This window comes from Triturus cristatus, chromosome 6 (assembly GCF_964204655.1).
Source record: "Triturus cristatus chromosome 6, aTriCri1.1, whole genome shotgun sequence".
Classification (NCBI taxonomy): Eukaryota; Metazoa; Chordata; class Amphibia; order Caudata; family Salamandridae; genus Triturus; species Triturus cristatus.
Window position 1 is genome coordinate 1798857461 of NC_140589.1, and position 139571 is coordinate 1798997031.

The 139571-nt window shown below is 45.3% G+C and overlaps 1 protein-coding gene across 2 annotated transcripts; it reads left to right on the forward strand.

Moving 5' to 3' along the window:
- Nucleotides 1-11482: 11482 nt before the first annotated feature.
- Nucleotides 11483-120651, forward strand: LOC146822030 (clusterin-like). Of its 2 annotated transcripts, none has more exons than XM_085613140.1 (9): nucleotides 11483-11610; nucleotides 43114-43236; nucleotides 57084-57232; nucleotides 69546-69716; nucleotides 79582-80014; nucleotides 84035-84145; nucleotides 97477-97703; nucleotides 114437-114618; nucleotides 120431-120651. In XM_085613140.1, the coding sequence occupies exons 2-9, from the start codon at nucleotides 43125-43127 to the stop codon at nucleotides 120438-120440; spliced, it is 1395 nt and encodes a 464-aa protein (XP_085469266.1). In that variant the 5' UTR covers nucleotides 11483-11610; nucleotides 43114-43124; the 3' UTR covers nucleotides 120441-120651. The 2 variants fall into 2 exon arrangements, with proteins under 2 accessions (XP_085469266.1, XP_085469267.1); XM_085613141.1 differs by having other exon boundaries at nucleotides 114437-114611; nucleotides 120431-120626.
- Nucleotides 120652-139571: the final 18920 nt, after the last annotated feature.

Here is a 139571-nt window from a genome sequence, read left to right on the forward strand (position 1 = left end):
GTAGGTTAGGTGGGCACAGGGGGCCACAGGGTGCCGGGTGCAGGGGTGCCTTTTGGCATCGGGAAATCTTACCCTCTGCTGGTCGCGGTTGGAGGGGTCCCAGGTTCTGAGGCCGCAGGCGTCATCAGGAGCGTCGAGGAGGGTCCTTGGGTGCTGGATTCTGGGTCACAGTCACCGGGGGGATGTCCTTGTGGTCTTTGTCCACTCAGGGGCAGGCCGGGCTCGGCGGGTGCAGAGTGTGCAGGAGTCGCGGTTCCTGACTGGCACTAGGTTTTTTTTTTCATACTTGCTTTGAGCAGAACCACTGCTTGTGGGAGTCCCAGTCTTTTAGAGTCACAAGGCAGTCAGGTCCTCCGGGATTTTCGAGGTTGCTGACCACTGGAGACGCCGGGGTTTAGCAGGAGCAGGTTCGAGGGTCGACAGGCCTGTAGGGCTGGGGACAAGTCAGTTGGTGTCTTCCCCTTGTTAGCAGCTGCACAGCAGGTCTTCTTTCTTCTTGTTCTTCTTGCTTGTTTCGGATTTGGGATCTGAGGAAAGAAGGTTCAGGGTGCCCCTAAATACTAAATATAGGGGCATTACAGGTAGGTAAAGGGCAGGGACCAATGGGTCCCTTCCCTGGGGTGGGTGCACCCCCTATCCTGCCACTCTCCAGTGGGAGGGAGGGCAGGAGCCTAGTCCTGATTGGGCAGGGCTCCCCATCTTCAAGATGGCGAGAGCCCGGAGATGTGCTTCACCTCGCCTCCCCCACCTGAGGGGTGGGGTTGGCAGAGGCTGGCACACCCCATTTCCTCACTTGGGGTTTCCCACCAGTCTTCCCGCCAGAGTGGGGGCTAGAACCGGTGGGGACCAGTTGCTGAGTACAGCAAGTGGTCTGGGGAGGCTCACAAAGGCTGCATGCATTTAAAGCTTCCCCCTGCCCATCCTGGGGGAGGATACCTAGCTACTCGCCCAGGACGTGCTTTGTTGCATGCCCAGGAGTGCGGATGGCTCTCTACCCAGGGGTCCAGCAACATGTCTGCTGGGTGGCAGCCTAGGCAGCCTCTCAGGCAGGACGTGGATTGTGGGTTAGGTTCAGAGGGCAACTCTAAGTTGCCCTCTGTCTTGCATCTTACATTCAATCCCAGACTGACATCAGTGTGGGTTTAATGTGCTGAGAAGTTTGATACCAAACTTCTCAGTCTTCACTGTAGCCATCATGGTGCTGTGGAGTTCGTGATGATGACCTCCCAGCACCATATACTCTTAATGGCAGCACTGCACTTACAGTGCCCAGGAATGGACCTGGGTACTGTAGGGGTACAGGGCTCATGTACCTGTACCCTCACCACTGGCATTGTGCACCCAGCTAGAGGGGTGACTGAGGTATGCCAGGGCAGTGTGTTTGTGGGCATTGCACACAGGGATGTGTGCCATGTCGAATCTGTTTTGTTCTGCACCAAGACACTCTGCCTGCAAAGGCAGTGGGTGTGTGTCAGGGTACAGGGCCTCTAAGGGTGGCACAATAAGTGCTGCAGCCCTTAGGGGCCTTCTCTGGTCACAGGGCCCTGGGTACCTGGGGTACCATTTACCAGGGGCTGACATGTGACCAGAGATGCCAATTGGGTTTAGGCTTCATGCAGTTTTGGGGAAGGAACACGGGCCCTGGGTACCTGATTGGCAGGAGCCCAGGGTACACTCAGTCAAAATACATCAGCAATTCAGCAAAAAGTGGGGGCATACCATGCAAGAAAGATGCCACCACTTTCTCACACCTCCCTCACAAGACCTCTGCAACAGTCTCAGTGACTTTTTTCACCTCAAGATCAAGACGATCTACAACAGTTCTGATGACCAAGACCTCTGCACCGCCTCAATCCCCACTCCCAGCGACGGCAACCAACAGGCCCTACTTACTTGGACCACAAGCACAACAGAGACACCTTAAAGACCATAAGGAACATCCACTCCGGAGCACCATCAGACCCATGCCCGCCACACATCTTTCACAGGGCCGCCACATCCATCACACCTGAGCTATGTAAAACCATCAACTGCTCCCTAAAGACCGCCACATTCCCCGACAACTGGAAGAGAGCCAAAGTCAACCCCCTACTTAAGAAACGCTCCACAGACCCGACGGACCTCAAGAATTTCAGGCCCATCTCACTGCTTCCTTTCACAGCCAAGGTCATCTAAAAGGCCGTCAACACCCAGTTAGCATACTTCATCAAAGCCAACAACATCCTAGACACCTACCAATCTGGATTCCGCAGCAACCACAGCGCTGACACCACCCTCCTCACTGCCACAGACGACATCCGCGCCCTCCTCGACCAAGCCCAAATGGCAGCCCTCTCAACCTCCTGGACCGATCAGCAGCCTTCGACACCGTCTCCCACCGCACACTAGCCACCAGACTCTACGACGCCAGCATCCAGGGAAAGTCTGTATACTGGATACGCTCAGTCCTCACGGGCAGAACACAGAGAATAAGAGTCCAGCAGAGATCAGATGTGGAGTAGCCCAAGGATCCTCCCTCAGCCCCACCCTCTTCAATGTCGAAATGGCCCCCTCGCAACCTTCATCAGAAACCATGGGCTCAACATCGTCTCCTACACAGATGATACCCAACTCTTTCTCTCCCTGACCAAGGAACCCGACATCACCAGGCACAACTTCCAAGACGGGATGAACCTGGATGAAGAAGAGCTGCCTTAAACTCAACTCAGGGAAAACAGAAGTCCTCATCCTCGTCTCCACCACTTCCGCATGGGATGACACTTGGTGGCCCCCCACCCTCGGAAACCCACCCACCCTAACACACCATGCACGTAACCTCTGCATCATATAGGACTCATCACTCACTATGAATCGCCAGACCAACACCATCTCCTCTGCATGCTTCAACACCCTCCGCATACTACGTAAAACATTCAAATGGATACCCCCTGACTCCAGGAAAACAGTCACTCATGCCCTCATCACCAGCAGACTGGACTACGGCAATGCCCTCTACACTGGAATCAACAAAAAACTCCTCCGCAAACTCCAGACCGTCCAGAACGCTGCAGCCAGACTAATCCTCAATATCCCATAGCACAACCACATCCCCCAACACCTCCGTGACCTCCACTGTCGAAAGAAGAATAACTTTCAAACTGCTCACGCATGCCTACAACAATATTGGACCTCAATACCTAAACAACCGACTCTCCTTCCACGCCCCCAAGAGAAACCTCCGCTCAGCTGACCTCTTCCTAACCACCGTCCCATGTTTCTACAGGACCAGCGCGGGGGAAGGTCCTTCTCAACCCTCACAGCCAAGACCTGGAACGATCTCCCCCTTCTTCTCCGGCGAAGCCTGACACTGCACCAATTCAGGAAAGACCTCAAGACCTGGCTCTTCAAATGACCTCAACAGAGGTGCACTCCCCCCTAACCCGCCAAGCGCCTTTAGACCCTTACGGGTGAATAGTGCGCTTTACAAACCAATGATTGATTGATTGATTGTAGTCTTACACTTGTCCCTTGTTCTCGGTAGCGGCAGAGGTGTGAGTGTGGTAAGAAGATTGTCAAACAGCTGTTGAGGTCTGTCTGCATTTGGTAAAGTCATTATGCTCGGTCTTTTGAGGGTGTTGATTTGATCACACTCCTAAGTGGAGAAATGTGTTACCCTGAGAAGCCATCTCACTCATGCGCCTCTCAGGGGATGTGGGCTGCTGCACGTGCTGGGGCCCTGCAAACAGAATGCCAGCAACACTTCAAACCAGGTGCACCAGCAGGAGAAGAGAGAGAAATCTTGCCAGATGTTTCTTTTATATCATCCCCACCACAGGAATGTGTGTCTGCAGAAAAAGTGATTTCCAATTAAATGCAGTCTTTTCAATCCAAAGGGGTCAGAGTGCCATAGGCAACCAAACCTCCATTCCAGATGACCACAGCTAAGTCGGCAGAGAAGATGACTCCAGGGTGGGGCCAGCCCAGCGCTTAATTTGAGCAGGTGCCAGCACCAGAACGTAATTGTTAACACTGGTAGTTATAACAGTCTGCCACATGGTGGCGATGTTTGTTTAGTCTTAAACACAACAACTTAATTAATTCCACCAACATTTTTTAAAAAACGAATGCCTGCCTCCAAAGCCATTCTTATAGCGCTGTGGGCCTGGAATAGTCTAAATTGTCACCCTTGTAGGAGTGGTGATGGTTAGTAGTTGGGTTGGTGCTGTCATTGGCTGCGCTGGCAGGGGCAATGGGCGCTGCACACTGCAGTGGCTTCCTTCCCCTGGCACTTATTCACTTATTATTTAACAAATTGAGCACTGGGCCAGACTCCACTGTTCTGGACCAATTCGGTGAAGTCACTGGAGCACGTGACTCGGGAGTACAATTCATCGCTGGCAACCAGTCCTCTTTCCCTGTCCATGCGCAGCTGCAGGTGCGGCCCAGTGACTTGGAAATCCGTCTGATGACGTCTTGACTCCTTCAAAAAAAGATCTCAAAGCTCTTCTCTTTGAACAGCTGGGCTAAACCCTCGTGCCTCCTCACTCTCTCGGTGGTTGCATCTCACCCTCACTCGGCACCAACTGCTGATGGGCATCTCGCGGACGGCGTTCATGCCAATGACTCCTGTCTCCTGCTTTAAATTGCCAGATCATGTCATGAATATGCGTAAAGCGCATTATTTTCCTGTGGGGCAACCGGGCGCCCAGCTGTAGTGTCGCGATATTCATCCCTGACGTGACACGCGATGGTGTGCACGTCAGGGCACGTTAGTTGGACGTTCCCTAATAAATACGACGTCACGCAGACACGTAGGCAGAAACGCCACGGCTGCGGAGACGGCGACCAAGCAACACGAGTGTCCCGAGTGTTCATTGAACCCCACGTGTTGGGCCTACACCGGGGGCCCATCAGCATAGGCCCCCAGCGACACCACAAGTTGGCGACGAGGGTGGGATCGCGCCCCCGCTCCTGCTCGGCGCGTCCGGTTGGTGTGGCGGCTGTCAGCGCTCCTCGCTTGCGGTGCTCGTGCCCCGCCGGAGCGCGCTGCGGTCCCCGCGCTGAAAGTCAGCCCAGGACGTGCGCGGAAGCACCGGAGTGCTCCGTTTTGGTTGGCTGCTCGCGCTGGGGCCGTCTCTGCCATCGGCGCCCCAGCGCGCTTCAAGGACCTCACGTGCCCTGCCCCCCTGACCTGGGGAGCGCTCAGCACCTGTCGTGCCCTGCCTCCACACGACGGAGACAAGACAGCGGGGACACACAGCGTCGCCTTGCTCACCAGCTGCCCAGGAAGGTAGGGTCAAGTGCCCCTGAGCCTGCATGAGCCCTCATTCTCGGGGGACAAGGGAGTGGCTGGCCCACACCCCCCCTGCTGTCTCGGAGCCCCCCCCCCTGGGGAATCTGAACTGCCCAAGGGAGAAGGTCTCGCCTAGCGTCAGAGCGCATGTGAGCAGGAGGTCTAGCCCAGCGCCAGCCACACACGTGCCAGAAGGTCTCGCCCAGCGTTAGGGCACACGTGAGAGGGAGGTCCAACCCCGCGCAAGCCACGCACGTGCAACATGGCGACAATCCCGCCAATAGAGCCGTTCTCCGTCGAGGGGTCCCCATCGACGGTAGCAGCCCGATGGAGAGACTGGGAGGACAGAGTGCGCATCTTCTTCGAGGCCACGAAGGTCCACAGAGATCAAAAGCGCGCAATGATAATTCACCTAGGTGGGAAAGAAATTCACAACATAGTGAAGACGCTCGCGGAAGCCACCCCCAAGACGCACACGACGCTCATAGCAGCACTCAACGAGTACTTTGAGCCATTGGCAAACCGCGACTATGAACGCTTCATATTTCGCCAGGCGCGCCAATCGCCGGATGAGTCGCTCGACAAATTCTACGCTCGTCTAAAGAACTTAGCGGCCACCTGTGGGTTTCGAGACGAGACGGAGGAGATAAGAGGCCAGATAATACAAGGGTGTGCGTCCGCCAAGCTGAGGGAGAGGATCTTGGAGGAATCCGGTAAGCCCCTAGCTGATATCCTGACGATGGGCCGAACGAAGGAACTGTCCAAGGCGCGCGCTGCGCACATGGAGGCGGCACTGCAAGTGCCAGTGAAGACCGAGCCGGTCAATGCTGTGGCGGTCAAGCCGAAACAGAGGTGGCCCCGACGAAGGCCAGGCCCGGCTGCTCAAGAACAGCCAAAGTCCTGTGGGTACTGTGGTGGCTCGCCCCACGCCCCGTCAGAGTGCCCAGCAAGAGGGACCAAATGCAGAGGGTGTGGACGCTTCAACCACTTTGAGAAAGTGTGCCGATCGAAGGGTTTCCGAAAGCCCCGCCAAGCCGTTCACACGGTCGAGGAGCCAGCGACATGGACGACGATGAAGAGGAGGAGAAAGTCATACACCGGGTACACATGATAGGCACGGCGGCCCGCCGGACTAGGAGACTGCCGCAATGCAGCATCCGAGTAGGGTCACAGGAAGTCACAACAGTGGTAGACACAGGTGCCAGCATCAACATCATGGCTGCCGCGATGCACAAGTCCATGCGTCCACAGCCCCCGCTACAGCCCTCGACTATCACAGTATTCGCCTATGGACAGGAAGAACCGTTAAAGGTACGAGGAAAATTCAGAACGGTGATATCCCATGGGACAAGGTCAATCACGTCAAACGTCTACGTCACCGAAGACGGGCAAAGCATGCTCCTGGGCTGTCGAGCGGCAGAAGATCTGGGAGTGGTAACCTTCGCGTTTGGGGTACACCAAGAGTCAGTGCACCACACTCTGGAGGAGTTCGAGGAAATCTTTCAAGGGATAGGCAAGTTCCGGGGGAAAGAGGTTCACCTGCATATCGATCCCACGGTCCAGCCGATAGCCCTCCGGCATCGCCGCATAGCATTCCACCTCAGGCCACTGGTGGAAGCGGAATTGAAGAAGCTAGAGGCAGCGGGGATCATTGAGAAGGTATCCGGACCGACCCCGTGGGTGTCGCCAATTGTCGTGGTGAAGAAACCCAAGCAGCCAGGCGCTGTCAGAATATGCGTGGACATGAGGCTCCCTAACGTTGCCATCAAAAGGGAGCGACACATCACCCCGACTATCGATGACATCGTTGGGGAGATGGCCGGCGCCAAGTGGTTCCAAGTGGTTCTCAAAGCTGGACTTACGCTCGGGATATCACCAATTAGTTCTGGACGAAGCATCCCGGAACATAACCACGTTCTCCACCCATGTAGGTCTGAGGCGATACACAAGGCTGAGCTTCGGGGTATCGAGCGCTGCGGAGGTGTTCCAGAACGTAATACAAAAGCTGATCGCAGGAATCCCCGGAGCGCTCAACGTCAGCGATGACATCATGGTACATGCCACGACTGTAGCGGAACACAACGAGAGGCTGGTGCAGGTGCTACGACGCATACGAGACGCAGGCCTCACACTACATCGGGAGAAGTGCGAATTCCTGTGCCGGAAGATCCAGTTCTTCGGCTACATCTTCTCAGCTGACGGCGTCAACCCCGATCCGGACAAGGTCAAGGACATCAAGGAGGCAGCCGCTCCTGCAAATGTCACGGAAGTGAGGAGTTTTCTAGGAATGGTGAATTACTGTGGCAGGTTCATCAAGGATCTAGCGAACCTCACGGCACCACGGAGAGAACTCACAAAGGAGTCAACCCCCTGGACATGGAACAGTGACCAGAGTAGAGCATTTGAGGAAGTCAAACACGCACTCTCAGAAGCCACGACGCTGGCCTTCTTCGACCCGGCCAAGCTGACACAGATTGCTGTCGATGCCGGTCCAGTCGGGCTGGGCGCGGTCCTGCTGCAACGGAAGACAAATGCCGAGGAGTGGGCCCCGGTGGCCTTCGCCAGCCGGTCACTCACTGAGACGGAGCAGAGATACTCCCAAATAGAAAAGGAGGCGATCGCCATTCATTGGGGGTGTCGTCACTTCCACCTGTATGTCTACGGCAAACCCTTTGTTGTGACCACCGACCATAAGCCACTGGTATCCCTGTTTGCGGGCACCTCCACGAAGCCGCCGCCAAGGATAGAGAAGTGGATGTTGCAACTGCAGGACTACAACTGCAAGATTGAGTACCAGCCGGGTGCGCGAAACCCGGCGGACTACCTATCTCGCCACCCTCGCACAGCAACTCCAAAAGAAATAAAGGAGGCGGCAGAAACAGAAGAGTACGTCCGGTGCGTCACGGCGCGGTCATGCCCCCGGCCAGTATCCATGGCCAGCCTGTCCCAGGCCACCAGTGAAGACGAGTGCCTACAAAGAGCAAGAGTAGCAGTCCGAGACAACAGCTGGACCCGCGCCCGAGTGGAGTGGAAGAGCCTGACGCCTCAGGCGAAGCAGATAATGGAGAGCCTGTACCATGTGAGGGCAGAACTGACGGAAGACGAGACTGGATGCCTGCTGAGAGGCCACCGGCTGGTCATACCGATGTCCCTCACCCAGAGAGTGGTGGATCTAGCCCATATCGGTCACCAGGGCATGGTCAAGACTAAGTCACGGCTCCGAACCAAAGTATGGTTCCCTCTCATGGACGAAATTGTGGAGGCCACCGTTCGAGAGTGCCAGGCGTGTCAGCTAACCGGTGAAGTGCCCCGGCCAGCCCCTGTGGTGATGGAGCCTCGCCAGAGGAGGCCCTGGTCAAAGATCAGCGTCGACTTCGGCAGCCTGCCAGACGGACGGCACACCTTGGTGGCCATAGATGATCACTCCAAGTATCCGGAGGTTGAGATACTGACTGTTCTGAGTGCTCAGGAAGTAATCCCGAAGCTCGAGAAAATCATGGCAACCCATGGTATCGTCAAAGAGATCAGAACTGATAATGGATCACCGTTTCAGAGCCAAGACTTCGCGGTGTACCTACAGGCGCTCGGGATTCATCACCGGCGAATCACCCCCCGATGGCCTCAAGCGAACGGAGAAGCGGAACGCTTCATGAGGACCCTCAACAAAGTGATACGGATCGCCCACGAAAAGAGCCAGTCGGTAGAACTTGCCATCTTCACATTCCTCCGCAGCTATCGCCAAACGCCCCACTCAATCACGGGAGTGGCACCCGCGCACTTGCTAATGGGGCGGGTTGTCACCGATTCAATACCGCATCACCCAGAATGGAAGCCCGAAACTCCCAATGACAGTGCCATTGATGCGCATCGACGTGGAGCGTTTGCTCAAGCCGACGCCCGCCGGAGGGCTGTGTCCTCACCAATAGCCCCAGGTGACAGTGTACTGATCCGCAATCGGGTGCCAGGGGGCAAGTTTCGTTTGAACTTTGAACCTCAGCCCTGGATGGTGGAGAAAGTCCGAGGCACGTGCGTGACAGCCCGGAAAGGTGCTGAAAGGATAACGAGGAATGTCTCATTCTTTAAGAAAGTTCCCGTGCCCTCCGGAGTGGATGAACGACGCCAGGACAGGGTTATGAGGGACATGCCGCGAGAGGAGAGGCTCTTAGAACCCGAGGGCCAGGCGGGTGAGGGAGCAGAGCCCACCGGTCAAGGACATGACACAACACAGCACCAGCCAGAGACCTTGCCGCCTGAAGTAGCTGGCGTGCCCGAGGCCGGAGAGAACGGCGCAGAGGGTGACTCCGGGAGCGGAGGTCAGGATGTTGCGGTGGACCGTGGCGGAGTGCGCTATGACCTGAGGCCGCACCCCGCGCCCTCCTGCCGGTTACGAGACTACGTCAAGTAAGACTGTTTAAGTTTTGTTGTTAGGTCCTCAGGCTGCAGAGTGAGGGACACTGTGAAACCTGTTGTCCATACCTGAGGGTGTAATCACGAATCCGGGGTTGTATTGTATTTTTGTTTTGTGTGTTGGGAAGGAATGTAGTGTCGCGATATTCATCCCTGACGTGACACGCGATGGTGTGCACGTCAGGGCACGTTAGTTGGACGTTCCCTAATAAATACGACGTCACGCAGACACGTAGGCAGAAACGCCACGGCTGCGGAGACGGCGACCATCAACACGAGTGTCCCGAGTGTTCATTGAACCCCACGTGTTGGGCCTACACCGGGGGCCCATCAGCATAGGCCCCCAGCGACACCACACCCAGCCCTCCTAGGGGGTATTTTCACATTTCCACTTGTTATTGTTAGATTTCAGCTCTATTGCAAAGCGCTCTGAGTCTCTGATGCCTCCGGGGTCAAGTCCGCGCTATATAAAATCACAAATAAATAAATAAATACAAATTCCTGGGTCCACCATGAAGGCAGGAGCTTCCCAAGAGCTGTCACCTATTCAATGAGTGCATGGACTCTTCTCCAATGCAGTGCAGACCACCATCCTCTCAGCTGGGCAAAGGTGGAGGTGAGGCCCCAGCCCCGACGGCCTGCTCAACACTGCTGTTAAAATACCAGTTCGCTCTTCAGAGAGCAAGGCAGTCCATAGATGCCATAAGTAATGTGCCGTCTTCAGTGTTACCCTTACAAGCACATTTAAACACACCCCTTTTTGAGGATGTGGGCTGATCCTTGCTGGTGCGCAAACAGTGCCTTGTTCTCGGCGTGGGTGGTTTTATCCATGTTTAAACGCACAGATCAGAAGGTTCGGAGATTGCTTTATTGCCGCTTCTCAAAGACATATATTTGTTTCATGGCCCGGCCCCCGACTTTTTGTGTTTATTCAGTGGCCTCTTTCCAAAGCCCTCTTTGCTTTAATGGCTCCTTCCAAATCCTCCAGGTGCTTTTAATGGCCTCTTTCCAGATGTTTGCTAGGTGTGTTTCGCATGTTTTGCTGTGTGTTTGACTGTGTGCTGCAGGAGAGCGTGCATGTGTTTGATTGGCGGCTTTCATAGGGCTCGCTCTTCTTAGCGCTGGTTCTGAAGGGCAATGTGTGCTGGTCTAGACTCTGACGACAGCAAGCTTCCGGTGTTGACATTGGCACGTGCCGCACGAGAGATGTGTGGGACACCAAGGTGCAAACCGTACATCTCCCAGAATGCACCCACTTACCTAGAAGTGGAAACATATAAACAACTGCAGTATGTTTCGCATCAACTGTACCTCTGGTGCAGGAAACCAGGGATCGAGCCTCGAGGTCGCGTCCACATCTTGTGATTCTGGGCAAATCACTTAATTTCCCCGTGCCTGAATGTGTAATGTAAATACGGTGCTATGTAAAGCGCTCCAATACCTTCGGGTCGAGTTCGCGATATATAAATATGCAAAAAAAAAAAAAGTAAAAAAATTGTGTTTTGAACCTTTTTCACATGTTTTTGCTGATGCTTATATCGTTATTATCGTTTCGGGAAGGTGTGAGTAATTGCATGCGGTATCGGAATGTTTCGGGCGATTGTGCAATTGATTGCAATATTGGTGCAGTCTCCCCACGTATTTTTCCTGTAAAACAAGGCACCGTTTGCCCTGCAACAGTCCAACTCAAATCCATTCAGGGATAATAAAGAAGGGATAGATAGGTGGTCCAGAGGCGCCCTCCAGTGGAGATCTGTGCGCATCACTGAGCAGCAGATGCGATTCTAGAAAGCTCCGGGTACATTCCTCGTCGCTGACTCACTGATGCTGCGGATACTGGGAGCTGGGAGTGAGGTATAAATACCCCCAGCGTTCGCAAGGCCCGAAGTCCTCTGCGCAGACTCACGGGAGGAGGCGTACCGCTGCTGCGGGTGAGTAGCATTCCAGCACCCAGGTGATGAATGTAAGAGGGTAGAATATGCTTCTGGGAGGGTCACTGCTGGTGCCCGTCTGCCCCACGCTGACGCAGTCCCGCGAGGAAGCGCGCAGTATAGTTCCAGCTGTGCGTAGTTGTAGCTTAGAAGGTTGGTGTACTCGCTGCACAACTAGGAATTAACCCTGCCGCAAAAGGATCTAACGGGGCTGCTGCGTCGGGACTTACTAAGGCTTTCATTCTTCCGAGGTCGACAGTTTTAATAGCACTTGCTGTTTGGTGCTTCAAACTGAATGATAGAAGTGCAGGTACCCACTATCCTGGAGCATATGTTTGCTACTGAGAAGTGCAGGTGCTTGCCCATTACAAGGGCTGCACCTGCCAGCGCTTACCCATTTAAAACACTGGTGCGGTTTGCAGCGCACAGAGCCCCATACATGTGGCAAGCGCTAGGTGGTAGAAGGATGATCATAACTGTACTGTGATTATGCGGTGACCTCTCCCACGCAGTGACCTTGCTAAGAGTGGTGTGCACGCGAGGATGCACTCGTTATACAGACGGGTGGGTGTGTCTGGCTTCATTCCAGTTTCCTTCGCTCTACTGGGAAGCTGCAGTTGTTGGAAGGGGCGGGGGGAGTCTTAATATTTGACATGCAGCGCTAATAATAAAGACGTTGATTATGTTGCACTGTTTCCGGACATGCCCCTGGTTCTGCCAGGACGGTCACCGGGCCCTGCCCACGAAGAGCAGCTCCTGGGAGTGCATGGAATGCTCGTGGCTGCAGACGAAATAAACCCCTTCTAATTCCACTGTCGGAGATCCTTGTATTCATGAAGTAAAGCGGGGTCCATTCTAAAGCGCTGCGTGGAACCTGGCACAGTGCCACAGGTGGGGACGCAAAGAGCTATATGTAAAACAAATGTTTTGTTTATGTATGTCTGAGGATGTATGGAGGTAGCCTGCAACCTGCCATCCCCACTTATAGAACACAGGCAGACAGATCAAGCCATTTGTCGAGGATCAGACAGCGAGTTCCAAATAGTGACGGGGGAATAATAAAGGGGCGTCATGGTCTTTAAACCCACCAATCTAGTCATCAGACCACATCATGCTGTAGACGCTTTCCCTTGTATGGATGGAGTGATGGGCACATGCTGTAACCACCAGCCTTTGATAACATGTGCATGTACGCTCTGCGCTGTATCACCAGTCGTGTGACATAACGTACATTGAGCTCTGTCTCACCAGTCGTGCGATAACAGATGCAAGCAGACTCGGCTCTGAGCCAACAGTCGTGTGAGATAACAGACGGACGTGTACTCTGCACTGCACCACCAGTAGGGTGAGGTAACATTTATTTACATGTACAGTCAACCCTGTAACATCAGCAACACGTACACTCTGCACTGTACCACCACTTGTGTGTAATAACGGATGCAGGTACGCTCGGCACCGTACCGCCACTTGTGTGTAATAACGGATGCAGGTTGGCTCGGCTCCATACCACCACTCGTAAAATAACATCTGCAAGTATGCTCAACACTGTACCACCACTCGGAAAATAACAGAAGCAAGTAGGCTTGGCACTCTACCCCCACTCTTGTGTAGTAACAGATGGAGGTAGACTCGGCACCGTACCGCCACTCTTGTGAAATAACAGATGCAGGTAGGCTCAGCACCGAACCGCCACTCGTGTGTAATAACAGATGCAGGTAGGCTCGGCACCGTACCGCCACTCGTGTGTAATAACAGATGCAGGTAGGCTCGACACAGTTTCGCCACCGTCTGTAATAACAGATGCAGGTAGGCTTGGCACCGTACAGCCACTCTTGTGTACTAACAGATGCAGGTAGGCTCCGCACAGTATCGCCAGTCGTATGTAATAACAGATTCAGGTAGGCTCAGCACCGTACCGCCACTCGAATGTAATAACAGATGCAGGTAGGCTCCGCACAGTATCGCCACTCGTATGTAATAACAGATGCAGGTAGGCTCAGCACCATACCGCCACTCTTGTGTAATAACAGATGCAAGTAGGCTCGGCACCGTACCGCCACTCGTGTGTAATAACAGATGCAGGTAGGCTCAGCACCGTACCGCCACTCTTGTGTAATAACAGATGCAGGTAGGCTCGGCACTGTACCGCCACTCGTATGTAATAACAGATGCAGGTAGGCTCGGCACTGTACCTCCACTCGAATGTAATAACAGGTGCAGGTAGGCTCGGCCCGTACCGCCACTCGTGTGTAATAACAGATGCAGGTAGGCTTGGCACAGTTTCGCCACTCGTATGTAATAACGGATGCAGGTAGGCTCAGCACTGTACCGCCACTCGAATGTAATAACAGATGCAGGTAGGCTCAGCACCGTACCGCCACTCTTGTGTAATAACAGATGCAGGTAGGCTCGGCACTGTACCGCCACTCTTGTGTAATAACAGATGCAGGTAGGCTCGGCACCGTACCGCCACTCTTGTGTAATAACAGATGCAGGTAGGCTCAGCACCGTACCGCCAAACTTGTGTAATAACAGATACGGGTAGGCTCGGCACTGTACCGCGACTCTTGTGTAATAACAGATGCAGGTAGGCTCAGCACCGTACCGCCACTCTTGTGTAATAACAGATACAAGTAGGCTTAGCACCGTACCGCCACTCTTGTGTAATAACAGATGCAGGTAGGCTCGGCACTGTACCGCCTCTCTTGTGTAATAACAGATGCAGGTAGGCTTGGCACCGTACCGCCACTCTTGTGTAATAACAGATGCAGGTAGGCTCGGCACTGTACCACCACTCTTGTGTAATAACAGATGCAGGTAGGCTCGGCACTGTACCGCCACTCTTGTGTAATAACAGATGCAGGTAGGCTCGGCACCGTACCGCCACTCTTGTGTAATAACAGATGCAGGTAGGCTCGGCACTGTACCGCCACTCTTGTGTAATAACAGATGCAGGTAGGCTCGGCACCGTACCGCCACTCTTGTGTAATAACAGATGCAGGTAGGCTCAGCACTGTACCGCCACTCTTGTGTAATAACAGATGCAGGTAGGCTCGGCACCGTACCGCCACTCTTGTGTAATAACCGATGCAGGTAGGCTCGGCACTGTACCGCCACTCTTGTGTAATAACAAATACAGGTAGGCTCGGCACTGTACCGCCACTCGAATGTAATAACAGATGCAGGTAGGCTCAGCGCCGTACCGCCACTCTTGTGTAATAACAGATACAGGAAGGCTCGGCACGGGTTATGGGGGTACACTCCAGGAAGGGACATCCTTAAGAACCTAGCATGTACACTCGGTAATACTTTTAGTTTATGTAAGTCATAAGGCAAGCTGTAAGTGAATAGTAGGGTCCGATCTGGTATTTTATGGGATTTCTATAGCACAAATTGAGGCAAAAGGCTACAGAGTGCTTTACAGATAGTTAAGGGTAGAGAGTAAACATTTGGTTCAGGATTTACAAAGAATTCACGTAATGCAGCGTAGCTAGTACAGATATCTATCTACTAAGAAGTGGCAATGTTCTGCCTTCTGGGTGCTGGTGCATATTTGGCAGCCATGCTCCAACGCCGGCACCCTTGTACCATAATGCAAGGGTTTCTGCATTGTGAACAGTATGGTTTTTTGAGTAGCAAGGCGACCCTTCCTGTGCACAAACTATGCTTTAAAGGCCCTTTCCTTTTTGTATGCATGCTATAGAATGCAGCACACATGCAAAGAAGAAAAAACTAGGAGAAATTAAAAGAATTTCTCCTTGTTATGCTACCTTTGGGAGGTGCAGGATTTTGGCACATATTTCTATGTACAATCCATTGTAGATACGGAAATGCATCAAGTTCCATGGATGGTTGCGTCAGAACCCATGGGTGGTTGCATGGGAATGGCCGTCCACCACCCATGGAACACCCCCCTGACACAAAGTAACTCAAGGCAGTGCATTGTGCTGTGTTGCGTTACTTTGGGTTACACTCCAACGCAAAGCAAAACTTATGTCGAATTGTAAGCCAATCCAATAGACTTTGCTTTGTGTCTGTGTTAAAAAAGAAACGTAAAGCCGACACAAAATCTTTTAGAATCTGGGCATAAATACCATAGCAGAATCATAGGGCGAGGTAAGGACAGGTTTTGTGAGAGGTGGAGTGAGAAGGGGTGAGTTTTTGAAGTCTTTTGTGACCCCCCCCCCCAAGCTACGTGTTTAGTCCGGCGTGCTTTGAGACAAGCTTCCCACATATTGGGTCAAGGCGGGAGAAAGCTTGGCTTAGGATCTTGCTGTGGTTGGCGGATGGTACTTCCAACAGTAAACTCGAACAGCTCCTAGTGCTCCACTGTACTCAAGTGCTATGCAGTGTGTCTGTTCCCTTGGAAGGAAAGCATTTGTGAGAGCTCTTTCAGTGGAGTCCGGATAATTGAGGGGGCCCCCTGCAAGGTACGTGGAGGGGCCCCCACCGGACTCTATCAAGAGCTCTCCGGCCGCAGTTTAGTGCTGAGGGGGCCCCCTGGAGCTTGGGCCCCCCCTGCACTGCAGGGGATGCTGGGGCCTGTGTCATGCCCCTGAGCTCTTTGTTCCATAAGCTGGCGGGAATGGAGGGATCTATGTGTGTACCACATTCCTTTACTCATTCGTGATGGAGATCTATACCACTGACGTCATGAACACTAGGGGTCAGATCTACGAAAGGATTGAATTGCCCTTGCGTCACACAACGTGAAGCAAGGCCTACACAAGCCTTAATTGAGATTTACTATTCCACCCAAAGCCACCTCGCGTGGCTCTGTGTGGCGTAGTAAATCTGGAGTAATGCAGTGCAGCGCAAGTTGCTGCCTTGCTTTACTCTGGCCTTGGATCCACCCATGGATTTTTACACATTCCCAAATTTACTACTAGCAAACCTGCAAGGGTGCATGTGTTGGCGCTAGTCTGCACTGTGTGCGCCCGGGCAGGGAGAGAGAAGGAATGTGTCATATCTTAGTAGATATAACCATTCCTGCATTCTCCATATGACACAGCGCAGCAAGTTGTCTTGCTACGTTGCACTGAGTCACATCTTTGTAAATCTAGCCCAGTATTTGCATTCAGTTCTGCACCGCAGGAAATGCAAGTATATGCAGCAATGTGTGATGAGTTAGGTGGCAAGAGAAAACACTATATTGGCCCAGATTACGAGTTGGGCAGAATTCAATGTTGAGATTCCCAGTGGCTGGAAGTTTCAGCCGGTATCTCAACATGAAATTCCTTCTATTATGAGTTAAACTGCTTGGAATGGGGTATACGTGTGTGGACATGGAATTAATGTGCAGAATTAGGCGCCATATTCCCTATTCTGAGGGGTTTAACAAACACATTAATCACCTGCTCTGATTGGATGGTAAATAATGTGTGGGGGCTTCTGTGTGGGGCGGGGAGGAGAAGGAGGCAATCAGGAATTGAGAGAACGAGTCTGGCTGCTGTCTCTCCAGGTGCCTTATGCGATTTACCGGCAGCAATTACCAGTTGGTAAAATCAAGTTCCGCGTTTTGACACCAGAGAAAACCAAGTGCTGGAACGCTAGGCCAGTCGTGATTAGATGGAGCAGAATTCCACATGGTGGTTGGTGTGGTAGGAACAGTGTTATGATTGACTCATCCAGTCTGCCCCAGGCGAATGAAAGTGATGAGTGGAAATGAGTGAGTCAATATTTTTCTCTTACTGGGAATTTCAGTCCTTTCCATTCTAGACAAACGCAATCGAACCCAGATGGACATATGATTTATTAGTCCTTATTAGTAATTGGAAGCTGACACCCCCTTTACCCTGGCACATGTCACTGTGATCCACTCAATTGGGCGGCCAACAGAGACAACAAAAAAGTGATAAATTGGTAGGTCTGAAACAATGCTGCTTAGGATTCTTCTTGGGTATCATTCCATTCCATCGTTTTTAGTTGGCTTCTGCCATTGGAGAAGGGGACAGTCCACGTGCATTCTTGCCTGGTACACTCTAAAGGGGCATCGGCTCCACCTTCTCTTTGAAGGGGACACAAGTAACCTCAAACATCTCCTAGCCTTATTTGAGTTTATCTGAGAGGAGCAGCCTGACTTTAGCCAACATTGTGGCCACATGCACAGCTTGTATTCTGGGCACTGTACTCTGACTAGGGGCTAATGCCATTAAGTACTTAAGGCATGCACACAGTGTGGACACTCACCAGTGCACCTCACAATATGAGAAGTGCGTCAGTTCATTACACCCAGGTCTACTCGAAATATAGGGTTCTGCAGCCACAGCATTTTCTGCGAAATGATGACTTTTATGGTCTTGCCACATAATGCGCCATCTGCTGCCTGATCTGGAGGGTTCAACAAAATATATTTGCCTTTAGCTCAGATGGACCAAAAATCTTGACCGATAGTCAGCACAGCTGCAGTCCTTTTAATACAGTTGTCTGGTCACCTTTCAGGTACTGATTGTTGTACGAAACTCATAGCCATTGATTATAGTACGAAAGTCATAAATATGGGGACATTTAGCCTTTTTGGTATTAATGTCCCCAACTTTTGGACTGGGAAAGGGCTTTTCTATGGAGCAACAAAAAAAACCGGACATATTCAAATTTAACTTAATGAGGTGGAAAGATTGATTCTTTATTCATGCAAATGTTTTGTTTCATAATTAGAGCAAATTCCTGCTTTATTACAGACACCGATCTCAAGTAGGAATCATTTCAAGAGGTTATTCAAGGTTTAGAAGAATCATGTAGAATCATTCGTGTAAGGCTGGAGTCAGCACCTCTTAGTCGCGTGTTGTACAAGCCTGTTCTGCAGCGTTGTTCCTCAGAGGAGAGAGGCGCCTAGACTCTGTCGTGTGCCTCTGCACTGCAGCAGTTACAGCTCTGTTTGCATTCAGCAACGTAGGACAACACAGACACTGCACAGCATCAGTATTCAGTGCTGTACTCTGCACAGGCAGTGTGCCCTTGATGGACTGTAGGCAGTCACAAGGCATACATACCCAGTGACGTACCTTAGAGAGGGGTACATACGCAGTACAGAGATACAGTCCTATTTGCCGCCTGTGACCTCAGCACTGTGCTCAAAGAAGGTTCACATATGCAGTAGGTCAATGCAGGCACACGCGGTGCCATGACTTGGCCTCTTAGGTACAGAAGGGGCTGAGGGCTGCGCCTCTGCTAGGAGCCACCCAGCCCGTATCCATGTCCTGTTTGTGGGTGATGCCAGCAGCTGAGGTCACTCCAAGGTCAGGCACCAACCGTGCTCTCCTCCTCACCTCTGCCTGCAGTGCTCGTCGAGCCAGTTCACTCTGCAGAGGAGCTCTGCAGGATTGTAGGAACCTGTGACCTCCAGCCTCGGTGCAGGGGGTGCGGGTTGTGCCTGTGTGACCTCCCTGCACTGCCCTGGGCTTATTTCCTCTCACTGTGTAGAAGAGCTCTGCAGGATTGTAGGAGGCCTGTGACCTCCAGGCTTCGTGCACACTCCTTCTGAGCAGTACCGCAGGGGGTGAGGGGGTGTGCCTGTGTCACCTCCCTGCACTGCCTAGGGCTTGTTTCCTCTCACTGTGTAGAGGAGCTCTGCAGGATTGTAGGAGGCCTGTGACCTCCAGCCTCCGGTGCACACTCATTCTGAGCCGCACCGTTGGGGGGTGCGGGGTGTGCCTCTGTGACCCCCCTACACTGCCTAGGGCTTGTTTACTCACTTTGCAGAAGAGCTGTGCAGGATTGTAGGGAGCCTGTGGCCTCCAGTGCACACTCCTTCTGAGCAGCACCCCAGGGGATACGGGGTGTGCGTCTGTGACCCCCCTACACTGCCTAGGGCTAGTTTCCTCTCATTGTGCAGAACAGCTCTGCAGGATTGTAGGGAGCCTGTGACCTCCAGCCTTTGTACACACTCATTCTGAGCAGCACCGCAGGGGGTGCGGGGTGTGCCTCTGTGATCTCCCTGCACCGCCTAGGGCTTGTTTCCTCACTGTGCAGAGGAGCTCTGCAGGATTGTAGGAGCCTGTGACGTCCAGCATCCGCTGCTCACTCATTCTGAGCAGCACCGCAGGGGTGAGGGGTGTGCCTCTGCGACCGCCCTGCGCTGCCTAGAGCTTGTTTTGTCTCACTGTGCAGAAGAGCTGTGCAGGATTGTAGGAAGCCTGTGACCTCCAGCCCCCGGTGCACACTCCTTCTGAGCAGCACCGCAGGGGGTGCATGTGTGCCTCTGTGACCTCCCTGCACTGCCTAGGGCTTGTTTCCTCACTGTGCAGAGGAGCTCTGCAGATTGTAGGGAGCCTGTGACCTCCAGCCTCCGGTGCACACTCCTTCTTAGCAGCACCGCAGGGGGTGCTGGGTGTGCCTCTGTGACCTCCCTGCACTGCCTAGGGCTTGTTTCTTCACTGTGCCGAGCAGGTTTGCAGGATTGTAGGGAGCCTGTGACCTCCAGCCTCCTGTGCACACTCCTTCTGAGCAGCACCGCAGGGGATGCAGGCTGCGCTTCTGTGACCTCCCTGTGCTGCCTAAGGCTTGTTTCCTCTTGTGCAGTGGCTTAACCAGGGCAACAAGGACCCCAATTCAGGCCAGGACATTGGACCCTTTATGTTACATTTTTACAAGCAAAAAACTATTAATTCTGCTGCTTTAGTGCTGTACTTTGTAAAGTACTATAAACATAACTAAGCAGTGCTGTCCATTATATTGCATATATGCCCAGTATCGTGCCTTACATATGGGTATATGCTCATGGCCATCACTAGGGGGTAGCAGCTAGGGCCGCGCGCTGTCTGTCTTAAATGTATTATATATTGCTATCGCCTACCGTGCTGTATACGTCTTGAGTGATTGATATAACACAAAGCCTCCCCCACTTTTGTGATATATACATGAAGAGGTCGGTAATGTCAGCCATCACTATGTGGGTCCATATGGCTATACCTCGAGACTCTAAATGTATCTTAGGAGATTGCTTTTATTTTAAACGTGGAGCTTTTACTGCATTTATACTCCGTGCTGTACTCCAGGACTGCAGTGGTTGCAAAGGAATGTACTGGGTGCTTTGTAAGAAAACTGTAGTCTCCTACAAATGCAGCACTTCGGTCTGTATAGTGCCTACATGAATAATGGAAAATGAACAGATGATGGATGGAATACTGAACAAATCAAACATTCACCCCCAGTCATGCCATTCCAGTTGGGACCCAGCTATATGTAAATCAGGCTTGACTCTGCACCCATGGGAATAGTCCAGCCCAAACTGCCCTTAGTGGGATGGGTATGCCCAGTCATGGTCCCGTGCTCTCCATGCCACTGGAGTCAAGCTATCCTGGCTGATGAGGGGTGATACGCCATAACCGGTCCCAGGATGCTTGTTTCCAATCCAGGAAGGACCTGGCCTGGCAGTTCGGCTGGACTGTTCCCATTGGGCGCATGGTCAAGACTGAGTTGCATATGGCTGGGTCCAAACTGGAATGGTGTGGTGAGCAAAAAAACAAACGACGGATTTAGACCCAGATCTCTGTACTGGGCGGGGGTGAGTGAGTGTTTGACATTGTTCAGCATTCCGTCCATCATTTGTTCTTTTTGCATAGGAAAATAATGCAGCACTGTGGCATTCAAAGGGCATGTATATTCAGGACTCCAGCATAGCACTTTGGTAATGTCCATCCTAAGTGTAATGCAGTTCCACAAACAGAATGCACACTCGTCACTGCACTCTGCGATATATAAGGATTCAATACTGAAGTCTATTGCACAGCGCGTATGCACAGCGTCATACCGGGGCATAGATAACTATCAAGCCATCAGGATGTATTGTGTGACTAGTAAATCACTGCTGCCATAAACACTGCAGATATATTACACTTTGCACATACAGGAAGGGCTGCGTGCATAGTGAAACAAAACAGCCATATCCTACCTAATGTATACTCACCACTCCAGCACATAACAGAAGTGCTTACATGATGCATGGTTGGTCTCATGCCCTCACTGATATACAGAAGAGCCATATATAATTAAAACAAGGCGACAGGTCAATATGAGTAAAACACAAACATGCTGCCTTCTCGCCAGCTACTCACATGAACCCCAAAGAGCAAAAATAAATACCTACTCAATTATATATTATAGACACCTGGAAGGATTAGGTTGTCACATAAAAGCAGTTGCAAACATAAAAGTACTTTTTGTGTTGCCAAAACCCTCTTCCCTGGCATTCCAAAAGGTTAAATTGTGAGAACTCAGCACTCATTCTTTATTACAAGAAAAAGGTAATGCAACATACTTGAAACTTAACAGGAACAACTCTAAGTAGGCACAACATTTAATTATAGTTATGAACATTTTGTTCAAAGCACATCAAGCAGCAAACAACTTTCAGCAGATGACACATCAATCATACAAACCAATAAGGAAGGTAGACAATCAATATTAGTATCAGTATCCCATAGCATCGGTATTGTATAATTCACACTTTGTGATATTAAATAAAATGCAATTAAACCATAACATTCCAAGGACTTACTTTCTTGATTTATTTATTTAGAAATTTGTAAAGCTCTCAGCTACCCCCAACGGGGGTGTCCCGGCGCTGACAACAAGTGAATAAAAAGGTCCGGGAGGGTGAACTGAAGAGGATCGATGAGGCTAGGTGCGAGAGAAGAGCCAGGTCTTCAGTTTCCTTCGAAACAGAGGCTCTGATGTCAAAAATCTGAGTTCCACCGGTAGAAGATTCCACAATCTGGAGGTGGCCACGGCAAAAGCCCTGCCACCCATACGTGCCAGACGGAATCGTGGGCAGAACATAAGGCGAAGATGGTTGGATCTCAGATCCCGCGTCGCATGAGTCAGCCTGAGTCTATGCATTAGGTATGCTGGGCCTCGGCCATTGAGAGCTCTGAAGGCGAGGACTAGAGACTTAAACTGAATGCGATATCTCACTGGTAACCAGTGCAGTTTGGCCAGATAAGGTGAAATCGAGTGGCGATAAGGAATGTTACAGATCAGCCTGGCAGCTGAATTCTGCACTGTTTGCAGACGATTGATGAGGTACGCTGGGGCCCCAACGTACAAACTGTTTGCGTAGTCCAGGTGGGACGTTATTAAGGCATGGACTACTGTTCTGCGGGACTCAAGAGGCAAAAAAGGAATGATTTTTTTAATCATTCGGAGTTTTCCAAAGCAGGATGATGAGACTTTATTAATTTGGGTTTTGCAGGAAAGAGCTGTGTCAAATTGGAAGCCTAAATTACGGGCAGCTTGAACTGGCGCCGGGGGAGGATTAAGTTCAGATGGCCACCAGATGTTGATGGGGATGGAAGATTTCGGGTTAAAAAATAGGACCTCCGTTTTATCAGCATTCGATTTTAAGTTGTTGATGGACATCCAGGAGGCGATGTTTACCAGGCAGTGGCGAAAATTAGCCAAAGAGCTTTCAGAGTGATCCTTAAATGAAAACACAAGCTGAGTATCATCAGCGTAAAAGATCACTCTGACGCCCCAAGATTCGACCACCTTCGCCAACGGCATCAGGTACACATTGAATAGGAGGGGGCTCAGGGCAGATCCCTGCGGAACCCCCCATATTAATGGTTTCTCAGTGGAAACAAAAGGGCCAAGGGCGACCTGTTGGAATCTGCCCGTCAGAAATGATTTCACCCAGGCCAGCGGGATCCCTCCAATGCCCACCTCCTGAAGGCGATTTAGCAAAATGTCATGGGAGATGGTGTTGAATGCTGCGGATAGGTCGAGGAGGACCAGCATGGCCTCCTCTCCCCTTTCCACACATTCGCGAATTGACTCAGTCGCTTCCAGCAGGGCTGATTCAGTGCTAAAGTTCGGCCTGAATCCTGATTGGGTGTCATGAAGCAGGTGGTTAGTTTCTAGGTATTCGGACAATTGCTCTTGTACCACCTTCTCTAACACTTTTGCTGGCTTAGGGAGAAGTGAGATGGGCCTGTAGTTACTAAAACATAATGGGTCAGCACTCGTTTTTTTCAAGATTGATAACAACAGCGCATGTTTCCACAAAGAGGGAAAGAGGCCCGATTTCAGGGAGGAGTTCCAGATTTGTAACAGAGGTTTAATCAGTAGCGGAGCTATTTCATTCAGAATCTGAGCCGGGGCTGGATCGAGCGGGGATCCGGATTTACATTTTAGAAACAAGGACAAGGCGTAATTTTCGGACAGAGGTTTAAATGAGGTAAATACTTCAGCACAAGTGGTGTCATGGACTGAAGTAACTGCTATGGGAATCTGTTGAATAGTTGCCGTGATGTTCACGATTTTCTCATAAAAGAAGTCAGACAGGCCATCGCTAAGCAATTGGCTGGGGGTGACAGGGCATGCCAAAGCAGAGGGGTTTGCGAACTCCTTAACAATGTTAAAGAGGGCCTTGGTGGAATTTTCTGCTCTTTTAATTTTATCCGTAAAGTACTGTTTCATGACAATGCGTTTGAGTTTATGAAACTCTTTGAGAGCTGATCTGTAAAGGGCTTTGGCCACCGGATCGTATGATCCTCGCCATATACGCTCCAGTTTTTTGCATTTAAGGATTAATGTTTCAACACACCCACAACTAAAGTAGCCTTCTTCAGGACAACCAGTAGGTTGAATACATTTCATTATGTAAATTCCATAAAACAAATGACCAATGAACTGAGGAAACAAGGACTTAAGATGAGTCTATAGGGTTGCTTTAATTAACACTACTTCACAACACTTCAGTGTCCACAAAAAACACACGTATTTAGCACCCTTCCATTAATCATTTTTAGTACTCGCTCTAAGGCATAGACACAAGCTTCTTCATGCGTAAACTAAGATGTGCTGATTACTCTTTCTTGTCACTGACCATTACCTTGTTCATGCATTGCCACAGTTACTGTATCTTTGTTACACCGATTACTGTAACTCTCAAAAAGTTGAAAAGCTGATCTTTGGCCAGTGCCTTGACAAGAGCATGCATCTTACCAGAATGTTTACAAGGAACTTGAAAAAACAGCCATGTGACTACACTGCAGAAGGTAAAATCCTAGGAATAGGCCAACTGAGTCATCTGGTGGAACGAGGCATTAGTCAGATGGCATTTGGCAAAGGTCCTTGGTGCACCAAAAAACCATAACCATACCTCAATCAAGACTTAATCTTCACAATCACTTCTAAGGTTTGGACCATTGAATCACCAAATGGGCCAATTCAACATTGTTTCCAATAACACTCCTCGTTCAAATATTTTGACAAACTATTGCATTTAATCGCAATTCCACCTGAGATATGTTTTTATTGCTATTGTGAATAGCCTAAGAACGGTGCTATTGATTGAAAGCCCTTGAGGTTGAGAGTGATCCAGGTAAATTAAATGGAAGCCATTCTCCTCGCAGTCTCTGTTGTGCAAAATGTGAGACAAGGCCACCAAATATAAACTGAAGGCCTCCTCCATGAGACCGATAGTGGATTAAAACATGGGTGGACCTGTTTAGGCAACATGTGAAGCACCACCATCTACAGACCATTATCTGGTATCTGAAGAGAAGAAAATTCACGATGAAGGTGAAACCCGTATATAAGACATGGTGGGCAGGGAGCGGCAGTATCCAGTCTAAACACGCATGAGTTGGCTGTGGATAGGGCAAGGCTGGGTCGCGTTGTTGCGTGGATATCTGGACACAGCATCATGCTTCCAAATCTTAAGAGACTCCATGTGTTTTTTGATTTCATCTCTTTCTCCATTCAAACACGTGCGCTGCTATTTATAAGTGTACTGGGGTTTTAATTGATAGGACAATTTCAGGAAGAATTTCAGAGCAATTTCATAGATGGTGGTTCAAGAAGCTACCATTAGCCGCGATTTTGAATCACAGATGTGAACTATTTCAGTATGCACTGGGACTTATTCATGGTGGGAAGGACCCCTACTTCTTTTAAGAGAGTTGGAGGGAAATGATGTGTCCCCTTTGAGGGAGATGTCATTATGAAAGAACTGACTCAAAGAAACTTGTTAAAAGTGTAGGTGACCTTATCATATACAGTCCTGCAGGATGAACTGAGCATGTGTGTTGGGACAGGAATGCACCCTGGTTTTACGGATGTGCACCCCTATCCTGATAAGCTCAGCTGTAGTTTTCACTGTTATCCTGAGGTTTTCGTGCTTGCATGACAATAATGCTCATGCGCTAAGGCATTGGCTGTGTGTAGCCTTCTAGAACCCAGGGCGTGGCTCTTACATGAAGGAGCACACCAAGTGTTCCTGCCTGGGATATGGACTACTGCCCTTGTCCTGGGACATAACTTCAGAGGAATGGTGGCCCGGAAGGACCAGTCCAGGGGCATAGTTTGGTCAGTATGACTGGGGGGAGGGGGTTTAGCTTCAGATGTTCCAACAATAACTCTGGCATATCATGTTAATCATTATATGAGAAGCAGCACATGAGGTGGGGCTTAAGCGCCAGTGGAAAGAGGAAGGAGTGCGGATTGTGAGAGGGTACTTAAAACACAGTTTTTTAGTAAAATAACCATGGTTTAAGATTTTCAAAAGAAAGGAGGGAGAGAGAGAGAGAGTGTGTGTGTGTGTGTGTGTGTGTGTGCGCACGTGCACGCGCGCTCTTTCTCTTGTGATTTTGTCTGACTGAGTATATAAAAACCCAGGTGAAATCCGACATGACCCCTTAGCATACTAGATTGAAAGCTCTTGTACCCAACTATTTATGAAATAATACATTTATGAGTGGGGTGTAACACCCCGCTGAAGCTACGCCCCTGCAGGCGCCACCAACTCCGAACTCCAGAACCAGAGTAAGCCTGAGATTATTCTGGTCTGCTTTCCCCTCCAGTACCCGATATAGAACCCGGCTATATTCCTTTCTGTGGCGTTTCCTCCTGGTATGATAAAGTACTCGTCTTTTACAAAAGAGAAGTACGAAACATTGGCTATTGCACGCTGTTTGAAATCTGTTGAGCTCTGTCTCTCCCGCCATGCTGCCTCCTCGGGAAGCCGTGGAGGGTCCAGAGTGATGTGCTAGGCAGCGGTCGCCCCCGGCCAGCTCCCTCAAAACGGCAGGAGAGGAGAAATAAAACAATAATAAACACATTTTATTATTGTTTTATTTGTCCTTTCCTGCCATGTCTTTGGGGGCGGGGCCACGGGGATGACAGGCGCAGGAGGAGTAGTAGTGCACTGCTATCAGTGCGCATGAAGGTTTGGCCGTCATGCGCACTGAAGCTGCATCCAACTCAGCTGCGTGGGATAGAGACAGGAGGCACAGGCTCCCAGCCTCCCTGAGAGCGCAAATTTAGAGCGCTCGGGCCAATCCTGACGCTGCTCTCATCACATGTAGTCCGGGAGCCGGTGCCCGCGGGGAGGGGAGCAGACGAGCGGGCTGGCTACAGGGAAGTTTTTAAAATGTTATCCTCTCGCAGCCCCTTCTACCCCCACTCTCCACTCTACCACAACACCAGCCGCTACTGGTACTGGGTGGCCAGTTTGCTGTGCCACAGTAAATCAGACGCCATAACAACAGAGGTAAAAGGCCGCGACCACGATGGGTGGGCCCAATGACCATGCCTGCAACGTGGCCCGAACACATTCCGACAAAGGGCAGCAAGCTGCCTGGAGTTTGTGGGAGAAAATAGTTTCCTCCAAATGTGCAGAGAGTGATGCACGTTTTCGGCAACAAATGTCAGCTGTTGCTATATTATCTTCATCTGATCTTATAATGGAGTCATCTTGAGAATGACGCTGGCCGAGCTTTCCAGCTCCGGCTCAAATTAAAAAAGAGCCATGGATTTCAGAGTGTATGATAACATTTTGAATTTGATGTCCTTGTGTGTTTGTTTCTTTGGCCCTGGTGTTTCTATTTTTGCTTTTGCCTTGGGATGCTGGTTACGATGTGTTCCTAATGTATCATGGTACAGCCTTAGCTTGTGCTTTCTGTCCTGTTTTGTGATGAGCCTCCACAGTACTGGCACAACTCGCGAATCTTCCAAGCTGGCTCAGTGCCACAGCTGCTGCGCATGCGTTTCACAGGACCAATGACACATCTTTTCTCTGATATCTCCCCTGTGTTATTAGTCGTTTGACTGTGGCTAACCAGTTATGATTCCTGAAATTAGAGAGGGTTTGCTTAGAGTGTTCTGTGAAATCAGTTTCATGGATCTGAAATCCCTATTTATGCCCGAATATATTCGCTAGGATGATCACTGCCCCCCATTTCCGTATGACACTGATTCCAGTCCTAGACTTATGTGCAATGGCCTAATGCATGCTTGGTGTTGTATTCTTGTTTTGCTTTCATTGAACTAATTAGACTTACACACCTAAAGTCACTGATTTGTCGGCCAAAAGTTCAGGACTGGAGACAGTGTCCATAATGACTATCTTCAGTCTAAAAAACATTTGGTGAAAGTGCACACGTTGGTCGGGATCAAATTTACTATTCTAACTATAGTCTAACATTTGGGAAATGTCTCCTCGAACCCATAATCAACTTTTTATCACCAGTATATTTGGCACCCTTTTGAGTTGAGACTTGTTCCAGTATCTCAATACCAGTGACTTGCTACAGTTTCAGTATTTTGGGATACTGAGTACAGTTTTGTATGGTGGGGTTTTGGGTCTAGCACTGTTGCCACAGCTCAGAGCCATTGTGCTACCTTTCTTAAGCCCTGCACTGAGGAGTGAGTAAGGCAAAGGGAAGAAATGCCACAGGACTTTATTAACATTGTTGCAACCCAATCTTAGCCTCCATTTATGAAAGTGTTGGAACTTAGACTACTGGTATAATTGAAGAGACCCGACCGGTTCTGAAGAGTAGGCTCATAGGAAAACGTTACCCAAAGACCGCATGCTAAACCGAGCAAAGCTTCGACCTGATATGTGCTGGAAGTTTTGGACTGAGGGTTGATTGTGCCCCAGAAGCCACTAGGAGTTCTTTCTTTTGGATATTTACTTTTCTCACAGGGTCTTTTTCCTATTGCAAATAAGGACCTCTTTCCGAAAGATAAAGCTCTGGCTGGGCAAGATTCTCTTATATGTGTTCAATGTAAAATTATATCTAAGTTTCGAACCTCTTACCATCTCACCAAAAAGATAACTCTCGGGTGTAGGGAGTGCTATGAGTACTTGGTCTATGTATTTGGAATGCCCAGAATACTGCTCACAATAGGGGCTGCCTGGTAACACGTGACTAATCCAGCACCCAGGCAAAAAGGCTCCTCAATACAGGCAAAAGTAATATATTTGTTGGGTCTGTTTTGGGGAATCAATGTCCACATTATGGTGCACAGTTGTGTTCCCCTGCCCTGAGTCCGCAGCAGAGTATAAATAGAATCCTGTTTTTGATTTTGGTCCTCAAGCCATGCTAATCTGGCATGTGCGCAGAGCCAAGACCTTCCCCTTCAATTGACTAATGTCTGCCCCGCTCCTAGCCCTGTGACATGACGGGACAAACCAAGCATGCCTTCATTGACAGACCGTAGAATACCGTCCTTACCATCTGTTTACCACATAGAGCAGTGGCAGCAGAGGGCTATGGTTTGTGAATACATAATTGTGGCCCGATTCTTTTACCTGTGTCACTGGAGTGAAGCCCAGCTCGTCTGAAGTTCCGCCTCTATATGATTTCTCTGTTCCTGGCTGTGACAACAGTCAGTATATGTCATTCATGGATTTGTATCATGCGTGATACATGCATGGTGTATGTGTGATTAAGCCATAGTAAAAGAGGCCTGGGGGATCCATTTTGGTTATCACAGGCCTGGTGTTTACACAAGATGAAGGTGAGGTTGTTTTCCCATACAGTGGAAGTGTATTGCTAGCATTCCTGAAACTGGGGGAGGAGACCTACACAGTGAGAGAGGGGAGTGCAATCTGGGCTCCTTTAGGCCTTTCGAGTGGAAAGAGCTGCTGATTAGTCCTCCAGAAAACTCCCATTTGTGCAGTCTATTGTGCATGGTGAGGGAAACCTTTAGGTGAGTTCTGCATTGCTAGTTTCCCTGGTTAACCCCTTCAGTTCTCTGATGCCACCAAGGTGCAGAAACATCACACCTCTTCGTTCCACCATTGCGGGTGCTCTAGGCTGGAGATAACATTGCTGTGAGAAGCATCACTGTACACAAAGGCTGTGTCTGGAGAGGACACTGGAAAGCAGGGCCACCTCAAACTGAGTCTATTCTATTCTATAGTCCCCCCAACACTATAAGCCGCAGTCACTAGATACACATCTCCTGTCTGATTTTATTGTATAAAAATAGGACCTCGCCGCCCACTTGTTTATCTTGTATGGCCAAAAATAGGATTGATACACAAAGCACTAAGAGGACTGCTGAGCAACCAGCGATGGTGTCTGCCTTAGAATTAGCTTCTCAGCAGTAAGGGAATGTCACCAGAATCTGGACGTATTGCTGAAGGAGCTGTGTACTTTTCATGAAGAGCCTGGAAGCCTGCTTGCTGAGAGAGGGAAGGAGCCTGCCAACCCTTCAGGGGAATGCCCGGGAGAAGTGAAGTGCTGTGTGTCTCATGCATCTGTCAAGCACCCAGATGAGAAGGGCTGAGGAGAACTATCTGTGGACCTCGGTGTCTGTGGGCTTGCGGTATCTCTGTAGTGGTTCTTGGCAGGAACAGCAAAGATTACAATTGCAATTGCCCTGCAGGAGCTGTAATTGTAAATTAGAGTAACCACCCTAAACCTGGCACCATCTGCCCAAAAGAAACTGGCCTGTGCTTGATCTCATATGCCCAGAAATAACCAACTTGTGCCAGACTGCATATGTACAGAGTAACTGCTCTGTGATGTGCTCCAACTGCTGGCCTGTATCATCTACCTACATTGTGAACAGCCAGAAGAGGCTGAGACTGCCACTGAGGCACTGGACTGCTGCAACATCATGCAGAGGTCTGATAGGGACTGTGACATTCCAGGACCGCCAACTCTGTGCCTGCAGGGCACGCTGCCAGAGTGCGGGCCTACTAGATGTAGTGGGGAGTATGACCAAAGCTGAGAGAGAGGTGGCTGCACAGTCAAAGAGGTATTGTCCACTGTGTATGAGGGCTGATCCACTGTGTAGGAGATCTGGGCCACCGTGTACGAGGTTTGGTCCTCCACAGTGTACGAGGTCTGGCCCACCGTGTATGAGGTCTGGTCCTCCATTGTGTAAGAGGTCTGGTCCACCATGTACGAGGTCTGGTCCACAGTCTACGTGGACTGGTCCACCATGTACGAGGTCTGGCCCTCCACTGTGTACGGGGTCTGGCCCTCCACTGTGTACCAGGTCTGGCCCTCCACTGTGTATCAGGTCTGGTCCACCATGTACGAGGTCTGGTCCACAGTGTACAAGGACTGCTCCACCATGTACGAGGTCTGGTCCATAGTGTACAAGGATTGGTCCACCATGTACGTGGTCTGTTTCACAGTGTACAAGGACTAGTCCACTGTGTATGAGGTCTGGTCCACCATGTACGAGGTCTGGTCCACAGTGTACGAGGTCTGGTCCTCCACCATGTCCGATGTCTGGTCCTCCACCATGTATGAGGTCTGGTCCACTGTCTACGAGGACTGGTCCACCATGTACGAGGTCCGGTCCTCTACTGTGTATGAGTTCTGGTCCACCGTGTACGAGTTCAGGTCCACAGTGCACGAGGTCTGGTCCACAGTCTACGAGAACTGGTCCACCATGTACGAGGTCGGTCCTACACTGTGTACAAGGTCTTGTTCTCCACTGTGTACGAGATCTGGTCCACCGTGTACAAGGACTGGTCCACCATGTACGAGGTCTGGTCCACAGTGTACAAGGTCTGGTCCACAGTCTACGAGGACTGGTCCACCGTGTATGAGGTCTTGTCCACAGTCTACGAGGATTGGTCCACCATGTAGGAGGTCTGGTCCTCCACCATGTACGAGGTCTGGTCCACCATGTACGAGGTCTGGTCCACCATGTACAAGGTCTTGTCCACTGTGTGTGGTAAGTCTAAAAGCTGAGACTTAACTGAGTCTGAGCCATAATTATGCTGAATTCTCTTACCCCAGAGAAGGTGGACCACCCAGTCCACATGGAAAACCAAGCGTAGATCAAGGGGGAGGATTGTGGGAGATAGCAGATAGAGGCACACCACCACCTGATCACTCTTGAGGACACTAAATTGCATTTTGTCGTAATAGTGGGTCTTTCGTTCTAGTGTACGTTACCGTGCCTTTCTTTCTTGAAAAGTGAACCACCAGGCTTGACATACATGTTCTGTTGTGTGTTTGTTGAGCTCTGAGATCGCGCACTCCTTGAGAAGCCGGTGACTGCTCGCTGTCGCCACCACGGAGAGCCAAGTGCCGAAGGGGTTGGAGTTGGCCCAGTAGTCCATGCCTGCCCCCAAAAGTGGTCTGACAGTTTTTATATTTGCATTTACAAGAACGGGCTCTGGGTGGAGACTTGCTTGGTGGTATTTACAACCACCTAATGAACATATGCATATATAGACATTATCAGCATAGACGCCGTAAAAGTTTACATTTTGGAGGTATCTTCAGTGCTATGAAGTGACCCAAACATAAGCAGGGCAGGCTCAGGTCAGAGTGTGCAGGCTCATTGCAGGTGGCTGCTCTCACTGAAGTTTTGAATTGTTCAGTGTTTTGTGGTCACTAGGTTTCCTTGCCCTGGCTTTGATTCTTTCACCTATTTTCATATAATTAGAAGTGAAATTCCCAAGGGACGCCATAAACCTCACCTGTAACCGAGCACCTCCGAGCTGTTCCCGGTGCACGAGGCAGGCTACCCTTCTGCCCAATAATTATTTCAACACATATGAAAAGCAGGATTAGTTGTTCCCTTTCTAATCAGCTTGGCGGGTTCTGGGCTCAGAACCATTTCCTATTTAGTGATGAATGTAATTACTTTTCGGGAGGGCGGTTGAGATAATCCCCGGTGGCCTTTAAATCCGCGGATCTCTCTTAGTCACATCGACTCTTAAAGGGGAAGGACCTGTTTCGAGGCACACAGAAAGGTGGAGTGTACCAGGCAGGTGGGTGGAGTGCACCAGGCAGGTGGGTGGAGTGCACCAGGCAGGTGGGTGGAGTGCAAGCAGAGAAGGGTTTTGAAGAGTTCCATTCTTAAAGGGAAATGAGTGATGTGTTTCAGACATGCTTAAAGTCTCACATATGTTCACATTAAAAGGTCAGACATCTTCCTTTAATTCCTCTGCATGAGATCTTGCATGCTAATGTGATGTCCGGGCTGTCAGTCTGTCTGGACGCCTTGATACGTTTTTCTCTTCCAAACACCAGTTCTTGTAGCAGATGGTGCAGGGCTCTTCTGGGCAGTTATATTTAATGCATAATTCACGTTTATTGTCCCTCAGACGCCCATCTCCGTCCTCACGAGTTGCTTCTGAGCACGCAGCACCCCCACATTATGTACACTCTGATTTAATTAGTGGGGTTGGTACTGGGTCACACCACCTCATTTCTTAAAGGGAGCTAGGTACAACACCTATTCCTGGTAGGGTGGTCAAAAGCCTGGGGCTAAAGGTTGATGTAGACCTTTCCATGGCCCCTCAAGTCTCGGCGGAGGTGGGGTCTTGCACGGGGGTGCTGAGGCAACTGCGAAAGTTAGCACCTATTCTATCAGCCCCCACTCTGCAGTCCATTGTGTCCGCCACAGTCATCTCGAGGCTGGATTATGGAAATGCTTTATATCTTGGCCTGCCGCAGAAGTTGTTGAGTAAACTGCAGGTGGTGCAGAACGATGCAGCCAGGCTGATCTATTCCCTACCTAGGAACTCGCATGCAACCCCACTTCTCCGGATGCTGCACTGGCTGCCTGTTAAGTTTAGAGTACAGTTTAAGTGTCTTTGTATGGCTCACAAGGCAATTTTCGGCAAAGCCCCAGAATACATTAAACAGCGCCTGAGGAAGTACATTCCAGGCAGAACCTTGCGTTCGGGTAAGGCCTCCAATCTGATCCAACCCAGATTTAAGTTAAAATCTAAAGGGGGCAGGGCTCTTTCTGTACTTCTCCCGCAATTGTGGAATGAGCTACCGGCTAGCCTGAAGGAAGACTCGCAGCTACTGTCCTTCAGGAAGAACTTGAAGACTCATCTGTTTAAAAAGTCAACATCTTCGCCCTAACTGGGGCGGACGGCGGAGTGATCTAGGAGACTGCAGGTTATGTTCCTTTTCTGTGTGAGCGCTTAGAGACCGGCGGTGATAGGCGCTATACAAAAACACTATAACATAACATAACAGCTTGCGCGAGATCCTGAAGCCAAATTTGGCAATGACACTCCGCCATGTTTTCCACTGAGGAGGTTCTCCCGGTATCTACCTTTGGTGAGATAGTTCATCTCCTGATGATGGGCATCTCTGCAGTAAGTGCAGCAGGTGCAGGGGCACCAGGGCCAATGTGTTTGAGACGCTGCCTGCACCCCGATTATGGCTGTTTTGTACTAAACAAATGGGAAAGGGAGAGCATTTTCCGTATTTTTAAGGCCCATAGGAAACTTGCTTCACCAGTGCCTGCAATTATGTCAGCGGCAGGAGGGTAGAGTTTACCTGTTCACCCTGCGCCGACCTATGGGGTCATCAAATGGCTTCCTCCTCCTGCTTTCATCTGTCTTCAGTCTGGAGAGGGAAGAATTGTCTAGGAGAAAAAAAATAATTAAAAAACAAGCTCCCACAGGTATTCTTCAAAATGAAAACCAATCTATATTGCGTCATATATTCATTCAGTAGAAAGAGTAAACCCAGTGCTTAATTTGTAAAATATTAGGTGCCGGGGCTCTGACCAGGAGACCACTGCAGCTTGCATCACCCATCACCCTTGTCATTGCTGCCAAAACAACTACATACCTTCTCTCTCGCATGTAAATGCGACAGTTCGCATTATTCCAGGTCCCCACAGCCAAAGGAATGGCTGGGAAGGCAGATATTAGCAATGTTTTAATGTATATTGTTTCCTTAAACAACTGTTATACTGCTCATCTCTAAATTAAGAGCAGCGCCACCTTGTGGCAGACTGCCCTAAATTTGGTGTTGACAATTAGGTGCCGGTGCCGAGCACCGGAAACCAATTAAGTGCCGGTGCTCAGCACCGGAAAGCACCGGCTCAAATTAAGCACTGAGTAACTACATGAATTATACTATTGTTACGTATTGAAAAAATATACATAGTTTAAATCTCTTCTAATAAATAAAAAAAATCACGTAAATTTATAAACCAGAGAAGAAGAAAAAATCACAGACAAATTAATTAGTCAATAAGAAAAGTCATATTTACTTGTATGCGTCATTTTACTGTTATGAGCTAATCGATCATATCCAAATGATCAGTGCAGGTAGATAGGAACGTTAAAATTCATCAATCCATTTCGGTGGTAAGATTTTAATTTATCCACCTTCTTCGGGACAGACATCCTTTTTTCTTACTTCAGGGGTTATAACATTTTAGTCGTTCGGTACAACACACAAAACAATAAAAACAAGCATTGGCATAGCCAATAGGTCTCGCCTTTGGGACCTTATAAGTGTTTAGCCATGCAACAGTTGCATAACTAAATGCTTATAAGGTCCCAAAAGCGAGACCTATTGGCTATGCCAAGCGGCCGTGCGACCGCGAAAGTGATCGCTATCGCGATCAAGCATCAAAGCGAAAGTGAAAGTAATCGCGCACATGCGCTGTAGCTCTAGGCTGGCCTGGTAGCACTTTTTGGAGCCCTCTCAATAAGTCTCGCCAGACCAGCGCATGCGCTGGGTCAGGCGAGACCTAAAAAACTACCCCATAAGAAGACAGGTATTGTAAACCGAAATACATTACTGATTTTTCTTTAAAAAGAGATACACGATTACTCATAGCTGCTATATATTTTTGTCATATTTTTTGCACAGACTCAAGCCTACCCTTTAACTATACATTCAGTTCTCAGCGTTCTCTCTGTTCCTTGCTATACAGCTCTCCTTTGCACCACTCATTGCCTCTGTCATCTCTACTAATGACAATTCAGTCTTTTTATACGTTAAAAATGACTAATACCTGTCACCCAAACTATTCTTATAGCTTTGGGTGGCATGTATTGGTCATTTTTAATATATATGGAATTATTGAACAACTGTTGTTGTGTTTATCACAAAATTAGACAACCAGTGCCATCATGTGGCTGACTGTCATAAGTCCCAGTGTTGACAATTAAGTGCCAGTGCTGAGCACCGGAAACCACTGGTTCAAATTAAGCACTGCATATGAACACTGGAGGCTGCCAGTGTAAGGAGGGAGACTTCATCTTAGGAGGAAATGGACCTGGGTTTCAAAAGGGGTGACAGAATGGCAGTGCACAAGGGGGGAAATGAGGAGGGAGATGTGGCTTAGGGGGTGACTGGCTCAATAGGCTGAGGTTCAGAACCACAAAGGCGCCAAATTAAGCTGCAGGAATGACTGTAAGTTGTCATGAGGTACCTGGGTGGAAGACTTACATAAAGGACTATTGCACTGTGAGCAGGTTAACTTTTGCCTGCCAATGGGGTTAAGGCAGCGAGGTGAGCGCCACACCCAGGATCCATAATGGTCATATATTACTTGAGCAGACGTTCATTCTTATGGAGATGGGGTGACAGACACATTATGCATTTGGGATGGCTAATTCTAGGCCTATCAGACTGTGTGGGCGGGAAGTGAGGTGGAGGGGTTAGTTTTCACACTTCATATTTGGAACCGTGTGAGATTGGCAGATGGTGGCACCATTCTGGTTCACAATACAACGGTTAAGCACTTTCCACACTTGCAAATGCGACTAAGAACAACCTCCTAAATGTAGGTTTCTGGAATTTTAAAGGGTGGCTTTCCATCCCCTAAATCTTCCCCCAGTTTGATACCCCTGAGGGCCAATTGGGGTGATGGGCTACCCCCAATCTGCCTCCCAGGGGATAGAATAAATCCAGACAGACAACAGAAATGATTTATATATTTTTTTTACTAGAAAATATGGGGTAGTGGTGGCCCACTCAGGCTTCGGGATGTACCTAACCACCTCTAAAGCCCCAACATTATTTTCGCACCCCATGGCCTAGATCATCTACATCCCCATGGCAAGCATGAGAATCTTTTAGGTATAGTTTTTACATATGAGCCAGTGGGGGGATGAGGCAATTTTTAGATTCCAGTTTCCTTTCTCTTGCCGTGTTGAATGGCTGCACTGTTTGGGGTGCAGGTCAGCCGGCAGGCTACAAACTTGGCAACCCAAGGCATTTCTGAAACCTAGAGATCCATGGGGATCCAGGGTGGTGTGGCTTGTGTCGATCCCAATACGTTTTCTTAACCAAAAGGTCCTGCAGACGTCATTGTATGGGTCAAATAATGCTGTTTCTCATTTATGTGACAAAAATTGCCCCCTTCTAGTCAATGGTCAAAAGGTCTTCCCACTCTGTTTCCCACACTTTTGCCAAATGTAATGTTGGTTCCCATATGTCGGTGGACCTAACACACGTCATTGGAATGGACCAAAACTGTAAATATGTGAAAACATTATTGACACCACAATGACTACACATGGTTTAAAGTTTGTACGGTTGCTGTCACATTCGATGGGCCGAGCTACACGAGTGGGTTACAGTTATATCGGGAAGAATATGGAAATGCTGGGTGCTAGGAATTTTGAGGATCCCCATAGATTCTGAAACTTTCTGTCACAGAAATGTGAGGCAAATGCATGATTTTAACCAAAGTTTGAGGTTCACAGGGAATTTTGGTTAAGAAACGTTGTAGGAATCCACGCAAGACACATCACCCTGGACTCTACTAGGGGGATCTAGTTTCCAGAAAATGTCACTGTTAAATATTGAAACGAAAATATTTGCTCAAATTCTTGCAACAAAAGCTGTAGTCATGTATTCATTCATCAAACCACCCTGATCCAAGAGGGCTTTATGTCAGAGCAACTTGACAGAACCTAAGGAGACCTAATAATGCATTAGAATTCTCCCAGTCAGACATGTCCCAAGATGCCAAAAAGGTGTTCAACTCCATGGAGTGAAGCTTCCTTTTCGCCATCTTTATCAAGATGGGATTCGGAGCTGGGTTCCTGCTCTGGGCGAAAATACTATACACGGAGCTGGTGCGATATGAATGGGTCCATCCCGTTGACCAGAAGCACCCGACAGGGATGGCCATTATCGCCTCTACTGTTTGCCCTTAGTGTTGAACCACTGGCCTGCTGGGTCAAAAAAGATGCAGTGCACGGGTGACTGAGATGGATTGGGGGGGGGGGGGGCTCTAGAATTCTCTGGTGTGCAGGTGACGTCCTGTTATACAGTGCTGATTCTGGCCAATCGATCAGGGGAGTCCTGGATGGGTTCCAGGTGTTCGTTGATTACAAATGCTGCTGTATCAATTGGGAGGAATGCATGGTATTTCCCCTTATGACATCGGAACCAGGGCACACATGCACACTTCGGATAGTCCTAAAAGGCTTCAGGCACATGGGTTTACCACCAGGGGCGCCCAAGAGTGATAAAAGTACAACCTGAAAGGAAAATTAAGGTCAGACTTTGAGCACCTGCGAGGTCTCCATGTCGCATGACGCAAACACGATGCTCTGACTGCATGAGTGTCTGTGCTATCCAGTGCAGGGCTAGCAGTCGCCAATCGCGAGATAGCCAGAAGGTGGGTGAAATCCCAGGGGTCCAGTTTCAAGGAATGGTATCAGAACATCATGGATGGCTGTAAGGCAGTCTAGAGGGACATATACAAGAGCAGAGAAGGCCCGCTGAAGCCCTCAAAGACGGGGCAGATGGTGTGAAGTGCATGCACTTTGCTGATATTAACTTTTTAACGAAGGCCCTGGTGCATGGCGGAGGGGAAAAAGAATGTGGTATAAAAACAGTATTTGACTCACTTCTACCTTTTTAACTCACTGTAACTTGGTAGTAACTTAAGAAGAGCAGTACAGCCGGCACACATGACACAGGTGGGGGCTGAAACATGTTTACTGTGTATCCCAGACTAGACAGATGCACATAGACCCGCTCCCCTCACCCCCTCCCTCGCCCCTGGCCCCTCTCATGTGGTTGGCGAGGCGAGGCACAGGCCATGGTCAGGAAATGACAGGGCTCAGCTGCTTTCCAGCATCTGACATCCAAATCCGGGAGAGTTTACATAAGGAAGTCTGCTTCTGGGAACAAGTTATGCAACTATTACAGGCAGCGCCAGTTCATGCACGACTTCTCGCAAGCTGTCAGAACTTTCCCTCCTAGCTCAACTTTCCCTGCTCTCCTGCCCAACTCACCAGCACGCTCTTTGCACACTCCTACTCTTTGTCTCTTTTATGAGTGCCATATTCGTCAGCCCTCCTTTTTTGAAACTTTTCGTTCACTTTGAAGTCTTTCTGATTTTATCTTCCACACTTTATCACTCAAAGCTATCTTTCTTTGATACTCTCTCATCGCAAACCTCCTCTCATTAGTCCTACCTCTTCACCTATATCTCTCTTTTTTTCCCTCTTTCTCGCTTCACATTCCTCCTCTTCACTCACTTCCTTTCACTATTTCCTACCCTACAGAGCCTGTTTTCTCTCTCTCTCCTCTCTTTAACGGCTCATATCACTCTTTCTCTCACTTCCTCACGTTCCGTATATTGTGTACTATTTTATTGGTCTATCCTAATTATTTGCCAGTTTCTCTCCTGCTTTCTTACTTTCTCACTTACACTCCCAATTGTGACTTTGTCTAATTTTTTATTTTTTCTCCTGCTCTCTGTATATTCTTGTTTTTTCCTCTCACTGTTCCGCTCTCCTTGCTCCTCAGTCTTTCGCGGGTGCAAGTGGCCGACCCCCCAAAATACTCAGCAATTTTTCTAGGCGTGAGGTATGCCCTATGGAAAACATAGAATTGGTTGAGCTGGAAGTGCGCATTTCAAGAACATTTCCATGGCCGCCCTATGATCGCCTCCCAAGGTTTTTCTGCAATAGGTTCCCCCAGATCCGCCTCCCACTTGAGTCGCAACGCCATCAGGGGTTGGCGCATATCGCAAGTGATCCGTCGGTAAAGGCAGATCACCGCTTTAAAAGTACCCGCTGCCATCACTGCATATTGCCAAGCGAGAGACGTATCCGGTTCCAACGGATGTATGACGTTACAACGCATACTTTTACAACGCATGCACTTACAACGCAACATCCACTACAACGCATTCCATTACATCGCATACTACCTTTACAACGCATACCATTACAACGCATAATGTTAAATTGCATTTAAGGTAAGTATTGGATAGTATAGGGGTAAAAATTACTATTCTTACTACAGGGGGTGCAACAGTAGGGTAAGTGTTGGATAGTATAGGGGTAAAAATTACTATTCTAACTCCAGGGGGTGCAACAGTAGGGTAAGTGTTGGATAGTATAGGGGTAAAAATTACTATTCTAACTCCAGGGGGTGCAACAGTAGGGTAAGTGTTGGATAGTATAGGGGTAAAAATTACTATTCTAACTCCAGGGAGTGCAACAGTAGGGTAAGTGTTGGATAGTATAGGGGTAAAAATTACTATTCTAACTCCAGGGGGTGCAACAGTAGGGTAAGTGTTGGATAGTATAGGGGTAAAAATTACTATTCTAACTCCAGGGGGTGCAACAGTAGGCCGATGGAGCATGGTGGAATACGACCATTCTCGGTGCCTCGGATATAGAGGCTACGAACACTTTCTGGTAAATCTTATCTAGTAGGGTTGGCTGGTATTACTGCGGCCACCCTAATCGCAAGGTTCGGGTAACTTTATTGAAATTCTGGAACTAGGCCCTGAGGAAGTCTTATGGAATATTATCCTTAGACGAAACACGTGTTGGCTGTTCTTTTATGACCTGTTGAACCTGTCGAAACTGAAATAAATATTCTTTTCTGCAAAAGTCACATATGGACTTGGATTATTCTTTTGAATACTGAAGGCACCTACGATTTGAACAAGTCTCCTAAGGAGAAGTGTCTTGACTGTGATCACAGTGACTATGGAAAAAAGATACTGATTGGACAAGGCCTTTATTAATATACTTATCTGTGATCCGTATATAATTTCTATGAATTGAATTTGAAGCTGACGATATATTTAGTTTGCTCAGGGAACTACAAATGTTTTTTCACAGTGGCAATTGTTTACAATTGTAGGCAACAGCGTTGGGTGGTGGCTGTTTTGTTCCCTTTTGATGCAAGCCTTGTAATAATTTTTGTCTTTTTTACTGTCTCAATCACTAATTGTTTGCGCAGGATATACCTCACTGCCCGTCTTTTTCTTGTAAGTGTTGGATAGTGTTTGGGTTAAAAATTAATATTCTAACTCCAATGGTATGCATTGTAATGGTATGCGTTGTAATGCCTGCGTTGTAGTGACATGCGATGTAGTGTCTGCGTTGTAATGGTATGCATTGTAATGCTATGCGTTGTAGTGTCATGCATTGTAAAGGATGTTCCGTTGTAATGCCTGCGTTGTAAGTGTAGTGCGATGTAATAGTTGCGTTGTAAAGGTTGTTTCCCGTTCCAACAGTCCCTTTCGCTAGTCAGAGCAGCATGCAAGAGGAAGTCCCCCCGCGGGAGATCATGGCGCTCCGTGAGGTCGTTAAAAGGGAGAAGATTACCATCCTCATAAAGATCACCTATTGCCGTAGCTCCCGCCTGTTCCCAAGCCAACAACCGGCTCCAATCTCCCCCGTGAGGCAACACCTCACACATCCGCAGCGGGATCTAGGGCGTATAAGGGTTCGCGACATGCGTCCCCCTGGCTAGGCATGCCCAGCATTGTTGTACCGTCCCCAAATCCGGCGGCACTGATGCGTCTCTCATCGGGGCTCTTAGCAGCACACAGGACAAAAGGTGCCAACTCGGATCCGACCCACCCTGGTCTTCCGGGCGCCTAATAGTACGGCAAAGCCCTCATCACCAGCAAGCTGGACTATGGTAAAGCACTCTATGCTGGAATCAATGCTTATCTGACTAGGTGACTCCAGCCCATGCAAAAATCAGTTGCCAGGCTCACCCTCAACCTCCCAACCTGCACATACATCACTTCGTAACATCAAGGAGCTCCACTGGCTCCCAATCCACAAACGTGCACTCGAATATCATCATGCACACATATAAAGGCTCACACAAAATTGATCCCACATACCTCAACAGCTGCATAAACTTCCACAAAACTATCAGCTACCTCCACTTAGCCTGACTCCTACTCACACCCATACCCATACCCCATACGTACCGAAGCCTCCCCAGCGTATGTGCCTTCTACCTCGCTCCTTAAGCCTGGAGCAACCTCCCCTTACCTATCAGAGCCACCTCCTCAGTTCTTGAATTCCACAAAAAAACTGAAGATCTGAGTCGTCATCTATCGCGACCCTGTCTCACCCCATACAGCTGCGGTTTCAGCACCAGGATACCCTCCAGGTGTATGGACACCATATGTCCCTTCCACACCATCACAGACATGCTTATGCTTCATAGACCAGTACTATCACTCCCACACTGAGGATGACTAATGGCAGGCAGGTAGATGATCCTAGAAAAAGGTAGAGTGTGGGGAAACATGTAAAGTAATTATGGTGTGTGGAAACAGGCATCCTGTTATATTATCAAGTTTTAAATATTTTACTACATAAATATCGTAACCAGAATATCAACTACAAAAATGAATATTGGTAAGTATAGATTTAATATACTTAATTCAATGATATATAGATCCTTAACATACATACATGTGGATTTAAGAGTAGTTACTCGATGGTGGGAGTCATTGATGACATAATCGAGCTGGAAGATTTGTTGACTATGTTTGTAACACAAGGATTAAATCTTAAGTGTTCCAGAGAACACATTTCAGATCACTGCACACATACTGAGTAGTAAAATGTATGATAGGATGATTGATCAAGAAAATCTATCTTGACGCACCTTCATTTGTTCTACTATTTATTTTTTAAATATTGGAACTGTAGGAAGATGTTTTAGCAAAAATAATGCAAGTTTGTTGAAACACCTGTATTGTTAGTGGTATTTTTCAGTTGTCATAATAAGTAATTTCAGACAAATTTATAGTACGCTCCGTTTTCTTTCAGAAGATATAAAAAAAATAACTTTCCAGTGACTTAAAGATTCCACTGATTTTGTGTTTCCACAAATTGTTAGGCCTTGGGAATTAACCAGAAACAAAAATCTAACATTTAGAATACTATAATATTTAGGTATTTGATTCTGTTGAAATGAAAACTACGCCCCCCCCCCACAGACTAATATATATTTATGTGTTATTGGGGAACAGGCCTGGAACAATCTTCCTCTCGCTCTAAAGCAAGCTGCCAATCTTGCTACTTTCAGAAAGCTTCTGAAAACATATCTGTTCACTCAATCTTAAGGGTTTATTTTCTGGAGGGACAGGTTTCTTTCTTTTGTGTCTGTGTTGTTAGCGCCGAGATGCCTCTCGAGGTGGTTGTTGCCAACTGTTTAAATTTATTTGTATCCGTTCCTACAATAAGATGAGGTTATTGCGAAGATGCATTAACATTGTCACACTTTTGTCTTCCAGCACCCACAGTGATGGATTCCAAAGATCTGAAAATGAATTTGCTGTTCGCATTCTTTCTGATGGGAATGATGCTGGTGTCCTGTCAACCCCAGGTGACCCCAGTGGCCCCAGTGGTTCTCAAAAGTAAGTTCAGTAAGAGCTTGTGCCTGTCTGGTCCATGTTACTACCTGCACCCTGGCACTACTGTGACTGTTTCTGCACTCCATCCTGTTGCGTGTGTTGATCTGGGTTGATTCCCCTGGAACTCATTGCAAACATTGTGTCACATCAAGTGTTGGGTGTAGACTGAATTCAACAACACAATGCCAAGTTCAAAGATCTAAATGTGCATGTGTTACCTAAAGCAGATCTTCCACTGTTTGGATCTGTATAGCCCTGACTATCTTTAACCTTGTAAGTATAGTACAGCAACTTGTCTCTTTCACTCCAGCATAAAGTTTCTAGCAGAAGAGCCACAAAGGTAGAAATCTCACCAGCATCATTGCATCTTGTTGGTGTGAACTCCTTGGCAGTGACCAGTGGTTTATGGGCAGCTGATAATTTACTATTTAACTATAGATCACCATAGTTGGCGCTACCATTACTAAATAACATGTTTTCAGCACAAAAATCCCTCTTACCAAGAATTTGCATTGATAGCTGCAAAACACTGGTTCATGATGGGTGCGGCCGAAGCATTGAAAAGCAGACACACTTACTTATTCTTAAAAACGTGGCCCCACACGTGACGGACACAGATCTAATGAAGGTAGGGTATAACCCCATCTCAAATTGCAATGCTCCGGTTGACGTGCAGGAATATGATACGGCTCTATCCCTTCCCTGGAATAACCCTATACATATGTATGAAGCATGACCGACATGCATCAACATCCTACCATAGAAGATTAATATCACAAGTGACGACACACGTCTACTAATGGGTACGCAGTCTAGGTTTATAAACTTGACTCTGGCAAATAAATCAGCCATTAGACTGGTCATTATCAGGCAATTGAACTAGTCCAAGATGGCTGCACTATCTGCACATTCATGAATTTGGTGCCAGATTTATATACTAGCAGGAGTACCGTTTCTCTGCCAGAGCAGCAGATTAAATTACTCAATTGCCCCGACGAAGATGCCGCCCCCCAGAATTTGAAACTACCGCCAAGCAGGTGATCATTTCAAAAGCAGTGCTAGCAACACTGTCAAGGCCTGGAGTTGACTGACAGTAAAAAATGGTTATATGTCCGCCCATCCTAATTGGACAGAGGGACAAATACCCAATTCAGGCTGTAGAAATCCGCTCCAGGGCTGTGTCAAGACTGGCTTCCTTCAAACAGCCGAAAAATGCACAGGGGTACATAAAAGGCGTAGCTTCCCCATGATCCTTTCAGATAAAACGCCGCTGGCCATTTGTGAATGGTGCTATCATGTTTTATGACTCAATACATTTATAAAAAAACTTCCATCTCTTCACGTTGTGACAGCTGTAAACACAGAGCAAGTTTGCTTTACTGACATATTCACTGAGAGAATAGGTGTTTTACTCACCAACCCTACTCCAAGTTAAACGCCAGACCTGATTTCACAGCTATAGTTGGCACAACCCAGCCACATAAGTGAGGCGCCAGGCCTGCATTTGGATGCCATAACCCTGCATGGTCCTAAGATAGAGTGGTGGGTCATGACATTATATACGTATCTCATCATATGGCCCCACAGGGATGAGAGATTTTGACCACACCAGGTGTCCTGCACCACTCTGCATGGTTCATCCACAATGGGTTACATGGGTAATGGCTTATACTATTTTAACTTTGGAGGTGACCCTATAGATACAACCAAACGGTCAACCCGTGCCCTTATCATATTCTTATCCCTTATTGTGCGATGAACAAGTCATCAAATAATTAAATTATATGGGCATATAAGTTACCTACAGGTCCTTGTGTGAGTTCTGAGGAGGCCTGTATAGTTACTGAGAGACCGAAAAGCATCGACAATCTCAACAAGTTAATCCACCACTTGATGACATAAAAGAATACGGACGCCAGCGATTGTTTTCCCAACACAATAAATTTTGTTTACTTTATGAAGAGTTTTGTTTTACAACCTGAATTTTGCTCTAAATAGCAGCCTGGACATAAAAATATATCCAAGTACCCTAGAAATTTAATGCAACTGTTTAGATTAATAGGCTGCTATTTAGAAAATGTTTCTTAGATTCAGTTTTATCTAAAACTCAATATTATTGTACACATGTGATGACACCACTTTGAATATATTTTGTGAACATATGATTAGAATTACATATTAACAAGTTATTTTCAATTGCAGGATATGTTCCAGTCTAGTATAGTGAATTAATTTAACGTGCTTTTATAAAAGTGTGATTAGTAATCTTTGCCCTTCAGAGTACTGCATGCATTAATTTACTCCTATGCTGCCGGCAAACAATGACAACTCCTGTGTGTTGTAGAAGTGATCATCTTTACATAGCAAATGCCTTTGGGGTTGTCTATAAAGACAGCAGCTCACATTGCATGTTCAAGCTCTAATCACATCAATACTGGAGCAGCCCACATGGGAGTTAATTTGTGGCAATCCTTGTGTGGTCATATTTGTAAGAGTTCAAGTAGACATGTGCCTGTTATTAAGTGCAAAGGATCTAACAATCAACTTTCCACAGTTTGAACTGGATTTGTTTTGGTCCCCTCCTTAGCCTGATGTAACAAGAGCGAGCCTCAGCCTCTGGAACTCCAGGCTGCTGAGATCCAGCCTGGTTCAGCTATCTAGTCAAAGACAAACAAAGGGAGTACATGTTTTTCATATTTTAACCACTTTCCCTAGTTTAAGTTACCTAAAGAGCAAGAAGTAATCTGGTTGAATAAAAGAGGAAGACCGGTCAGAGGCCCCTTTACATCTCATCTGAGTGAAATTGATAAGTTCCTGTGACAAACTGCTTCATTTTCAACTACCCCATATTTCATAGGCGTGCCTATATAAACAAAAGAAGACTAAACAACACACAAATGCATTCAAAGCTTTTTTTATTTTGTTTACTTTAGAGGGTTTTGTAGAGTGCTGTTTGTTCTCTTTGAGGGCTGGCAGAATCCGGTAGTGCACCTTGATTGTTAGATGGACTAAATCCAGTCGAGTTGCGTAGGTAATGAAGATGGATTTATAAGGGACGACCCCTGTGCTCTGTTGATCTCAGGTAAAAGTAAGATTGACGAATTCAGCTTTCTGAGTGTCAAGTAGTTGAGTTCAGCTCTCAGGTCTCGACTCAGGGTATTCCAAAATCTCAGGCCTTACATCCCCACAGATCTGCTTCTGGGGTTCAACCTTTTGAAGGAATGTTGATTGATCAAATGGGCAGACAGGGAGTAAAGGTATCTGAATGTGGCATAGTGCAATTTTCGCAACAAACATTGTGAACAGGGCCAAAAATGATGTTTTTATTCCTGCTTCCACTGAGAGTCAATGATTTTTTTTTTTTTTTAATAACTCTTTTTATTAACAAACATCGACAAATCGCACAGTACAGAGGATCGGGCAAGTCAGTTATCACAATATATGGGTGGAAGGATATACATACATTACAATAGAGAGGAACGTTATGGGGAGACAGGGTCTTCGTGATCATTGCTACAAGGTGGTGTATAGATCTCTCCTCTACAGCTATTCCACGGGCCCCAGACACGCGACCACTTCTTGGAGCACCCCCTTGTCAGATATACAGTTTTTTCTCTGAACATGCACCAGTCGAGATTTCTCTCTCAAGCCTCCAGGGTGGGCGGACGTGCAGCTCCCCATAGCTGAGCAATATTTCGTTTGGCTAACATGAACCCCAAAGTGGCCCACAATGAAGTGTTTTTATTGCTGGTTTGATTAGATCCTTCCTGCAAAGCTGATGAGATCCCACTTAGAAAGGTTCAGGCACATCATAGCTATCTCACTTATAAGGTGTGCGGCCAGATTAGGGTATGAGGAATGTGGGCCCATATCACACCTAGATGCAGGGAATCTATGTAGCCAGAAATGCATGCACAACGGATGTGCAAATCAGTGCGCCCCCCCCAAGCCATATGTGCTTTTACATGTGCACTACGAATTTCGGAATTTCGGGGTGCCTCCAGGGTGGCCTTAAGCCCAAAGCAATCCTTGGGTTTGGATTTCCTAAATTGCGATTTCCTATTAGGAAATCACAATTTGGGAAATGCAAACCATTTCCTATTTGTCCCATAGGTGGGAATGCAATGTCATTTCATATGTGCAATTTCCTAATAGCAATTCCTACTCTGTAGGAATCGCTATTAGGGAATCGCAAATTTTGTGCATACCACTTTCTGTTAGAAATGGGATTTCTGGTTGGCTAGGGCTTGCGCCAAAGCCAGGCAGAAACCACCACTCTAAGTCAGGGCTGGGGAGTTACACGCCAAAGATAACCCCTGCTCACCCCCTTGGTAGCTTGGCACGAGCAGTCAGGCTTATCCCGGAGGCAATGTGTAAAGCGTTTGCGTGCGCACCCAGCAACAACTCCCAAGGCCCACCACAAAAGCAACTCCACACAAGGTTATATATAAAAATAGCCTTTGTATTATACCAAAACACATTAGATAATATTCACACAATTTACACTGTGCCAACTGGCACTGGCAGGATTTACAGGGGACTATTTACACAAGACAGGGCCACATGGACCACTGTCAGAATTAGCGCCAATCACTAATTGTAGATGTAAAACATATATCAACTGTACACAAATTATAACTGTAAAGCACAACCAGTAACTACTGGTAAAAGGTACACCCTACGCAATCCTAAACACTTTAGGCATATATCACGCAGGGAACCATGAACTTCACTAGCACAACCTATACTAGGAAAAACCCTCTCCTACGCATAGACACAGTCAGAAATACAAATCAGCATAACGGCAATGCACATTAAATGTAGAACAACTCAGAAATGTAGCGCACAACCAGTCACTACTGGTAAAACTTAGAAGCACACTATGCGATCACAATCACATTAGACATAAAACATATTAGACCTAAAACACAGGAAAACTGTCCCCAGGCCAACTTGGCCTCTCAGGGGCTCAAACACCCTTTGTCCAAAATGTCAGGGCTGGGCTGCCAAAGTAGCGTAAGCAACAGCGCACAGGGGCACAACCTAAACGTTGCAGCTGCCCACTAATTGCTAGGCAGCTGTGAAGAACGAATCTGGGCACCTGAGGCTTTAGAAACAATATGCCCCCAGAAGAAATTAGCGCGGGCACCACTGTGCCACCGAATCCCCTCTGGGAATCTTAACAAAATAATGGTGCCCCCAAACGTTGCAGATGCCTGCGTTCTCGCAGGGCAGCTGGGGAAGATGGCCAGTAAACAAGCTCTGGCACTACAGTGCCTCCGGGCCCCGCTCTGGGGCTCCAACTGAAAATGCCCCCAACGTTGGAGCACAAGGGCTCTCCCTAAACAAATATGCGCATCGATGGAGCCACCTAGGCTCTGTGAATCCACAATGGCCCCAAGCACTGTGGCCCTCAGGGGCCCCTAAACTATTGGGCCCTCAGGTGTTGAAGCGCGTTGGCTCTTGAAATCTATTTGACCCCCCAGACGTTGCAGCGGCCCGCAACTGCGGCGCCGCTGTGAAATCCAGTCCCACCCTGGGGGCACTGACTACGCTCCTGGGCCCCTCTGGCCCTCTAAACAATGTGCCCCCCTCGTTGGAGCGACACCCCCTGCCAGGCGGGGGCCGCTCAGGAGGTAGGTCGGACTTGGACCGGCACCATCAACGCACACACGGAGCCCCCCAGCCCTTTTCCAACTCACCGGGCTGCTCTCTGGGGGCTCTGCTCCTCTCCTGGCCGGTCCGCCCGGGTCAGCAGCTTCTTCTTGGGCTGCGCGGCGTCAGGTAGCTGTCAGAGCGGGGTAGGCTCCCGCCTGACTCCTGGGCCTCCTGGAATACTGGCACGGCTCCGTTGGTGTTCCGACCGGCGCTCCTCTTCCGGGCTTTACCCCAGCCCCGCCCGCAACCAAGGCTGCAGAGGACAGCTTCCGGGTCGCCGCGAGCAGCGCGGCGTCCCTCCAAGTTTCTGGTGGCGGCGGCCTCCCGCGGGTCCAGAACCGGCGGGGTGGGCTCCCGCTTCGGTTAAAAAAGCCGGCGAATACGCGGGGTGGGCACCCGTAGCCCAGAACCACGCCAAGCAGGCAAATTAGCGGGGTGGGCACCCGCAGTTCAGAGACACAGCGAAGCAGGCAATGAGGGGTAGGCTCCCTCAGAAAATCACCATATAAGGCGGGGTGGGCACCCGCTCAGAGTGGAAAAATGCGGGGTGGGCACCCGCCGTAAAAGCAGCAAAAAGCAGGGGAATCCCCACATCGGGATTCCCTCAAAAATGATCGTAATACAACACTGCACACCCAACGACAGAAAAGCTCCTCAGGACAGGAATCGAGCGCTTTTCAGGCTGAAAAGTAAAGCGATCACCACGCCATAGCGCTTCCCAGGTGCTGGCGTTACAGAATCCAGAGAAAGTCTTTCAGGAGGCAGGGGGGCAAAGGCTGGGCCCAGGGGCCAGCTCACAGGGCCCTCCAGGCAGGGAGGCAGTCCCCAGTGGCGGTCTCTCCTGGCGCCCAGCAGCAGCAACAGGCCCCCCTCAAGTTAGGATCCGAGAAGAACCTTTTACATCGGGTCACAGCCCCTTTTTATACACAGGTTTCCTTTGTCTCAAGGTGCAGGGATGGGGCGAACCAGATGCAACTGGTTCCTGAGCACTTTGTTTTGCTCAGCCCCTCTCCCTATTCACAGAACAGGCCAGGGACATCAGTCGCACCACAGGGGGCAGAGCCAGCATTGTGTGGGGAAAGCCCAGCCCTATTCAGGTCCCAGGTGTACTCCTCCCTGCCATCAGCATGCAGATCTCTCCACCCACCACTGGGGCAGACCCATCCTGACTCCTGGAACCAGGCACACCAGCCAATCACAAGCCAGACAGTCACTTCACATTTATTCCACAGACGTGCCAGCTTGTAGAAGTAGCACTTCTACACTAGACACACTAACGTCGCACACATCATCGCGCAGCATTCAATCTCACGAGTTCGCACATACCAAACTCGACCCTGCACTCCCCACGCACCAGGAACTACCATGGACACACACATTCCCCATGCATTCCTATGGGAGGGCAGGTCAGTCTCACTAAAGACATACACAGCGCACACGCACTCTCCACTGGGACACAGTGTAAAAGCGCCTAGAGGCCTAAAACCCCTTACACAACAGAGGGAAAAAGCTAGGATAATTGCAAAAAGTTTTGGGGGTGAACCCGCCAGAAGGGCCAAGTCCAACAATTTCCTAAATTGCGGCTGCTACGGAATTGCTACTTAGGAAATGCAAAATTAGAATTTTATACATCTGGCCCTTTATGACTTGACTTCATAGAAATAAATATAATTCTTGGTAAGCATGAGGACCTCTAGTTTTACATCTACGGTGTGATTCAGCTTCTCCAAGTTTAAGATCTATTACCTTCTCGTCTATATTTAGTTATCGGTACCTCACAAATCAGATTTATTTACTACGTGGCCTCGATGTCATCATTGAGTATTTTCTATTATCACTAAGTGCTTTCAGATGATTCAATCTAGACCTTATTTTGGTGATCCTTCATACATTTTTCCATAGGTACCATGTATATTGCAGATGCAAAAGCATTTATTACGATTGACCTCGCTCTTATCATGCTGATAAAAAATTCATTGTATTTGTCATGAACATATTTGCAACAGATGTCGTTGCTACATTAACAGTAACCTGGAGGTAAATGTAGAAGCCATCCAGCTGTTCTCATTGGTTGTTGGATATCCCAGTGTTACTGGGGCATAGCATTGTCTTTAGAGCAGGCTTTCAGTGGTTTCTGCTTCACTGAAGGTCAGTTCTTATTTTTTCAGCAGCCTTTGTTCCTTTAAGGCACAGGGACTGCTTTAACAAATGTTAGTATCCTGGGAATGTGAATGCAGGGTTGAGGATCTGCAAGCCTTCATCCAGTATCTATTTACAGGGAGCTGCAGGGAGGCCTCTGCCTCATAAATATTAATGAGGCAATAGTTGTGTGACTCTCTGCAAACTGACATTTAGTACATATGTTGCAGTACAAACTAAAGGTGGTGTTGCAAAGCGCTTAGGGGGTCGTTATGATGGCGGGCGGATCGCCAACGCCGGGCCAGAGGTGGCGATCCGCCCGCCATCAAAAGGTGATTTACCCCCGCCATATTATTATGGCGGCGGCTATAGCGGCAGATGGAAAGTCCGTCCGCCGCTGGGGCATGATACTTATCCATATTATGATTGCGGGTTTCACAGGCCTTTCCATAGCAGATTCGCCACCATGGGAAGGCTGGCGGGGAATTGCTTTGGGGGCCTGTTGTGGGTCCCATAGCATTGCCATGCACAAGGTTGCAGGAACCGCACGGTGCCTGCCACGTTGTGCATGGCAATACACAACATGCCTATTAGGCACCCGCCGCAATGTCAAAGATGCGGAATGCGACCCCCAGGGTGGCGGTCGCATTCTAATTGGTTGTGCTGGACCGCCACACCGCTAGGGTGGCGGGCAGACTAAAGTCCGCCCGCCATCCTAATGGGCCCCTAAGTGTACAAAAAAGAGAGATTTGCTCTTCCATTTACTCTTCAATATAGTTGTATAAGGCATGAATGCAGGATTTTAATTTATGTTACTCTTAAAAACTGTCAAAGACTCTTTGGAGCAGATGCTAATGGGTTGTTCTGCAGTATCTCTGATCCTAGTCAGGGGTCTGCGAGATTGTTCATTGATGCGGATCTCACTCTTGTGAGTGCTGTGTTGGGCAGTGTGTCTGTTATTAGCTCTGTCTTGAAGGAGTGTTTCAAACCAAATGGTCAGCTGTATTGTATGGTCTTTCAAACAGCACAGTGCCTCTGGAAGGACCCTTCTGTTCTAAATTTCACAGTGCTAGGGGCTCATTTCCAAGGCACAGAATTGAGAGGTTTTGGTTTGAAGAAGGCAGTGTATAGGTGAGCATTTCAAAATGAGTGCTCTCATATTTGCATACTTTGTGCATGAGTTGCTCTTCCAGTCCTGTTTCTTATTTTTATATTTTGCTCTTTGTAATCCTGTTCATGTTATTCCAGGATTGCAAGCACTAGATTGACGGTAAAAATATGTACCAAAATTGCTAATCACGCTTTGACCTTTATTTTAGACCTCAATTTTAGAAGGTCCTGATGGTGTCCAGTAAGTCGGATGCTAATATTAGGTATAACACGTGTGAAAACTTTATCTCTGAAGCAAGACTTCCAGATCTGGGACCATTGTCGGATGGGATATTCATGATTTGGAGAGCATCGAATATTCAAATTGCATTACGGTTTTATATTAACTTTGATGACTGCTGAATTATATATTTTAAATACCTCATGCCATTGATGTTGTTTTCATCAGAATATCTTCTGAAGCTCTATACCCAATTTGGATAAAGATGTTTTTAATTTAAGGAAATTGTAGCATTCTTTAGTCTAAGCGATTATTTGGGTTACCTTTCTGGCAAAGTTAGGGGTAAATTATAATCTCCCAGATTGTATGTTATGGTGTTTTGTCAAAACATGCATTATAAAGTTCTTATGTGCATAATTTTGACAACAAATCTTTTATTTGTAGATGTTTGATTAAAATATAGAATCAGTGGACCTAAGATGGGAGAAAGGCTTTTTATTTAGGTAGTTTACTAACATATTCCAAGCGCTAGTCATGTCAAAATGTTCATGGATGTTTGATTATTGATCTACAGCATTGCTCATTTATTCAAGAGAATATTTGATTTGTATTTAGGAACTTTTAAGTGTCCCACTTTCACATTCAATTTAATTTGCACATTTTAGTTTTCAATATACCTTTCCATCGTAATAGGCACATTGCAGTTATCGTACTAAGCTGTGACATGAATCGAAACACATTTTATGGAAACATTCAAGATATTCAACCTCACCTATCTTGAAGAATAAATTCCTTCATGTTTCTCTATGAATAGATTTATTGATCCCTGAAATTGGGAATGGTATTTCAATCACTCAAAAGCTCCTCATTAATGGGGCAATTTAGGGTTTGGTGGAGCGGGACAACTGCTGTAAATCAGCAGTGCTCCCAACTCATAAAACCGGCAGTTCTCAGCAGCATTAAAAAGTGGCATAAAGTGCTGGGTTAATACTGGTGGGGCCTCAGGTGGCTTTGTTTGTTGGCCTGTCCTCCAGGCCACCTGAACCATCCTAGACTTCCTTAGCTGTGCGAGGTATAGTCATCCCAGGCAAGGAAAACAATTACTGGCCCAAACATGCAGGGGGAATACTTTCTGCCACCAGGACATTCGTTTGATGTTTCCAAGCAACAAACCTTTGGTTTTGAGATCTTTGTTGAAGCAGGTGCAGAAGACCCGACTGCCAGTAAAGTTCACTGCCTTCAATGAAACCTGTGCTACAGCGAATTAAAGTAAATGCTTTATAGTTCCCGGCCTGACAGGCTGAACTATGGCAGGCTGTCCTCCACCAGGGGAGCTGAGTGGAAGCTAGTGCTGATATGGTGGGCTAGCTAGTTCCCTGTCAAATGCTAAATCTGGCTTTAGGACTCCAATTCCTGATTTTTGTGATAAATGGCCAAGACCATAAAGAATTTATATGCAAGCCTGATCCGAGATCAATATGGTTTTTCTATTGGGATTCTTTGTCTCTTGTCAACCATAAATGAAATCAATCCTGGAGTAGGAACCAATATCTGATGGTTGAGATAATAAATTAGTTTATGTTTTTGATATCAATGTACATTTGACTTGCTTTGTTTTTCTTCCTTCCATGCCAGCCTTGGTACCTGCCCTTCAAAAGTCAGAAACGTGTAAGAGGGTTCCTCTTCTACCGTTGTCAGGTTTTTTCTAAAGGCAGCAGAGCAAAATGATTACTCCTGTCTACCCATTCACCAAACCATATAAGGCGGCATGAAATGCATAGAACACTTAAAGCTTTATCTTCAAATCACCAACAGCACACATTGGCACGGATTCACAAAAACATTTATAGTATGATTATGGGGAGCTTGGAGATTATACCAGCATTTGCAAATCTGCTCGAAATGTCTAAATCCTTATTAGTAAAAGTGCAAAGGGGGCACAGTCGGGATTATGATGTCAGTTACGGACAGGCTTTCAATGCTGGATTTTCCGACATGGAAATCTTGTCAAAGTGAATTTGGAGGCCCCTAGTAGGGCCCCTTTCTCCCTGTGGCCTATGGTTGGGGGCTGAAGGGGCACCTATGGTTCCCCCCTGTAAATCCCTGTATCGTGTGGCAGGCACCATGAGATGCCTGCCACGCGGTGCAGGGATTAACACAAACTCCCGTTTCTCAATGGGAGCATGTGCTGTCGGCGGAAACCGCCTGCAGCACAGACTCCCATAGAGAAATGGGCGTTTGCGACTGCACAATGTGCGGTCTCATCAGAAAATGGTGTTCGGAACCACAGACCTACAGTCGAAACAGTGTTGGGCGGACTCAAATCCGCTCAACATCGTAATTAGGGCCATAAAATTAAAAGTATTAAATCTTGAAAATTTTAACATACAACATTAATATAATGTAAATTAAATATGTGCAATATTTCAAAATATGTATCTAAATATACTAATTTAAACAAACACACACACATATGTATGTGTGTGTTTATATACATATATCATGTAAAACTATTTTACTAAATATTAATTGTAATTTATATTATAATTTTCTAATTTGTTTTAAATTTACTAATATAACATATATATATTTACATACACATACAAAATAAGTAAAAAATGTAACAAATAAACTACTAAAACATTCAAAATACTGCCAATTTAATTATACATACAAAGTAAACATTAAAGCAAAATACATTTGACTAAAACTATCTTAAAAATTATATTAATTTTTATATATAAAAATATAAAATTAAATACAAAGGCACATAATAATAATATGCATTTAAACAGTATGAGCAAAACTGTTAAACTCTAGCAATAATAAATAGACTATTCCCACTCTAATCCATACAGCAGTAGGGAAAGCATTGGACTCAGGAGGGGTAAAATGTACTATTCCTACTCCAGACTGTGCAGCAGTAGAGAGAGAGTAGTTCACCTCAAACAAGTAACATATTTGTACAACTCTATAAAATAAGCACAAATATTAAATGTACATTTAAAATTAATATTAATTTAATTACAATACCACACTATATTCCCATAAACATCACAACCAACAATTAAAATGTAGTTAAACTAAATAAAAAGTATAATTCAATTAACATATTAAGTAATAAATAAAACAATTTATAAAAAATGATAAACATTTTTTACTTTTATTAAATAACTTCCCACCATATTCTCCTACAAATACAACAAAACACAGCTAATATATAACATATAAAAGAAAATGTATTATTTTTTTCCGGAAGTATAAATGAATTAAATACTTCAATTACAATTAATAATTTGTAATTAGTTATTACTTTACTTCCCACTCTATTCCTTTAGAAACTAATGAACACATACCTAAAATATAACTTAACAAATTTGATAATTTCACAATTTACATATATATCAATTAAATAAATAGCGAATTATAAATACATTATTTCTTAATTAACTTCCCGCCCTATACCCCCAAAAACCTAACAGCCTGCACCTAAAATATATGTTCACAATTATAATAATTACACAATTTACATGATTATCAATTAAACAATCAATTTTAATTTAAATAAATTATTAATTCATTATTAATTAACTTCTCTCTCTTTACCCCTACAAATACCACAACCCACACCTAAAACAACATTTTAAAAATGTATTAATTACCAATTTACAAATTATCATATAAATGATTAATTATAATTAAAATTCCTACTGATTAAATTTACTTCTCACCCTTTACCCCAGCAACCCCACAACCCGCTACGACAAAAAAATTACAGTTAGCTATTAAATTACATTTAAAAACAACAAAAAGTTGACAGACTACATTAACAATAATTAAACAGTCTATATAATACAATTTAAACATATACTAAAATACATAAAGATAATTACATATTTTTTTTTACAACTATAGTTTTGTAAATGATATTAACAGAAAAGATATTTTTAACATTGATTGTACTTACCTTAGAAAATCGATATTCTTGTCAATGATATTCCCGCATCATGATTAGGCCTAGGCGTGAAATTCTGCGCCGCTCTTGGAGTTTGCAGAGTTTTTACTACTCCCTGTAGCGGGTGGAGTTCTGAAAAACTCCACAGAGCAGAGCAGAGTCCCTGCTCGCCAACGTTAAGTTGGCGAGCATGAGCAAGTAAAATCTTACTCCGGACCACCTACCGTTGAAATTTCACAATGCGGGCGGTCGCAGATGGTCCCTATCGCTCACATTGAGAAACCTTCCGTTCACGTTGAGGAAGCTGCCGCTAGAATAGAACATCTAATCGAGCGGTAGCAAGAAGCAGAGCCCTCTTGCGCTGCGCGTGGTGCTGTTTGCACTGATTTTACAGCGCAGGACAAACATCTGGCACTTAAAACGTTTTTGGGTCACTTTGCAGAGTTCCACGTAGCGGTACTCCACGAACTTCGCCCATGCCTAATCATGCTATTTGTGTATCACAACATTAAAACCTTGATATTTCTGCATCTCGATATTTTTATTAGATATTTTGTCCGATTACCTACTTAAAGCATTCTCTGTATTTTGCTTGCCACCCAAGGCATAATAGATGCAAATCACTTGTTTTATCATGTAATCTGCTATTTTATGTATTTACATGTTAATATTGAAGTGTTCTCTGCACTCTTTCTGCACTACATTACAAAGTGAGGAACGATTTTATGGTGATAAAGCAGAATCAACTTAGAAATGTTCCCTTTACAGGAATCTCAGATGATACCAATACGTACTTCATGGATGAGATGAACCATGCATTTGAAGGGGTGAGATCCATGAAGAAACTGAAGGAGAAGGCTGGAACAGAGCACCAAGCCATCATGGAAAGACTGGAGGAAACAAGGCGCAATAAGGAGGTGAGTATCCCAAGCTCCTCTTGCAGAACAGGCTTAGTCACGGCACATACAAAAAACAAGATGGCTGCTATAGAAACATGCTCTTCAATGCAGAAAATCTGCCTGCAATTCTTAGGGCCCTATTATGACTTTGGGGGTGTTGCGCCGGCTCTCCACCGGCACAGCACCACCAAAGCCACTTGAAGACGGCCCGCCTGATTACGAGTTCAATTCGTGCAGGCGGATGGTCCTTTTGCCTTTTCTGATGGCAGCACCCTAGAAAAGCGCACCGCAATGGGAAGGGCAAAAATGTTCCCCCATGGCATGGACTGTGAAGTCCATGCTGTGCTGGAAATGGGGGTACAAGCAGACGGGGAAACATGTTGTGCCCCCCTGAATGTATCCCATGGTGGTGGGATAGGGCCCATCCTTTTTGTGATGAGCTCAGCATATTGCATTGCCCCTCCGCCGTGCAAGGGAATGGCGGCTCCGCGGATCAGGCCGCAGCCCACTGCCAGTATGGCCCTGAAAGTCTTAATCTGGCAGACAGTGGACCATCACTGCTGCGCCACCGTGAGAGTGGTGACTGCATTCGTAATCAGGCCCCTTTTAATGATCATCATTTTACTGAAGTGAACATTGTGATTTCTTCACTGCAGACTGGTCGTTATCTTTCAGAATCAATACTTTGAGCAATGTGTTTTTCTAAATGAAAAATAAAGCAAAAACTGAATTTCGTTACATGACAATTGTGCATCGAAGAAATGTTTATTTACAAAGGTTATAGTATTGATGGGCAACATAAGCAAAATGCATTTTGAATACTGATTTATGAGAATTTGAAGTAGTTTCACAGGAGTACTCTTTTACAGACTTTTACATGCCTTTTTTGAAATGTCCAACTCCCTATCAATAAAAGTGACAACAGAACTCGCTTCTTTCCAATTTGTACTAATTGTAATATAGTATTCCTTAAATATTCCAATATAAGATGTTTAGAGCCCACGTGTTCTAAAGATAATTACTTTACTCATTTCAAAATGCCCTACTGAAAAACCCACACTATTGTGTTAAGTCTTAGCTTAACTTGAAAAGATTCCGTCCAAGAATCAGTTCATGCCAGACTTGGGAGTTAGTTGCCAACTTAGACACTTGCTGAAAGTCTTAATTTTGGATTATTCCTATTTTAGGTGTGCTCTAGCTAGCAGATCCTCACACATGAGCAGCATTTGGGCTTGTATGGTGGTATTTGGCTTTGGATTCCATTCAGATACACCACAGCACATTGCCAAAGCACAGTACCATTGGCTGATGACAGCCACATCTTATACCGAGCAGCCACAGTTAATTGTGTCAAATCCAGTGATTAGAAGAAAAGGTAAAAATGAAAATGATTGCAAGTTATGTGAAACTCCTCTGGGTTGTTACTCCTGTCATCCCTTTAGAGCTAATTTCAGAGCACCCGGTATCAGGGTGTCCATGTCATCTCAGAAAATACCTCCAACTTTGGGCCTGATTACGACTTTGGTGGTGCAGCGCCGGGTCCGCCGTGCCGCTGCACCACTAAAGCTGTGATCAGACCGCAAGCCAGATTTTAAGTTTCCTCCTGGCTGGCAGGCTTTGCTTTTGACGTGACCTGATAATGGGCACTGCAATGGGAACATCAAAAACATTTCTTGCAAGGCATGGGCTGTAAAGTCAATGCCATGAAGAAACTGGTGTGCATGCACACAGGGGTCACACGTTGTGCCACCCTGTGTGCATCCACAAGGCACATGGAACCGCCATGAAAACAGTGGCTGAGAGGAAACTTGTAATATGCTTTGCTGGATCATGGCAGTCCCGCCAAGCATATTAATGCCTCCTGACCGCAGCAACACCGCCAGGGAATGGCGGTTCCCTGGCGGCTGTGGCGGGGCAATGGCGATCTGACTGCCCTTGTTGTAATAGGGCAACCGCCTCCGATACGCCCCTGTGAGTCTGACGGTCGATGGACCACCAGACTCTGAATCAAGGCCTATGTATTTATAACCTGCAAATCATTGCTATCAGGTGTGTTACTTTGATCAGTTCAATGCAAACAAGTAAATGCCATAGACTGATGCACAGAAGGCCAGGACTGGAAACTGTCAATGATGTCATGGAATGAGGTGGCCTGTCTACCAGGTAGCAATCCATTGAAGTGAAACATGGCCATTAGCTTGGTTACCAGTCAGTTTTTCCACTCTGTAGGATTTCAGACTTTTCCAGAAATTGCAGTGAGATGTTATGTGAATACCGCACAGCTTCGTTGATTTCTGTGAATATCTTCTTCAGTCTTTCACTGGTGGGGGATGTTTGCAGTAATGACTGGTGGAAACATTCTTCCAGGTTGTTAATCTACAAAATATCAGCCTGTGATTGACACAATGCAGAAACGAGAGTTGGTCATTCTAATATAAAACGTGCTAATTCTGCGATATTTTATGGGTCATTCTCCAACTGGTCAAATAATATTAATTGTGTATATGGGTGTCAGTGCCACACTTCAGTTTTTGTTATTTTTGCAAAAGATGCTCAATAATGTAGAATGCACTAACATTGTATTGCAATCCAATAGTTGTGATGCATACTTCCACACATCATAGAATCCACAGTCAACCACACATGTGCAACACACACCACACATGCGTAACACACACAGTTGCAATATGTAAACTGACTGGAGACATGGGGCAAGGAAAATGTGAGAAAAGAGAAAACAGATTCTGAATACCTGTACTTTGACTCCTCTGAGGAGCTTTAGAGTTAGAGGCTGACGACAAATATAAGGAACGTCATCATCTAGATTCCAGATCACCTCTATGTAAGAAATAAGAAGGAATTTGAAAGAAGATGCAGGAACCACTACTGGTTATGCTGTGGGTCAGTTGTCTATCAGAAGAGAATAGAAACATATCGGCTGATAACATAGCTTGCCCAGCACTAGGTTTTTTCATTGGTTGGTAGTAGCAGAGGCACTGAAGTAATGCAAGGGCACACCTTAAGAAAATGTTGAAGGATTGTATGTCTGTACTTTGATCTTTTCTAGCCAGTACCTCTTTGCTTTTACTTTGTCATGTCTTTACTACTCCCACCAAATCATTCATTGAACTGTGGATTACTGTGTCCTCTATACTTCATCCTTCCTTCACCTTGACCCCAACAGAGCTCTATACCTTACCTTAATGCTACCTTTTTTACATATTATTTTTAATTTAATGACAATACATTTCATTAAAACTAACCCATACCTTATCTCAGAATTGTTTTTTAATTAATAGCCTACCAAATTCTAACACCAGCCCTAATCCAACCCTATTCTCAATTAAAATGTTCTTACTTTTAATGTAATTAGTTGAAATAAAAAACATATTGCAATCCTAATACCTACTCTGTGCCACAGTCCTTAGGAGATTTGTTATGTCTTTGGCTCCTTTTTCCTACAAGAATAATTTTTTGAAGACACTGGCCCATTCATATGTCTGAACAGCAGGGTAGCACCTTGGCTGTTGGGAAAATGTGCCCTTACCCGAGGCAATCCAGAGAGTCTGAAGGAGCAATTTCTGGATCCAGCCCTCAGTGCTCTAATCCTATTTTTAATTCAATGTGAATAATTGAAAATATAGTTGCATTACTGCATTCTATATGAAATGAGTTCTTAGTCAACACATAAATAAAATTAATTTTGAAATAAAAGAAATGGTAATGATGTTGCTCATTCCAGCTACTTGGTCCATACCATTGGAGTAGATTTGGCTTAATGTATCACCTGGAAAGTAGTCTCAACTAATCCTTATCCGCATATCTGTTCTCTTTTAGATCTCAAACAAATTCACTGATGTTGATATGTTGATATTCACTTTCTGTCTAGTATTTGTTAATGGTACCACTATGTACACTCTGTCTCTTATTAAAATTCACTACTCATCATCTACCTTATCTATAAAATCTATATACCAATGACTCTCCTTAGGCCATGACATGCTGAGGATCTGTTACAGAGAAGAGCATTTCCTATCCTAATACTCATCTTTTGCTTGAAAATACGCTCCCTAAATATGCTGTGGAAATTTCTCCAATAACATTTGGGATCCGAATGTTGTATAAACCAGTTACATTAAACTTGTAAAATAACTCAGCCAAGCTGCATTAAATGGATAAGGCCCATTAAAACCGAAACATGTCTCCCGGTTGCTGGTGTCCCTTTTAGAGGATGCATGGCCTAATAGTTTAGGCTAGACTATTCCTATTAGGGTAGGCTATTCCTATTAGGGTAGGCTAAGCTCAATCTGGTTTACAATACAACCAGCCTCCTGTATAATGGCAAACATGAGTTAAAATGGTGGCTTTCAAAATGATGGAAGGAAATTTTCCTTGTTAGTAGGAATGTACATTCATCCATTAAATAAATGTGAACATGCAGTAGTTGTAACTTGATTTTAGCATAAGAATAAGCAATAAATATGGATCAATAGCAATAAAATGAACACAACTATAAATGTAGACAGAGATATGAATATATATGGAAACCATAATATTGAGACCACCCTAATTGAGCAGTTGTAACATTTAAAGTAGTCAGGGCCTCAATAATTATGCAAGGAGGGAAACAAATTAAGTGACAGGGTTGACTGAATTTTGGAGCAAGAAAAAGCTAATTATGAAGTGGAATGTGGTGCATTTTCAGCTAGTTTTACCTTATTTTGTCATTTTTACATGGGTTAACACTGTCACGGCAAAGGTTTAACCAAAGTATCTCAAAATGTAAAGAAATAGACAGATTCTGTTTCCTACAATGAACTATATCATGCAAATAATAAACATTTTGCCATGAATATCTACTTCTGCTGTTCATTTTAGAAACACAGATCAGAAATTCACTCCTGCTGCTCTCTGCTCGGCTAATAGAGTCGGAACCATGACGTTACATGCGATCTCCAAGCCGCGAGGAGCTGTGGGGAGAACTCTCCGCTCCAGGAAAACCGTGAAACCAGCGTGCGGCAATCTCAAGAACCCCCGCTGCCTCACCGGCCCCCATCGGCTTCTACCAGCCTCATCAGCCTCTTTGGTCCCGCGGGCCTTGTTGGGCGACTGCAGACCGGGGATTGCAGGCAGCTGGGAGCAGAGGAGGGCCAAGGGAAGGGAAAGAGCAGCAGTAAGGCTAGGCCAGCGACAGTACCCGTTCTGAGGCGGAAGTGGCTGGCATCAACTCGCCTCCCACTTCTGACAGTAAGAGCCCTATCCCGGAGGCCCTGAGATCACACAGCCCTGCACCTCCCAGCCCTTGGCCTCTGATAGTATTGCTCTCCGAGCCCTGTGTTGAGAGTCACAGGAGGCAGTGGGGTGCCCAGTCTATAGCCCAGCCCTGCCACTGCCACCCATTGCTACCATCTGGAATCTGTCTGGAACCTGAGGAAAACAAGGAAGAAAAGGAACTTTGGTAGAAAAGGAACTTTGGGTCTGCATGAAGGCACACAGAATTGGTTACACAGGCAGTTTCCCTCTGACACCATTAGAGTATAGGTGAGCTCTTTATCTTGTGGGAAAAGTACATCACTTTGTACCCTCCAGGGCCACAAATCCATTAAGCAAGAAGTTCACGAGCCCCACTGGAGCCAGAATTGGCACCCGCACTGGCACTTGTTTTGGAGGAGAGAAGGGCTGAAGAGGGAGCTCAGTGAGGTTGGAGTGGAGTTAGACCCAGCAGTGCAGGTGTTGTCCTGGGTTGAGCCCCAGATCATGGAGGCGGCCCAGCTAGGTCTGGGTGCGGCTTGTGGTCTGGGTGAGCTCCCTGCCTCTGCTGTCGGTTGCCATTCTTGCACCTGGTGTGCACAACGCTGAGTCTGCACACGGGATGTCTCCACCACAAAATTCAGCAATCATTTAAAAAATAGGACCTCTGTAAGGCCCCCTTCAGGATTCAATCCACCAATATAACGACTTAGTAAGAGCCCAAAATACGGATTCAAAGACCAACACATTAATATCATTAATTGTACCTCAGGAGGACCTGGAATACAAAAGAAGCTAGGGAGAAGCGTCTAATGGCATTAAAAAAAGTAAGTTCTGTTCATCCACTTGGAAGCTGGTTTACAAGCTACCTTTTAAGTTTCAAGACAAGAGCCTCCTTAGTCAATACAAACAGGCAAGTCTACGACAGAGGCCGAAAAAGACAAAAAGGAGACCAGGGATTAGAAATTCTACCAGCAATACTCATCATACACAAGGACTAGCCAATGACACACAAGCCCCGTGTAAGTCAGCACTTGCTGCACCTCCTGCCCCCTAAGGCGCGACAATTTGCAGTGACTTTACTTTAGTGCCCGCTCTGCTGAGAGCTCTCACAAAAAGGCAGCCAAGTGATAATTCTTTATTGCCTTGACTGACTTCAAATAGACAGGGAAACCAATTATCGTAACACCAAGAAGTCGAACAGGGTCAGGAACAAATTACCCAATATATGGAGAATTTGGTCAGTGGAGTCTCTTTATGTGTTCCATCTGAATTTTCACCTCAGCTCATATTTGGGGGGGCACCAGCTGCTTGATGGTTTTGGAAGTAATCACAGCACTCCCATGAGTCTGGTGGAATGGCTCAGGGAGATAGGGGTTGGGGGCACGGCCCTCAAGCTACTTACCTCCATCCTTAGTGATCGGGCACAAATTGTGAAAATGGGTCCATTTTACTCGGCTCCCAAACGTCTGTTATGTGGGGTCCCGCAGGGCTCCTATACGAGCCCGACCCTTTTCAACACTTATGTTGCCCCACTGGCCAGGGTTATCAGATCCGTTGGATTGGAGATGTTGTCCTATGCTGACCACACGCAAATCATGGTGTCTATTGCCCACAGCATCAGGGAATCTGCAACTAACTTCAAAAGCTGTATGCAGGCAGTCTCCTCTTGGATGGTTCAGAACTATCTTAATCTCAACGGGGACAAGACAGACGTCTTGATCTTTGGAAACAAACTGAATGTTTGGTCCAATGATTGGTGGCCAGATACGCTTGGTTCTTGTCCTTGTCCTGTGTCACATGGAAAGAATCTAGGGGTTATAGTGGACAATTCTCTCTCTCTGAGCCTGCAGATTAACAGAACGGTGTCTACCTGCTTTGGGATTATTAGGATTCTCAGGAAAATTTCCCATTTCCTTTCCTTCGCCTCCCGAAAGCAGGCAGTTATTGCCTTAGTGCTGTCCAGACTGGACTACTGTAATGCCCTTTATTTGGGCATTAATAAGGGCCTTGTGCTTCGTCTGCAGCTAGTGCAGAATGCAGCAGCCAGGCTGGTGATGGATCTCCCTAAATACCACTCAGTCTCGGTTTCTCTCAGCAAGCTGCACTAGCTCCCTTCAAATCGAAGAATTTTGTTCAAGTCTCTTTGTCTTACTCACAAGGCTTTTTATGACGTAGGCTCAGATGGTATGAAAGGGCTTTTTCTGTGCTATGTTCCCTCTAAACAGCTTAGATCAGCCAGTAAAAATCTGCTGGTAGTTCTCAGGTTTAAGAGAGTTAGATGGGGAGGCAGAGCCTTCTCCATCGCTGCTGCTAGGCTCTGGAATTCCCTCCCTGCTGATATTTCTGGACAAGTGTCTCACTCTCTGTTCCACAAAGCTCTGAAGACCTGGCATTTTACAGGTAATTCAGTCTGAGCCCTACTTTTATTTCTATCCGACAGCCCCTCCCGCAGCGCTTTGACGCCTCCGGGCTACGTTTAGAAGACTAATATTCATTCATTCATTCACTCATTCCCTAGAGAAAGAAGTAGGCCACAAACAAACCAATGTTATCGAAATATCATCAGCACTCGTCTCCCTGCAAGTTATCATTAATAACGTAGAAGTTAAAATTAATGAACTTTCGTATGGCCAATGCAGCTGTTTTTATGGTGACCTGTTTTCGACACAAGCACCTCCATCATTGCAGTCTTATAATTTCAATCAGAGTCTCCCCCCTCTGGGATTGGAAAAATAACAAGACAGAGGGGGATTCAGACTGCTCACACCTATCCCGTAATACTAAGTATGCACCTCAACTCAGGTGCACTCAACAAAATTCCCTCCTATCCTCAATAAACACAACACTGACGGATGCAATCTATGCTCTCACATGGCAGATGCCAAATTGGAAAGCGGGGAATTGTAATCAAATTCAAAAATATATGACGACAAAGGGCAAAGCCTCATTCAGCACAAACATGCCTACAGAGCCATTAGAAGAGACCACAGAACCTGAAATCTCCTATCCAGAAGACCAAAAAAAGATTGAAGAAGCAAGCAAAAACAACAAACAGAGCCGGCCAGCAAAGGAGCTTTGGATGCGTTTAGAGGCTCCAACTACCAAGGTAGTCTCAGAAATGGCTTCTCAATCAAAAACACCTGTGCCGCAGAAGCTCGTGAACCAATCCTCATCCCCTGTGCACAGATGTGGTACAGGCAGTGCATCTGCAAGGTTTGAAATTGAACGGGCTCCAAGTAGGGATTTTATTGTTAAACCTGGATTTTAACTGCAAGGAAAGCCCTCGATATTGCAAGATGAGGGAACTGGTTGCCACATTGGAAGTCTTACTCGCTAATTATCCAAACTGGGGGGAAAAAATAGCCGGAGATTTTAATGCTCACAACCTAACAACTGATAAAGATTTCAGTTTACCGAGGGACCGAGCCAGCAACATGCTAAATTCATTTCTAAATACACATCGTCTGAGGTCTGTCCAAGATGCTACCCCTGCCAGAGCAAAACACATTCCGTTCAGCTATAAATCAACCATTGATTACGTCTTCATGAGCAATTTTCTCTACAAACAAGTGGTTGAGTCCTCACAACCACAGCAACAGACTAGTGACCGTCTTCCTTTATTTACTGCAATCTCGCTACAAGCACGCAGTCCTCAGCATGTAAACACCCTGGGTTCATTTTTATTTTTATTAGTTTTATTAAGGAGTTTTATATAGCGCTGGCCTGACCTGAGGGTATCGGAGCGCTTCACAACAGTTTTTGAGCAAGAGTCATAAAATAAAGCAGTATTCTACATATAGGTTTGGAAGTCCAAGTGTGCTGAGCAGCATTGAGGTAGTTCGTGAGTCCTGGGATAACCTCATAGAGTGCATGTTGTCTTGGGTTGAACCACTTAGGGGGGGAGGAGCAGTTAGGGGTCAAATAGCAGGGAGGAGGTAGGTCTTAGAGCTACAATGTGTGGGAGAAACGTCGAGCAGGAATTTGTGTTTAGATGGCGGCTATCCATTTGGGAGGGAGTGGTTGAGGAAAAGGACTTGTAGGTGTTTTTTTTAAATTTTGTGAATGACAAGATAGTCCTGATACCGACTGGGATGGCGTTCCAGATTTTGGGCGCGTTTCCGGCGAAGGACTGTGCGGCAGTTTTTTGTTTGCGTGTTTTCATAGGGATGAGTAGTAGGGTGCTGAAGCTCCTGAGGTTCCTTGTCTGACCAGCCCTCTTGAGTTTAGCGGCCAAATACTCAGGTTTTCCTGTGTTAAGGGCTTTGTGCGTGAGGCAGGCAGTTCTCAAAGTGGCACGCAATTCAACTGGGAGCCATTTTAGTTCTCTGAGTGCTGGTGAAATGTGATCGTATTTCCTGATTCCAGTGACCATTCTAGGTGCTGTGCTGAGAGTAGTTTTGAGGGACGCTAGGTGAGATTTTGTTGTACCAGTGAGGGTGGCATTCCCATAGTCGAGTCTGGATAGCACCAGTGATTGGGTGGCTTGTTTGAGGTCGTTGGTTGTGATGAATGGTTTCATTTTGTTGAGTAGCTTCAGGTTGACGAAGGCACTCTTTGCGGAGTTCTTGATGTGTTTGGCCATGTCGAGTTTTTGAGTTGAGGGTGACTCCTAATGATTTTACAGAAAGCGACCGCCAATGTTGGATTTCTTTTAGAGTGACATTTAGTCTGTGAATGTTATCTATGGAGGAGGTTTCTAGATAGATCTGGGTGTTATCTGCATATAGGTGGAAAGGGATATTGGCATTTTTGAGTAGGGTGGTGAGGGGTTCCATGTATATGTTGAACAGTTGAGGTGAGAGCACTGAGCCTTGGAGGACGCCCCTGTTGATGGGGTGTTGGTCGGAGGTAAAGTTTTTTTTTGTATCCTTTGTGAGCGGCTGTGTAAGAAGGAGGAGAACCAGCGCAGGACCACCTCATCGGCACCTACCCTTTCTTGCAAAGCCTTGATGAGAAGTTGGTGATCAACCGTGTCAAAGGCTGTCGATAGGTCTAGGATAATGAGGAGGCAACATTGGTCAGTATGGAGGGATTTGTGTATGTCGTCTGTGATGTTAAGGATCGCGGTCTCGGTGCTATAGCCTTTTCTGAAACCCGATTGGTGGGGGTCAAGAAGGTTGATGCTGTCCATGTGCTGAGTCAATTGTTGGAGGACGCATTTTTCAAGGATTTTAGATAGGAGGTGGAAATTGGAGACGGGTCTGAAGTTATTCAGTACCTTGGGGTCAAGGCCTGTTTTTTTTAGTAGTGGTATGACTTGGCCAACTTTGAGGCATTTAGGTATGATGCCGGTTCTCAGGGAGCTGTTTACGATCTTGCGCCAGAAAGGGGCTATGTAGAGTTTCAGTTTTTTGGTCAGTTGGGTGGGTGTCGGGTCAAGGACGTGAAAGGCTGGTTTGGAGGTGGAGATCAGTTTGAGGATCTCGGTTTCTGGGATGGGGTTGAAGGATTTCCAGGTTTTCGTGGGGTGCATGAGCGTGCTGTCTACTGTCACTGGGGGCAGGCTTTTGCAGAAGGGGTTAACGTTGATGTCCAGTGAGAGCTCAATCTTAGTGATTTTTTCTTCAAAGAAGTTGGCGAAGTTTTCATACAAGTCCTTGGAGGCCTGTAGAGAGATTTCCGGGGGCTTGGAGATTTGTTGCCTGATAATTTTGAACAGTTCGTTGGGCCTGTTTTCATCTACCCTGGACGAAATCCACACGATATTCCGAAAATTAAAGTGGAATAAAATTGATACATCATGTTTGGCTGTTTGGAAAAATAATTAGCTGTCAACAATATCTGTACAGGGTAGAACATATTTTAAAATGGCCATCTGTGGTGGTACCATTTGCTGCTTGGCAGACCACCTAATTTTCAGTCTGCATGTAAAGTAAAGGTGTGCTGCCAATGCCAACCAAATGGTACAAAGATAATACAAAGTAAAAGAACACTGAGGCAGGAACAGCTATTATAGACGGCTGGGTGGGGAAGCGTTGCACTGTAAGTAGATTTTAGCTAGAAACATGCACAAGATAAATATATGGCATTTTAAAAAACAACATGAAGAATTTCAATGGTCTACAGTGTTTTAAAACAAAGCAGGTAATCAGAATTTTAGCAATATATTAATATACTTGAAGGGCACGGCCTCGACAGACGAAATGGAGTCTCAAGTCATACATGGATTAACCATGTGAAAACATTGTACAAGTTGAACTCCAGAAAGAAGTAAGACTTTCCACAAGGAAGAAGATCTGGGCTTAATAGAAGCCTCCGAAAGTAACATTCAGGTTATAATCAGCTCCTACAGGGATAAATTAAGCCAGCCTTATCTAAATTGTGCTCTGAATAAATCAATTTTAAAACAGATCCTGTTAATAAGAGTAATGGCCCTGCCAATACAAGACATAAATGTCCACTGGAAATCCCTTGCAACAGTTACCTCTTGCCACCAACATGAGGAATCTTTGACCCACCTTGTCTGTATGTGCCCAAATCTGATATGCGCACGCTGCACTTTATTAAAACCACTTTTTTTAAAGTATGGAACTCCAAAGGCTTCTAAGTGAAAGTTAAGCCTTGGGCTAAGCCAATATTGATAAAATCCAACTATTGTTTTAAGGTGGAACATAAACCCACAGTCTTAATGGTTTTTATCCTTGCTAATTGTATTAATCTGAAACTAATCGAATTCAATGATACTTCGATGTTTTAATGTAATAACTAGTAAGGTTATGGAAGGATATATTGTGTATGGGTTTTGTAACAATTTTTATTAATTGGAACCGATTAAAAGATTCATTCACAGATCAGAAGAAAAAAATGCAATTTTTGTTGTTGTTAAAATTGCAACTGTAATTATGCTCTGTGACCTACCTTTCACCTTGGCTGTTGGCTCTGGCTGCAGGCATTATGACGTCAAAATAAATTATTACCACTGAGCAGCTACGTCATTTCATTATCACAAGTGACTAGAGACGTCACAATTTGTTAGAGACAGGTTTTTATATAGGGATAGCAGACTCCTGTGTATTATGGAGTTCTAACTACTCCTTTTCTTTGATAACCAGTTGAATCCATGCCCGTTTGTTTTCAGGAGGCATTAAAGGTGGCGCAGGAGGCAAAGCAACAACTAAACGAGACACAGAATGTGTGCAATGAAACAACGCTGGCATTGTGGGAAGAGTGCAAGCCCTGCCTGAAGCAGACGTGCATCAGGTTTTACTCCAAGACCTGCAGTAGTGGAGCCGGCCTCGTTGGTCGACAGGTCAGTTCTCGCGATATATGCTCAAATGAGCAGAAGGCCTTTTCCTCACCACCTCATAGTTTAGTGTGGTCATCTTGAGCTGCAGAAATGCACCTAGGTCTTCTTTAACCACGGATGGCAAAGAGAAAGCATTTTTACAATGTTTTTTTAATGAATCACTTTATTGTTGTTTATTTATTGTAACTAATACACTGATGAGGTAAAAAATCCTTAACATATACATTTACACCTTCATGCTCATTTTTGTTCCTGTTGTTCAACAATATAGTCACTCCTTTAGCTTAAAGTTTTCCCTGGATTTCTCTCACCCTGCACCCACATGTGGCACGACATTGTTATTTCTGTGTATTAGTCTGCCCCCAAGTCCTTATGAAATTGGGTTATGTTTATTAGCTGTCTTCTTCACCCTTCCCATATGCCAACCATATTGCTAAGAGTTTCTGATGGCTTCCTCTGGTCTCATAAATTAAAGGATGAACACCTATTCAGACCCCCACTCTCCATTTCATAATGCTGGGGGACTTTCCTTTCTCCAGTTCTAGGCAATGTCTTTTACCCAGGACCAGTCCTAGTCTCAAAAAGATCTTCTTGGTGCGTGAGAATCCCTCAACCTCCAGGATATTCAAAAAGGTTATCTCATGGTTGATTTCAACTGGGCAGTCAAAGCCTGCTTGGAATGTACTGATCATTCCCTCACAAGATGTTCTTATTGGTCTACTTGACCACACTGTCTGGAGAAGGTATCCCCCACTTCAATCTGGCTCTTGAGACATTTGGGGTGTGGACTATGTTGCAAGCTGTATAGTCTCTCCAGTACTGTGATAAGATGGTTCTCCTCATTCCTACTATGAGATCTCAGAGTCCTGATCTACCACACTCTATCCTACCAGACGCCAGTCACAATTGGCGTACCACGATGTTCACAGCTTTTCCCCCACCCTGTTGAACCTGTACCTGGAAACCCCAACCAAAATCCTCAAACTCTCCAACATCTACCATTTGTATGCTGATAATACGCAACTGTTGTATCTTCCCTTCTTCTCCCCTACTTGGTACCTTCCGTCCACCCCCTCCCTTATGACCTTCCTAAAGGAACACAACATCAAGCATGAGAAAACGGCCCTCTACTGCCCTAAGGCTAATGGCTTAGTAGAAAGGATGAACCGTATGATCAAGGAACATATTCAACTGGCAATGTCTAACGGATTCAACGTAAATGATTCGCTTAAAAACTGTTTGTGGGCTTACCACACTGCACCCAACCTTGTAACAGGAATCTCTCCCTTTGTAATGTTAAGAGGGAGAGAACCAGGCACCAAGTTGAACCCTCTCTGGCTAGAAGGGGGTAAGAAGGTTGTCTATGACAGGTCTGAAAGTCAGATTAAAGTGCAGCAACATCAATCCCGCTACAAAGGCTGGTATGATAAGAAACATGGTGTGAAGGAGTTGGAACCTTTGGTTAATGATGCTGTGCTGATAAAGAAACCCACAAGGGTTAAAGCGGGACAGAGTAAATTTTTTCCTTCTCAGAATGTCAAAGGGAGGGGGAAGAATGTGGTGGAATTGGAGGATGGTCAAGTTTGGAGTGGGGACAGAGTAGCTAGGTAATGCTCCCTCCATGTTCATTTGTTTATGTTGGGTAAGGAGATGTGTTGTATCTTCCCTTCTTCTCCCCTCCTTGGTACCTTCCGTCCACCCCCTCCGTCCCTCTTACCTTGGTATCTCCCGAAGCTCTCCTTAGAATGTTGACAACCTGCTCATGTCAGAGAGCGGATGGCTTGAATAAAGTGACAGTTGAACTTCTACTGGTCGTGTCACTTTTATTACTACAGCAACCTTTCATGAAAATTGCCTCACCTGAAGACATTTTGAACCCTCAATAACACCTTAACAAAAACACAACATTGGCTGTCTCGTTACCACCTAAAACGTAGGGCACCCAAAACTGAATTCCTCTTGATCTCTTCACTCAATGCCACTTATAACATCCAAGATTGGCTCCCATATCTTACAGCCTTGAACTGTACCCCACATATCAGCGAATCAGCAAAATTCCTAGGAATTATACTGGGCAACAACTTCTCCATGCAGAACCACATCAGCTCCTCCAGCGGAGGGGCCAATAAACAACTTTACACAATATGTGAACTTAAACCTTTCCTTCCCACCGAGGATCACAAAACAGTGGTTCTAGCACTTGTAATCTCCAAACTTGACTAAGGGAATGCCACCCTTGTTGGCCTACCGAAAATAAAACTTGCACCTTTTTAGGCTACCCTGAATGTGGTGGCTTGGGTCATCATAGGCTCGAAAAAGTGATCATATTACCCCTGTCCTCCAAACATTGAACTAGTTAACCTTATGAGGCAAGGATTCATCTCAAACTTGCTTGCATGATCAATAAAGTAGCTGGTCCAGAAACTGGTTTTATCAGGTGGGAACATACCTTCTTGTAGCACAAGCTCTCTTCTGCTGAAACCCCAAAAATTCGACAAAAAGAGAACCTACAAAGATGCCTTCTCCAGAATTGCCCTACAAATCTGGAGCTCTCTTCCTCCAGAGACCAGGACCACCTCTCCAATAACCCTCTTCAAAAAATAAGAACAATGTTATTATTGAATAGTTTCCTTCCTTTCTGATGCAATACCTCTTAACCTTACTGCTGTGAATACAGTTGATCCGGGTAACTTTTCCACTTTTGCTTCCCATGTGTGGCATTCCATTGTTTATCTTTATGACCTTACCAATTATGATCCTCGCTGATCTTCCTTTCATAACAACTTACATGTATACTACATTACAATGCCAGTTACCCGAGATACTTTTGTTGTGTTATCACCCTCAGATTTTATGTATTCCTTTTGCGTGCATTCTGTTAGTTTACCATTGTACAGCACTCTGATATCAGAAATGGTCTTGTTCGTGCTTTATAAGACTTCTTACATAAAAATAAACGGGCACATGCATTAAGGTAATCCTTTGCGATTACCAAATAGCGAATTTTAAGGATTTGCCATTTGGTAATCGCAAATTCCCATGCATGAAGGATTCACCAATATTTTTGTGAATCCTTAACATTCCTTGATAGCAAATCGCAAATTGCGATTCACTATTAGGAAATACAAATTGGTAATCGCAAATGCAATTGCAAGGGTGCTAGGTGGCCCAAGTCCCCCCTGATGCACCCCCAAAAGAGGTAAGTATGCGCATGTGGCGCAAACACATGCCCCAAGGGCATGTGTGTGCGCCACATGGCACTTTGAAAAATGCACTTTTGTGCATCTTTCAAAGGATTCACAAATTACCATCAACTTGAAATTGATGGTAATTTGCGACTCCTAAATGCAAAGTCGCATTTTGGAAATGCTACATGCATCGCATTTAGGGAATCACAAATTGCGATTCCCTAAATGCATTCGCAAATTAGGTCATCGCAAATATTGCGATTACCTATTTTGCAAATGCAATGCCTTTGATGCATCGGAAAAGGCATTTTACCGGTCACAAACGGGCTGATTCTGTGAATCCGCCCGTTTGCGACCGGTAAAATGCTTGATGCATGTGCCCCATAATAAATAATTGCACTCCCCTTCAAGTGTTTAATTTTTCCTTAGAGCAAATTGATCTGCTGTGGGGTGGACCAGTCTCCTGACCTATGGAGAGCCTACTCGGTCTTCTACACCCATTCTTAGGTTTCCTTTGGAGTTTCAAAGAAAAAGGCATGAGATTATAAAATAACCTTGAGCTTGGCCAGCGACATCAACATATAGCGCATGCCCATAGCTTTCAACTTCTTTTTAATCTCATCAAATGATTCCCTCTATCTTTGGACATTTTTTGTCTAGTCAGGAAATATCATGCTTCGCTTATACTAGTGCTTAGTTGTGCCCTTCTCTCTGCCTGCAATCAAAATCTCACCTTTTGCCTTATAATTGAGGAAGCCAGCTATTATAGACCCTGGCACAGGTTCAGGAGGGAGTTTTTGCATAGGTTCTCTGTGAACACATTCAGTAATTAAGCATTTCTTAAGTCTTGTCTGAGCAGCGAGACATGCACTCCCATTTCACCTATTTTTGCCTCCACCGCTTCCTTAGAAGCGTGATCAGATGCAGGAAGGCATCAGTTGCTTGAGGAGTCATTAAGAGTTTACTCGGTGCAGCAGCAATCTCGCCAGAAGTGGAAGCATGTATATTGTTGAACAAGGAGCTCGGCTGGGTAAATGTATACATGTTCCCTACCTGGAGCTAGATTATTGATTATTTTTTAACTTAACCACTATTACGTGGGTCATCAGCAGCATGCCAGAGGCCTTTTGTGTGACCTTATAGGTTTCTTCTGCTGCTTTCTGACCCAGAGGTTGAGTATTCTCTGCCGTCTCCACTGAAGTTGTTTGTTTGCAGACCCATTAGCTCACAACTTCATTTTTAGGACCATTCTTCTCAAGGCAGCATGTTAGAAATGGAATCTCCGGTTGGCAGAGGTTTGTACCCTGTCCAAGTAGGGATTACAAACTCTAGTCAGGGTGAGTCAGATACATAAACTAAATTAACCTGTGCACACTCTCTGGTAGCTTTGGACAGAGCAGTCAGGCAAAATGTAAAGTATTTGTGTAACACTTAAATTACAGTAACTCAATGAAACACCCCAAAAGGACTCCACACAGGAGAATGTTTAGCTAAGTAAAACAAGACCAAAATGACAAAAATCCAATCAATAGAAGTTGAGATATGAATTTTTAAAGAATAAATGCAAACGCAGTGCTTAAAAGTCAATAGCGCTAAAGGTTACTTGAGGTCGCTCTAGATTGGAGTAAATCTGAAAATTCAAGCCATTCGTGATGGAGCGATGGTTGGATACAGTTTCAAACAGGTCCTGCTGAAGTTTAACCTTCTCAAGCTAAGCGAGGAGTCCCGTTCGCGGGAGAGAAATTTGCGGGGTGCATGATGAGCATCACTGGTGATGGTCCGCGGACCTCGAAGAGCAGCTAGGTGTCGCAGACAGACAGGCTGTGGGCTCGAAATCACTAGCTCTCCACCTCCAGCGGGTCCACTATTGTGGGCATTTTATGTTTGAGTCAGTGACTTCTCCTACAAATTGTGTCTGGGCCAGGTATTAAGGAGGCAGGGAGGAGGAAAACGGGTCCCACATTCTCTTGACAAGCACTCTGAGTGTATATTTTAGCCCCCTCTTGCTGGGCACGTCGCCTCTGGTGTCCAGACCAGGCTGCCTGGGGCAGGAAGCTTCCCACAACACTGCCCTCCCTGCACTGGCTGGAAGACAGTCGGGGACTGGGGAGGCCATCCACCATTGTTTACTCACCCACTGCAGGGGTGGATGTCTTTTAATTATGGCGATTATACCAAGGTAATGTAGGATGTTTGGGCTTCCATGCGGCGCTCAATCAAAGAGCGTCCCCCATCTTGGCCAATGTGGCCAAGATGTTGCTCTTCTAATTGACTAAACTAAGGTACGGGGCCAATTCATTGTTGTAGCTGTAAGGTGAGTTCACTTACCACTCTTTATGCTGCACTTGTTTGCGTGGTGCACAGTTTTTTACATGTATTTTAACTTTGAGAAAGACAGTTTTGCTGAGGGTTTCTGAATTTTATACTGTGGCACCTTGATGCGGCAAATTAATAAGATTTGTCCCATTTCATACACTTTTTTTGGGCCCATTTAGCAGTGGTAAGTGGTAAATGGGAATGGGCAGTGGGAAGTGTAAGGGACAGCGCTTTGTTGTAGTTTGATCTGGTGTCCATGGAAAAACTTGTCTTTAGGGAGTGGATCATTCACACTCAAGAGTTCAGGCAGTGATGACGGAACTGACATTTACTGGACATACATGTTTAGGTTAGTTCAGAATGTCTGTTTTATCATAACACATAAATACTCATAATTCCATTTACAAAACAAAAACAATTCATTCAAGTGATCTATTTCCATGGCTTTTAGACCTGTTAGTCTTAGGGTGGTCTTTTCCCAAACATTTTGCAATCACATACCAATGTTGCTGAATTCATTTGTGTTGGCTTCAGGACTCTGTGTACTTTACCACTGCTAACCTGTGCTAAAGTGATTGTGCTCTCTACTCTAAACTTTGTAAAATGTGCTTATGCCTGATGGGCATATTTAATTTACTTATAAGTCCATGGTATTGAAAACCCCCTAAATTCATTTTTCACTACTGGTAGGCCTAGCTGTCCCATAGGATAACATTGGGTTGCTGTATTACATTTAAAAAGTGCTAATTTTTGATTGGGAGCAGGTGAGCATGTTGTGCCTTGTGTCTGAAAAATTGTAATGAACACTTCTCTTAAATGGTAATGTCAGATTTTAAATTACAATTTTGAAAATGCCACTTTTAGAAAGCTGACGTTTTCCTGCCCTAACTATTTGGTGCCTGCAGCCTGCTTTTGGGAAACATGACTGGGTGTAGCTGACAGTACGACTTTGTTTAATCCTCCCAGACAGCCACATAAATTAGGGATTAGATGTGCCTGGATGGGCCATCAACTAGCAGGATGGGAGGATGAAGCCAGGCACAGCCACACAAAGGACTTGTCACACCTACATTGTGCATGCAGCCAACTTGGAGCAAGGCAGGTGAGTCAGGAAACTTCAAGCACTTTGAAGGGAATTCTATATAAACATTTTCTTCTTCAAAGGAGTCACCAGGGATAAAAAGAGGACCCTCAGACCCACTTTTCAGTTCACTTTGTGGACCTTTGGAAGGACTGTCAGAGGACTGCCTCCTGCTGTGTACTTCAGAAAACTGTCTTGCTGCATTTACAAGGACTTCGTTGCTGCGTGCAGTCTTCCTTGAACCCTAAGAGGCCTGCCCTGCTGTATGAGGCCTATTCTACTGCTGAACCCAGATCTACCAGAGTGACTCCAAGGTCTTGTTGGCTGACCTCCTGATCAGAGCCTCTGGAACAGAACAGGCTCCAACTATCTTGATCCAGCATCTGGACCGAGCCTGAGGAGTCCTAACCTCCTCACGTGGTGCCCCTCCAGTCCTGGACTCTTGGTGGTGATGCTAAAGGTGCCCATATAGTCAAAATCTAAAACTTGGGTCTTAAAACATGCTTGGCTAAAAACTACTATGAGAACAGAGAAAAGACTGAACCAACCTCCTTGTCTATCGGCTCAAGGTGCATCATCAGTCGGCCTGACCATGCTGCATTCCCGCTACATTCTTCTCCACAGCAGTAAATCCTGTTCAGCAATCCTTCGACAAAGGGGTATCCGGCCTCCTGGAATTCTTTTTGGTTACATACTCCAGCTTCATCCTGCTGGAGATTTTTGACTTCCAAAAAAAGAGACTTGAGGGCCTGATTTAGATCTTGGCTGATGGGATACTCCGTCACAAACGTACAAGTGCCGTAGGATATAATGCACTTGTAATACGGTAGACGGGATATCTGTCACATTTGTAATGGAGTATCCCATCCTCCAAGATTTAAATCAGGCCCTAAGTCTGTACAAAGAAGTCTTCACTTCTCCCAGTAGCTCCACGGCGACAACGCTTCCTCCTCGAACAACCGTGCAGCCTTGCCCAGCTGAACTTTACCATCGCAGAACACTTTTCTTCGAAATTTCTTTTAAGTCTAAAGGTAAGAGTCGACAGGCTCCACTAAATTTTTGCATCTGACCTGTGTTTCATTGCAGTCAGCTATATTTTATGACTTTGAAATGGTTTTGCATGACTAGATGTACGGGGTTGTTGCCTAGATCTTTTAGGCACTCATTTTTACATTAAAATTTGAAAATTCATAACTCTGGTTCAACTAATTGGATTTATGTCAATTTTATATCAAACTATTTATTAAAATGTACTATATTTTACCAAATTGGTGTGGTATGTTTCTTGTGCTGTGTTTTCACTTTATCACTTTTTGTGTGCTGCATAAATACTTTACACATTGCCTCTAAGTTAAACCTGACTGCTGTTGTGCTAAACTAGTAGATGGTTAAGCACAGATTAATTTAGTGACCTTTTGCGGCTCACCCTGACAGGGATTGTGGCTTCTGCTTGAACAGGAGAAACCCCCATTCAAACAACAATGGCTTTTAGTGAGTTTGGAACCTGGTATACCTAAAAGTCATGATAGGATAGTTAGGCAAGTGAGGGCCAATATGGGGTCAGATTTGAATATCTTGGTTTGTCAAGATAATCCTAGCAGACAAATGAAAAATTCAGAATCCTAGAAAGTGCTAACATTTTGTATTGAGAAAATAACAAAATGATAACTGGAGTGCATAACTGTGAACACAAACAGTAGCTTAGTTTAACAAAAATTGCTATGCAAATTGCTTTCCAAGCAGAATAAAAATACTGGTTAATACACGTGTTCTTACAGGCAATGCTTATGCGTCCATAACATATATTAGTTTTATCCAACTGCATCAGAATCTGTTTATGCTGCTGAGATTCAAGGTGTATGTACAGGTATTTCAGCAGCAGTTAATGTGACCCACTGAGTTATTTTATCAGTTTAGGGAATTAAACAACAAGGAATTCATACTAGAAGATCCGGCTTACTACTGCATCTAGCAGATTCAAAAATCATAAATAATGGAATATTTTAGGGAGTATGTTTTCATTTGTGTCCCATTATGTATTCCAAATTACAGATATATTTGAGGGATGATCTGCCAGGCTTGGGCTAGTTTGCCTCAATTTGTCAAGTATCGGTGTCTGCTGGTGTATACCTGTAGTGTCGCCTGGATAAGCATTTGTGTTTGTATTGTTCCTCTACGTAATGTGAGGCTGTAATGTTGACACCACTTCTTTCACATTTTCTGTCAGTCTGTGCCCTTTATCAAAGCAAAAGCGTTTCGATTTTTCAGTCCTTGTTGGTCACCAGATTTACTTGCAAACTCAAATCAGCCACATTCACATTGTACTACAAAACACTGATGAAGGCAGAACACTGCCATTCACATAAGGAATATACCATCCTGCAGACCTTTAAATATTCTATGCACCAATAAAATATGTGGTCTTCAGAACATATTGTCACTTAGGGGATCATTTGGAGGTCAGCAGAGACATTTGCAAGCATTTCACACATCACTTTTGTGTTTCTATATAATAACTGATTCACTAACAGTCACTAACATTCACTCACACGCGAGTCCCCAAATGATGTGAACAATATCTCCCCCTCCAACCCTCCAATGACTTTCATAACCAGCAAATACTAGGTTAAGGAATTTCAAGATTTCAGTAGTCCAGCTTTGAAGTATAAATAACTTCAGTTCCTATGAAAAAATATGCCCAGCCAATGTAGGACCATGCAGACTAAGACGAAGTTGTAGTATATGTTCATCTGATAATGCATTACCTGCATGGATGCCCATGGCATTTGTTTTGCTACTTTTCTTCACATGGGTCATAAAGGCCGCAGCAGGAACAGAACATGTAGAAGGCTCTAAGAAACCATTTTGCTCGCTTTAGTTCCCTCAGCTTGCCCTTCACTAGAGCCTCAGTGGAAAATAAGAGCTGTTGAGAGCCAACAGATGGGACAAAGCGTCAAATCCTTTGTCATGGGGGCTCAAGTGTGCTTAAAGTCACTTCCACTACTCCTGGCATTTTTGGGAATTGATGTTACAGTAGCTAATGTTGAATAAGACATTCAGCTGGTGGGTAATGACATGACAAGTTGTGCTACATTCAATGTGCTCTATTAAGGTTGGATTATACAGACTCAATTGGTCAATATGGCTTTCTGGTTATATCAGGATTTGGATGAAAAGTATGCAGTTAATGTTTGATTGCAAATGTTCAAGTGATGTTATGTTCCATGCCCATTTAATGTTGGATGGACTATGTCCAGCTGATCCTTTTTGTCTTGGATTTTAGTTTCAGGAATATTTGGACCATGCATCTCCCTTTTCTCTTTGGTTTAACGAAGAAAAAATAGACGACCTGGAAGACAAAAATGAGGAGCAGGAAGAGAAGCTGGAGGAGCTTGAAGAAGACTTCGAAATTATGCAGGATGCTGTTGACAAAATCTTTCACAACAGTATGAAGGTCTTTGGCCAGATGCAACCTCTCTTAAGCTTTCCTTTCAATGGGCGCTTTTGGGAGAACCTGAGGAACCCGATGTCCTTCCCCAGTTTCGACTTCCCTTTCTCTTCAAGAGGTCACCTTGGTGACAGGTCAAGCATGTTTCGGCACAATTCCCACAGGTCATTTCAGGATCTCTTTAAGGAACATCAACAGAGGATGGAGAGAACTCGTCGTTTGATGGAGAGTGAAACAGCAATGCAAGACACGCAGAATTCATCTCCAGGTACAGTGTGGGAGACGATGGTGGCCACAAGTAGGAATATTCACGACTTTCACAAACACAAGTGCATTTAACATTCGAGTGAGGTTAACGATAGGAGAACAATGCTACATGCGTGTAACTCTGGACAGAGGGTAGCCCTTTGATAAAGATTCATGCATATAATGTTGTAATGAATGAAAATGAAAGAGACCCCATGAATGCTGTAGTTTTCTAAATTCCTATATTTAGCATATATTTGGCTAGTTCATTATCGTTAAGGACACTAGTAATTTTACAACATACACTAAAAATGAAGGCTCCTAAGCAGAATACATCTTTGTATATAAACAAATTACAGAAAGGTATGGCAAACGCTGTGACAGGCAGTGACTTGATGGGTAACCTTAACATAGAAATGGCCATTGCTTACTTAGGATAAGAATAGCCATGTGGTAGTTATGTTTGCTATAGGTTTTTGAATCCGAGAAAGATAGCCATACAGTCGTAATCTATGTGCTATTCTGTAGGGGACAGACAGCTAGGCATATGGTCAGGGCCGGACTGGGAACCAAAACCGGCCCTGGCAAAGTGCTCGGCCGGTCCCCGGGGGCTTGGGGGTGCGGCCGAGCAGTTTCCCAGGGCCGGTATCGGCCGATTTTGTTACAGGGGCCGTTATTGCAGCTAAACGGCCCTGTAACCAAAACGCCCCCCACCCGGGCCCCTAAACCGCCCCCCAACCCTGGCAGCCCACCAGGGAAATGCCCAGTGCCCGCTACGGCCAGTCCGGCCCTGCATATGGTAACAACTTATGAGACAGTGGAGTGAACACGGCTGTGGTATTAACGTAGGCAGGTAATATTGGAACAGGCAGAGTCACACAGTAATGCATTTTTTTATGCAGCATCCGAAAAAAGGTAACCATATGATATTAACATGTGTATGTATCATTGGGGAGAGGCTAACCATATAGTGATAACTTACGCATGCATCTATAGAGTGCGGATAACCAATTGCAACATGTTAAATCCAGTGTCCTAGTTACTTGGGAGACCTCTATGGTTTAGTTGGAGGGGAGACAGCCATTTGTAGTCATTAGGGATTGTGAGAGCTGGAAACTAATGAATGTTTCATCTGGCAAATTACATGAGTGCTCTGTGTGAAAAAGGATGCTCCAGTGGCAGAGGAGCTCCTGGGGAACCCAGAGATAATGTCTCAGTAAAACAACAACTATCTCCAGGGAAAAACGAATTCGCTTGTCAATGCTCACGCTTTCCAGGTGTGCAATAAAACATAAAGAAGCAAAGTGTGGTCAAGATGAGACACTCAAGATGTGAAGATTGTCCTGTGTGCTGAACTAAAATGTTAATGGCTATTGGTGGTTGATCCGTTGTTTTCAATGGCTATCCGATTATCTTTGATTTCTAATATTGTAAAGTATCTATGAAAGAGGAGAATATTGTTAAAGGCAAATAACGTGAGGGCAGGAATATTGGACACTTGTGAGTCTAGTGGTATCATAACCCATTGTTGCATCTGAGCCTAGAGGGCAAACTGCAGAAAAGGCACTTAGATGGAGAAAAGTAGCAGTTTTAGGTCAGAAACCTTTGATTTGAATTTTGTGGCTGCCACAGTTTTGGAGACCTTAGGTTTTGCAGACTGATGTTCATAACAGGTGAACTGAGAGCTGGGAACCCAACATGGAAAGCATGGTAGAACTGGGGTATTAGGAGGGAAAAAGTACAGAGGGAAGGGGAAGAGAGCAGGAAAACACATGCACTCTTATGGAATGCTAAAAGCGAATGAATAATGCAGTTCTTTGAATGTAAGCAGTGGAAGGATACAAGTCATCCATTTAAAGAAGTTACTCTCCAGGGGAGAAATAAACATAAGAGAAATTAAGCCATACAATAGGGAGAAAGTGAATGAGATTGACAAGAAAGCCAGCTAATTATAAGCAGTAATCTGACCTAGAGCCTTTGACCACAAAGATGTCTGTAAGTGAGACCTATGAAACGTATGATTTAGCTGAGGGTTGAGGGAAGAACGTTGCTTAAAGAGCTACACAGAGACCCACAGAGAGACTCAAGGTGGGAGAAAGAACGATACATGATAAAAGTAGGAAGGAAAGAGGAAAGGACAAAATGGGAGAGGGAACAAGAGATTTAGGAAAAAGGTAAGGGGTGAAGACAAAATAAGAAAGAATGTGATTACATGGAAAGTTAAGAAAGAATCACAATAAAAACAAAGTGAGAAAAAAGAAGAATGAAAGGTAAAAAAAGAAAAAGAATGCACAAAATAAAAATTAGGAACAGTGGTGGAAAGCAAGAAACAAGACCGAGTGACAAGATGGGAAAATACATTTAAAGTAAAAATAAATAAGGAGGTAGGAGAAAGCGTGAAAAGAAGGAAAGAAAAAGTGGAGCAACATAGAAAAATAAAATAGAGTTAGTCAATGAAAGAAAAAATAAGCAACACAAAAAGTGCAGATAAGAAACATCAAAAGTGAATAGAAAAGTGGAATACGCATTAAAAGAAAGGGTTATTTGATAGGAAGGAGGCAAATAAAATAGAGATAAGCAGAAAATAGGAAATAAAATAGAGAGTTGCGATAGTGTTCTTATTGTATGGTGACCCTTTATATGGTAGCGATTGGCATATTGTAAGAATTCACATATTGATGTCATAATGTTGACCATGGCATAATGTGGTTCTCAATAGCATATTCTGGGCTCCCTGGTTATCATGGTGGCCATATGCATCATAATGGGGGCTCTGCATTAGCCACCATCCTTGGCATGCTGCCAGCATACTTTGAGCCATCCATGGCATATGGTGTACGGTGGCTACCCTTAGCACAGATATATGGGATATTAGGCAGTTTTGGGCATGTGGGACAGTATCGCATATCAGTGCTCAGTGATAAAAACAACAAGCTGGTAGTTAGGTATAAAACTCATGGATCTGTGGGAATTAAAACTCTTGTATTTGGGTGACTACACAGATATTAAATGAAATATGTAGTCTTTTATCTGGAAGAAATTTGTTTATTTGCAGAAAATTAAAAGGTGGCATTGGGAAGCAAAATATGTGTTTTTTTTCATTAAGTGGCAATTGGATCAGAATCTTTGTATATATTTAAAGCTGAAATGTAAGTGATGATGCATGCTGAGGTGGGGGTTCGTAATGATGATACTATTTTGGTGCCAGAGGGAACTTTATGTTATCTATGGGTGTTATTGCATGAGTCAAATAGAGGTAGTTTATCATCCACATTGGTAAAGCCTTCATGACATTATCAATACCACTGTCTGAGGCTGGTGCTTGTAAGATGAGTTCAAGCTTATGGATATGTCTACTATCCGAACCTGCAAGGGTTCTGTAACTGGAGTGGCCGCACTATGGGGCATGAAGATCTGAACTTAGGATCAACTTTGTCTATTGGTGTGAGATCTGTGTAACTTTACATATCCCCACTGCACCTTTTCAGGTTGAATCTCAGAAGTATTACATGTCTGAAAATTGTAAGACTGAAAAATGAAGTGAGGTGTACAGTTGAAAACAATATTGAAAAACAAAGTCTGCAGAGAGGGAGAGCATCTAACATGGTGCCACTTTGCAAACCCTTCAGCATTCAGAGACACCTCACCGGGGGTTGCTCAGATGTCTTAGAGATCTCTGGCAGGTAGGAATCTCTAAATAGGGTGATTAGTCCATGACATCGATTGACGCCCTAGATGGTGGACTGCATGCCATGGTCCAAGTGATGCCCTTAGAGATTTAGCTGACATCTTTGAAACATGTCCTGTATAGTGCCCCATTCTTCTAATGTTCTTGAGAGCAGTTCATAACCATCCTATGGAGAATTAGGCTTTCCCACTTGGTGCTGTTTAGCAAACAGTTCAAAGTGATGAGTATTTTATTTTCTGTCTACTTTGAGTAAACCTTACTCCTGTCGCAGGAATGAAAGTGCCTCATTTATTGTTGCAAACTAGTGTCAAATACTAATGCCTTACCATGAATATTTGCATTTCTCTGGTTTAGAAAACACCACATCGAATGACCGCGTGGTGTGTAAGGAGCTCCGCAGGAACTCAGAAGGTTGCTTAATGATGAAGGACAAGTGTGATAAATGCAAAGAGATTCTGGCTGTTGGTGAGTTCATGGAAAATACTCTGATTCACTGGCTCTCTACTTTTGACTTACATTAAAACCTACTTGGCTGTATTTGGGGGGGGGAGGGGGCGGTGAGCTGTTAGCCCAAAAGCACATTTGCTGTGTTTGGTCCGCATTTGCCCCATGACAAATTTTAAATATGTCCCTTTCTACCCAAATATGTGTTTTGCAAAAATAGACAAAATTAAACACAGATTTTTTTTAAAACTCAATTTGCTTCAGAAAGAAAGCATAGATTTTAAGTCAATGAAATGGGATACAAATATATACTCCATAATTTGGATTCACATACAGAACAAGTATTGTCATATCCAATAGGTATGCCTTTTTAGGTCATGACTACAGACAGCATTAGGTGTCTGTAAGGAGACCTTTTGTTTCCAATACATGAATATACTTAGAGTGGGCTTTGAGTCAGTCACATAGTCATGATAGCATGGCTTTGTTGTCTGTTCCAGTTTTTTGCTTTTGATTCAATGGCTATTTTTGTTTGTCCTGCACAGGAGCATTATAGTTTCAGGGTTGTCATTGGATGAATAGTAGTCTTCTATTGCTGATGTCAGATCCTACATTGCAATGCATCTCAGGGGGTACTTTCTATTCCTGTTCCTCCTCCTCTAACCTGTCTCTTTATTAAAAACAAATCCAAGCACTTGCTAGCCCCCAGTCTCCCTTCCACAGAATCCGCTTTCTCCCTAACCCACTTCCTGGTTATCCCCCTCCCTTCACTCGATCCTTGTCAGTCAGTGTTTTTTGAAGTCTGCAGCGATTTCCCAAAAAAACATTGGTACTTGTAAACTCCTGTTGCCTCAACTTGGTGCACAACGACTAATCATTGGAGCTCTGACTGTCACTGGTGGCATGCCCTGTGCCATGCCCAAGCAGGTTGCTAGAGATAAATGAACACAGTAGCTTTAGTGATAGATCTGTGCTCTGGCTTCGAGGTACTTCTCAGTGACAGAGCATTGTGAGTCGCTGCAGATCTCCATCTTCATCGTTCACTATTTTTCAGCACAACAACTGTAGCGTAAGTTACGACTTTGACGTAACTCTACAAGGTGTGCTTTCCCACCCACGTGTCACGGTTGAAGTTGGTTCAATGCTCCAGTGATGAATGTCACTCAGGGAGAGGATATGGTCCGTCGGCTAGACTGACGACTTTGGTGCTGGAAACCAGGGTTGGAGCCTCGGGGTCGCGTCCACATCCTGTGATTCTGGGCAAATCACTTCATCTCCCCGTGCCTGAATGTGTAACGTAACCGGTGCTCGTGTAAAGCGCTCCAATACCTTCGGGTCGAGTTTGCGCTATATAAAATCTGCCAAAAATACTTTTTTTTAGATATGAAAGACAGAATATTGTAAGCCCGCAAAACACTATTTAATGTGTGATTTACATAAAGTAGTGCTTCTGGGTTACTAACAATCTCATAAAGGGACCAGGGGCATCGTGGAAACAGCAACAAAGTTAATTTTGTTATTTACAGTATCACACACATTGTACTAAGAAGAATGAACACTTTTAAGTAAAAAGTATTTATTACTACAGTAACAATCTGTTTCTCAGTACATCTAAAACAACAAGTTTCTTAGGGAGAAGGGATGCACTGCATACCTTGTTGAAAGCAAAGGCTGTCTTCATCAGTGGAGGTGTGAAGATTGTGTTCCTCGCGAAGGGCAAACACACTCAGGCTTCAGGCAAGATGTAGCACCTGCAGGTACAGATGCTGCTGGCAGTAGGTGAAACCGCCTCTGGCAGAATTTCGAGTGATACTCTGGGCGAAGGACATCTCCTGACAAGTAGTCGTCCTAATATTCTAACATTTATCAGAAGTTGGAATTTCTGACATAAGTTTAAGACAGTCTGACATAGATTATGTGAATCAAGGTATGCATCATAGACGTTTCTTATGAACATATAAGGTAAAAAGACTTCAGTTCAGACTAAACTATTTTGGTCATATGTCTGTATGTGCTCTTGACATGGTGGGAAGTAGACATTTGACCCAGACAAATGTCGCATTGATGGTTGCATCTGTGTCATTAAACAAATGACTTGACGCAGTCACAGTTCTTATAAACATAAGGTTAGGCGACATCTGCATTGAATGTCAGATATGACAATGATTCTGAATAAATAGGGAAATAGTTGCAACTCACATTGTTTGAGAGAGGTAAAATGGTGACCTCCTTTACTCAAGATGGAGCTGGGGCCTGCATAGGATGGAGTTGGACATTAGGGACTTTATGTCACAACCATGTTTATCTGCACAGTGCAGAGGTTTTCGGTCACTGTTCTGACTCTCCCCCAGTGAGACTTCCTTTGGCTTGGGAAGACTTTCAGCTCCAACGGGACTGCCTTCTCCTTGGAGGTGTTAGTGGACAAAGTGAGTAAACTGAAGTACCTGTATCATAGCATCGAGAAGCAAAAAGGCCAGGAAGAAAAAACAGATGAAAGCAGCAGGGATTTAGCATAGGGGTGCAGAAGTGTGAGTGACCAGCCACACCGGGAACGGTGCAACAACAGAGGCATTCGGAAAGTGTACTGCTCTTGGTTTCCTGCTTCCTTACCTGTGATTTCTTTCTCTTTAATTATGGTTGGGAGGTGGGGTGGGAAGTAGCTTATTTTGATCCTGTGATGAGGCAAACATACTTTGTCAATTACAAAAGGGCTCTCTGTGAAAGTTCTTCTGCTGGCACTTTGGTAGTAACTCAGAATCTCTGTTATGGCGTAGTGTCACGTGGCATAGCAGCAAGCCTTCTAAACCTTTTACACCAATGAATCCAGAATAACAGAGCTGCTTAAGTAGTACACTGAAGTTTTGCATGCACTGTGTCGCCTGTGCTCGATAGTAAAGGATAATCAACAAGCAATCAGCATGTCGATGTTCGTTATTCTAGATCATGGTCCAATTGCGGAGCAGCCAGCACATAGATTGGGTAGTGTGAGGACAGAGCAGATGGCAGTCAGGCAACACATGCACAACTCTGGTAGCTGCAGCTGAATAATTGGTATGCAGTAATTGTTCACTGCTAGAGGTGCAGGTCTTTATATTTTAATCCCTGTAACACTCAGAAACATGATTAAACACATTCTTTACCATCTTTTTTCAATTTAATATTGTGTTTTGTATGTACATAGCTCTGGCATATGTACTAAGGAGCTAGAAAGTGACTTTATTTTCACTCAAATTCTTTAACAGCAGTTTATAGTCACTAGCACTCACTGAGAGATAAAAATTGAGGGGGATGTTCACAAACCGCATTTTGTAGTATGTTTTGTTACACTTGTACTACACAAATACAACAAAATACTATGCACAAACTTACTAGAGTACATTTTCACTTTCACAGCTCCAGTATTTTCTATGGCAAGATCTTCTTGCATGTACGTTTACAAGGTAGTAGTAAATGCAGGAAGGTCCAGAGGGGATAGCTCGAAAAAGGTGAATTCTTAACTACTAAATGGGAGGGATTTATTGAGGAGTAAGACGGATTATGCGACCAACCGCCCACAAAAGAGTAAGCCCATTGCTATTCACAAACTACACAAATAAAGTTACAACAGCCCAAACTGGACCAAAAGCAGTAGTAAATTACTCCTGCTCAAAGCTGGAGAAAGTTCAGTACTACATATAGCCAACCACTGTGACTGCAACATGCTCCTATAAAAAAAATAATGGTCCTATGGACTTAAAATAAGACTTTGTAGAAAAAAATGTTAAATGAAATTAAATTGTTTGAATTAATAAAAAATCTAAATAAGTGTAATTTAATTTTTAAAATCTCAAAAAATTAAGCCTGTGTTTATAATAGATTTTTAATAACAATGTTTTACATTTATAAATGAATTTAACACACACTTTTAAGAAAATACAAATACATTACTTTTAATCATTTCTATACATCACTTTGAATAATTATTAATGCATGATAGCAATTTTCTTTAGTTGAGAATTTATTTTTAATTTAAACTTCAGAAAATGATTTTTAATACATTTAAAGAAATTAAAGTTTTAATTCAAAAGTAAGTGAATATTGCTGTTTCAATGTTATTTGTTAAACAAACTGTAAGATAATTATATACAATTAATTTAAGCTAATATTTAACATCAAAATATTTTTGTTGAGTTAAATACTTTTTTGAATGTTATCTTTACTTTACCATAGGGAGACTCTACAGTCAAGGTGGAGATCTTCCCAATGTAAAGTATAGAGAAAAGCTTATTAAACATTATAAGAAATTGGCAAAAATATTTTTATGTTAAATATTAGCATAAATAAATTTCTGTCATTGATGAAAAAACTGAGCTGTAAAAACCACTATTGCGCTCAATTTTTTAAAACTCAAACTCCCAGCCTCAAGTTTGGACTAACGCTTTGGGGACTGTTCATAAAGGTAATCCTTATACATGAGTAAATCTACATGAGTAAATTTACTCTTATACTTTGTAGTAAATGTACTACTTTAGGCCATTCTTCTTTACAAGTGTAAATATTCTTCTTTACAAGTGTAAATTTACTACAAAGTCTAGGCTCACATGGCCCCACCCCCTGTGCTAAAGTGTAAACAAAATTTGTAGAAATAATTTCAAGACAAGTATTAAAGTAAATTAATTTTATATATCTCATTTCAATGTAGAACAAAATAAAACACTGCTACAGCACCAGTAACTTAATTTTGAATTACATATTTAATTTTTTTATTATGCTGCATAATACAAAATAGGTTTTTAAACATTTATTGCAAAATAAATCACCCTAAGTTAAATACTTATATTTATTTATATATTAATATCTTATAGATATTTCAACATTTTGTGTACATTCAGTGGGGTTGAGCTCTTGATAATAATGTGTAACATTTCCATCTAAGAACTCAATATCGTCCGAGTGGTGGAGCATATCATACAAAGGGTCTTTCTCCCAACATTACCCCTCAGCAGACACACCAGCAAGCAACCAGATGTCTCTCCCTTCCTTTAACTCCTGGCCAGCGCTGCCCTATGGTCGAGTTTACCCAAGTATGCGACCCGCTATATGTATTCTTGTTTCCACCAACTCATCCGCAATGTCTCCAGGGGTCGGCATATCACATTCGAACTCACAAAGTTGCTTTTCTGATTCCATAATTTCTATATTTAATGCTTTCCTGACTCCACACACAGGGGCCGTTTATGATAGCGGGCGGTCGGTCCACCGCCCACTATCACAGCGGTCAGGAGACTGCCCGAAGAGCAGGTGGTCTTCCGACCACCCAATTACGATTTGACCACCATGCTGACGGTCAGAAAAGTGCTCTCTAACACTGTGGCTTATGCTGTGGCCCAGAAAAGGCAGCAGCACATGCCACAGTGTAAAAGATGTGCTCCCTGCCGCTAGCTAGCAGAAAGGACTGCTGATCAGAACAACTGGTGCCTGGAGACTCGTGTAGCCTGGGTCAATGATTCCTACCATGTTCCCCTTGGTTTTCTCTCCTCTTTTGTAAAGGGAATCATTTGATCGCCTGAGTCACTATGGCTAGAAGAAATCCCATCGGTGCCTGCTGCCCCTACTTCCAGGCCTTGTGTTCGGACGTCAGCCACACTCAAAATAGCTGAGTGACTGGAGGCCCCCACTTAGCAACCTCCAGTTGCAATGGTGTCACCAGACCAGATATTGCTGGAATAGAGGACAGACCCAGCGACCTTCAGGAAACTGAAGTCTGTATATATGTTTGTCTGCAAGCTGCAGGGCTTTGCCTTTAAGTTGGTAGTGCCCCTGTTAGAACTATGCTCTCCAGTTGTTGAGCTTCCAAACTGGTCCTTTGGTTCCGTATCAGTAAGGACCAGGAGACTGGTGGTGGGCTGTCTGGCTGTTTTGGGTAGTCTGGCAGGCACATCTTTTCCTGGCAGCCGTTGTGGGGATCGCCACAGTGACTTTCCATGACCTCGTTAGGACTTGGCTTGGTAAACTATTTGCAGGACCAGTGGGGAGCACTGGATAGTGGGGGGCTAATGTGAAAAAGTACTTGTGTGAATTATAAAGGAGCCCCACACTTACCTTGGTAGAGATGCCCTTGCCAACGTGGCAAACTAACTGTTGAATACTGGGAGATCGATTTACTTGTGGCTCAGCCATCACTGTTATTAAGCCTCTGAGGGGGGTCTGGGTAGGAGAGGGCTAGCGTGAGGTAACAGCTTGTTAGTTATTTACAGAGGCTCCGGCCAGGATTAGGATGTTGATGCTGACCTGGCACGTGTATGTCAGATGCTGGCAAAATGCTATAAAGGAGGTTCTGTGATGGTTCAGAAGGGCTCGTGCCTGGATGCTCACAGACTGCAAATTACACCCCAGCAGTCAGAGCCCTGCATAGAACCTGGCTTAGATACATTATGCAGTTGTTAGGGCCAGGCACGCAATTGCCGCTCTCCCATTGATGCCTGTCTGATTGCAAATGGGCGGTCTGTCAGGGCCAGAGGCTAATTTTCCTTCCTGCTACCTCAAATGGCTGCATCTAATGAGTAAAAGTCCCTTTCCCAGCGCCTTCTCACCCTCCATTGTGTAGCCACGCCCACAAAGTAGCTGGAGGGTGTGAGCGCTCTGATGGTAACACACTGTGACTGGAGCTGAGGCTGCGGGCTCGCTAGTGGGTGGCCAGGGCTAGCTGAGGAGCAAAATGCTATGAAGAGGCAACGCAGCACTGGGAGGGGCTGCTCAGTGGGGGAGGGGCCGCTGTATCAATCTACTCCTGTAGATGCTCCACCATACCAGAAAGTTACTTCACTTTGATTTGTAACTCTTGAACCGAAGGATGCATAGAGGACAGGGCAGATTTAGTGTCAGTAATTTTTTACTAGTTTTTATGGTCTACCCTTTTAAGCTCACATCCACTTCAATTTAATCAATTTTCAATTCCAGTGAACCTTTGAGGTCTGATTTGGTCTGTAATATTTTTTCATACTGCTCAGTATCCCCCTCTAGAACTGTTTCAACCTTTTTGAGCAGGGGGCCATCCTCAATATTGCCTGATAGCAAAGCGTCTGCCGAGGACTTTGCCTCAGCAGGCCTTTCAAGACATTGTTTCACCTTGCTGTAACACTAAATTATACCTCTAACATTTTTTCCCATTCTTCCTATCCACGGAGCACAATGAATCACATGAACAGACTCACAATGATTACTTATTGATCCATCCAGGTGTAATGTAGAGTGTCTCCTATAGTACATTTGGTATGTGGTACACATAGCATCATTCAATTGTGTGCGGATAAATGTACAATATCTTGACTCTAGGTCCTCTTTTTACAGCCCAATCAGTGTTCAACCAGGCGATGCCGCAGGTTTTATTTCTTAAAGTCAGCATGGGAGAGATTATGAGTGACCAATCTTTGTGTTCGTTCCAATTTTACAATTCAGGGAACTGGCGCGGGCAAAGAAGCTGTTTATCCAGTGCTCTAAGCACATCATACTTTCACCGTGATAGATCCACGGCAGGATTCATTGGCAAGGCACAACTCTGCAGTCTGATGCAGGCTGCTCTAATTCCAAATTCACCCTGTCTCCACCATTTTCCAGTTCTTCGGGACTGCAAATCACAATAAATCACCCAAACAGTCACATATTATTTATTTATTTATGAGATTTGTAGAGCGCACAGCTACCCCCTACAGGGGTGTCCCTGCGCTGAGGCTGAACTGTAGGTGGTAGAACTGGTAGGAACAGAAAATGTAAGCTAGGACTAGGTGCTCGTGAAAAAACAGGTTTTCAAGGTCCGTCAAAGTAAGTTCTGACTTCGATAGGTGGATGGAGAGTGGCAGGGCGTTCCAAAGTTTAGAGGTTCCAACCGCAAAGGCTCTGCCCCCCCGTCCCGGCCTTACGAAAGCGGGGGATGACTAGGAGACTCTGGTGGTCAGTTCTCAGGGCCCGGTCATGATGGTAGTGTTGGAGTCTAGCTCTCAGATACGCAGGGCCCAATCCCCGGAATGCTGTATATGCCAGGGTAAGTGCCTTGAATTCGATGCGTTTGGTGACAGGCAGCCAGTGCAGGATCCTCAGGTGGGGGGAAGTCGAGTGACGGAAAGGAATTTTGCAAATTAGTCTGGCGGCTGCGTTTTGAACTATCTGCAGCCGCCGAGTCAGATAGGCGGGAACCCACAGATAGAGGGTTTTGGCGTAGTCTAGGTGGGATGTGATCAATGCATTGACAACTGTACGAAGGCAATCCAAGGGAAGGAAGTGAAGAAATTTCCGCAACGTGCTCTGCTTCCCAAAGCAGGAGGAGGAGACCTGCTTAATTTGTGCTTTACAGGAGAGATCATTGTCAAATCTGAAGCCAAGATTTCTCACAGACTCAACCGGTACTGGAGATGGATACATCTCCTGAGGCCACCAAAGCACTGGGGAGGGGGACATTTTTGATTAAAAAAGAGTACCTCGGTTTTTTCCGAGTTAAGTTTGAGACAGTTCAGTGACATCCAGGCAGAGATGTTACTCAGGTAAGTTCTGAAATTGGAGAAGGCTGCCTCCGAGTGCTGCTCGGAGGAGAACACCAGTTGGGTGTCGTCAGCGTAGGGGACAACCCTCACCCCGCAAGATTCCACCAACGCCACGAGGGGTGAAAGGTATGCGTTGAAAAGGAGAGGACTCGGAGCAGAGCCCTGTGGAACACCTCAGAGCAAGGGCTTCTCGTCCGAGAGAAAAGGGCGGAGAAAGACTTGTTTGGACCTGTTCCCTAGATAGGACCGGATCCAAGACAGGGCCGAGCCCTAAATACCCAGGTCTCTTAACCTATCAATGAGTATGGGGTGGGCAACCATGTCGAATGCCACGGATAAATTGAGCAGCACAAGCATAGCTGCTTTGCCCAAGTCGATGCTCTGGCGGTTACTCTTGGACACTTCAAGGAGGGCCGTCTCTGTGCTGTAGCCAGCTCTAAAGCCGGATTGAGAGTCATGAAAAAGATCTGGATTCCAGATAATTGGAGAGTTGTTCCTGTACAATTTGTTCAAGAATTTTAGCAGGTACTGGTAACAGGGAAATGAGTCCCAAAAATGTTAAAGCTGCGGGGTCAGCATTAGGTTTTTGGAGGATCGGTAAAAGATACGCTTGTCTCCCCACTGTAGGAAAAATACATGAATTCAGCGAGGAGTTTCAAATCAGATTCAATGGGGTATTAATGCTGGGTGCCAGAAGTTTGAATAGCTGAGCAGGGCGCGGGTTGCCCGGTGACCCTGATTTGCAGGTTAAGAGTTTATAGAGTGATGTATCAAGAGAGAGAGGGCGGAAAGTGGTCATTGCATCATTGCTGACCAATATGGTAGAAGGTTCTGAGGTGGACTAAGGGGGAGGGAAGGTGGTATATATGGTTTAGATTTTATCATGAAAGAAATCTGACAGTCCTGTGCATAGGGCGGCGGAAGGGATAACTGTACTGGCGGAGGGCTTAGTGAACTCCTGAACAATTTTTAAAATAACTTGTGCTGGGTTCCCTGCTAGATGAATCTTATTGGAGAAATAGTCTTGCATTGTGGAGTGCTTGAGTTTATGAAAGTCTTTCAAGGCTTTTTTATAGATCACCTTAGCAGCGGGGTCATAAGATATTCTCCAGGAGCGTTCCAGTTCCTTGCAATGACCTTTCATCAAACAGAGCTCCGGAGAGAAGCAGGGGGCAGATGGTCTCTGCCTGGGGGCAGAGACAGGTTTGAGGGGGTCAACAGTGTCCAAGGCTGCAGATAGCCATCTGTAAAAGCTTGATAAATCTGAGTCTGGGTTGCCTGACAATTGGAGGGGAGTTGTAGCGAGTACAGGTGTCATGCTGTTTAGCCTGACATTACGCCACAGCCTTCTCTTTTCCAAGATTTGGTGAGGTCTAGGAATACAGGAGTTCAGTGACAGGCTTATAGGAACTAGGAAGTGATCCGACCAGGTAAAAATGAGGTCCAGTGTATGGCCGGCAGAATGTGTAGGGCCACTGACCAGCTGTGATAGGTTAAGGCTACTGAAAGTGTCTGCTAGATGTCTAGCTATGGTGCAGTTATCATCATCCATGCGGACATTGAAATCCAATAGTATCGTAAAATCTGCATATGTGAGAGGTCAGCTACTGCATCATAGAGTTCTGAAAGGTGCCTGACTGGGAAATTAGGACTTCTCTAAGCAAAAATCCTGGCCATTGCCAGGCCAGGGGCAAACTTGACACAGCAGAGCATGGCTTCGAGTGGGCTACAATTCTGGATCTTTCTGTGTGAGAATTCCCAGCCAGGGCGGAGGATCACCACCACACCACCCCCGGATTTGGAGCCAGCCCTCTTGATCCCTAGCAACCGCTAGCCCGCCGGAGTGGCTAATATGAGGTCAGGGTTTGAGCTGTCTTTGATCCATGTTTCCGAATGGAACATTAAATCCCAAGAGTGTGTCTCAAAAGAGAGCCAGATTTCATCTGCGTGTTTAGGGAGGAATCTGCAGTTGATCAGGCAGGCCCTAATAGAGGGAGAGTGGGTCTGAATCTGACCAGAGGAAGCGGGGATTAGAGAAGGTGCAGGGTTGTGTTGCAAAGAGCCAGTCACTGGAAAATATCGACAAAAGCGGCAGTCTGGTATAGGGAGCCTCACCCAGTGCTCAAGTTCAAAAATATGTTCACAGCTTGTGGGCTTCATGCGAAGTAATTGTTCCCTGGACCAGTGAATGCAGCCACCGGGAGGGTCATGGGCAGCATGGCCGGCTCTGGCCGCAGTCCGGACGCGCGCAGACGGGCTTGCCTCAGGCACACCCGCTGCGCGCGTCCTCTGCGCGGCCGTGCTGCGGCCCCATTTAAGTATGAGCACATAACAATTACTTCGTAGGCCATCCAGAAGTAATGTGAGGGGACTCTGATAGTACATGTGGTCCCTGGTACAAGTAGTTGTTATCTCTTATGAGCAGGCCAGGGTACAGTATATTGTCTTAAATGCTGATCCGTATAGCCCAAGCTGCACTCAACCAAGTGATGTCAAAGGTGGTATTTCTTTAAGTTAGTGTGGGGATGACTATGGGCGACCTATTGTTATATTTGTACTGCTTTTATAGTGGTGGGGACTACAAATCTGAATCAAGGAGGCAGCACAAGCCTAGAGGCAGTTGATCTTATGCCCCAAGCATCTCCTACCTTCCCTGCAAGCGGTCTGAAGCAGGGTTCCTAAGCAATGCCTCTCTAATTTCAAATCCACCCTGTATATACATTCCTGCAGAGCTCTTCATTTGCGTGCCCAGATAGATCATTCGCCTGCCCAGGTAGTCGCTCCAGGAGACTTCAGTGCTCCACCAAAACGTCTCGGTGGCCAACTTGGATCTTACCAGCATTGAGACGCAGATTTCACTTAAGATAACTGTTTTTCAGCCAATCAGGTGCAGCCTTGGTTTGATCTTGCAAAATAGCCCCAGGGGTGTCCTGTAAGCCAGTCGGAGACCCCAAAAAAGAGGTACAGGGATCCTTTACAAACAGGATAAATGATGGGTCTCTGGAGATAGTGAAAAGTGCGATCATTCACATTGCAGTCAAGTCACGACCCCTGCACCGAACCACTGGGACACAGAAGAAGCTTCACAAGAGTCAAGCCACAGGCCTTGCCCTGCATCCAGTTTTCACAGCTCATGGCCAAATACCATGTGCAAAGAGGGCGAGCTATTCAGACAGTTGCCCTGCATCTAACAGCTAATGCTCCTTCAAAAAACAACTGAAAATTCACTTATATAACCAAATACATACAACTAAACACAACAGCAAGATCCCTACCGAGGATCACACCTATCCTGTTATCCCCACTGTTCTTGTGTCAGAGACAATAGCCGTATGTATGTGATGTGCACAGTTTATGCACCCACTGCCAAGGTGTGGTCCTAACAGGACTATATGATTCCAAACAACAAATAACTGGTGCACCAAATTAGATTTGTACAGTAGGAAAGTCACAAAATATTAGCAATTCAATTTCCAAGATGTATTTTTAAATCTTCTTTTTATTGTTCAAATAAGTTCACATGTGCAGGGAAGAACAGCCAGCGCGTTTCATCCAATACATTGGAGAGGTGCAGACTACCTTTAGGTATGTATTAGGGTGCGGCCTAAAAGGAATTACATGCCCTTGTTTTTCGTGACTTGGAAAAATCTACATTTAATGCAAATGACCGATTTCTATGCATGAATTTCATACATAGTCCGTGGTCACGAGTTAATCCCCCATTTGGATGGAAGACTAATGACATCATCACCATCCACATGAAATTACTTGAATGCCCTGAAGAAGTCCAATGTACTGGATGAAACGTGTTCCCTGCACATGTGAACTTATTTGAACAATAAAAAGAAGATTTGAAAATACATCTTGGAAATTGAATTGCTTGTTTTTCGTGACTTGGAAAAATCTACATTTAATGCAAATGACCGATTTCTATGCATGAATTGCATAAATAGTCCGTGGTCATGAGTTAATCCCCCATTTGGATGGAAGACTAATGACATCATCACCATCCACATGAAATTACTTGAATGCCCTGAAGAAGTCCAATGTACTGGATGAAACGTGTTCCCTGTACATGTGAACTTATTTGAACAATAAAAAGAAGATTTGAAAATACATCTTGGAAATTGAATTGCTAATATATTTTGACTTTCCTACTGTACAAACCTAATTTGGTGCACCAGTTTTTTGTTGTTTAAAAGAAATACTTAGTTCAGGTAATACAAGCACTTTAACTTTGCCTTAGGGAAAAAAAACTCAAAAATTCACTGAAAAAGGCCAGATTTATTGACTTTAAGGTTGCAGAGCAAAGCCTAAGACTTATCAGTTTCGCCCTTTGGATCAATATACAGCTAAAACACACGCCCCTGCCACACACTGGACACTTGGGAGTCTTTAGGTAAACTCTGGGTTATGAGTTGGCTGGATATATGTATATTATCAGCCTTCAGCCTTCATACATATCAAACAGGGGAATCTTAGGTGGCATGATTATGTAGCTAAAAGAAAACACAGGAAATATAGCTGCAGTGAAAAAAATAAGGGACATGAAACTGTCTTGGTTGTAAGGTTAGGTATACGTTCTGGGAAAGGAGACTAACCAGTTTCTGCATTCTCCCTTTTCATGCTCTGCTTAACCATGTTTTCCAGTTGTTCTAACTTATGTTGGGGCAACCTTCACTTTTTGTAGTTTATTTCGCTTATTCACTCCTTGTCAACTTTTTCAGGTCAGTGTGTTAGTGGGAAAGATAAAGACTCGTTGTCCCACGCTTTTCAAAAGGTTGTCATGCTATCTGGTGTTTTTATAGTATATTAATTTTCTTCTCTTTTGTACAGACTGCTCAGGGAAAGAATCAACGCAGAGCTCACATGAACAGCAGTATATAGAGGCAATGCGCCTGGCTGAAAAATACACGAGTGAGCATAAGAAGCTGCTTGAGAAATTCCAAGAAGAAATGTTAAACATGACTGGTGTGTTAGATCAGCTGAACGAGCAGTATGGGTGGGTTTCTAAACTCGCCAACTTTACAGACAATGGAGAAGGAATATTCAAACTGTCCTCGGTGAGTCCTATAGTCTCTAACAACTTATCTCTACAAAAGGTAAGGTAGACATGGATGTTAAGGTATATATATATTCTTGGGCTTTTCAGGTTTATTTTGTATCCATAACTGCATTTCAACAGTGGTCTTTTTAAAAATATATATTAAAGTGGTATTACCAGCATTAAACATGACTTCATTGATAGGCCTGTCAGCCTTACTGTAGTCTTCCCCCAAACATTTTGCCTTCCTCCTCCACTTATTCTGATCTCATTTTTGTTGGCCTTAGGACTCTCAGCACTTAACCACTGCTGACCAGTGCTAAGGTGCACGTGTTCACTCACTCCTCACTCCTTCAAACATGGTAATATTGACCTATTCCTAATTGGCATTTTGAATTTACTTAGAAGTCACTAGTAGAGTGGTACTGCAGGTACACAGCCTATAAATTAAGTGCTCCTAGTGAGCCTGCAGCACTGATTGTGCCACCCACTTAAGTAGCCCTTTTAAACATACCTCGGGCCTGCTACGCTAAAATAAACCTTTTGCCTGGCCCAAACATTCCTTTTTTAATTCATATAAGTCATACCCAGTGTAGTCCCTAGACAGCCCAGAGGACTGGGTGCAATGTATTTAAAAAGTAGGATATGTACTTTTAAGTATTACATGTCCTGGTAGTGAAAAACTCTGAAATTCATTTTTCACTACTGCAAGGCCCATCTCTCCCATAGGATAACATTGGAGTTGCCTTATTACATTTTATATGTGTCGTTTCCAAATGGGAAGAGATGATCACTTTATGTTTGGTGTCTCTAGAATCACAGTTTAAAATTCTAACTTATTATTATAATTTTTTTTTAAAGAGTTCTATGTAGCGTGAACTTGACCCGAAGGTAGTTGGTATCAGAGCGCTTTACATAGCACCACATGAAGTCTGATTTTATATAGCAATTCTGAAAATGCCACTTTTTGAAAGTTGGCATGTTCTTGGATTATCCATGTAGTACCTGTAGTCTGGCTCTGGTCACATGACTGGGTGTAACTGACAGTTGGGCTTTGTGCATTCCTCCTAGACAGCCACACCCAATGAGGAGCTTAGGTGTGACTGGATACGCCCCCTGGCAAGATGGGAGGGAGAAGCTGGGAACCGCCACACTTATACCTGAATAGGCTGTGTCCTGTATACACACAAAGGTTCTGCATAACCCCTAGTGTGGAGCCAGGGCAGGGCATGTGTGCACTTCAATGGCATATCTTTGACGTCTCCCACACTTCAAAGGCACCACTTAGTATTAGGAGTGGCTCCAAGGGCTAGTTGGCTGGCCTCCTGATCCGAAGCCTCAGGGATATAACAGGCTTTTGGAAGCATTGAACATTGAACTCAGCACCTGGACTCTGCCATCTGTGAGTCTACCCTGCCAATTCTTGCCACCCCAGTCCTGGAACCTTGGAAGTGGGCTTAAGGGCTTTAGTCTCTGTAGAGCTAGCAGAACAGTCTCTGTAGAGCTAGCTGAACAGACGCATCTCCTTTGCATGATGCAGCCCCGAGCAGAACCATTGCATTTCCACAACTGTGTGGATTGGACCCATCGCAAAGACCTGCATCGCCTTCAGAACCGTCACTGTGCGACGCATGCTCTGCGCAGGACATCGCATTCCTTGTCGACGGCAGCCTTGATAACAACACTGGACACCGCATCACATCAGAACCGACGCCTCGTCGCAAGCACGCGCAATATTTTCGACACCAGACTTCGCATCGCAAGCCCCATTGACAGGCTTTTCAAAGCCGACGCAACAGGTTCTAGCACCGCGGCCTCACCGTATCCAACCAACGCATCGCTTTGGCTGCGTGACACAACTTTCAAAGCGGATCCATGCAACACTCCGTAAGCCAGGATTTAAGGTACTTATGTTCAGCGGACTTAACTGGGCCCTTGTACCAAGCACACGCTCCATCTGGGTTAGCCTGAATTTGTGGCTTTACATCTCTTGCTGCTATTTTTCATAAAAACTGTAAAATTCAATATCTCCGGTTCTACCAGTTGGATATTTGTTGTTTCGGTCTTGTTTTATTTATCAAAATCCACTCTATTTTTCTAACTGTGTGGTGAGCTTTTTGTGATGTTCTCTCACTGTGTTACTGTTTGAAGTGATGCACAAATACTTTACCTATTTCCACTGACTTTAGCGTGGCTGCTCTGTACCAAGTTACCCGAGGGTTGAGCACAGGTTAATTCAGGGTTGCTTGTGATTTCACCCGGAGAAGGATTGTGGTTGCTGCTTGAAGGGTTGTAGCCCCCTCAACCAGTAACACATTTTCTTGCATTCATATAAGTGTAATTTTTTAGATGGAAATGTAAGTGTTTTACTGGTGGATTATGTAGATATTTGTGGTAGGTGTGTGGTAGTGAATGACATCATGTTGCAACCTACTCCCTTTCTGCATGGCCTTCAACAGTGTGCTGCAGGTGTTGATGGCAGGGCCAGCCAAGTGCAAAATCACCTTGTGGCTTAACAGAGCTGGATGCAGCGATGTTTTTCTGCAGCCAATCAACTTCCTATACTGCCAACAACCAGAAACACATGCAGTATGCAAGTTAAACCTAATTCTGGTGTCTCACCTTTTCGCTAATCCATCAAATGGTTCTTTTGTTATTAGCACATCAAAGCTTTTTTGACACCCCCACCCTTCTTTAATATTTCCCTCCCTTATTGGATATGCATGAAACGTGCACTGGACTTAACCTGAGATTTCAGCTCAATCTGCAAACCGCCTTCTAACTTTTATGCAGATTCATTAAACAGCACAAAAGGTATTTGCGCCTTAAATGGATGTGCACAAAACTTGCCCTATCTTCAGAAGACTAAACACGTTGCCTTATTTCGTGTGGATTTGTCAAATGATGCCACAGTTATTACCAAATTAGCATAATTTTTCCCAGCCCCCTTTGACTGTACCCCCTTGACTGATCTTTTAAAAATACCAAAAGAAAGCTAAACATGCTAAGCATCTCAAGGATTTCATGCAAATTTGTCCAACCATACTTGAGTTGCAAGCAAATCAAAAACTGCCGTTCAAATTGTGACCATTGTATATTTAAACTCTTTGGCACAAAATCAAGCCAAGGAACATCGCCCTGTAAAGTTCTACTTTCATGACAACTTTGAAGTTAAACGTAGAAAACTCTCATGTTCATGGCATATGTAGCTGTAGATCAATGCCACGTGTCTATCTTCATTGGGGCCTCTCAAGATATCTGCTTCTAGTAGCCCTTGAAAAATCTTTCAGTGCACCTACTTTTCTTCTCACCGTCATGGGTTACTGCTTTGGTTTTGAGTAGATGGTGTTCCTTACACCCACATGGGCCATTCTTCGAGGCTCCCACTAAAGAATGTTCATAGCATGATAGAAAAAGCAGCTTGTCAATACTGTACACAGTGCTATTCTAAGTACTTGTGAACAGACCAGCATGCTATCTGCAATCTTTGTCTGTCTGTTGACCATAACAAGGCTTCCTGCTCCGCTTGCATTAATTTCGCCTAAAAAAGACCGTAAAAATTGTTGAGACTGTTGATTCGCACTGTGTGCTAAAGAAAAACAATGCAATGATGATACCCCAATATCTTCGGGGAAGAGGTCAATGGGGAGAAAGCGTAGGAAGACGTTGACACCAGACATGCAACAGACTTCAGCCCAGAACCTGATTTCACATCAGACTCCAAAAACCCAGATCTGCAGCTAACCATGGCTCAACGTTAGAAGATGCCTACAGTGAGTATCACACCACACCAAGGCACTCACCACTCCTTCAGGGGCCGGGCTTCGAGCCCACATTCGGGGACACAGCCTACTGAGCTGCCACTGCCTTCCAACCGGAGCTGACACCAAACCAACTGCACAAATCCCAGTTTGCCTTGATGCTAGCAGCACCCCCTGTGCCCTCTAGTTGATCTGTGTCTGCACCGAAGGGTTCCTCAGAGCTGAAACACGCATGGATGTCACAATTGACCGCAAGGCTGAAACAGACTTCGGCGCACAGTTGCCCGTCCACGGCAGACTCCAATAGCCAGGAGGGCCCCATTTAACAGTGCCTTCAGAAGGAACTAGATTCTCGACAATGAAGGTTGTTTATTAACCCTCACACTGGCAAGATTATTTACAAGCCTGCGCCACAAGTGCAGCAGACTCTCTACCACCTCCAAAGACAAAAAAGAGACCTGATAGGGCCACCAGTCCATTGTCCCTAAGACCTGCTCCTCTTTCTCTTACTTCTCACCTTCCTCGTAGTCCTTCTCCTTCTCCTCCCCAACCACTAACACTGCTTCCACCTCCACCACCACCACCTCCTTCTCCACTACCACAATAGTCCTATACACCACAGGGGTCTACATATTCATCATATGGGAAGGGACACCCACCAGCCTTAGATGAGGCCCAGTATGATCAAGACTCCCAGGATGACCTCTGGGATTATTATGAAAAAGTTCCTCCAGGACCCAACAACCCTGACCCCTACCCTGCCAACCCCAATACTCTTGATGACTTCACCTCTTAACATGAGATTAGTTTATTCCGGGAGCAGCCACTTTCCACAATGTGGTTTCACAGTCCATACCAGAAGAGGAGGACTTCTAGGTGGAAACGCTTTCCCACATGCAGCATGCCGCCCAATTCCTGCTTAAGGGCATAATTAAACTTCTGCAGTAAGTGTTCAAGTATCCTATGAAGGCTAGAGTTGTCACCCCAAGGGTTGACAAAGTATAAACCCTTGCCTTCTGACCCACCCTACATTAGAAGCCAACTCCCACTGGAGTTGGTGGTGATACATGCCGTTGGTGGTACATGCCACCTGTAAGCGAGAGAATGCCCAGGGTCCTGGCATGCCCCACCCTCAGATAAAGAAAGTAAAAAAATTTACAATGCAGGGAAAATAGTTGCTGCCGAGTCAGTGACTCATTAGTACATTGACAATTCTGTAGGGTTGTTTGCAAGGTCTGACCGTACCCAATAGGAAGAAATGGGGGAGCTCACACAACATCTCCATGATCAGTACAATCAGCGGGCTCAGGAGATTATATCGGAAGGGCAGGCCATCTCCAGCACCTCCAGTAGATGCACCCCTGACGCAGCTGACACTGCAGCATGGGGTGTAAACAGTAAACCAGTGTCTTCATACACAGGCATGCTGGGCTTCATATCTCTGGATATAAGTCAGAAGTTCAGCGGCGTCTGATAAACATGCCTTTCAATGGAGATAACCTAATCAGTCCACAAGTTGATCAGATGCTGAGACAAATATTTAAAAAACACAATGGTACAGCCAAAGCAATGGTGACTTTTCGGTGGTCCTGGTCATTGTAGAGCACTGCTATTGTCTGGAGCTCACTGCCACACCGCCAAACATACCACCACGCAAACACTCCCTTTCTCCCCAACAGCTTCTCCAAGAGGAGGTGGCTGCCCTTTTCCTCAAAGAAACATAGAGCCAGTGCTGCCTTATCAACGCAGCTCAGGGTTGTAACCTGTACTTTCTAATTCCCAATAAAGACAGGTCTCTCAAGCCCATTCCTTGCCCTCGCCCCTTCAACAAGGACATCTTTCCACATGATCATGCTCCAAAATGTCATACCACTATTGCAGCAAGGCAACTTCATGACCACCCTTGACTTGAAGGACTCATTCCTCAATACATCCTGCACATTGCTGCTAGCGCATATTCATGGTTAAGTGGCCAACATGGTCAATTCAAGGTTCTACCCTTTAGTGTTACCACTGCACCCAGGATTTTTTTTCCAAATGTCAGGCAGTGGTCGCTGATCATGCACAGAGGAGTGGCATTCACATCTTCTCTTACCTCAACGGCTGGCTGATAAAGAGTGTAAGCAAGCAGAAGTGTGTCGCTCACACTCGGATCACTTTAGATCACCTACACAATCTGGACTTCAGAATCAATGTGGGAAAAGCCCATATTCGGTCTCTATAGATACAATCCTTCCTAGGAGCCATATTGAATTCAGTCACTGGGAAAGCTTTCTCCAGTCCTGCTTGAGTTTAGCCTTTCAGTCCCTGTTGCCTCTTTTTCAGCCAGCTCACCAGCTAATGGTAAGCACAGTCATGCGCCTCCTCAGCATGATGATTTCTTGCATCGCCATAATTCCACATGCCCAGTTACACATGTGTCTGCTCCAAGAATGTATGGGAAGATATAGTGTTGGTCACGGCCAGTACCCATCGCTCTCTGCAGAGGTGGAACAGCAGCAATTTTTGCTGGGCATGCTTTTTCTAGAAACTGTTCCGCAAGTGACCATTACCACAAATGCCTCCCTCTTGGGGGATCGGGTGCACATCTACTGGACATCACTGTTCAGGGTTTGTAGAATCCCCTCCAGCAGACCTTTCACATAAACTATCTGGAGTTGTTGGCAGTTCAACTGGCTCTCAAAGTATTCTTCTGATACAAAATGTCCAGATCAAGAGATCAAGACAGACAACGTAACTGATTTGTACTACCTTCAGAACCAGGGGGGCACTCACTCCCAGCTGTCGATGTTGGTACAGGACATTTGACAGTGGGTGATTCACCACAAGGTACATCTCCTTAAGAAGGACTTTCAAACAGTGGACAATGAATTTGCTGACCTGCACAGCAGGATGAAGCAACAAGCCCATGAGTGAGAACTCCTCCAAGAAGTCCAACTTCCCCCTACTCCGAACATTGGGGTTATCCTGATCTCTTTGCAACAGCCGAAAATGCCAAATCACAAAGCTTAGTCTCCGGGTTTCCAGACTCACAGTCAATTGGAAATGCACTGTGGATGAATTATTTAGGGATATTTGCCTATGCTTTTCCACCTCTCTCACTGCTTCTGTACATGATTCAGAAGCTTTGGCAGATCTCTCTCACCCTAATACTTGTGGTTGCCACATGGGCCTGGCAACCTTGGTTCACAACCCTCCTCAAACTCTCTGTAGTTCCTCACAAGCAGCTCTCTAACAGGCCGGACCTTCCCACATAACATCAAGGCACCCAGAGGCACCCCAACCACGGACAGCTCCATATAGTGATCTGGCTACTGAGGTCCTAGAGTTAGGTTATCTAAATTTACCCCCTGAGTGCATTGTCATCCTCAGGAAAATGCTCCGCTCCGCTACTAGGGCCTTTTATGCCACAAAGTGGGGAAGGTTCGTCCATTACGGTGTACCCAAACATATTGACCCTCTGAAATCAACAGTGCAAAACATTGACTGCTACCTGTTGTACCTGCAATGCTCCGGATTGGTTTACACATCTATTCGCCTACATTTAACTGCAGTGGCAGTGTAAGATTGTGAAACATGCTGGGCGCTAGGACCAGCACACGAGGTGAGAGGGGAACCAGGACAGAAGAGGAGGAGCGAAGGCGGGGAGAGTCAGTTAGAGTAGGAGCAGGGTACAGGAAAGAAGAAAAATAAAAAGAGCTTTAAGAATAATTAAGTGTCAGTGTCGTGCCTTACAGTCCTACGACACTACAACTGGCGACGAGGAGTGGTCGTGGACCCTGCCTCCCTTACCTGCATCCTGGTGTGCGCTTCGCTGCCTCGAAGTTGTGCTGTTCCGCGGACTGGGAGCTCACCCCGGTCGCGTTGTGCCCCTGCCAAGTTGCTCGTCAGCTCCGCTGCCTCAGAGCTCTTCCGCGCCCTGGGGAATCCGCCCCAGCTGCACCGCCCCGGCCGCACTGTGGTCCTGTGGTGCTGCATTTCCTATCGCGATCCGGGAGCCCACCCCAGTCGCGTGCGTGTCCCAAGAAGGTGCACTTTGCTGGTCGCGACCTGGGAACCCACCCCGGTCATGTAGTCTGGGCCGTGAGCGCCCGTGTTGCTGCTGCCGTCGAGGGAGGAGTGCTGAGTTGTGTGAGGCGCCTATTGGCTGAATTCATCAGCGTTCAGGTACCGGTGCCTGTTTGTGTCCACGCTGCTGCAGCTGCTGCCCCCGTGTGAGTTGGGCTTGCAATTCTCGCGAGGAGCGAGATCTCACGGCGGCCATCTTTGAGTCCGGCATCTCCACCAATCCCCTTGCGAGGCGTGCCCGGCGGCCATTTTGAAGTCAGGCAATGGCAGAAAATAGCATCAAGCCTTGGCAAATGTTCTTCTGAAGAGTTATTACATGCTTTAAATGACATTACAAGACCACATTAGCATACTACGTGGACTGCATCTCTCCTGGGATCCCTGCTGGTGTGTCTACACAATATCCAAGTGCGGATAAGCGTCACATACATTGATTTAAGCTGAGTGACAGGCGCTGCGAGGGCTCCGGTGCTAGACTGTTCACTACAAAGGAGTTGGTCAACTGTCTTCTACACAGTCACATATAATGTCTGGCTCACCCACATCAAGGCAGAGTCATGCCTCTGCGAGTGCCAGCACCGGGCCGGTGTCGTCCACCGCGCAAATGGGTGGGCAAAGACTTGGCATGCTCGGAGTCCCTTTTCTACGCCCGCCGGAACCCCTAGTCCTCATATCGGGGGAAGGCATGGGCCTTCGCTGGCAAGAATGGCTAGAGGACTTCGAAGATTTCATGAAAGGGTCACATGTGACTGAGGAAGAGCAGCAACTGATTGCACTACGCAATTTAATCGGGAAAGACGTTGGTCAGATCATAAAGGAACTTCCGGCTGACTCTGCTTCGTCATATGCTAATGTGCATGATGCTCTAAACAGAAAATGTCTTCACAAACGAAACATTGATTATGAAAGGTACACATTCAACCTTGCATCTCAAGAAAAAGATGAGCCCATGAGTACTTTCATTACGCGACTGCGACGTTTGGCTCGCTACTGTGAATTTGACTCCTTCACGACGGAAGACGCCCTTCGCCTGCGAATCATAGAAGGATGCCAGTCTGAGTCGTTACGTAGACGCCTATTAAAGAAAAGCTACTCTCTGGATGAAATCGAACAAATGACGCGATTACACGATCAGGCAGAAGAACATGCCAAGAGAATGGAAGCTGGAAGAAGCGAAAAACGTGAACAGGCATTTAGTAACACTAAAAGGTACTCCCCTGCAAAGCACCGATCATCCAGATCCAAAGTGCAGTCTCATTATACAAATCGCTGTTGTTGCAGTACCAGTCGTACTGATAAAAGACAGGAGCGCCAGCTTAAATGCTATCACTGTGGATATGACTTCCCTCACACGGAGACCTGCCCTGCGTTTGGCCAAAAATGCAGGAAGTGTGGCAGGGACAACCACTTTGAGAATATGTGCGGAGCACCACGCAAAGACAATCACAGAGACAATTACAGACAGTCCAGACAGTCCAACACTCGACATCATGCCAAAGCGGTGTGGGACCGCGGAGATTCGTCCACTGGTTCTTCACAGTCCAGCCGTCATTCTCATGGGACATACCAATCCCGTCGAACGCAATCTCGTGAGTCAAGGTCGCTGTCACCAATATCGCAAGACAGTGATGAGTATGTCTGCATGGTCGCGGATCCGGACCGACTGAAGAAATACCAGCGATTACACCTTAAAATGGACACCCATTTAGCCAAGTTTGTTCTGGACAGTATCTCAACTATATCTCAGTTGCAGAATACAAGATAATGAATCCGCCACCGCACTTGCATAAAGCTGCTGTGCGGGTGTACACCTGGATGTCAAAGGAACCTCTCCCGTGTTTGGGACAATTCCCGACTAATCTCACATACAAAGACAGGACTATTCCAGCCCGCATTCATGTCATTGATGGTCCTGAAGCAGATTGTCTTCTTAGCTTGCCAACGGTGGAAAGACTTCAACTAGTTGAAATTTTGTACAAAGTTGATGAGGAACTTGACATAGTTCACAAGTTTCATAAGCTATTCACCGGACTTGGAAAGATGGCTCACTGTCAGGTTCGACTGCACATAAATGAATGTGTGACTCCCATAGCACAACATCACAGAAAAATTCTGTTACACCTTCAACAGTCAGTAGAGGAGGAACTGCAGGACCTTCTCCAGGCTGACATCATCGAGAGGACATTAGGACCCACTCCCTGGGTCTCTCCAGTGGTTGTAGTGCCCAAAAAGGGCTCACCTGGCAAAGTGCATTTCTGCGTAGATATGAGAGCACCCAACACCGCCCTCGAAAGACAACGGCACCCAGGGCCTCACATCAATGACATGATTGCGTCACTCAACAGTGCGCAGATATTCTCCAAACTAGACCTTAACAAGGGCTATCATCAGCTGGAACTTCACGAGAAATTGAGATATATCACCACATTCTCGACTCATCAAGGCCTGTTCAGACACAAAAGACTCAGTTTTGGAGTTTCATCTGCCACTGAGATTTTTCAGGAGGCTATCAGGAAGGTAATTCATCACATTCCCAATACGTTGAACAACAGTGATGACATCCTTGTCTATGGCGCGACACTGCGAGAACATGACATGGCGCTGGACCGAGTCTGTCATGCTCTGTTAGACGCCAATCTCACTTTAAACAAAGACAAATGTGAATTTCACAAATCCACACTAAAATTCTTCAGACACATCTTCTCAGGCGCAGGAATGAAACCTGATCCAGAAAAGATTGCTGCTTTGAATGATACCCCCAGGCTGCGAGACTCTGGAGATGTGCGTTCATTTTTGGGCATGGCAAGCTACTGTGCCCGATACATCAAGGATTATGCCACCATCAGTTACCCTCTGAGAAAGCTGACCAAACAAGGACACCTGTTTCAATGGACCACAAGATGTGATCAAGCCTTTCATTAAATCAAAGCTGCGGTTGAATCTTCCAATAACCTTGCATATTTCAATCCTAGAAGGAAAACGGAAATCACCGTAGATGCGAGTCCTGTAGGACTTGGAGCTATATTAGCTCAATATGACAGAGAGAGTGATCAGCGATATATTGTAGCATATGCCAGTAGGAGTCTCACGGACACAGAAAGAAGTAGGAGTCTCACGGACACAGAGAGAGCATACTCTCAGCCGGAAAAAGAAAGCCTGGCGATGGTCTGGGCCTGCAAACATTTTCACATCTTTATCTACGGAAAACACTTCACACTTATCATGGACCTCCAAGCCCTGATAACCATCTTTGGAAATCCCCCAGCCAAGATGCCGCCCAGAATAGAGCGCTGGGGTATCCGCCTTCAAGAGTATACTTAAACCATCATCCACAAACCGGGAAAAGCTGCAAATCCAGCTGACTATATGTCCAGACATCTCAAGGCAACGTCCACATCCAATCCCTCAGTAGCTGAAGAATATATCCATTTTGTGGTGGCTAAGCCAGACCACCCGCCGTCCCTTTGAAGGCCATCCTTGACGCTACCAATGAAGATGCCACACTCCGAAATTTAAAACATCGCATTCAAATAGCTGGAGACATCTGGAGGAATACGTACAAAGTGAACACATCGACAGTCATGAGCTGTCCTCTTTCAGGCATGTGAAGGATGAACTGTCCATCACCTCAGATGGTTTTATACTAAGGGACAAACAAATCATCATTCCGAAATAGCTGCGCCAAGAAGTCATCAACCTAGCGCATGAAGGGCACAGAGGTATTGTTGCCACGAAGAGGGCGCTGCGGGAGCGAGTCTGGTTCCCGACGCTTGATCAGATGGTTGAACTTACACTGAAGGACTGCCCACAGTGTCAGTTAGTGAGTCGAGAGGATCCCCCTGCGCCTCTCCAAATGTCTGAACTGCCGGATGGTGTGTGGCATCATGTCGCAGTGGACTTCTTTGGCCCGTTACAATCTGGCAAGTATATCCTGGTCATAATTGACGAATACTCACGTTTCCCAATTGCGCATCTCACAGCATCAACTAAAGATGCCTCCACTATACCTGTACTGGATGAGATTTTCGCAGCATGGGGCATACCGAAGGTAGTGAAAACAGATAATGGCCCACCATTCAATGGGCAAGAATTTACTGCTTTTGCCAATCACCTAAACTTCAGACGCAGGAAGATTACTCTCTTGTGGCCACAAGCCAATGGAATGGTGGAAAGATTTATGGCCACTCTAAAGAAGACCATTCAACAAGCAGAACTGTCCAAATGTGATGTGCAAGTGGCGTTAAATGAGGTATTACGAGCATATCGAACCACACCGCATACTACCACAGGCAGGAGTCTGGCAACACTAATGCTGGGTCGCACCGTGCGCACAAGAATACCAGTCTGGGAAGACGCAGCCAGTGGCATGTCTCAAGACTCTGAGCACAAAGAATTAGCAGCAAGAGACAGACTGAAAAAGGAGAAGATGAAGGAATACGCAGACAGACGAAGATAAGCTGCACAGCCATTTATCCATGAAGGGGACTGGGTATTGGTGCGACAAGAACAACAGAGTAAAGCAGACTGTCGATATCATACATGCCCGCTAGTGGTGACGAAACAAAAAGGGACCATGATCACAGCTGAATCGGAGGACAAGAGAATCACAAGGAATGTGACGCATTTTCAGAAGTGCTCGCCTCATGTCAGAGAAGTGTTAACTGCACCCCGCAGTGTGGTCCAAGGAGATGCACCTGAGTCAGCAAGCGATCATTGACCTGCCATGTCTCCGGTCGAAGGGGAATGAGCGGCTCAAGAGGTACCCCTCCGGACGCTGCGAACTCAGCCCCGTTCGCCTGATCGAAGAACTGTAACTAAGGTGTTTTCTATAATTGTATACTCTGACATGCATGGACACACTTGAAGTATTTCAAATTTTTTAAGAAGGGGTAAGATGTAAGATTGTGAAACATGCTGGGTGCTAGGACCAGCACACGAGATGGGAGGGGAACCAGAACGAAAGAGGAGGAGTGAAGGCGGGGAGAGTCAGTTAGAGTAGGAGCAGGGTACAGGAAAGAAGTAAAATAAAAAGAGCATTAAGAATAATTAAGAGTCGGTGTCGTGCCTTACAGTCCCACGACACTACAGGCAGTATACTTGCAAAACAGAGAATGTCCTTCTCTGCTCAGAATCCCTGTTAATAAAGCTTTCATGGAAGGGCTCCAGAGGGTTATCTCGCCCAGTATACCCTGAATCCCATCCTGGAATCTCAAAACAGTCCTCAAAATATGGGTGGGCTGAATTTCTAATTTCGCCGGTGGAATTGGTGGATTTTAGTAATTCCATGTTAAGCTTGTAACACGGAATTACGAATAAATTCCGCTGCTCCAATCCACTCGTGGAATAAGCACTAGTTATTTACAGCCTCTTGTGTGGGCAATAATTTCCGAACGGCATACTATAGAAAGTGAAACCTTTCTAACCAATGAGCGGCAGCAGGCTGTCAGCCAATCTGAGCTTATGCGGCTCAATGTGTACGTTTGGGGGAAAAAGCATATATGGTCGAAGCCCGTGGAATGGATTCGCTCCCTGCCTGCTAATAATAATAAATATTGCACGGAGCGCAATGCAGAGCTTGGGACTGCCAGCGGACAAGGCCAGCACAGCACACTGCACAGCTGAGTCCGGAGGAGCCATGGTCGAAGGAGGTGAGGGGGAGGACGAGATCCAGTTCCTGTGCACCGTGAGTACGGGGCACCTGCGCCTCTCCCTGCCGCGGTCTTGCGGGAGTGAGGGGACGGAACGCGTCTCTTACGAAGTATTTGCTTCTTCTACTAAATGCTTTTTTCACTTACCTTTGAGAATGATTATTTGTTAGCTAAGGCCCAATCAGATGCAGGCCAGTCTCCACTCTCCAAATTTGCGAATAGCTTCCTCTGGTCAGTCCAATGACTTGTTTGAGTCAAGGCACGGGTCAGCCACCGTGGAGCAGGGCGGCACTGGCCACGTGTTGTGGTGTTTACAGAGAACGCTTGTATGGCAGAATTTGCCTTTGTATGTATAATGGATACATACATCGGCGTGCAGTATTCTAGCAATTTATGTTCCTTAAAGCTCAACAGGGTAGAAAATCCAGATATTTTGGTGAACATGAATTTCAGCATTACGGGGTCACTAGGGAGTCTGAAAGCTGCATATGCCTGCCTCTCGGTGGTGAACTTTGAAAAAGTTAATCTATTTCCAGTTATGAAGCCCCAGTCACACACTCATCTCCATCTGACCTGACTGCTTTATAAAGCCAATGCTCATCTCCCATCTCCCAATAAACAACGAGCCCCATGGTATCTTTTCTTCCTGCGTCACTAGGCCAGTATTGACCCTAAAACGCTCAACTCCCCCCCAAAAAATACTTTGAATAAACTGGTTTCAGTCAGTAATCTTATTTCAAACGGTGGCCTCAATAAATTGAAAAGTCCACTACTTGTGAGTCTTTTTGTTTTAAATATAGGAACGAGCACGCTGATAGCTCACAAATACATTTATTTGTGAATATGAATTGCTTTTACAACCCATACCTAATCTTTTTGGCAATTTGAACATGGACTTATGGGTCCCCCTTTGAGCCCATTTATTCTTGCCCGCTACAATTTTTACTAACTACCCGTTTTCTTTCATCAGTCAAACTTAGTAGCAGATATTGACAGGACAAAGTCATTTTGCAAAACACAATCACTATTTGTAGCCTTTTAAAAAATCACCCCCATTTCAAAAGAAAGATTCACTCTCTGGTTAGTCAAGTGTATTATATCCTGTTATACCAAAGCCGAAAAGCAGCTCCCTACTCCGCCAAGAACGCATTCTACACATAAGAAAGCAGCCTCAATGACATTCCTACGCAACATTCCAACAACTGAGATTTGTAAAGCAGCTACTTGGTCCACACCACACACATTCACCAAACTCCATTGTGTGAATTTCCTAGCGAGACAGCAAGCCCAAGTGGGCCAAGCTGTCCTGCTTACACTTTTCCATTGTTCTGAAACATTCTCCGGTTAGCCACTGTCCTATAGGGGGAACTGCTTTACATTTTATGCACAGCATGTGTATCTACAGCTGCACGTTACAAACGGAAAATGTTACTTACCCTGTAAGCATCCGTAGAGCTGTAGATTCACATGCACCACTCTCCTCCCCAGAAACCCTTGTTTGTTGCAGATAGCTTTTCCTTTTCTATATCTGCTGCATGGATATCTTTACTGATTCTCAAGTTCTATCTTCATCCTCATCGACGTGCGGGAACAATCTAATTATGGAGCTGATGCACCTGCGCATTGCATAATGTTGGAGTCACTCTACCTCGTAACTTGAAAGACCTCTTCAAACAAAAACAAGTCGTACATGTCCAAGCCCAGCACTAGATGGCAGGATAATGCACAGCATGTGAATCTGCAGCATTACATGCCACAAACAGACGCTTACAGAGTAAGGAGCATTTTCCTGTTTGATGGCATTCCCCTTTTATTATTTGCATTAGCTGCCTCAGACAAATAGTACCCAATGCCTCCATAGAGTGCCTTTGGAATAACTCCAGAAAATAGTGCTGTATACCACTGGAAAAGTGTTGATTTTTTGGCTAGCAACCAGCAAATTCTCTGGATGCCAAAGCCGAAATACAAATTGAGTGTGAGGTTTTGAATACAGGCCCTGAAATTATGGAGTGCACTCTGACCTGAAATATTTTAGATGTCCCTAAAATCCTTTGTTTTCCAATCAGCGGATTTATATGCCCAATAAAAACAATTTCATACTCTTCGTGTCACTGTAGATCCTATTTATTTTAGACTATTCCCCGTTTTAGAAATTGTCGAGAAACAATTTGTTTTGAGTGCCATGAAATATTAAAATTAAATAAAGCTGTTTAAAGCTCGTGTAGAAGAAAAATATGGTGTGCTTATGAATGGATGCACACTTTAGCCCCAGAATAAAGCATGATGGTCCACAATTAATCTCAGAGGCTTCCATCCCCGTCTCACCTTATGCACAATGTCACTTTATGATAACCTTGAGAATAAAGTCCCTTCCCAGTCAGCATGGTACAACTAATGTCTTCCACAGAATCAAGTCTTTCCTACCTCCCACTAAAGTCCACCTGATAGTGGACCCACTCATTCTTTTCCACATCAAAGTAGACAGTGCCCTGCTCACTGTCCATTAAGATAGCTCCGTGGACTTCAAGAAAGCAGTTCTGCACATAGCTGCCTGTTCCCTCACTATCTCCATTGGTTCCACCTACCAGATTGTGTTGAATCTAACTACCACTTTTAAGCTTACAAAAACAGAATGGATACAAGAAAGCATCTCATGGATGCCTGTCTTCAACCAATGTGCATTACTTAGCTTGTGTAGCATAAGATCCAAAAGGAATGTACAAGGAAACAAACCTTCTTTTACTTCCAAGATTACTTCATATAATGTAATTTTTGTACAGTGGGCAAATACCTAGGACTAGAGTGTTCTGCTGCTGAGACTTTCCTCCCATTCACAGTTTCAGAAGAAAAAGAATACCAACCTATAGACAGTTTTTTTATTCCACTGCCTTACTCCCCTCTCTTAATATCACTAATCTGCCTTCATTTGATCTGCCCTCTCAACATTATCCCTAAACCTTGACCAAAAAATTGTATTGACCTATAAGTATATGTACTCCCTGATCTCTGAACATTCTTTCCTGCACCCTATAGCCATGTACACCAATTTTGTTCCTTCCAATCAGTACGGATGGTGATTTGTTGCCCTCCAGCCCAGGTGTGCGCATCAGTACCATCTCCAATGAAGTAAACATTGAGCAGAGGTTGTCATTGACTTTTAGCTCACTTTTGATTTTTTTTTAATTTTAGTGACAATATCCCTTTGTTATGCTGCTCTGGATATCCTGGTCAGTGCATCAGGACATTCTAGTAATTGTGGTTGTTTCCCCCCACAGATACGTTTGACGTCTGGTGACGAGAATGGTACTCCCAGTACCACTGTGACAGCCAAGCTGTTTGACTCCGAACCCTTCACCTTCACAATTCCTGGAAAAATCTCATTGGAAGATCCTGACCAGTATGAACTTGTGGCTCGTGAGGCTCTGAAGCAATTCAAGAAGAAGGAGCAAGGTAGCATGTAAGTTCCATTCATGTTTGTGGCAGACTGAAGGAGTCTGGCCTTCTTCTTGGCTTCCCTCTAAACTTGTTTAATTACCTGGTTTTCACATAGTCCTAATATTCTAGAAGAGTTTCACAAATAGGATAATAGCTCATCAGGTGTTATTTCACTGTAGAGAGGTGTATGCCATGGGAGTGTGTTTAAGCTCATGGCTGAGTGCTGTGAGTACACATAGTACTTCTTCTGTTTCTGAGGAGAATGGGACTTGCTATCTATTTAAATCAATGTCTGTGCTTTACAGCTTTGTCTGGGTGCAGTTCAGTACATTCCCTTGATGTAAGGATGTTGCTGCATGCCAATCTTTTCAGCTCTCAGCCTGAGGAAGCAGCTATAGTTTCTGAATAGGCATTGATGGCTAGTTGTAAGGTTTATTATTTAGGGATAGAGCCAAAGAAGGAGCAGGTTCGCTATCTGACTTGGTATTGAGGTGTGACTACCACCCTGCACTTTCACTGAGTCAACACAGTTGGTACGCATACATGCATGTGGAGTCAGTCTCTAGGACTGGTGAGGCACACAGATCAAAAGAGTGCATGGTTACTTTTAAATGTCAGACAATGATGTAGCAAAGATAGTGAGTCAGCTCAATCTCATTTCTCATTTTTGTGGCGCCTCCCTCATTTGAATCCTAGTTGCCCTCCTAAAAACCAACATGACTGACTAGTTTATCTTGTGTGCAAACTTAACTTGTATAATCCCCATAAAATAGTTTAATATCCATTGATGTCACTGGGATCACCCTGTTGAACATCTACCTCTACACTCATAGAAGAATCAGCACATGCACTGGAATGTGGGTAATACAAGAATAGACCAGTCTGCAGTTTACCAAGATTCTCTGATACTGCATGCACTCTAATAATAGGAGAATTGGTGGAAAATGGTTAGAAAATGTATATTTCTTACTCTTTGTTTAATTTTTCCCATTTGCGTTTTTGTGGATTTTTTTTTTTGGGTGCCGGCACCTTGACAGTGTGTAGCATGACACAGTCATTGCTTGATTGGCAGTATGTTTTTGTGTAATGTATTTACTCATAGCTTGCATACGGCCTTATGTATAGTTTGGAGGGACACCGTAAATAGGAATTGCATCTGCCAAACATTTTTGCGGTTCACCTGCCTCATTTAGAGTCGGAAGAACTGCTGTGAAATCATTGAATGCTTGGTGTATTTAAGGGAGGGCAATGTTAATGGTTTTCCCTGCCCTGGTCTGCCATGAGACACTTGGCTAACCTAGACAGAGAAATCAAAGAATGACCTCCAGACACAGGGAGAAAGCTACCACACCAGGGTCACTGTTTTGCATTTCACAAACCCCTTTTTTGTGGAAGCAAAATCTATGTTGAACGGGTCCACAAACACATACACATGGGTGACACATGTTATGGTTCGTGTGCTTTAGCACAGCATACTTTGTTCTTCACTGCAGATGCCACTCAAAGAAAAATGCAGTGTGGCGGACATTTCCTTTAAACAAACAGACAATAAAGGTCACTTCAAGGGTCAGGTCCTTAAATTAAATCTACAGCACAGTACAATTCACTGATTATGCTTTTTAAAGAAAAGCTCATTGTGGGCCTAATTTAGAGTTTGGGGAACAGATTATGTACCATTGCCATGGCAAAATTGTGAGAGGCACAGTGTTTGAAGCCATTTGTAACTAGGCATGAACGTATCATAGCTGTTGCTATGAGTAGTTGTGGTTTGGGTGTGCTAATGGGGCAGAGAAAGAGAGAAGAAGAATGGGTAGTGCCTTAGATATTGTTTAGGCTATATCCAACTGAAAGAAAGCAAGGGAAGGTTTAAGAATGTCACCCCCAGACCTGCTATACTCACATTCAAGTTACAAGCTTATCATTGTGAAGTTGAGCATGTTTGGGGAAGTTTGAATGGTCAGGAGGACAGGTTATCCAGAATTCCATTGGCAAGAATGTAGTGGAGAAGAAAAATATTTGCTGAACGGTTGGCCAAAGAAGAAGGATGTGAGAAGTGACTGCACTATTTACTGGAAAGTTAAGTGAATTGATGGCATTATTATGAGGTGGAGAGATTATTCCAACGAGAATATGTAACTGGTTGTAATGTGAAGGTCATGGTGGAATTTCCAGCACAGAGATGAAAGCTGGCGATACATTTTGGTGGCCTGGAATTCATGGCATGATTGATTATTGAGTATGAAATTCCATAGTGCATCATAAAATTGATAAATGAGCTAGGGCGTATAGTGTTCTAGAAGCATCTGTGGAGTGGCAGGACAAGCAGTGGAGTAAGTTGCCAATTAATTCCTTGAATCCTTTTCATATTCTTTCCCATAGTGAGTCATATACAGTTGTTCTCATTGACTAATACTTAAAACGGCCAGAGGCACAGATGGTTGTCAGCATCACCACCACTGTCAACAGTTCACACACTCTATTTCACACTTCACCTTTTTTAGACACAGGTAAATAACATGATTTCCCCATAATCACAAGATGTTAAGAGTCAATGCCCAGAGAAAAACCCTGGGTCCCCAGGTTCCAAAGTCAACTGCTCTAGCTGCTAAGCCTCGTCTCTTTTTTTGTTGAGATAGTTGACCAGAAGAAATCATTTCTGATAATGAAATATAATTCGCATCAGAAAAAAACTGACATTTCTGAAGAGTTGTGGGGTCTTGCATTCTCAGGCTGCATTGCATGACCCGGAGGCCAATAGTCATGTGCAACATTTTAAGATAATTGTAAAAAATTCTACTCAGCTGGCACACAAAATTGGAATTTGTTAGAGGAAGTCTTTACAAACTGCTTTGTTGTCCTTTAAAACTTCTTCAAATGTTATGAATGGCCAAAAAACCTTTAGAATTGTTCAGGGGATTTAAGAATGATTAAGTCAGATTAAGAAGCTAAGATTTGTTGTTACCAAACCGGTTTAGCCCACATACACGTTCAGCATGGAAGATGTGGAGGTGTGGAATTTACGCATAGTGTCTTTGTTTTGTGATACTTATAATGGAAGAAAATTGGAGGATGTTGAGGGAAAATGGATTGACAGCAATGTGTGTTTTTTCTGTAAAGGGAGATAACATCATGAGTAGGGGTAGGATGTACATTCCACTCAGCCGGCAGAGTTTGCTTCTTCGTGCACGCGAAAAAAAAGTTGTCGAGCACGAGTGAGAAAAAATGAGCGCTAAATAGCCCCCCAGTGAGATTACCCAACGCAGGCCGTTGCGGCAAGTTGCCACCGTTCGCATTGAAAAAGTTGCTGCTTGCATTGCAAAAGCCGCCCCTCGAGTAGAAAATCTACTCGAGCAGCAGAAATAAGCAGGAGCCTCTGGTGTGCCACGTGGTACTGTTAGTGATAAAAATTTGAGCAACGTACTAGTATTCTGCTGCTCGCAGAATCTCGCAAAGGTTTTAGGTAACTCCTGGGATTTCCGTGGAGTAAAACTCCACAAGTTCCTCCCATCCCTAATTATGGGGTGACTTCTTCGGGCGGTTCATCTGGGTCCCTAATCTGGGAAGATATGTCTGAGTCGACAGTTAATGGTCCACTGTTGGACTTGTTTTTAGTGTTTGTGCCTCTAGTTCCCAGAGTTCACTGGTTGGAACAACTAGTTACACAGATTGCACAGGTGAGTAGAGTACCAAAGTTGTTTGTCAAATTTGTTTTAGGATAGTTGGAGTTATGTTGTTGCTAAATATGGATTAGTTACTTACCTGTAATCCTAGTTCTCATCCAGGGGTATACTCATCAAAGTCATAATCTATGAATAATCCCCGCCCATGTGCGGGATCCCAGAGCATATAGAAAATACATATATTTACATATATATGCATATGTGAGAACATATACATGCAGCCTAAAATGTTTCAAACATGGCAAAAATGCTGAAATTACATAGGTTTGCATTGTAGTACCCCTAACCCATAAGTAAAAAAGGAAGCACTAAACCAATTGTCTTACAACAATGCTTTATTGCCACAAAGCAAACTTGTAATTGCAGGCATTTGCCTGTAGGCTGCAGCAGAGTGCCTGCAATTACAAGTTTGCTTTATGGCAATAAAGCATTGTTGTAAGACAATTGGTTTAGTGCTTCCTTTTTTCCTTATGGGTTAGGGATACTACAATGCAAACCTATGTAATTTCAGCATCATTTTTGCCATGTTTGAAACATTTAAGGATGCATGTATATGTTCTCACATATGCATATATATGTATATATATGTATTTTCTGTATGCTCCGGGATCCCGCACATGGGCGGGGATTATTCATAGATTATGACTATTGATGAGTATCCCCTGGATTAGAACAGCATTATTAGTGGGTGCTCTTTGTTAAACTGGGGGTGTGTGGTGTTTTCCTATACATGTGATTTGTTATTGAAAGGAAAAAAAAGAAAATGGAATGTGGAATGCGTGCATGTGAGCTGGAATGTAGGTGCATGTGTGGAATGTGAGTTGCATGTAAATAAGCAGTTGATTAATGTTGAGCAAGAATCCTGCCCTCAAAAATAATGGAGTTACTCTGTGTCCCTCAGCAAGAATCCTGTGCAACATGTTGTTCCTCTGACCTTATATGCATCGTATTGAAATAAATGGTACTTCATTCTGCATGCACTGCATCTCATTCATCCAAGAACCATTTTATAACAGTGGTCAAATCCATGAACTGAAATTCAGTCCATCCATGTCTTAAGCACAGCTTTTAAATACAGTCTACAGCAGTGGTTCCTAACCTTTTGACTTCTGTGGACCCTTACTTAATCAGCTCTGGAATCCGGGGGTCCACACTGAATTATTATTGAAATCCAGGGACCCCCACTGAGTCATTACTGGAATCAAGAGACCCAGACAAAAATACACAAAAACAGGGAATCCAGAATTCACATCAAACAAAAATACAAATTATGAAATATTTTATTTAATTCAAAAAACAAATGTGAATCAGCCCGAAGTGGGAAGCATGTTTGGAGCATGTTGCCAGGACTGGGTTTCAAGGATGAGTGTCGGATTCCTTCATGGGTCTTGAATCAGACCAAAAATGGGGAAGCACTAGTAGCACTGACTGGCAGAATGGAGTCCTGTTGGGACAGTGAGTTCTCAATGACTAGAGCTGAAAGTGCTTCACACTGCAGGCTAATTGGTGCCTTCCATGGGTATCCATCGTATTTCCAGCTCAGGCTTTTCCTGTCCATCCTGATCTTGAGGCTTGTCACTAGGGACCCCCTCCTTTAGCAACTAATTACCCTTCAAAATCTCTCTCTCTGGCTCATTGAATCTCCTGGAGTCCTGATGATGATCCCGCCATTTTTATTGGGATCAAAATGGCATTGAATTTAAAAACAAAGACCTTGTATAATTGTTGAGAACTTGCTGTTACGGACCATGCTGTTCTTATTTTTGTTGATATACTTGTTGAACATGATTTATCACTTGAGTGTAGCACCTCAAAATAGAGTTGTTTGCTTTGCACTAATTTTCACTGCGCCGCTATGTGTCTTGAAATCCTTTTTTATAAACTCCTTTGAATAAATTATATTAAGCATTTGGCTCTTTGCATCAAAAGTATTGTTACTAGGGACCAATGTGTTTTCCATTATATTTGCAGCAGATTAACCTAATAAATCACCTCATAAATATTATCATATTATTGTTATGGTTACTCGAGGTTTGCATTGGCATACAGAATATTAATGGAATTCTTCTTTGTATGACAAATATATGTTCAATTTGAGGATAATCGCAACATATTTTAACCATATTTTTTGATTCCTTGTCTTTCCTTTTCCAGTGAGGCATAGAGCTTCAGTCATACAGAACCTTGAAGATCTGCATCCCGTAGAGTAACCTGAAAACGCCAGCGCTTCAAAGTCATTCACATAGTTTCCTGAATTAAGAGCAGACCCTACAGCTACTGAAACCTTAGCCTCTGCAGTAACAATCACATTTACAAATTGCTTATTATTGTTAGGGACCAAAAGCAAAGTAAACCAATAAAGAATGTCAAATATATACACTGGTTTGTCAGTGTGTGTTTTGTATACTGTTGTTTGATGCTGGATGTAGCCACGGGGTCACGCACAATTCTTGCAGCCCAAATATTTACTGCAAGAGAATACATTTGGACTGATGAATCGGAGACTGTGTTAAACCTCAATTGCATAATAAGGCAATGTGCCCCAAAGTATGGCACATCACAACACATCGAACTATCAAAAAGATAGCCAATTGGGTAAAGGGCCCATTCAATAACTAAGCTCTAGATCAGCAGAAAAAAAGTTGTAACGTAATGGTTTTCTTCTCTTAAAAAATTCAAGATGCGGTACAGAATAATTGCCATAAAGGTTCATAGCAGATAGAGCATTACAGAGTAGTGGAAAAACAAAAATATTCTAAGCTCCAAGTGGGCAGCAAAAGCAAAAGGGGAATGGACAGCATCCTTGGGAGAATTGGAAAGTCGTCTGGCTCACCCCCAAAATCGAGGCTTTATATAGGAAATCTTCTCATAAAGTAGAACAAAAACTACAAATTCCTTATGATGTGAGCAAATGTATATCTTATTAGCAAATCAGAACACAGTTGTATTAAATGACATATTGCCTTAACACCTAGGAACTCTCCCACTGCATGAATGTTAATTCTGCCCACTTTATGCTTATGCCATTCGGAATTGGCAGATCAACAGTAAGCTATAATAAACAAATAGGGTACAGTGAGTGAAAGGAAGTATCCTGGAATAAGTTACAGGTTTGTGACCAAGCTAAGAAGATTGATTTGATAACAGCAAGAACAATGTTAATGGAAATAAACAAACATAACTCTTCTTGAATGTTTGCTGCAGGTATAACTAACAGTTGAATTTGCTGAGGTAAGACAGGAAAGACATCCACTTTAAAACAAGATGGCTGCTTGGCCCAAATAACCCAGAAACCTACTGTTTCCCACAAGCCATGCTCTTCTAAAGCTAGGACATCATTAGAAGTAGTAGTAGTAGTATTTTAAACATATGCATAAATACTATACTTTTATCAGGTATACACAATATTCCCTGATCTACAAAATCCTGCAAACACTGCTTTCCTTCACAAGAAGGATATCTAGCGCTAGGCAATTTCGCATTACCATTACTTGCATTGCCATTACTTCAGAACTGATCTGTGTTAAGGTTTCAGCAGTGTTAGAAACAAGCTAGTACACAAACAAAGACAATCTACTAAGTTTTACATCATTCAGAGCAACACATATAAATAGAATCATAGCTCCTAATATGTCTAAAAATATCTGCCCAAAACCACATTTCACTCATCAAACCAACATAACCATTCATTCCTCTGACATGATAAACCCTAAAAAAAATAACATGAACCTACCAAATTACGAGGAAAGCTGAAATAAGCAGTCTTACCACACATATAATAAATCCCTCACAGAATTAGTTTTTCACCAACCAGAAAGCAACCACTAACAACACAGCTTCTTTCACACTCACTCTCCCCCCACATATTCCACTGACTTGAAGGTTCATAGCGCACCATACACAAATCACCCTTTTTCTCATGTTCCATTCCCAATATTTGGATATAAATTTGAAAATCGGAAGTATTCCTCAGCCTTTATCTGCTCCCTTATTTTCTGATCTTCCCTCCAATCTCTCACTATATTCACTCTTCTACCATTTTATTCCTTAACAAGATCATGTTCTTGTTTACTCAACCTACATTCGTACTCCTGTTTAGTTTGTTAGTACAGTAATTAATTTGTGCAACCGTATTCAGAAATTTACCATATTTTACTCCAACTTTGGCATCTTAAGCTAAAATACTCGCCACTTGATTACAAACCCTGATGCAAAACCTAGTACTATCCGATCAAACGGGATTCATTCCTGCTCGCTCAACAACTCATAATTTACGCACAATATTCGTCTTATTCCATCAGCTAGATCCCAATCTCCCTGCAGCAGTTGCATTATTAGATGCTACCAAGGCATTTGACTCGCAGTGGGAATTTATGTTCGCGGTCCTATGCAAAATGGGGTTCGTAGAAACCTTTCTCCGTTGGATTCAGCGGTTGTATACTGAACCGATCTCCAGGATTCACATAAATGGTAACATAGCAGATCCATTGCGCATTTATAGAGGAACCCGCCAAGGCTGTCCCCTATCTCGCTGTAGTTTACATTGGCCCTTGAGCCACTGGTGTGCAAAATACGCCAACAACACGCAAATACAGCTCTGCGGTTCCGATTGCAGCCTATAAGCATTTAATTAGACAATATGGCTTTCTATGTTCGCAACCCGGCATACAACCTGACTCCTCTGATAAGGGAAGACATTAGTTTAGAACGATACACTGGTCTGAGTATAAATTGGTCTAAATCAGTGGTTGTCCCACTGACGTCCTTCACTCTGATATAACAATTCTTTCTGAAATTGAGTTTTTATCTGAGTACGCTCACATGGACAGGCTGGCAACCAAGACTTGGCTGGAAGGAGCTCGCACGTCCATACACCCTAGGAGGCTTCAGTGCTCCAGATGTACAACTTTATTATCTTTGCACTCAAGCGCTCTACGCACAGTATTGGCTACACCCACATAATCACCTTCATCATGTTGCTGTAGAATCAAATGGAGCACTACCGACCCCATTAGCTGACCTCATAGCACAAAAGATACCAGGTATCGCTCGTTGCACTATGGGTGACCTGTTCCATGAAGGAATATTTGTTAATTCACCAGATATTTTTCCAGACACATGCCACACTCCACTGATGCTCTTTACATATTTGTGGCTGCGGCTAGCAATCAAAAGTCTGTATTCATTGTTCCCTCAGGAACCCCCAACACTCCATGCACTACAGATGATATTGACGGTGCCCCCACACATACATCTCATTACCAAACTCCATAATGTGGCTCAGCACGAACAATATCGACATCCTGAACAGGTGCTACAGAGATGGAATACTGTGCTTGACACACCTCTATCCACGGATGACTGGGGCTTCTGTTTAACACTCATGAAGATGCTCACACCAAACCGCAACTTACGCATTATTAATTTTAAGTTCCTGCACCAAACATACTACACGCCAGCACAACTACATAAGTATGGCTTACAGTTGGATGATGAAGGTATACGTTGTGTCGCCATGCAGGCAGACTTTGTACATATCGCATGGGCATGTCCTCTGACACGGCGGTACTGGGAGGAGGTGACCAACACATTGGGAATTGTGCTATCAGAACCAATTCCCAGCACCCTACATATTTGTTTATTAGGCGTGGTTAAAACACAAAGATCATCCAATCGCAGACTACTGGCCATTGCCCTTTTATTGGCCATACGATGGGGTAGCAAACGCGCTCCAAACATGAAGAACTGTATAATGGACATGGTATATTGCAAGGAACAGTTGGAAACATATTCCGATTTTTGGGATCCACTGGTTCATTACTTGCAGGCACAGCCTGACACACAAATAAAGGGCGGTGAGAAATAGGGATAATTTCATGATAAACTCCATGACGAGATGACGTCACAGATGCTTTAACACCTTTTAGCAATCTGTAGAGGATAACGAATGGTCAAGTCGTGTTGATGTGCCTAATGTTATTGTGCTGATTAACATATGATTGGACTGTATGCCAAATTATTAATAAAATTAAAAATAATAAAAAACTTAAGCATCTTGAAGAACAGGAAGATTGACCAGCGAATCTTTTAAATCTGACAAATATGGAGATAGAAACTCATGCTTATTAAATATACTAACAAACACATTACATATTAAGGCATAGAAAATTGGAAGCTGTAAGTAGGCCACATCTTAACCTGCTGATGAAAGGAAAAAGTACATTTTCCCTATGTCTCAGTGTATTAGATCCAACAGCATTGTGTACTGTAGCCAATTCAACAGTCCTATCCAATTGCAGAAATCATGAAGGAAGATCAAACCAATGATTTTGCAACATTTACTACATGCCATTTCTGTTGACATCAAAACAAAAAGGAAGGTGGAACTTCAAAATCCAGCAATTTCTGTTTTCACAATAAGATTTCTTCTTTTTTTAAAGACATATTAAAAAATAAAATAGACATTCTCTCAGCTCTCTTGTTCCATTCATAGTTAATTTTTTAACTCATCTTCATCAGGGTTTTTTTTTGCAATATTCAATCTCTATTTCACCACTGTCAATTTCAAATATTTAAGGTGATTCTTCCAGCTCAATTGCAAAAAGGAATTACAACGAAGTAACAGTTATTTATTTACTCCGAATACATCTAGCTCTGTTTTTTTTAAAAAGAAACCTTTATTTGACTTCAAAGAGTTACAGACATGGGCCTACAACCCCTTGGGCCGGCCACTAATTAGCATGAGACGTATCATTCCACCGTTATACAGATTGGTCAATCCGAGGATCCCGTCAGTCCATCAGCACTCCCAGTGAAGGCAGAAGCGTAGTTGAGTGACAATATTAAATACGGTTTCAATTTTCGATTTAAAACTAATAAACATTACACACAAACAAGGCAATAGGCAGTGTGAATATCAGGACGCGCTCCCCGGGGTAGGAAATCAATGACCTGCGGCAGAGAAGGGAGGGGGGCCTGGGAACAGAGGAAAAATCAAACTGTAACCTACTCATAACCTAACGGATGAGGAATGGTCAGCTAGGGGGACAAAGGGACATCCAATACAATAGCCAGGGGAGGGGCACAGATGTCTCCGCGATAAGAATTCCACGGACCCCACACCCCAGTCCATTTCCTAGGCTTGCCTCTCGCTACATACACCGTCTTTTCCCTAAACATGCACCAATCCATATTTTCCTACCACACCGAGACCGTGGGCGACCTCTGGGAACCCCATAACTGTGCGATGTTTCGTTTAGCCACCATATTTCCCAAAGTCGCCCACTGCGTCTGCGCCACATTATAATCGTTTGGCTCCCACACATTCAGCAGGCATCTCCTAGCTTCTGGAAGCAGAGCAACATGAGTGACCTCTTCCATTACAGCATGCACCCGACGCCAAAAGCGAGCCACCTCAGGGCATTCCCTTATAACGTGAAGGAAAGTACCCAGCGAACCACAGCCACGCTTACACATCCCATCCACGGAGAAACCCATGCGCATCAGGCGGGGACCAGAGACATACACTCTATGGAGTATCTTTAGTTGTACGAACCGAAGGCGGGCCGGAATTGCCACCTCCCTCGGGGAGGCTATTGCCGAGACCCAGTCCTCATCATCTAATTCCAAACCGTCAGCCACCCAGATCTCCCTCAAGTGGGTCAACAGGTCTGCCCAGTCGTTAAGTTTTTTATAGATCAAGGAGATTGTGCTGTCAGGCACGTAGCCATCGAGCACCCTGTCCTCCAGTGGGGAATTTTCCGGGATAGCAGTAGCATCAGGGAAAACCGAGAACAACGCATGACGGACCTGAGCATACCGGAAGTACTCCCTATCGCTCAGCCTATATTCCGCTTTCAGCATTTCAAACGTTTTAAACTCCCCTTTCACCCAGAGATCACTCACCTTACATATGCCAATCATATCCCATTTCTCAAATCCTTTAGTTCTCCACAAACAGCCCAGCCCTTCTGAAGCATACAGTGGAGTCGCTCGAGTCAGGCGGTCCTTCCAACCCATCGCGGCATTAGCAGCATGCCACACAAGTACCGCTATCTTGGTTGGGCCTGTCAACTGCACACCAGGAGACTTCGAATAGAGTGCTCTATTATAATCCCCCCCAGGCAATAGCATCTTATCCATCTCGAACGCCGGGTTCAGGGCCGGTCCGTACATCCCGTGGTTCACCGCCGCCAATTGGGACGCCCAATAGTATCGCTTGATATCGGGGAGTGCAATACCCCCATCATACCAAGGGAGTGTCAGTTTTGAAAGAGCGATTCGCGATCGCCCGTCACAAAACAACTGCCTCTGCAAGCTCTCCACCTCACGGAAGTAGCGGGCCGGTATGACGTTGAGTGTATTTTGCAGTGCATATAGGAATCGTTATGGCGACATCATTTTAAACAACGCCGCGCGTCGGAGCGGCGAAAGCGGGAGCCGTCGCCACCTCGAGACGTCGGCCCTCAGTCGTTGGAGTGGGGGGAGTAAGTTCCGCTCATAACGGGCCACAGGGTCTAAGGTTATGAATACCCCCAGGTACTTAAACCCTGACTGCGAAATCTGGATAGGGAAGCCACGCGGGAGGAGAGGAGCATCCCCAGAGAGAACATAGACGCATGACTTGGCCCAGTTAATGACCAAACCGGAGTTGCGACCAAATGAGGTCAGAACATCGACTAGTACAATTAAAGACTGCCGAGGAGATGTGAGGTACAGGGGAATGTCGTCCGCATAAAGAGTGATGCGGTCCTCAAATTCAGGCGTCCACCTAATGCCGCGCAATGAGGGCTCCCATCGTAACCAGGCAGCCAGATGCTCCAATGCAAGTGCGAAGAGGAGGGGCGACAATGGACAACCCTGCCGCGTGCCTCTTCCCAACTCGAAGGGCGCCGACGCTCTGCCATTCACCACTACCTGAGCCAACGGTTCCTCATACAGCAACTTCACCCAACCGATCAACCCGGGGCCAAAACCAAATTTCGCGAGCGCCGCCCAAAGATACGGCCATTCTAGGGTATCAAACGCCATTGTGGCATCCAAGGACGCCAAAACGGCCGGTTCACGTATGTACGCCGCTCTGGCGAGCACTCCATGAAGACGTCTCAGGTTCAGAGCCGTATTACGGTGGGGTATGAAACCGGACTGGTCCGTATGGATCAAGTCGCCAACGACCCTAACCAGACGATTAGTCAAAACCTTAGCCAGAATTTTAGGCTCAGCATTTAACAATGAGATGGGCCTGTAAGAAATACACCGATCCCGTGGCTTCCCCTCCTTGTGAATCACGACTATTGTAGCGAGACGCTGATCATAGGGGAGGGAGCCCACGTCACGTGCCTCAAGAAACATGTCGCAGAGATGAGGTGCCATCTTGTCCGGGCGCAGCTTATACAGTTCGATGGGAAGGCCGTTGGGACCCATGGCCTTGCCAGAAGCGACCGAGCGAATAGCCAAAGCAATCTCATCAGGCGACAACGTCGCATCCATCAGTACCCTGTCTGCCTCTGTCAAAGACGGCAACGCAATATCTCTCAGCAACAGATGAGAGTCATCCTCAAGGCCATCCGAGACTGGAGAATACACTTCACGGAAATAAGTCGCGAAACATTCAACAATTTCCACAGGGTCAGTCACACGCACGCCATCCGTTCTCTCAATAACCGGCACCACTCGACTCGCTCTCTCCTTCTTGTCCAACCATGCAATCAATTTTCCAGCCTTATCCCCCACATCGTATGAGCGCCCTTGTTGCTCCCTACTCATCACTTTGGCAGCATCAGTAACCAACGCTTTATAGTCAAGCTACTTGAGACTGAGAACATGCAACTTATCATTCGTAACACCCATCTCCAGGTCCCCCTCCAACTTGGCTATTTCGTTTTCAAGGCGAACCACCTCTTCAGTCTTGCTTTTCTTGGAGTGGGAAATTAGAGAAAGTGCTTGCCCACGGATCACTGTTTTGAAGGCTTCCCACAACGAGACAGCAGATGACACTGACCCCACATTTTCATTGAAATAGCGCTCAAGGGACTTGACCAGGTCCGCCCGGATTTTAGGATTACGCAGGTACCAGGGATTAATCGGTGCTACCCTCCCCTCAGCCCCGGGGATGACCTCAATGTGCAACAGTAGTGGGGAATGATCAGAAATACCCCGGGCCAGATGTCTTACTTCCCTAATCATCACAGCTTGGGCCGCCGGCATAAGGACATAGTCAAGTCTCGATAAACTGCCATGAGCCCCTCAGTGGAAAGTGTATTGCGCCTGCCCCGGGTGCATCAGTCTCCAGCAATCTATCAGCCCGAGGGTATCTATAAACCCACTCAGCCAGGCCTGTTCCCCCGGGAGGTCCCTGGGAGGGTGACGATCCGCCCTACCGGATACGACAGAATTAAAATCGCCCCCCATCACCTGAACCCCCCCCCCGGGAGCCCCAAGACCATTCGCCCCAAATCAGCGAAAGTTATGGTCTGCAACCCCGGTGGGACATATACAGAAACGAGCGATACGGTTCTGCCCTCCCATCGGCCTACAAGTGCAGCATACCGCCCTCTGGCATCATGAATCACATCGTCTACCTCCAACGGGAGAGAGGTTCTAATCAAGATGCCCACCCCTCGCGAGCCAGAAGTGAAACCAGAATGAGCAACGAGACGGTACCCCCGCCTATTCATAGCATGGCAAGAATTCCCAATGAGATGCGTTTCCTGCAGAAAGACAATGTCTGGCGACAGCCGTTTCAAGAACTGCAGCACTACTCCACGTTTAATCCTATCCCCCAAGCCATTCACATTCCACTAAAGTACTCTCAATCCCCTACCCCCCATCCCAACCCCGCGCACAACTCCCCCTCCAGAGTACACGAACCCGACCACCAGTCGTATAGCGTTACGTTGCCTTGTAGAACATTCAAACAGTCCCCAACTCCCCCCCTCCCCTCCAACATTCCCGTTACAACTCCTCCCTCCCTGCACCCCTGCGTGAGCCCGTATAGCCCCCCCAACTTGCAGTGTGCCTGTCGCCCTAGCATTAACTAAGCTACAAAAAGGGGAAACCCCAGAGGAGGAAAGAGCCTCACTGAGCACCCCACAACCCCGGGCATGTAAGGATAAGGCACTGAGTAAAAACATCGAACCAAAATATGGAAGTGTCATCGCAATGTTCAGTCACCGGGAACCAAAGTCTATTCCTGTCCAGCCAGGCCCACTCCGTTCTCCTCGGTTGGTCCCTCTCGACTTTGTCGCTGGGGCAGGGTATCAAGCCAATCTCCTACCTCCTCCGGCCGATCGAAAAAATATGTCCGATCCTCAAACTCAACTTGCAACCTGGCCGGAAAGAGCATCGCATATTTCAGGTCCATGTCTCTCAGTCGCCGTTTAACACCCATGAACCCCTGTCGCTGCTTTTGGACCGATTGTGTAAAGTCCGGGTAGAAACTTATATTAGTGTTCTCAAACTTCGTCGGCCCACTCACCCTCGAGGCCTGCAGGATAGCGTCTCTGTCCCTGAAATGGAAAATTCTGGCAATGAGTGGCCGTGGGGGAGCGCCCGGTTTCGGCTTACCACCCGGAACTCTATGGGCCCGCTCGACCGCAAAGAGTTTACTCAATCCCTTGGGTGCGAGATGGTTGATCACGAGGTCTTCCAGGAAGAGGTCAGCCGCAGGGACCTCCGATTTCTCCGGTACCCCAATTATGCGCACATTATTCCGCCGAGCCCTACTTTCAAAATCCTCCAGCCGACGGACAGACAAATCATTGGACGTCCGCAGATTACGAACCTCGGTTTGCAGGTCAGACACGCCCGTTGCCAGACTCGACGTTGTCAGACCCAAGGATTTGAACTTTTCATTCGTTTGTGAAATGTCCGCTCTGACAAGTTTAACGTCGATCAAAACCGTGTCCAATTTATGGGCCAAGGTGTCGAATTGCTGGCCGACTGCTGCCTTCATCTCATCGATGGCGCCCATGACGTCCTGCAATGTTAGCTCCGTAGACGATCCCGGGCCATCCTTGGATCTCTCCGGTGACTGATGCAGGCCACTAGGAGATCCTTTTGGCTGGGTATAGCGGTCCATGTTATTAGCTTGGGTATGAGCCCCCCGCCTAGTCGTCTTGGATTTTTGCTTGTCGCCGTCCATTCTAGCCGCCATTGTCTGATGGTCGCCAAGGTTATCGTCCACCAACACGATTAGTAATCCTCGGAGAGCCGATCTAGGGAGCCTCGGCGATCACGAAAGGCGGTCCAGACTAGGGTCCAAGATTCAGGCAGGATACCCAATCTTCCCACTATCAATGTATGCTGACAATCCGGGGTCCCTCTGTCAGTTTCAGCGAAACCGAAAGTGAAAGTAGGGGGTGCGCACCGGCCCGGGTCCTGCAGGGCGTTGTTGTTCACTTTCTGCCCGGGCACCATGCCAACTCGAATCCGGGGCAAGGTCAGGAGTAGGCCGCCGACTTGAAATCGATGCTATCCCGGTTCCTGAAGTCCGATTTGAATTTGGACAACGGGTATCACCTCCGCATAGGTTCGCCTTTAGAAGCCCGTCGATAGAATCAGGATAGACGTGGGAGGTTGTGGAGGCCCTCGGGAGCCCTGTGCCTACGCGGCCATCTTGGTTGCGCGCTAGGCTCCTCTCTAGCTCTGTTTTTAATTATGCCAGGGTTACCACAACAGTAAAGGGTCATGAGGTTACTTTAAGCAAATTTAACTTTCCCTGATCCCAAAGAGAACACTCACTACCAACAAGTGCTCCATCCAGAAGTTGGGTTGAGCCTGCTCAGCTATGTCTAGCAAGCCGGGCAAGGACTTGATGAAACATGCCACACAATCTTATGGGTGAGAGTCCTTTTTCAAAAGCAGCGTTTGACCTGGTATCCATACAGGTCTACTCCCCTTGTTTTGGGTTTTGTAGGATTTATTAAATAGATTCTGTATTTGTTACACCCCTCTCTTTCTAATTGATTTGCCTAAGTGGAAGTTGGGATGCCTGTCTGTTAATACTCCTCACTCCCTCCATTTTGGATAAAGAGAACAGTGTATGGCCCTGCAGATCTGCGTCTTGTTCATCTTCAGACATTGATACTAGGTATGCCCATTCAGGTATGCTTCATACGTTCTATTTGAACTTCTTCTTTTACTGGTCTTTTAGTAACTGGTGACTCACTTTCACTTTTGAGTCAATTTCAATTACTTCAGGCTCTTCTTTGATTGACTTAATTCTTTCATTCTTCGAGCATTGCTTTCTTTTGCTGGTTCTCTTCACTGCGTTTTGTGTCTCAACTCTGACATCTTTACTTGCGGCTACTGCTGAATCTTCTCTGCTCAACGATGCACCTGTGCTTTTCTCCCTCAGAGTTTTCTGGAGACTGAATTTTCAACTGGAACCTTTAGTGGTTGGATCAGAGAATATTTCTTCTTGGTGCAACTCATGACTTTGCCAGAGCTCTTCAATCCCACCCTCGATTTGAAACTAGCCACTGTCAAGGTGCCTACACCAGAATATTCACTTTCACCAGCAACTTCACCAGAGTATTCACCAGTGTCAAGATAGCTTTCACTGCCTCTCTTAATCCACTATGCGAATTTAAACTTGACTTGTTTATCAGTGGTTGTTGTTACTATTTCTTCATCCATCGCCTTCATGCTTCTCGTGAGAGAGGCGTGGATCCACTGTGAAATTCCAGCACCTTTTTCAGCAGTGTTAGTCACAAGCAGGACTTAAAATGGTCCATTCAAACAACTTTTATGGATATGCTTCTTTATAAGAACCCAATCTCCTTTATTAGGGGTATGACATTAAGTATATTTTGTCGATGCTGTTGCCAAATTCACCTGATAAGAAACAGATTTCACCATATCAGCCATACCCTTGCAGTAATCTCAAATAAAGTCACGGACATTGAAACAAGTATAGCTGAAGGAATGTAGGTCAATTTCATTGAGTTTCCTCACTCACCAGGGTTTCCCCACGGTGACATGCTTCATCATAGGGGCCATCCCAACCCGCTGCGGGTTGAGGCGTGCTACGACTTGCAACACTACGTAGGAGCACTGTTTTTGAGTGACTATGTGTAGTGCAGTGATGTGCGTGGAGTGGGTGAGTTAAAAATATCTAACTAGTGGGTAAAATTACTTTAATCGGACCCCTAGTTAATATATTAAAAATGGGGTCGGTCTCTAGGGTACCTGTTGGTTATGAGTCAGGAGTCCCTAGCGGTCTCGAGGAGAAGGCGAACCCAACAGGGAGGATTTCCTTTGATCGTTCCAGTTGAACTTTCTCAGCCCCCCGATGACCATGAGGCACAATTTTGCTTCGTAATTAATACTACTGATTATTATATCGTATGTATTAACCACGCTTGCCTAAATATTTGCAGCGCGATTTAATTTTCTTTCCTCACTTTAGGTCACTTTAGGAGTGGTACCCACAGGGCTGGACCCTGTGTTTGTCCTGATGAAAAACACTGGGGAAGCTCGAAACTAGTTGACGTCCACTAGGGACTCCTGACTCATAACCAACAGGTACCCTAGAGACCGACCCCGTTTTTAATATATCAACTAGGGGCCCGATTAAAGTAATTTTACCCACTAGTTACATATTTTTAACTCACCCACTCCACGTCACTGCACTACACAGTCACTCAAAAACAGTGCTCCAACGTAGTGTCGCAAGTCGTAGCACGCCTCAACTCGCAGCGGGTTAGGATGGCCCCTATGATGAAGCATGTCACCGTGGGGAAACCCTGGTGAGTGAGGGGACTCAAGAAAGGACATTTTTATCCTTTCAATACCGAGTTTTTTCCAATTAAGCAAAAAAACTTTGTCTACAGCTAGGTACTTTATTCCGAAACTTCGGATATTTTTGGTTCACAATTGATACAGGAGGGTGGACCTAGCTTTTCCCTTCCCTCTGACTCCCCCCCCCCCCCTTTTTCTGATTCCCGGTCAATTTCATTGCTCTGCTCATTGGCACTTCATGGGAAAAGGGACTAGTCTTTTTATCTGGGGTATTTCTAATGCTCATCAAAACAAGAGCAAGAGCATCTGGCCACTTCAAGCTAGTAGATGCACTCACTTTGGACAGTTTGTCTATACACTCCACTACATCAAAAAATTGAGCACGATAACTACATTGGAACCTTTGGTCAATTTAGAGAGCTGTACTAATCATTTTCAAAATCTCAGTTTTAAATCTAGGCCAAAATGGGGTATTTACTCCTTCAACAAAAGCTTGGCAACTGTCATGCTACCTGATCTCTGGGTGGGGCAAGCCTCAACCCATCTAGATAACACGTAGACAATCATAAATACGTATTTAAGATCATTGTAAACAGGCATCTCTATGAAATCTGCTTGAAGTCCCATAGATGGGCCTTCTGATTTGCCAATATGGTTTATGGGGGCTGTAGTTCTCTTTCTCTCATTATTTCTCTGACATATGAGACATCCCTGACACAAATCCTCTGCAACACTTCTGGATTTATAATCTGACCAATACTCGTTCTGGTCATAGCATCCCTTCCCAGATATGATTGATTATGCAGATATCTAGCCATGCTGTTCAACACTGAATCAGGTCAAATATATTTGTAGTCAGGACTAATCCACATATTTTGGTAAATCTTTTTGAAACACAACAATTCCCAATTTCATTTCTCATCCTGTGGAACTTCTTCCTGGAGATCCCTTAATTCTGTCAAAGAAGCCTATATTGGATTAAACAGAAAATAATTTATATTTCACTTGATTCACTTTGTTTTGTCTCTTGAATTGAAATGTGTTCAATTGATCTCACAGCTTTATTCTCAAGTGCACAATATCTCGCCACCCAGTCCCAATATTTATTTCCAAGCATGAGCATATCTTGCCCAGCCTTATGGCCAGTACACTTGACTGCTGTAATTTCTTTTCACAATTGTATTTCTTCCAACAGAATAAGAATAATTCCTGATGGGAGTTCCAGAGGATGTCATAAAACCTCCTTGTGACTATAGTAGTCCAAAGTCATAGACCACTGCAAAACCATACAGGCTGTCTGCATATATTGGCACATTCAAATCCTCTGTAAGGCAACAAGCTGTTGTCAATGTAATCAACTCTGCTACTTGTGCTGAAGTTATATTCAGCAGGCATGATGCTTCAAGAATTTCAGAAATGGAACATATTGCATAGGAAGTCTTCAATGCCCCACAATGGTCTCTACTAACAAAATCAAATCAGCCATTTCAAGAGGAATTTCTCTGATGACGTTCTTGGTTTGGTACATTACTTTCTAACATTGATACAGCTATGCTTTGGTTCAACGTCACCATCATAATCAATCCTGTCTTTGTCTTCATTGCTGTCTGAAACAGGAAGCAATGTTGCAGGATTCAGTAAACCACACATTTTGAAAGATATTTTCATCTGGTAGTCTGACTTGTTCATGCTTGATCAGACAACTGTTTGTCATGTGCTGAGTCTGTGTATGGATCAGCAAAATCTCAACTGAATGTGGAACAATCACAATTAATGTATGTCCTGTCACAATCTCTTCACTTTGTTCAATTGCAATGCAAACAGCTGCAACCACCTTCAGACAGCCAGGAAGAGCTACAGATACTGGATCCACCACAGCTGATAGGTAGGCTATCAGCCTCATAACACCACCACATTTTTTAGTCAGAATGAAGAATGCTTACCAGCCTTTCTCATGACAGCGTGGAAAGAATTCCTTCCATATTGTAACTAGACATTCAAATGGCGAGAGCATTACAGAATGTTTCCCTCAAAGCTCGGTAGGCCTCTGAGCAACTGTCATCAAATCGTACCGGGCCTCTGGCATCACTGTGGGTTAGCCTTACTTAAGGCTTTGTAATCAAGGAAAAGTTTGTAATCTACTGACAGCAGTAGCCAAGAATTCAGTGAAACATCCTAACCACCCTCTTGGTGGCTGCAGAATTAATTTTCAAATTGTTGACCGAGATAAATCACTTCTTTTTTACAGTACTGCATCATTGTAGGCGAAGCCTTGTCAGGTAAATGATTCAGTATTGCAGTTGTATCAAGTTCACAATGTTCTTTTGTCTTGGATGCCATCAGCAGATCATCTATATATTGCATCAGGACTGAGTTACAGGGAGTTGCACATGGGTTCCTCCTATTTAGTATGCCCAGATTTTTTGCTTTTTATTGATCCCCCGATGTTGGATATTTTACTGTGGGTGAGTTTCCCTAATGTGTCTCGCCCATGGTATTGACATGGTAAATGAACTGTGCATGTTTACTAACAGTGTCTGCCATTTAAGATAAGGGTAGCTGCGATGGAGCTGGGGTAAAGGGCACTTTGCTGGTTACATGTGCACATGTGTGCGGGCTATGTGTGTGGGACTACCGTTGTGCGCAGCCCACTAACTATGCACAGGTAGACTGGTGCAGAGTGACTCTACAGGATTAGATATTGACCTAGGGTAGGCCTAATAATATTGGTGGAACTCATAGGTAAAGTCAGTATGGTTTACTGTTTTGTCTGCAGTGACACTTTATCATGTACACGGGAGGAAATCTACTTGAGGGTGCCGTTTCACTTCTCTTAATCCTACAGAGTCCTGTGAGGTGTGAAACTGGGATGGAAAGTGTGCACTCAGTTTATATACGCAGGTCCCAAGATCATACATGTACACTTTATGGGTCATCCAGAATTGTGTTATATCCTTGCTCAACTCAGGATCAGAACCCAGGCCTTTTGTCACCCTGCTGCCCAAGTTAATTACATTTCTCCCCAGCAAAAGGATCAAAGGTCTTCCCACACAAAAGGAGTCATTAACAGTACTTCCCTCAGTTCATGAGAAGGAAGGGGTAGGGAAGAAAATATGCATCAATGAATTAGCTGACACACTGTACCAGGGCTGGCGACAGTCCAGGCCCAATGAACAAAGGAGGAAACCAGGATACCTGGAGCCAACACCAGAGGATGCCCCTGTTTAAAGTTTTGGTGGGAAAGGCCCTGGCAGTGATGTTGGCGAATGGGAGATCTGAGGCTTCCAGAGAAGATGTGACCAGTGACTTCTGGACAGCGCTATCTTGGACTGTCCTAGCATGCTGTGCAAGAGGGTTGGGACAGGGATGGAAAAGGTGTTGTGTCACCCTTGGATTGGGCATTGATGCCTGGCTTCTACAACCTTTCCCCCCTTATAAAAACTCTTGAACAAGGAAAAGAGCGAGAGCTTTTCTGTGCTTTTTTCTGGGACTGTTATGGACAAATAGAGAGACTAGCCCCCTGATCCTTAAAGGCCTAAAGACTCTGCCCCAGTTGACCCCATGACCAGTTGGTCTCTTTCCAAAACCTGGGCTTCTCTTCTCAAAAGGGGTAGGTGTGGAACCTCAACAGAATGCAGTGCGGAGTGGGTAGCACCTGTGTCATTCAAAAATGACATCGGGTGGCCATTCACCCTCTACATAAGGGATACTTTGATCTACCTCAAGGACTACTCCAACTAGGCAATTCCCCACCCTCAGGCACTGTCATTGGGAATATGTCTCTTGGGAAACTGAAGGCTCATTATTCAGAATCAGTGGATTCTGCTGGTACCCTGGGCTGTAAAGCAATTTGTTTCTCATGTTGTGCTGCATCACCGGATCTATGGGCCTATTCATAGGGAACTGCACCTGCTTTTGCACATTCTGCAAATAAGCTAGTTGGGCTGGGGCCACCGACTGTGTCTGAATGTGATGCATATTCCTCTGCATCTTGGGAACAAAATCAATCTCAATTCAATCTGGATTCTGTCTACATTCGTGCTTCCAGTGACCGATCTTACCACAGAAATGACAAGCAGTGCTCTTCTTTGGCAAATCAAAATTTGTATTCACTCCAGAATTATTCATAGCTCCTCTTTCACAAACTTGCATCTGCACCATTTCATATCTCATCCACGCACCTTGTATTGTATGTGCTCCATTCATTCCCTATTCTCAGACAACACAAAACTCAAATTAGAACCCATCAACCGTTTCATGAAATTTTTTGAAAACTGCTTACTCTGGGCAACCTTTAGATTTTCATTGATTCTCTTCTGCTTTGCATCAAACCAATCTCTACTGTACTTAGCATAATTCAGGATCTCATCAATACCCTTAGTTTGCCAGCACATGACACTCTGAGGCATATTTACAAGTGAGTATCGCCACAGGAATGTCACTTTTTTTTACGTTCCTGTGGCGATAAACCCTTTGCCTTATTTACATGGCGGCGTTAAGCCACATATTGTGGCTTAACACCGCCTTGTAAATAATCTTCCTTTCACACGGCATTTAGTGTGAAAGTGGGCAGGCAAAGGGTGTTGCAGTGGGCATTCCACCGCAACATCCATTGCTTTTTTACGCTTCGCCCTATTTACAAGGGTGGCGTAAATATGGGCCAGCGCAACAAGGAGAAATGATTCATTTCTCCTTGTTTTTGCTGTTTTTATGTGTGTTACAGAATGCAGCAAACCAAGAAACAGCAAATCGCCATTAGTGATTGCTCAAGTGCAGGAAGGTGTCCCTTTGTGCACATGAACAATCATTAAAAAATGACGAGTTGCAACTTCTATATGTACTGGAGAAAATCGAAGTTACAATTCACCATTAGTGATTGTTCATATGCAAGTGAAGACACCTTCCTGTACATAAACCATCATTCCCTGCATAGCAGACAGCCTTGCACTATGGTGCAGGGGTGCCTGCGTTGGTGCTAGGCAGATCAATTTATTGCCATCAGTACGGAAAAACTCTGGGGTGCGCTGTATTATTGTAAATATGGCGCATCCTTGCGTTTTCAGAATGACGGAGCGCGGAGTTAGCAATTTTGGCTTAATGCTGCGCTCCACCATTCTCTTGTAAATATGCCCCTCTGTTGGATCTGCGAACTAAGATCAGGAGGCAAACTCGGAACAAAGGCAGATACTAGACTGCTAGAACCATCTTTCTCAGGATTTTTGGCTCCACTGTGCTTCTTAAACATTTCTTAAAATGAGCATGCACTGACAGCTTCAGTTCTTGTGTAGATCTCAAGATCTTTATCTAATTAATTTCTTTCTCTGGCAACTTCTTTTTTAAATGCTCTATCACTGCTCTTTCTCAGATGAAACATTGTTAGCTGCAACGCTATCGAGTTCTTCAGTTGACCTAGCACCAGTAACCTTCCATTTAGTCTGTAAATCACTAGGAACACCAATCTCAAACAATGTGTCAAAATTATTCAAAAGCATTTTTTAAATCTTTGTCAAGCTATGAATCTCCTTGTGTCATTTCTCAAGTGCAATTTTGGAAAATTTGTCGTAAATGCATAAAGATCACCCCTCATCCAATGCATAGGCACAAAGTTACCTTCATGTACTTCTCTCAGGGGGATTTCTGAAACTGCAGCTAATTCTGAATCACTAACAGACCCATTTGCTTTCTTTCCTACTCCTGCCACCTACTTTTTCTATTATTAGCTTTATTCTTCCACCTTTCTCTGTTCTTTCTCAATTCTCTCCAGTCCTTTATCTTTTCAATGAGAGCTTTTAACGTCACTAAGACCAACTCTTTTATTTAATTCTTGGTCAAATCAATTTTGAAATTTTTCTGCACATTTCTCATTCTACTAATATCAACTTCACATTCATCATAAAGTTCTTTGAGTTTATCATGTGCATGCCTCGCTGCTTTTTTGATCAGATATCTAATTTCATCCATATTTTATGTAATCAATTTGCTTAAATCAAATGTCCCCTGTAAAGTTCTCCAAATTCAATCTTAGGAGGCTAAGTAGGGACAACAAAAGCCATGCCATGTAAAACTGGTGAGGCAACAGTAACCACTCTGCCAGTAATCGGCAAAGTTTTCAATTTATTTTCAGGTGAGGTGTCGGTACTCACTGAAGCACCCATAAGTGCAAGCACAGTCAATCCCTGTGCCTCTAAATTCAAACCCTCATCCATATCAGATAAAGTGATATGCCCCTGCACAATCAGGGATTTCATTCAGTGATTTGTGGAGTGCACTACTCATCCGTGAGGGTCTCAAGATGCTGGGGGTAGAGCGTGGTGCGTGCAGCTCCATTTCACCCGAAGAGCCAAGTCTGCACCTGTCTCTGGATCCCATCTGTGTATGGAGGACGTCTAGAATTCAAAAGATCATTTAAGAAATGATCCTCCTCATCTGAATCTTGTACTCGGCTCCGCTTCTCTCTCTTTTCCGCATTGTCTTTCTTTTTTGTCTGTAGTTCCGCTGACTATTGCAAGAAAAACTCACTCCTTCCATTATATCCTCTCTCCAACATCTTATC

Coding starts and splice junctions, on each gene's coding strand:
- LOC146822030 (XM_085613141.1), top strand. CDS start 43,125: ATGGATTCCAAAGATCTGAAAATGAATTTGCTGTTCGCATTCTTTCTG. Junction 57,233..69,545: donor AAACAAGGCGCAATAAGGAG/GTGAGTATCCCA, acceptor GTTTGTTTTCAG/GAGGCATTAAAGGTGGCGCA. Junction 114,612..120,430: donor ATTCAAGAAGAAGGAGCAAG/GTAGCATGTAAG, acceptor TTCCTTTTCCAG/TGAGGCATAGAGCTTCAGTC.